The 131,596-nt window shown below is 44.6% G+C and overlaps 1 protein-coding gene and 17 non-coding genes across 18 annotated transcripts; 4 read left to right on the top strand and 14 right to left on the bottom strand.

Moving 5' to 3' along the window:
* Positions 1-4,455: 4,455 nt before the first annotated feature.
* On the bottom strand, positions 4,456-4,529 carry trnan-guu (transfer RNA asparagine (anticodon GUU)). Its single transcript has one exon. It is a non-coding gene; the product is annotated as a tRNA-Asn (tRNA).
* A 6,126-nt stretch (positions 4,530-10,655) lies between these two features.
* trnas-uga (transfer RNA serine (anticodon UGA)) lies at positions 10,656-10,738 on the top strand. The gene has a single exon. It is a non-coding gene; the product is annotated as a tRNA-Ser (tRNA).
* Positions 10,739-14,890: 4,152 nt separating this feature from the next.
* trnat-agu (transfer RNA threonine (anticodon AGU)) lies at positions 14,891-14,964 on the bottom strand. Its single transcript has one exon. It is a non-coding gene; the product is annotated as a tRNA-Thr (tRNA).
* Positions 14,965-24,288: 9,324 nt separating this feature from the next.
* trnas-gcu (transfer RNA serine (anticodon GCU)) lies at positions 24,289-24,370 on the bottom strand. Its single transcript has one exon. It is a non-coding gene; the product is annotated as a tRNA-Ser (tRNA).
* Positions 24,371-27,774: 3,404 nt separating this feature from the next.
* trnat-agu (transfer RNA threonine (anticodon AGU)) lies at positions 27,775-27,848 on the bottom strand. Its single transcript has one exon. It is a non-coding gene; the product is annotated as a tRNA-Thr (tRNA).
* Positions 27,849-40,959: 13,111 nt separating this feature from the next.
* Positions 40,960-41,030, bottom strand: trnag-ccc (transfer RNA glycine (anticodon CCC)). The gene has a single exon. It is a non-coding gene; the product is annotated as a tRNA-Gly (tRNA).
* Positions 41,031-44,593: 3,563 nt separating this feature from the next.
* On the top strand, positions 44,594-57,872 carry LOC137318775 (zona pellucida sperm-binding protein 4-like). The gene is made up of 11 exons (XM_067981426.1): positions 44,594-44,821; positions 46,025-46,076; positions 54,331-54,420; positions 55,082-55,260; positions 55,330-55,427; positions 55,503-55,636; positions 55,716-55,905; positions 56,141-56,288; positions 56,443-56,515; positions 57,295-57,408; positions 57,482-57,872. Exons 1-11 carry the CDS (start codon positions 44,594-44,596, stop codon positions 57,628-57,630), a joined length of 1,455 nt encoding a protein of 484 aa, XP_067837527.1. The 3' UTR covers positions 57,631-57,872.
* Positions 47,792-47,864, bottom strand: trnav-aac (transfer RNA valine (anticodon AAC)). The gene has a single exon. It is a non-coding gene; the product is annotated as a tRNA-Val (tRNA).
* Positions 57,873-62,169: 4,297 nt separating the features above from the next.
* trnan-guu (transfer RNA asparagine (anticodon GUU)) lies at positions 62,170-62,243 on the bottom strand. Its single transcript has one exon. It is a non-coding gene; the product is annotated as a tRNA-Asn (tRNA).
* A 6,102-nt stretch (positions 62,244-68,345) lies between these two features.
* On the top strand, positions 68,346-68,427 carry trnas-uga (transfer RNA serine (anticodon UGA)). The gene has a single exon. It is a non-coding gene; the product is annotated as a tRNA-Ser (tRNA).
* A 4,205-nt stretch (positions 68,428-72,632) lies between these two features.
* trnat-agu (transfer RNA threonine (anticodon AGU)) lies at positions 72,633-72,706 on the bottom strand. Its single transcript has one exon. It is a non-coding gene; the product is annotated as a tRNA-Thr (tRNA).
* Positions 72,707-82,277: 9,571 nt separating this feature from the next.
* trnas-gcu (transfer RNA serine (anticodon GCU)) lies at positions 82,278-82,359 on the bottom strand. The gene has a single exon. It is a non-coding gene; the product is annotated as a tRNA-Ser (tRNA).
* A 3,180-nt stretch (positions 82,360-85,539) lies between these two features.
* trnat-agu (transfer RNA threonine (anticodon AGU)) lies at positions 85,540-85,613 on the bottom strand. The gene has a single exon. It is a non-coding gene; the product is annotated as a tRNA-Thr (tRNA).
* A 6,071-nt stretch (positions 85,614-91,684) lies between these two features.
* Positions 91,685-91,757, bottom strand: trnav-cac (transfer RNA valine (anticodon CAC)). Its single transcript has one exon. It is a non-coding gene; the product is annotated as a tRNA-Val (tRNA).
* A 12,815-nt stretch (positions 91,758-104,572) lies between these two features.
* On the bottom strand, positions 104,573-104,643 carry trnag-gcc (transfer RNA glycine (anticodon GCC)). The gene has a single exon. It is a non-coding gene; the product is annotated as a tRNA-Gly (tRNA).
* Positions 104,644-107,591: 2,948 nt separating this feature from the next.
* On the bottom strand, positions 107,592-107,662 carry trnag-gcc (transfer RNA glycine (anticodon GCC)). The gene has a single exon. It is a non-coding gene; the product is annotated as a tRNA-Gly (tRNA).
* Positions 107,663-117,742: 10,080 nt separating this feature from the next.
* On the top strand, positions 117,743-117,824 carry trnas-gcu (transfer RNA serine (anticodon GCU)). The gene has a single exon. It is a non-coding gene; the product is annotated as a tRNA-Ser (tRNA).
* An 11,611-nt stretch (positions 117,825-129,435) lies between these two features.
* trnac-gca (transfer RNA cysteine (anticodon GCA)) lies at positions 129,436-129,507 on the bottom strand. The gene has a single exon. It is a non-coding gene; the product is annotated as a tRNA-Cys (tRNA).
* Positions 129,508-131,596: the final 2,089 nt, after the last annotated feature.

The following is a 131,596-nucleotide window of genomic DNA, read 5'->3' as shown; positions in this document are numbered from 1 at the left end:
ATGGGGAGGTGCAACGAGACCTGGGTGTCCTTGTACACCAGTCGCTGAAAGCGAGCATTCAGATGCAGCAAGCAGTTAGGAAGGCGAATGGTATGTTGGCGTTCAATGCAAGAGGATTTGAGTACAGGAACAGGGAATGTCTTACTGCAGTTGTACGGGGCCTTGGTGAGACCCCATCTGGAGTATTGTGTGCAGTTTTGGTCTCCTTATCTGAGGAAAGATGTCATTGCCATGGAGGGAGTGCAACGAAGGTTTTGCAGACTTGTTCCGAGGATGGCAGGACTGACGTATGAGGAGAGATTGGGTCGACCAGGCCTATATTCGCTCGAGTTTAGAAGAATGAGGGGTGATCTCATCGAAACATATAAAATTCTAACAGGACGAGACAGACTAGATGCAGGGAGGATGTTCCCGGTGGCTGGGGAGTCCAGAACCAGGGGCCACAGTCTCAGGATACGGGGTATGTTATTTAGAACCGAGATGAGGAGAAATTTATTCACTCAGTGGGTGTTGAACCTGTGGAATTCACTACCACAGAAGGCAGTGGAGGCCAAGTCATTAGACTTATTCAATAAGCAGATAGATATATTTCTTAATGCTCAAGGGATATGGGGAAAAAGCGGGAACAGGGTACTGAATTAGACGATCAGCCATGATCATTTTGAATGGCAGAGCAGAATGATCAACTCTTGCTTTTATTTTCTATGAAATTGACAAAGATGAAACAGTCTGAACCTCCAACAGAATGTGTAGCACAGATATTAATGAGGAAGTGAGAAGCGTGCCCGTGAATTGGCTCCGTGGCTTAGTTGCTTAAAGAACTCCGGTCACAGATTCAACTCCCCGTGGTGCTTTTGTGGAATTTATGATGTTCAGTGAATTTGACCAGCAAAAGCATCGTGCGGTGTTTGTACTTTGTTCGGGGTCCAATACGGAACTGCTCAGAATATCTCTTCAAAATGCCCTTTTATTTTGCAGACAGACCCCTCAGAGAATGTGAGCGTAACACGTTAATGTAAGGAGACGTTCTTGTTTCTGGGCTCGTTGAGGTCGGGGTATAATTCTCGATTCGAGGTCCATATCCCGTAGAATCCCCAATTTAGCCCTTGACTTTTTATCTTTAGTGGCGGTTCAGACTTTTGCAAAGAGGGAAAAGAAATCCCCAAATCACTCCACCTCAATCTCAAACGCTTTCAGAAGAAGTTCATTTCAAACAATCAGGACCTTAAAGGCACCTCAATGACTTCCACTTTCATTGAACGAGCTTTGCTTGCAATTGCATTCGACCTTGAAACCGCTCTGGGCTTTCATCTCACTGAAGCAGAGTCTGGCCGCTTTGTATCTGTGAGCATGTCACTGACGAGGTTCGCTTTCACATTGGTCTCGATCAATTTCTAAAATTTCACCAAGCCTCAAGGAAAAGAAACAGAGAATCGAACTGTCCCTGTAAGTGATGAATTGAAGGGATTGGTGCTCCAAGCAGAACTGAAAAGTGCGCAGTGCAGGCGCTCAGGCATTCCAAATCCACCCTCTCGCCACTCGGCGATCTCATTAACTGAGCTTTACACTGGTCTTGTGTCACCGCGCTGAAATCGAACACGTTTCTCTGAACTTCACAGTTGCTGTTTCCGGAGTGAAGACCAGCTCGTTGGTTGAAGCTTGCAGGAGTAAAAATCCAGTCATTTTGGAGAAGTAAACTGACAGTAGACAGCTGTTATATTGGTGGCTGCAATCTCATAGTTTCGCTCAGTGAATTGCTGGTTTAGCAGGTGACCTCTTTGTATGTTTCGGTGGTGCTCTCATTTAGCGAGAAAGTTTGATGGTTCGAACCCTTATTTATTTTTTCTCTAAGGATTCATCGCCTCAAAGTTCCAGGGTTTCAATCTGTGTTTGGTTTGCAAGAAAATGTACCGTGATCATAGCCGGCTGAGCAGTGCTGATATTCCACCACTTACCCTGCGGTCGGAAATCAGGCACATCAATCATATAAAGGAATGGAACATTGGCTTCACGGATATCACAACTGATAACCCATTTCTTTTCAGCGGGTTTATTTTAAATCAGTTAACGCCTGCTTTAAATGGTAGACTCAGGACTGTCAAACAAACATAGAATAATTACCACAGTCATTGTTAGACTGGACGCCGCACGGTGACTTTGCTGTCAGTGAAGAGCGACGGGAAAGACCAAAGTGCCGTTTGCCCCTCTCACTGTGGCCGTGAAGGACTGTGTCCAGGCTGAAGTTCTGTTCCCACCGGACGATCCTCCCCGCAGATTTTGCTTTCTGAGCTCCAGTCAGGTGATGCTAAACACTCAGGTGGGAAAGACCAAAATCTACAACAAGGTGTTTAAAACATAGCTGATTTATTTAACATATCCAGAATCTTAAACTCCAGCCCAGTTATAGCGGTTATTAACATCAGCAGAAACAAACCCCAAATGTCAGAATGAATATGGTTCAGTCCTGGATGGATGGGATTAACAGCAGAATCCAACCCCTGCAGTCACTTGTGAACTCGCTGGTGTCTCAGCACGTGTGATGACTGAACGAATCCCTTCACACACATAGAATCATAGAAAGTTACAGAACAGAAGGAAGCCATTCGGCCAATCGTGTCTATGACGGCCGAAAAAGAGCTATCCAACTTAATCGCACTTTCCAACACTTGGTCATAGCCCTGTAGGTTACGGCACTTCAAATGCACATCTAAGTACTTTTTAAATGAGTTGAGGTTTTCTGCCTCGACCACCCTTTCAGACAGTGAGTTCCAGACCCCTAACATCCTGTCCGCTTCTGTGTATCCTGTTACTTTTTCACTGCTGTCCGGAAGTCTATGAACAACTCCCACCAAAGTCTTGCATTCTATTCTGTTACTCATTTCCACGCAAAGCCTTTCTACTGCGTGCTCACCTTTACTGATATGTCTTCTTTCTCATGCAGTAATAGTATCCCTCCTCAATATCGCTACTCCACCGCCTTTTCCAATGTCCCTATCCTTTCTAAACGGCTTATAACTTGAAATATTTATCTCCCAGTCATGCCCAGTTTGTAGCCAGTTCTCAGTGATGAGCACGAAGTCATGCACTGTAAGCTCAATTTACGCTTCTCATTCCCTTGTTTTATTTCTTATGCTACGGACATTACTGTATAGAACATTTAATTGGGCATTAGAACTTGTCCTACCCTTATGCCCTGATGTTGTGTTTAACATACTTGGTAAATAAGGTTGGTGAGCTGCAGACACAAGTGGTAACATGGGATTATGTTACAGTGTCAATAATGGAGACCTGGCTCAAACAAGCGGAGGAGTGGCCACTGAGATATTCCTGGCTACAACGTATTCAGGAAAGGCAGGGGGAAAAAAGTTGGGGGGGGGGGTGTGGACCAGGCACTATTGATCAAAAATACTGTTACAGCGGTCGAAAGGGTCGCCATGCTTAAGGGTTCAAAGGCAGAATCTATTTGTTTAGAATTAAGGAACAATTGAGGAGCTATTACGCTGCTGGATGCAGACTATCGGGGGCCAACAAGTGGGAAGGAGATGGAGGAGCAAATTGCAGAAAGATGCAATAATTTTAGAGCATTGATAAAAGGGAACTTCATTTATCCGAATATAGACTGGGAAAGAGCAGTGCAAAAGTCAAAGAGGGCGAGCAATTCCTGAAATGTGTCCAAGAGAACTTTCTTAATCTGTATGTTTTCAGCCCAACGAGGAAGGAAGCAGTGCTGGATTTATTTAGGGGAAAGAAGTGGGGCAAGTGGAGCATGATTCAGTGGGGGAGCATTTGCAGCAGGTTTAGTATAGTTATGGAAAATGCAAGGAAATATCAAGCATGAAAATACTGAACTGGGAAGAGCGAATTTCAGCGAGTTGAAAAGGGATCGGGTCCAGGTGGATTGGAATCAAAGATTGGCAGGTAAAGCAGTAAATGAGCAATGGGAGGCTTTGAGTGAGGAGATAGTTCGGGGACAGACTGGACACATTCTTACTAGGGTAAAGGTTGGGCATGCAAAACTAGAGCTCCCTGGATGACAACAGAATATTTGAGACAGCGTTTTGTACATTCTGAATACCAATGTCCGGACAGGTGTGCCCGCGGTGATCAACCACAACCTCGTCACTTCCACGCTGAAACAAAAAGCGGCCACATTCTGCTTCAGTGAGATGAAATCCGAGAGCGGTTTCAAGGTCAATTGCAATTGCAAGTAGAATGCATTCAGAGGACGTGAGATTATTGAGATACCGACAAACACCCTGCCAGTTTGAACAGCAGCTCAAGATCAAAAGTTCGGGGGGGGGGGGGGGAATGAGGGGTTGTCCGGGATTTGAACCCGGGATCTCTCACATATTTCAAACAACAAACCCGAAGCTAGAATCATACCCCTGGACCAACGAGCCAAAACAAACATCAGAACCAGGAAATGCGAGACCATGAAGATAAAAGTTACCCTACCGTCCCTGGGTGGGCTCGAACCACCAACCTTTCGGTTAACAGCCGAACGCGCTAACCGATTGCGCCACAGAGACAGCACACGTTTCTTTTTGAACTACTGATTCAACGAACTAAAAATTCAGGTTGCAGCGATCAAAATAATTTCTCTCTGCTATCAGTTTACTTTTCCAAAATAAAGTGTGTGAAGTTTGCACGACCGAAAATCTGTGCTCTATTATTCCTGAACATTAAACTCACCTTGTCATTAAACACCTGGATGTTGGAAGACTCCGTCCCCTCGTGGTCGAGAGGATTGATTTCTCGAGCTGTGCTTCGCCATTCTCTATTCCAGTAATATTCAGGTTCACTGAAAATTAGATGAGATGAAATGAGCAGGTCCGACGAGCAGGTCTGTGACACGACTCGGTGTTTACAAAGATGTCTCTTGCACTTACAGTGAAGCGGGCGGCAGTTTTCACTCTTAAACCAGTAACCATGATGTTCAGAAAAAGTGTGGCCGAGACAAACTCGATTTCAGCGCGGTGACACTGGGTCAGAGTAAAGTTCAGTTCATGCGATTGCCGAGTGGCGAGAAGGTGGATTTGGAACTCCTGTGCGGCTGCACTGCGAGTTGTCCAGATCTGCTTGGAGCGATATTCACTTCAATTCATCACTGACAGGGACAATTTGATTCCAAGTTTCTTTTTCTCTGCTGCTTGGTGAGATTTCAAAAGTTATAAACGACACATACCGACCCCAAACTCGTCACTTCCACTCTGACAGATGAAACGCGGTCACACTCTTCACTTCAGTGAGATAAAAGCCGGGAGCGATTTAACGGTCGAATGAAATGGCGAACAAAACTCATTCAATGAAAGTGCAGGTCATTGAGCTGCCTTTAAATTCCTGATTGTTTGCACTGAACTTCTTCCCAAAGCGTTTGAGATTCACGTGGAGCGATTTGGGGACTTCTTTTCCCTCTTTGCAAAAGTTTCAACCGCAGGTCAAAATCAATAGTCGAGGGCGGAATGAGACGCCTTCCTGAAATTTGAAAGCCAGGGAAGCAGATTTTAGAGCAAGGTTCTGTTTATTGAGAAAAAGCAGATACAATATTCATCCCGGAACGATCCAGAATCTGATCAGCTCGAAAAGTAACGGTTCCCCCGTGATTTGAACACGCAGCCTTCTGGTGACGCAATAAGTCATGAAGATTGACGCAGGAAGTTGAAAAGTGGGAATTGATAGATTCAGTGAGTGGGCAAAACTGCGGCAAATATAGTTCAATGTGGGGGAAAGCGAGATCATCCACTTTAAATCTAAGAAAGATAAATTAGAATGTTTTCTATATGGTGGGAAACTGGGAACTGTGGAGGAGCAGAGAGATTTCGGAGTCCAAGTGCAGAAAGCGCTACCAACTCGTGTACAGGTACATAAATTATTTAAAATGTCTAATGGACCGTCAGTACGGCCGGTTAACTCAGTTGCTCAGACTATGTTGTAACGCCTTAATCACGGATTCGATTGTTATAATTTACTTTATTTATTTCGGCTTTTGATAACTTTAAAAATCGAAGCTTTACAAAAAAATAAGTAAAGACAGATTCGCGGGGACAGTTTTTTGAATAACATCCATTGTCACTTTGCCCCTGGACGGAAAAACACGTCTTTCTTCAAATTCGGGATTTTTCGTAACTGACCCTGTGGTGCAATGGCGAGTGTGTTGGACTTCTCCTTGTTTTGTTTGATAAGCCATTCAAAGGTTGTGGATTCGAGTTGCAACGGCGTTGGATTTTAGTTTGGGAGCTGGGAAGTGAAATTTTGCAGCAAAACCGCAACAGGATCATTAATGTCCGTCAAGGATGTGAAACTGCCCCCTACACTTCATCTTACACAAGTGGCTCCAGTCACATCCGAATTTATGATTCTTAAACCACTCTGAGCTGGATTGGCGAAACTCTCTCAAGAAGGAGACTCAACACCTGCTCAGACCGAAAGTCAATCTGCTGGACTTCCGGCTCTCTCAGACTGCATGTTCCTTCAGACACGTTTCTAACTGGACACATGCATCCTGCTGCCGTGGCAGCATTGGTGCTTCAGGGGTAGAATTCTTGCTTGCAGTAATTCTATTCCTGTAAAACTAGCTCCTGAAGTGTAGGATGGAAAGTATCCTGGCTGAGCGGCCTCTGGCGCTGGTTTAAAGCTCCAGTTAAATCCCACGATTTGAAGATGGATCAAAATCATAGTTTGTTTCTACAAAACTGCAGCCTCCCTCCTGTAAACAAGTAATACTAAACATCTCATCTGCTATTGCAACAATGGACCGGAGGAACCACATGGCAATTCAGATAATTAAATGAATTTTGGAATACACCAATTGTGCCTTCAACTCCGGTCGAAATGTTCACAAGTAAAAGGATTGTTTGATCTCGGTGAGACTCGAATTAAAAAACCTCGGCATTTCCCGAGCCTGTATCTCATATCAGGACCGATTGCGCCGCTAGAGCCCGGTCACTCTGATCACCTGTCCCACTCTGCTGGAAAGAATCTTAAGTTGAGAGGTCCTTACCTGTGGAAACGTGACCTGTCCCCGTGAAGAAAATAATATCTGCACTTTCACTTTCAGCTTCTTTCACATCCTCTGCTCCATCGCACTGTAATCGGGTTTTCTGTGAACAGGTTAAAATGGATATTTGCAGAAATTCTGTCAATGGTAAAATTCGAATCGAGAAAAGCCCCAGACATTGAACCCAGCGATTTAAACCACCAGCTCACACTTCCACAAAACAAGGCCTGTCTTTAAAGGTCTGTTTAATGATCAAACAAATTAATTCAAGCTGATTGACCGCATTTGCCTCGTGCTGGGGTTGTTCCCCTTTGAGCAGAGAAGGTTCAGAGGAGATTTGATAGAAGTGTTCAAAGTCATGAAGGGTTTAGATAAAGTAAATAAAGAGAAGCTGTTTTAATTGGCGGAATGGTCGGGAACCAGAGGACACAGATTTGAAGTGATTGCAAAAGAACCAAAGGCGATATGAGGAAACACTTAATTACACAGCGAGTAGTTCTGATCTGGAATGCGCTGCTTGAAAGGATGGTGGAAGCAGATTCAATCGTGACTTAAAAAAGGAATTTGAAGGGGAAAAATACAGAGCACCGGGAAAGGGCCGGGGAATGGGACTAATTGGATTGATCTTATATAAAGCCGCCACGGGCTCGATGAGCCGAACAGCCTCCTTCTGTGCTGTAACCATTCTATGATTCGATGGACAGAAGCGGTCTGAATGAATGGGCGATCGGTTGTGGGTCGCAGGGATATTTTAACTGGTTGTCCGGTTGTGTTACTGACGGCTCCTTGTTCTCGGATTATGGTATTTATTTTGGGCGTTTCACTGTTTGATATGCGAGAGGTCCCCAGTTCAAATCCCAGAACCCTCCTGTTTCACTATTTCCAGTGAAGATTCACTCATTTCTTTCTCACATCTTTTCAGCGTTGCAGAAAGCAGGATTGATTTAATCCTCGAGCATGTTTGAGGTCCAGAGGCCAGAATGCAGCCGGTTTATCGACGCAACACACACGGAGAGAGTAAAATGCCTCACGGCGTTGTGCAGATTGAAACTGACGGTGAATTTATCCCAATTCAGGCGATCTCAGAGGTGCAGAATAAAAATGCGCCTTAACTGGTCGGGAATATGAACCCTGTTCCCTCGCGTGGGAAGTGCAAATTCTACCAGTGAAACAGCAACGTTTGCATGGAATCGGGCTCTCTGTGTCCAGTTGGAAACCTGTTTGAAACAACATATAATTTCACAAATCTCCTCTGAGTACCTTGCACATTCTGATTTACAGCCCTGCATTACGAGCACTCGCTGCTTGTGATGGCCGAGTGGTTAAGCCGTTACATCTAAAACTCGACGGGGTCTTTCGGTGAAACATTGGAATCCTGCTCACGGCGCCATTTTTTACAGTTTTGTTCAATGCTCAAATAAATATGAACTGGAGATAACGGACCGCATTTCCTTCTCTCAGAGAGATCCTTCACCGCGGCAGAGCCTTTTAATTGGGAGCCCAATGGTCTCTTGCAAAACTTCAAGGTGCTTGAAGGAAACTTCACAATAATCCACAACTGGAGTATTGTGTCCAATTCTGGGCACCGCACTTTAGGAAGGATGTGAAGGCCTTAGAGGTGGCGCAGAAAAGATTTACTGGAATGATTCCAGGGATGAGGGACTTCAGTTCCGTGTACAGACTGGAGAAGCTGGGGTTGTTCTCCTTAGGGCAGGAAGGTTGAGAGGAGATTTGATAGAAGTGTTCAAAATCATGACGGGTTTAGATAAAGTAAATAAAGAGAAACTGCTCCCGTTGGCGGAATGGTCGAGAACGAGAGGGCACAGATTTACGGTGGTTGACAAAAGAACCAAAGGCGATATAAGGAAAAACGTTTTAAATCAGCGAGTAGTTATAATCTGGAATGCATCTCCTGAAAGGGTGGTTGAAGCAGATTTAATCGTGACTTTCTAAAAGGAATTGAATAAGTATTTGAAGGAAAAATATTAGCGGGTCTACAGGGAAAGAACGGGGGAATGGGACGAACTGGATTGCTCTTAAAGAGAGCCGGGTAAGGCTCAATGGGCCGAATGGCCTCCTTCTGTGCAGTAACGATTCTCTGAATGTATGATTCCATCTCTCTCAAGCTTCATTTCAAATTCTGCTAACTTGATAATCAAGCTTTTTTTCTATACTTAGATCTCTCCATCTCTCCCTGTCTCTTTCCCTCTCTGTTTTCCCCTGATGGACTTCTCAGGCTTCGTTGAACGGCCAAAGCTCATCGAACCTGCGACACCAGCAGAGAACGGTAAAGATCGAAAGACTGAGACGGTCGGAAAAGTAAAGGACCAACCCAGATGATGAATTCGTAGCCAATGTCCACATATTGATGTCTCTTCGTCCTCATAGTGAAAACATCAGTACTTTTAGCCCAGTATAAAAACAAAGTCTTGTATTTATAAAGCGCTTTTCACGACCTCAAGACCTCCCAAAGCGCTTTACAGCCAATGAAGTATTTTTGAAGTGTGGTCACTGTATACTTGTGGGAGAGTGGATAATCTGCGGATGCCGAGACAGACAACAATGTAGCTTTAGAGCAATTAATTCTGCAAAGTCTCACTTGATAATACAACTCGCACATTCGAAACGAATGTGGCAAAGAGAGGCTAATATTGTTGATATGAAATAGTTAATGTACGGCTTCACATTGCCGTACATCGGAATAGAAAAAGTGATAGGATGGACAGAATGGTGGCCGATCGGCAGTGGGTGGCACAGAATTCTGCATTGGTTTCACCCCTCTGTTGTCAGTGGCTCGTTGGTCTTCGGGTATGATATCTCGCTTTGGGGATTTGCTGATTGTTATGTGAGAGATCCCGGACGAGCCCTGCGGTGTTACCATTTTTAGTCCAACATCACTAATTGGCTTCTCACGTCTTGTCAGCTGTGCAGTCGGCAGGATTGTCTTCATTCCAGTTCATGGAGGACAGAATGCAGAGGTTCTGTCGACGACAACACACATGGAGAAAGGAAAATGTCACAAGATGGTGTTCAAATTGAAGCTTAATGTGAACGTATCCCAATTCACATGGCTACATGAATAGAGAATGAAAAATTCTCCTCGATTGAGCGGTGATCGAACTCGGGTCTCCCGCGCAGAAAGCAAAAATTTGATCACTGAAATAACAAAGTCCGCACAGCAGCCGGCGGTCTGCGCTCAGTTCGAAACCTGTCGAAAAGAACATACAGTCTCAGAGTTCTCCTGTCATAATCTTCTTCATTCTCTTCTGCAGCGGTGTCGGATTTGTCGCTTGCAGCAGCGATGACCCAATGATTAAGGCGTGAGACTTGCAATGTGATTTTCCAACCCAGCTTCGACGCAACACACGTGGAGAATGGAAAATGTCTCAAATGGTGCGCAGATTGAAGCTGAGGGCGAATGTCGCACAATTCAGGCGATCGTATGAATGGAGAATGAAAATAATCCTAAACGAACCGGAAATCGAACCCCGGTTTCTCACGTGATAAATGAGAATTCTATCACCGAGACAGCAAAGTCAGCACATGAACAAGCTGCAAGTTTCCAGTTGGAAACCTGTCTGAGAGAACAAAGTGTCACAGATCTCGTGTGATAACCCTACGCATTCTGATTTATAGCTGTGCATCATCGATGTTTGCCGCTGCGATGGCCGAGTGGTTAAGGCGTTGGACTTGAAATCCAATGGGGTTTCCCCTGCACAGGTTCGAATCCTGTTCGCAGCGCTACTTTTTAAAGTTTGTTCAGTGTTCAAATTAATATGAACTTGAACGAACGGACCTTGTTCGCTCCCTCAGAGAGGTGCTCCATCGCCAACGACGCTTTTAACTCGGAGCCCAATGATCGCTTGCAAAATTGCAAGACACGTGAAGGAATCTCTCCCAAGCTCCATACTAAATTCTGCTCGTTCGCAGAACTTGACATTTATACAATTTTTTTCTGTGTTTTAATCTCTCCCTGTCTCTGTCTCTTGACTTTGCCTGTTTTCTCCTGATGGACTTCTCAGGCATCGTGAACAGCGAAGAATGATGGAACCTGCAAAACCAGCAGAGAAGGGTAAAGATGGAAAGACTGAGACGGTAGGAAAAGAAAAGGTGCAACCCAGCTGATGAATTCGTAATTAATATCCACACATTTATGTTTCTTCCCCTCACAATGAAAAAATCAACAATTTGAGTGCAGTACACTTATGGTAGAGTGTATAAGATGCGGATGTTGAGACCCACAATCGAACCTTTGCCGTGGTGATGAAAGCGCCGAATCCTAAACACTAAACCCCAAGGAAACGCTGAAAATTCTTTGCTGCGAACAAGCAGAGCAACGCGGCCTTTCCTACTTGGCCCTTTGTAATTCAGGTCATTTTCCTGCCAGACAAACTGCTCGCACAAAATGGCATTTTCTGTTCGAAATAATATCGCGACAGAGGTGATGTTCAGGCAATGACATCACCAAGTGCAAGTAGGCATGTACATGAAATGGAAAGTGAGGTAAAATACTCCCACAAGCTGCTGATGGACATGTTTCCATTTCCAAAATTCACGCACTGAATGCAGCTCCTTGGAAAACTGCAAGGCCACGCAGGTCCATCATGAATCGTTTGAAGCAACTGACAGTTTAAAGTGGCATCTCCTGCTGCTTCTGTGGGGAGTGAGAGAGAGGCACTGTCGGTATTTGCGTCCAGTTTGATTTTGCACAGAACTGCACAGAGAAACAGCAAATATACCGGGGCTGTGAGATGTTCGATATTATTGATATTTAGCCACAGGAATATCCGCAGTCGGAAGCTGAAAAGAAGGAGAGGTAAGAGGCCTGAGAATAAACACGGAGCTGAATGAATCATGAAAGAGCGAAAGAAAAATTAATGTCATCATTTCCACTTTGTCTCGTGCGCAATCTTGGGAGCTCCCCAATGGCCTGGTGGTGAGAATTCGGTACTCTCACCGCCGCGAGGTTCGATTCCCAGTTAGGGAATTAACTTCAAAAAGAGTTATGAACTTATTAAATTAATTACATGAAGCTAATTAAATCCTGTTCGTAGTTGAATCCCTGTTTTAATCACCATGAATCAATCGATAACTTTCTCTTTCAGACTGAAAGCAATGTTGACGTGGTGACCGAGAGACAGTCAAAACTTTAATAAGATTTTTATGCTTTGAATGTGATGAATTTTTTTCATTTTAAAAACTGCATCTTAAGAGTGGGATTAAAAACGCAGTGGAGTCGTTGTTAAATTTAACATTAACTGGCAATTGTCGCTGTTTATCACAGGAACGCCCGAACTGGTTCTCCGATCAAGATGAAAGTAACACAACGAGGAACATCTGATACAACACGAAAGGCATCGGGCTATGACAAAAATCCCCACCGTTTTGCTTTTCCAAAATAAAGGGTGTGAAATTTATTCTCTGAACATAGGAACAGTCGGGTCTCGCTCACGACAGAAATCTCCATGTCACAGCGAACCAGCTCTCCTGCTGCGAATGCGGCCTCCCTTCGGGCCTTTCGGGGGCTTGTCTGTCAAGGAGAATTGTAATTACCGTGAAGCCAATGTTCCATTCCTTTATATGATTCATGTGCCTGATTCCCGACCGCAGGGTAAATGGTGGAATATCAGCCCTGCTCAGCTGGCAATGATTCCGGTACATTTTCTTGATTCCAAAACATGCGTTGAAACCCTGGAACTTTGAGGCGATGAATCCTGAGGAAAAATAAAATAAGGGCTCCAACAATCAAACTTTCACGCTAACGGATAACACCACCGAGAACAGGTGAAGAGATCACCTGCTAAACCAATAATTCACTGGGCTAAACTTTGAGATTGCAGCGACCAATATAACAACTGTCTGCAGTCAGTGAAAAATGAATGATTAAAGCTTGTAGGAGTGAAAATCCAACCAGTCAGTCTTCACTCTTAAACCAGCAACTATGAAGAAAAACATGCCGGAGAAATACTCGTTTTCAGTGCGGCGACACTGGGCCAGAGTAAAGTTCATTCAATATAATTGCCGAGTGGCTGGAGGGTGGATTTGGAACTCCTGACCGATTGCACCACGCATTTTCCAGATCTGCTTGGATCACCAATCCCTTCAGTTCATCACTTAGAGGGACAATTCGATTCTCGATTTCTTTTTCCTCACGATTGATGAATTTTACAAATTGGAAGCGATCAATATCAAAGCTAACACGTCACCGACATGCTCACAGATAGAAAGCGGCCACACTCTGCTTCAGTGAGATGAAAGTCAAGAGCGATTTCACGGTCGAATGTAATGGCTAACAAAATTAATTCAACGGAAGTTCAGGTCGTTGAGGTGCCTTTAAAGTCCTGATTGTTTCTATTAAACTTCTTCCCAAAGCGTTTGAGATTCACGTGGGACGACTTGGGGACGTTATTTCTTTTTATGCAAAAGTTTCAACTGCAGTTCAAGATCAAAATTCGTGGGACCACAGCTGTTCACAAATTGTCGGCGCTGGGACCACTGTTGTTCACAATTTATCGGTTCTGGGACCACTGTTGTTTACAATTTATCGGTTCTGGGACCACTGTTGTTCACAATTTATCGGTTCTGGGACCACTGTTGTTCAAAATTTGCATTCATGATTTGGACACGGGAATCGGAAGTACAATTCCAAAATTAGGGAGGACGCCTAATTGCGAGCTGTAGTTAATACAAAGGAAAAATGAGAAAAATAAGGACGACATTAACAACTTTGCAGAATGGGCGAGTAAATGGCAAATTAATAACAATATTTGTTGTGCACTCCTTTGCCTTTTTGCCCCCCCACAACTCACTCACACTTCTTCAGATTGAATTGTATTTGCCACTTTTCTATCCACCGTTCCGCTCTATCTATATCTTCCTGCAGTCGACAGCTTTCCTCCTCACTATCAACCACAGGACCAATTTTTGTATCATCTGCACATTTCTTAATCATGCCCCCTGCATTTAATTCTAAATCAATGATCTGTACCACGAAAAGCAGGGACCTATTACGAAGCCGCATGGAACCCCACTCGAAACAGCCTTCCAGTCACAAAAGCACCCGTCGATCACAACCGCTTGCTTCCTGCCACTCAGCCAATTTTGGATTTAACTTGCATGGGCATTTACATTTTTGACCAATCTGCCCTGTAGAACTTTGTCAAAAGCCTCGCTAAAACCCATGTAGACTTCATCAATCGCGCTACCCTCATCGATCCTCCTTGATATCTCCTCAAGTAATTCAATTCAAACGACCTTCCCTTAACAAATCCACGCTGACTGTCCTTGATTAATCCGTGCCTTTCGAAATGACGATTAATACTGTCACTCAGAATTGTGCGAAATAATTTACCCACCATCGAGTTTAGGCTGACTGTCCTGTATTTACTCGATCTATCCCTTTCTCCCTTTTTAAACAATGGTACAACTTTAGCAATCCTCCAATCCTCCAGCACGACAACTTTTGCCAGGGTGGATTGGAAAATGATGGTCAGAGCCTCCGCCATTTCCTTCCTTGCTTCTGTTAACATCCTGGGATATATTTCATCCGGGTCTGGAGATTCAGGTGGAGCGATTTGAAGACTTATTTTTCCTATATGCAAACGTTTGTACCGCAGGTCAAGATCACAAGTCTTGGTCCAAATTTGTACGAGTTCCGACTTTGAACCTCAAATCGTGAATTAACCCCGACCCCAACGAGCCCAGAAACAAGAACGTGTCCTTAAATTAACCTGTGACAAACACATTCCATGAGAGGTCTGTCTGTGGAATGAAAGGGCGTTTTTGAACAGTCATCTTGCTATCCGTTTCCTCCTGAAACCTGAACAAAGACAAATACCACAGTGTTATTTTGTCGCTTAATTCCACAAATTAGGTAAAATAATGAGCTGCACAAGGCACTGCTGGGAGTTGAACCCAAGATCTCCTGTTTACTAAACAGATGCTTTAACCAATTAAGCCACAGCGCCAATTGATGATGCAACAGCCCCACCTCGTCTCACTAATATCTATCAGCGACACTTCACAATTGGGGGTTCAGGCCGTTTTCTCTCTGTCCATTTCGCTCGTCCGTTCACCTGTGCATTCCGACACTGACTGGATTTCTCGCTGTGTTTATCTTTGTGCATCCATCAGTGCGTTGATACATGGATGATTATGTGTGATTGTATTTGTTACGTTAAGTAAATTAGAGCTTCAGACAATTCTCGCTCTGACATTGGAGAACTATTGGGCCGAACTTTGCAGCGAAGTGTTGTTTATCGTGGTGATGAAACTAAAAAATCCCAAGAGAAGCAAAAAGGGAAAAGGAGAAAAACTTGTGAGGGAAAATGAGGACAACTCTCAGGGTTTTTACAAGTATATTAAGAGAAAGAAGGGAGGCTTAGTGTAACGTGGGCCGCTTGAAGACAGATGGAGGTGATATTGTAATTGAAAATCAGGAAATGGCAGAGTTGCTAAATTTTTAATTTGCATCGGTCGTCACAGAAATGGATGAGGCTAACATACCAGAGACACTAGGAAAACTGTTAACAAATCAAGGGGATTCCTATAAGTAAAATGATGGCAATGGAGAAAATAATTAGTCTGAAGATACACAAATCTCCAGGACCTGATGGTCACCATTCCAGATGATTAAAAGGAACAGGTGAGGAAATTTAGTCATGATCGATCAAAACTCTCTTGATTTAGGAATTGTTATTTAACGAAGCGCATCTGATTGGAAGCTTCTGTTTGAGAAAGATCTCGAAGTGATAATTGAGAGACCGAAAATGAAGCTGTTTGGCAGGAGTGCTGATGCCGTCCGTTGTTCGCTGCTCTCGTATTGTACAATTGTTAAGCGTGCGTTACTTATTTATAGCAGTATGGGCTCCAGAAATGACCAGGTTGTGAGTTCGAGCGTCTTCTAAAACAACCAAACCTTTTACACCGAACATTTTGATCGGAGTTCAAGGTACAAATTGTATCTTCCATAACGCATCTTGTTAACAACCAGTCGTTTTTACAATACGCTCTTGTGGGACAAACGTATGGAGGTCAACAATCGACTTCTTAGTTTTCCCATGTGGGCATTTGCGTTCCTCTGTCCTACCGTCCTGTAATAGCAGGTGCCAGTTTAGTTGTTCATAGCGGGAGAGGGGGCTTTCAGCGGCAGCTCATATGGCAAAGGGGCCGGTACGAGATCTTTAAATCTGAAGAACCAAACAAACAATTCTTCTTTTCTTTAAGCCGATATTCATCGGTTGGAAGTTTCGTGTGGGGAAAATTTGGAAGAGAAATATGCTGCCTGGTGTCACTGTTTCACGGGTGAAATTATTCAGCTCACAGATGTTAATTCGCTGAAAGGTCGAGAGGCCTTTTCCAACTCCCGTGTGAGACAAGTTCAGCTTTTGAGCCTCTGGGTAAAGTGCTATTTTAATTGCTGCTAACGAATGACAAGACATTTGGCACAAACAAGAAGAATTGTAAACTCACGAGTTCACTGTTCATGTTTCTTACATCTTGTTCAACAGGAACAAGGATTCTCCTCAACACGATACAGAGAATTTTATCAAACGGACCTCACGCTCGTTCGACGGCTGCAGGGATAATTCAGAGATCTCCCATGAATATGTACGATGGGAGCTTATGTAGTATCGAGCCTGGGTAGCTCAGTCGGTAGAGTATCAGACTTTTAAAGTGGGCAGTGAGCTGAAGGTCCAACGTTTAACTCCCTGTCCAGGCTCCAGATTTCGGAACAGCTGGCAAGCTGTGACTTTGTAGGGCGATCTGAGATGTGTTGTCAAAGTTTCGATCGTATCTTGTTTCCCAGGGATGGGCAGTAATGCGCTGTCTGAGGCGGTTCCCGATCAGGAATTCAACTTTACTGTATTAGTTCACTGTATTAATTTCGCAAAACTCATTCAACTCTGTAAAAAAGACGAATACTTGTTCAAATCGCCATTGATCAACCAGTAACTTTCTGTTTCCGGCTGAAAGAAATGTTAACTTTTTAATGCGTTAATTCACCAGGCCGAATTTAGGGCGTTCAGAGGGGAAGTGAAAAAGGAAATGAGAGGCACAGAGAAATATGACTATAGACTGACGGCCAACATAAAAGGGAATCCAAAAGACTTCGACAGGCATGCACACAGTAAACGGGTAGTCAGAGGAGGGGTGAGGCCGATTAGGCACGATAAAGGAGATCTACTCATGGAGGCAGAGGGGATGGCCTTGGTACCAAATGAGTACTTTGCATCTGTCTTTACCAAGAAGACAGAGTCTCAGCAAAGGAAGTTATCGTTGTGATACTGGATGGTCTAAAAATTGATAAAGAAGAGGCACTTGAACGGCTGGCTGTACTTAAAGTAGATAAACCACCACGTCCGGATGGGATGCATGCTCGGTTGCTGAGGGAAGTAAGGGTGGAAATTGCGGAGGGACTGACCATAATCTACCAACATCCTTAGATATGTGGGTGGTGCCAGAGGACTGGAGAATTGCAAAGGTTACACCCTTGTTCAAAAAAGGGTGTACGATTAAACCCAGCAACTATAGGCCAGTCAGTTTAACCTCAGTGGTGGGGAAACGTTTAGAAACGATAACCCGGGACAGAATTAACAGTCACTTGGACGAGGGTGGATTGATTAGGGAAAGGCAGCACGGATTTGTTAAAGGTAAATCGTGCTTAACTGACCTGTTAGAGTTTTTTGATGAGGTAACAGAGAGGATAGATGAGGGCAATTTAGTTGATGTGGTGTATAAGGACTTTCAAAAGGTGTTTGATAAAGTGCCGCATGGTGGGCTTATCATCAAGATTGCGGCCCATGGAATAAAGGGGGCAGTAACAACATGAATGCAGAATTGACGAACAGCAGGAAACAGATTACTGGTGAACTGTTGTTTTTCGAACTGGCGAGAGGTGTACAGTGGTGTTCCCCAGGGATCAGTGCTGGAACCACTGCTTTTCCTGATATATATTAATGACTTGGACTCGAGTGCACAGAGCACAATTTCAAAATTTGCAGATGAAAGAAACCTTGGAAGGGTAGTAAACAATGATAAGGATAGTGATAGACTTCAAAGGATATAGACAGGCTGGTGGCATGGGCGGAGACGGGGCAGATTAAATTTAACGCAAAAAAAATGCGAAGTGATACATTTCGGTCGGAAAAACGAGGAGAGGCAAAATAAACTCCAGGGCACAAATGTAAAAGCGGTAGAGGAACAAAGAGGGGTTTATGTGTACAAATCGTTGAATGTGGCAGGGCAGGTTGAGAAAGCGGTTAAAAAGCATACGGGATCTTGGGCTTTAGAAATAGATGTATAGAGTACAAAAGTACAAAAGTATAGAAGTCAGGATGAAACTTTATAACACAGTGGTTCGAACACAACTGAAATTTTGTGTGGGGTTCTGGACACCGCACTTCAGGAAAGATGTGAAGGCCTTCGAGGGGGTTCCGGAAAAAATACTATAATAATTCCAGGGATGAGGGACTTTACTCACGTGGATAGACCGGAGAATCTGAGGTTGTTCTCCTTGGAACAGAGACGGTTTTGTAGAGATTTGATAGAGGTATTCAAAATCATGAAGGATCCAGGCATGGAAGATGGAGACAAACTGTTCCCATTGGCGGAAGGGTCAAGAACCAGAGGACATAGATTTAAAGTGATTGGCAAAATAACCAAAGGTGACATGAGGAAAAACGTTTTTACACAGCGAGAGGTTCAGATCTCGAATGCACTGCCCGAGGGTATAATGGAGGCAGATTCAATCATGGCCTTCAAAGGGGAGCTGGATAAGTACTTGAAAGGAAAAAAAAATGCAAGGCTTCGGGGAAAGGCGGGGGAGTGGTTCTAGCTGGATTGCTCTTGCAGAGATCTCGCACGGACTCGATGGCGCGAATGGCCTTTTTCCGTGCTATCAGCTTTCTATGATTCAATTCTGTGTGTAGGTTGCAATGCAAAGGGAACAGAGCGTGCCATAAATCGGCACGACTCTCAGTATCCTCACAAGCAATGTATTTTAAGAGCAACTAATTCTGAAACGTCTTACTTGATAACTCAAGTCGTGCACTCGAAAGCAATTTGGTAAAGAGAGACTAATATTGGTGAATGGAAATAGTTGGGGCACAACTTGATATTGCTGTCCACCCGAATCGAAAACGAGATTGAATGGATCGAAGTGGTCTGAAAGGATGGTCGATCGGCTGTGAGAAGCAACCAACTTTTACACTGGCTGCACAACTAAAGTAACAGCGGCTCGTTGATCTAGGGGTATGATTCTCGCTTAGGGAGTTTCATTGACTGATATGCGAGAGGTCCCGGGTTCCAATCCCGGGCGAGCTCTCATGTGTTTCTCCTTTTAGTGAAAAGTCACCAATTGTCTTCTCACATCTTTTCAGTTTTGCTGTTGGTGGAACTGAATTATATCCAGAGGATGTTTGAGCTCCAGTGGACTGAATGCCGAAGTTTCGTCGACCCAACACACATGAAGCAAATAAAATGTCTCAAGAAGATGAGGAGATTGAAACTGAATTTGGATTTTTCCCAATTCAGGCGGATATTAGATGACGGGATAGAAAGTCACATATCCAAGTTTGCCGATGACACCAAGATGGGCAGCATTGCAAGCAGTGCAGATGAAAGCATAAAATTACAGAGAGGCATTAATATAATAAATGGATGTGCAAAATTGTGGCAAATCGAGATGAATTTCGTCAAGTGTGAGGTCATCCACTTTGGACCTAAAAGGATAAATCAGCGTACTTTCGAAATGGTGAAAAGCTCGAAACAGTGGAGGTCCAAAAAGACTGAGGTGTCCATGAACATACATCATTAAAATGTCATGGACAGGGACAAAAATAATCAAAAAGGTTAATGGAATGTTGGTCTTTATATCCAGAGGACTAGAATACAAGGGGATAGGCATTATGATACAGTTATACAAAGCTCTGGTTGGACCACACCTGGAGTATTGCCTTCGGTTCTGGGCAACGCACCTTAGGAAGGATATATTGGCTATGAAGGGAGTGCAGCGTCGATTTACTAGAATGTTACCTGGACTCCAAAGTTGAAATTACGCGGAGAGATTACATAAACTCGGGTTTGCCTCGAATTCAGTAGATTAAGTGCTGATTTGATCGAACATTTCAAAATATTAAGGGGAACTGATGGGGTAAATTGAAAAAAAAAGATTTCCGCCCGTTAGCGTGTCTAGGACTCGGGGACGCAGCCTAAACATTAGGGTCAGGACTTTCAGGAGTGAAGTTGGGAAACACCTCTGCAAGCAAAGGGAGGGAGAAGTTTGGAACTCTCTTCTACAAACGGCAGTTGATGCGAGCTCAATTGTTCATTTTAAAACTGAAATTGATAGATTTTTGTTAACCAAAGGCATTAAGGGACATGGGGCTAAGGCGATAATATGCAGTTAGGTTACATATCAACCAGGATCTCACTGAATTGCGCATAAGGCTCGAGGGGCGAAATAGTATACTTTTGCTCTTCAGTTCCTCATTGTTACAGAATGATCCTGCATTGTATCGGGAATCGAACCAAGGTCTCCAGCGGAACAAGTAAGAATTCGACCCCAAGCACCATCAATGCGCGCGTTTGTAACAGCAGCATGTGTCCATTTGGAATCCGATCTGAATGAACATGCCGTTTACAGCTGCGGTGGCCGAGTGTTTAAAGCGTTGGACTCAAAATTCAATTGAGGTTTTCCTGCCCAGGTTTGAATTCTGCTCGCAGAGCTACTGTTTAAAGATCACTTCAGTGCTGAAATAGATTAATTGGAGTTAATTGACCGCATTTATCTCTCTCCCAGAATGAGAGATTCTCCAGTGAGGCCGGTGCTTTTAACTTGTGTCAAATCTTCTCTTGCAAGATTTCAAGACCCGAGAAGGAATCTCTCCCAATCTGTAACATAAATTCTGCTAGTTTGCAAAACCTGACATTTATACTCTTTATTTTCTTTGCATGCATCTCTCTATCTCTCCATGTCTCCGTCTCTTGTCTCTCTGTATTGTCCACAATGGGCTTCTCAGGATTCCTTGAACGGCGATGGCTGATCTAACCTGCAACAATAGCAGAGAAGGGTAAAGAAAAAAAAAGACTGAGACAGCAGGAAAAGGAGAGGTGCAAACTTGCTGATAAATTCGTAGCTAATGTTTCCACATTCATGGCTCTTCACTCTCATCGTGAATGAAAGCAGCAATTTGAGTAAAGTGTACTTATGGTGGAGTGTAAACTATGACGATGACGAGACAGACGACAATGTCGTTTCAGAGTAATTCATTCTGTAAAGTGTTACTTGATAATACAAGTCATACATTCAAAACTAATTTGATAAAGAGAGACTAATATTATTGACATGAAATAATTAGTGTAGAACCTGATATTGCTCTGCATGGTATATCTTACAAGAAAGCGAGATTGGACGGCCATAGTGTGCTGAAAGGATGGCGGATCGGCTGCGTGGCAGCGAAATTTTACAGGGGCTGCACGGCTCTGTTGCCAGTTGATCTTTGGATCTGATTCTCGCTCAGGGAGTTTTACTGGCTCAAATCCCGGATGACACCTGTTGTGTCCCCGTTTTTGGTCAAAAATCAGCAATTGGCTTCTCACATCTTTTCAGCGATGTAAAAGGCAGGTTTGACTAATCTCCAGCAGAGCTTCTTTGAACACCAGAGGAAAGAATGCAGAGGGTTTGTTCACGCAACACACGTAGACGAAATGAAGATACTTTTTCAAGAAGTTGTACAGATTGAAGCCGGAACATGAATTTATCCCAATTCAGGCGATCTCATGGGTACAGAATACAAAAAGGTAAAGGAAGCTGCATTGGCCTGGAACCAACCCCTGGTTTCCCGCCGGCAGGCGAGGATTCCACACTGAGCCACCAATGCACACACGGCTGCAGGCTGCACGTGTAGCGTTGGATACAAGTCTGGAACATGCAGTTTGACAAAGTTCCTGTGATAATCCTGCGCAGTCTGCTCGACAGCCGCGTGCTACCTGTGGGTGACCAAAAGAGTAGGTCAAGCATGGTCTTGAAATTCACTGGGGGTTCGAAATCACTTCACACCGCCACTGTGAAATGCTCAAATAAATAAGAGCTGTCGTTACCAGGCAGTGTTTACTTCTCTCAGAAATAAAGTTATAATCCAGCCCTACATACACCTCTAAGATTTCACGACATTCGATGAATTTCCTTTAAGCTGCAACTTAAATTCTGCTCAATCACAGAATTGGAGATTTCTACTATTTTTCTTTGCATGTATCTCTCTATCTCTGTCTGCGTTTCTTCACTTTCGGTGTTGCTCCCCAATGGACTTATCCGGCTTCCTTCAACGGCCAGGTCTGGAAACCCGGGATGGGAAAAGGCTGTCGGATCTTCGTCCAATTGTTGGATTTCGACGGGATGAGTTTTGCAATTTTCCGTCTCCGTTTTCGGAAAATATAAACCGAGATGGGATTTCCCCTCCTCGGGTCCCGTCACCTTCGGGTAATGGGAATGAACCCGATCTATCACTCGGTCTTAATATCTGTGTTCTCATTGTTTAACAATAAAATTACAGTTATTTTCAGGACACATTTTAGAAATTAACACATAACAGACTTATTCGAAAACTAGAAGCACGTGGGGTTAAAGGGCAGATGTTAACGTGGGCAAGTAATTGGCTGAGGGATAGGAGGCAGAGAGTAGTGGTGAACGGATGTTTTTTCTGACTGGGGAGAAATATGCAGCGGAATCCCCCAGGGGTCGGTATTAGTATTATTGCTTTTCTAGTTATATATAAATGACTTGGATGTGGGAATAGAGAGTACAATTTCGAAGTTTGCGGATGATATAAAAGTTGGCAACGTAGTAAGTAATGAGCAAGATAAAATCAGACTTCAGGAGGACATGGACAGACTGGTGAAATGGGAAGTCACGTGACAGATTCCATGGAGAGGCAGTATCATCTAAATGGAACAATTTATGTGGGATTCCAAGAGCAGAGGGACCTGGGGGTTCATATTCATAAAACAGGGTAAGTTGATAAGGTGGTTAAGAAAGCGTATGGGATACTTCGCTTTGTAAATAGGGGCATTGAATATAAAAAAAAAGGAAATCATACTAATCCTGACAAATCATTTCTTAGGCCTCAGCTGAAGTATATTGTACAGATCTGGGCACCACACTTTAGGATGAAAAGGCATTGAAGAGGATTCAGAGCAGGTTGACCTGGATGATACCAGTGATGAGGGACTTCAGTTGTGTGGAGAGATTGGAGAAGCTGGGATTGTTCTCCTTACAGCAGAGATGGTTAACGGGAGACCTAATAGAGATATTCAAAATAGTGAGGGTTTTTGAAAGAGCAAGTGGGGAGAAACTGTTTCCTCTGGCAAGTGGGTCGGGAACCGGAGATCACAGATTTAAAATAATTGGCAAAAGAACTAGAGGGGAATTGAGGAGAATTATTTTCACACAGAGGGTTGTTAAGATCAGGAACGCACTTCCTGAAAGGATGGTGGAAGCCGATTCCATGGGATCATTCAAAAGGCAATTGGACATAATTGAAGAGGAGTAATTTGCAGGATTATTGGGAAAAGTCTGGGGTGTGGGTCTAATTTGGAATGGTCTTCGAAAACGCCGACACTGGCACGACGGCCGAATGGCCTCCTTCTGTGCTGTAAGATTCTATGATTCTATGATTACCTTCTGAATCATTGCAATTGAGGCGATTCAGTGTTGAGCAACCAAGAAAATTATAACCGTGATATTCGGCTTCTCCATTCCCTTATGAATATCGCAGCTTACAATGTCCAGGCGGGGGTGGGACTGAAAGGGGGATAGAGTGCGGAGATTGGAATGGAAGTCCAGCAGAATGAACTTGGTCTCATTAGTTTTTGTTATTTTTCCTACCAGTTGCCCGAAGCAGGCGGTGAACCTTCTTCTCGAGAGAGGATCGTCATTTCAGTTCAGAAGGAAAAAGGTATCAAGAAAATCGGGTAAAACGCACACAGAATGATCCGGGACTTACAGCACACCCCTTTTAAACAGACACAGACACGCAATGATCCGGACATAAATCATAATTATGGTGCATAGGTTTCTCTCACGTTGACCATAAGATTTACTCTTTTTACAATGACACCAATGTGCACTCTGATACTTCGCGACCATACAATCTCAACACCGTCCTGGAAGGAACTGTTGCTGATTTCAGCAAACTATGCACAACCCTCCGTCTGCCGTTTCGAGAAGGATGGGACTTTGACCAGACATTCTGGGTTGACTGAATGAGAGAAACAAAACTTAAACACAATAACGACGAGGATGGGAGTCGAACCCACGCGTGCACAGCACAACAGATTAGCAGTCCATCGCCTTAACCTCTCGGCCACCTCGTCGCATGGAGAAAAACGTGAAAGCCCCTTTATTCAAAATGAAAATACTGGCTCTGTTGCCAACCTGAAATAGAAACTGTGAATGTGCATATCCTCAGCAGGTCAGGCAGAATCTTCAGACACAGAAACAGAGTTAACGTTTCAGGTCGATGACCATCACATGAGTATTCCAACTCACTCAACTTGCGCCTTGTAGATGGTTGAACGGCTTTAGGGAATTCGAAGGTGAGTCAATTGGCGCAGAATATCCAGCCTCTGACCTGCACTTGAAGCCACAATATTTATGTAGCTGGTCCAGTTAAATTTCTGGTTAATGGTGACCGCGAGTATGTTGATAGTGGGGGATTCGGCGATGTTAATACCGAATACCCACAGAAGAGATTTACTGTAAAGATTCCAGGGATGAGGGGTATAAGTTTCATGGATAGATTGGAGAAGCTGGGGTTGTTCTGCTTGGAACAGAGACGGTTACGAGGAGATTTGATAGAGGTATTCAAAATCATGAAGGATCTGGACAGATTAGATAGAGAGAAACTGTTCCTATTGGCGGAAGGTTCAAGGACCAGAGAACATAGATTTAAGGTGTTTGGCAAAAGAACCAAAGGTGACATGAGGACAAACTTTTCGACACAGCGAGTGTTTAGGATCTGGAATACACCGCCCGAGGGGGTGGTGGAGGCAGATTCAATCATGGTCTTCGATAAGGAACTGGATAAGTATTTGAAACGAAAGAAAATACAGAGCTGCAGGGATAGGGTGGGGGAGTGGGTCTATCTGGATTGCACTTGCAGAGAGCCGGCACGGACTCGATGTGCCGAATGGCCTCTTTTGGTGCTGTGACCTTTCTATGATTCTATTCTATTTGTGGGAGGCGATGCAAAGCGACCGGAGCGTGACGTAAATGGACCTGCTTATGTGTATTCCCTGATAATAAATCCTAGTGTGATGCAAAGAAGAAATTCATAATTATGGTGCATATCTTTTATATTATACTGACTATAAGAGGTACTCGGTTCACCAGGGCGCCATTGTGCACATTGATTGATACTTCGCCGAGATCACAACTTACACTCCCAACTCCTCCGTCTCAGAAACAGTTGGGTGGCAATCCAGACTCTGCTGAATTGTGCAAACAGGTGTAAACCAGCAATACGGAAAAGCACTTCTTGTCAAAGAAGGGTTTTTGGTGAGGCGGCCAAAATGAAAAACTCCACAAATTCTGGCAGCAGTAAGATTCAAGCCCACATAATTCAGAGATGGAAGCCAGCATCTTAGACAGCGAAGTTACTCACGCACATGGCAAATCCTTCAGTTCTGATGATTCAGGTCACAGAGCTGAAACGTTCCCTCTGGTTCTTTCTCCACAGGTGCTGCCTGACCTGCTCAGCGTTTTTAGCATTTTCTGTTTTCATTTTTGTGATTTCACAATGGCTGTTTTCCTGAAAACACCCAATTTGACCCAAGGACGCAGCTCGCACTTTACTTTCCCCACGCGCTTTAAAGTCTGCCGTTTCGGAACAAAATCCCCTCCGCGCCGAGCTTTCAAAGGACCTTTCGCTCACGGCCAATCTCCTGTAATCGACACTTTTTCACCATTGCCGCTCTTTTCATTTCTCCTCATTCCTTTACAATCGGACATTTCCACAGACCTATTCAGATCAAGCGGAACATTTCCGACTTTCCTGCACCGCTCAGATTGCTAGAAGTGCAGCTTTCATCCGTCTTTCGCAGCTATGTCGCGCCGCCCGTCTCTCCCGCAAATCAACTGCTCGGGGAAAAGTGCGAACGACCATGGAAACAAAACCCAGTTCTTCAGTTAACATCCCCCGTGTCACAAGATACCCCGTGGAAATTTCACGGAAAAGTCTGCGCTCTCCTTCCGAATGCCAGCCCTGCTTTCTTTGAGCTTGTGTCTGGAGCAGATCGAAATGTATCGACTGGTTTCAAGGCACAAATGAACATTGATGCGAACGGGACATGTGCCCCCGAGAAACCGCGGTCGATGTCGAGCAAACTTCAAGGCGTAAGAATGTGAAAGTGAGTGTTAGAGTAGGCAAGGCCGCAGGAAAGTCTCAATGAAATCGACCATGATTGTAGAAGGAAGAAAAAGCTGGAGGCAGCGGCGGGTCTGAATTTTGGATCATCCAACAGAGACACATGAGAGAACAAAAACAGGATACAGACAAAGGTGCTGGGGCAGAAAGAAAAAGCACGAAATAAGAGGAATGAAATGAGAGTGAAAGAAAGAATGGGAGAGAGGGGGGTGAAAGGACGAAAGAGAGAAAGAAAGATAGAAGGGAGAGACAAAATCAAGCGTGCAATACTCAGCCCGCAAACGGGCGCTGCTCCCAATCGGCTGCACTTCGCCCCACAGACCCTCATCCCATTCACACCATCCGACAATACACTGTCAATGCTGTGCAGTGAAACAGAGAGTTTAAAGGTATAAAGACACACGCACGGTCCTACAATACACTTTCAATGCTGTTCAGTGAAACAGAGAGTTTAAAGGTATAAAGACACTCACACCGTCCTACAATACACTGTCAATGCTGTGCAGTGAAACAGAGAGTTTAAAGGTATAAAGACACTCACACCGTCCTACAATACACTGTCAATGCTGTGCAGAGGGACAGAGTGTTTAAAGGTATAAAGACACTCACACCGTCCTACAATACACTTTCAATGCTGTGCAGAGGGACAGAGAGTTTAAAGGTATAGAGATATTCACCTTTTTTTTTCAAAGGTAGCACATCCCAGGAATAAGAGAGAGCGTGGGTTTGCTCTCCTGGTGCAGCTGAGGCTTGTCAGTCAAGAGTCCCCTCCTCCCAGTATTGGCTGTGGAGGAAGTACAGTGTAGATTTAATGGAATACCTTCAGCCTGACCGAGGTTATTCTGACTGGCCAGTAATTACTCGATCGATCTCTTTCTCCCTTTTAAACAACGGTACATCTTTCGCAGTCCTCCAATCCTTCGGCATCACACCTGTAACCAGGGAGGATTGGAAAACGATGGTCAGAGCCTCCGCTATTTCCTTCCTTGCTTCTATTAACAGCCTGGGATATATTTCGTCAGGGCCCGGGGATTCAGGTGGAGTGATTTGGAAACTTTCACTTTCCAGTTTTCAAAAGTTTGCACCGCTGGTCAAGATCACAAGTCTCGGTCAGAATTTGGACTACTTCCGGGTTTAAACTTCAAATCGTGAATTATACCCCGACCCCAACGAGACCAGAAACAAGAACGTGTTACAGACACATTCAATGAGAGGTCTGTCTGAATAATGAAAGTGCGTTTTTGAGCAGTCATCTTGATATCTTTTCCCGCCTGAAACCTGAACAAATCCAAACACCACAGTGTTATTTTGTCGCTTCATTCCACAAATTAGGTGAAAATAATAAGTTGCATAAGGCACTGCTGGGAGTTGAACCCAGGATCCCCTGTTTACTAGACAGATGCTTTAACCAGCTAAGCCACAGCGCCAATTGGTGACAACTTGTTCACACCTCCTCTCAATAACATCTATCAGCGACACGTTATTGTCTGTTCGGGGTTCAGACCGTTTGATTTTGTCGATTTCGCTTGTCCGTTTACCAGTGCATCCCGATACTTCCTGCATTTTTTCGCTGTGTTCATCTTTGTGTATCCATCAGTGCATTGATACACCGATGATTATGTGTGCTTGTGTTTGTTACATTAAATAAATTCGGGGATCAGACAATTCTCTCTGACAGTAAAGAACTATTGAGCCGAACTTTATTGCAAAGTATTATTTCTTGCGGTGCTGAAACTAAAAACCGGAAGAGGAACAATCAGGGAAAAGGAGAAAAACCTGTGAGGGAAAATGAGGACAACAATCAAGATTTTTACCAGTACATGAAGAGAAAGAAGGGTGACTAAGAGTAATGTGGGCCCTTTAAAGACAGACAGAGGTGATATTGTAATTGAATATCAGGAAATAGCAGAATTGCTAAATATTTACTTCACAGAAAAGGATGAGGATAACATACCAGAGACACGAGGACAACTGTAAATAAATCATGGGGATTCAGTACAAGTAAAATAATGGCAATGGAGAAAATAATTAGATTAAAGATAGACAAATCTCCAGGACCTGATCGTTACCACCCGAGGGGACCAAGAGGAATAGGCGAGGAAATTGTACATGTTTTAGTCATGATCGTTCAAAATATCTTGATTCAGGAATTGGTCCTTTGATTGAAACATTGTCAATGTCACCCCATTATTTAGGATGGGTAGCAGAGATGAAGTTGGAAATTATAGACCCATTAGTCTGACGTCCGTGGTGGGGACGTTACCAGTATTCGTTATTAAGGAAGGAATGCCTGAGCACTTGGATAAATATGAAGTAATCAGAGAGAACCAGCATGGATTTATAAAGGGTAAGTCAAGTCCAACAAAGCTAGTTGAACTTTTTGAAGATATATCTAACGTGGTAGATAATGGAGTGTCTATGGATGTTATATAATATTGAATTCCAGAAGGATTCGATAAGGTACCACAGAAGATACTGTGAACATAAATGGGAGCGCGTAGAATTTAAAGCAACCTATCGAAACGGGTTGGGAGTTGGTTAGAATAGGGAGGAAGAGACCGGGTGTATAAATGATGTAGACGACGGAATAGACTGCCGCATATTCTGGCGATTTGGAGGAGGGGACCGAGTGTAACGTATCAAAGTTTGCAAATGGTACATAGATGGGAGGGAAAGTAGAGAGTGAGGAGGACATAAAAAACGTAGAAGGGGAAATCGACAGGCTGGGTGAGTGGGCGGAGATTTGGCAGATGCAATGCAATATTGGAAAATGTGAGGTGATGCACTTTGGCAGGAAAAATCAGAAAGCAAGTTATTATCTTAGTGGCGAGAAACTGGAAAGTACTGCAGTACAAAGAGATCTGGGAGTCCTCGTGCAAGAAAGTCAAAAAGTTAGTATGCATGTGCAGCAGGTGATCAAGAAGGCCAACAGAATGTTGGCTTTTATTGCTAGGGGGATTGAATATAAAAACAGGGAGGTATTGCTGCAGTTATATAAGGTATTGGTGAGACCGCACCTGGAATACTGAATACAGTTTTGGTGTCCATACTTAAGAAAATACATACTTGCTCTCGAGGCGTTACAAATAAGGTTCACTCGGTTAATCCGGGGGATGAGGGGGTGGACATATGAGGAGAGGTTGAGTAGATTGGGACTCAACTCATTGGAGTTCAGAAGAATGAGAGGCGATCTTATTGAAACATATAATATTGTGAAGGGGCTTGATCGGTGGATACGGTAAGGATGTTCCCAAGGATGGGTGAAACTAGAACTCGGGGGCATAATCTTAGAATAAGGGGCTGCTCTTTCAAAACTGAGATGAGGAGAAACTTCTTCACTCAGAGGGTAGTAGGTCTGTGGAATTTACTGCCCCAGGAAGCTGTGGAAGCGACATCATTAAATAAATTTAAAACAGAAATAGACAGTTTCCTGGAAGTAAAGGGGATTAGGGGTTACGGGGAGCGGGCAGGAAATTGGACATGAATTTAGATTTGAGGTTAGGATCAGATCAGCCATGATCTTATTGAATGGCGGAGCAGGCTCGAGGGGCCGATTGGCCTACTCCTGCTCCTATTTCTTATGTTCTTATGTTCTTATATCCACGCTTGTCGCTGACACCAGGTTATGTGTCACAGTGAATATTGTAAATGGAAGCATAAACTTGCAAAGGGAAACTGAAAGATTAAGTGAGTTGGCAAAATTGGGGCAGATGGAGTTACATAGAATTACAAAGAATGTACATCACGAAAACAGGCAATTCGGCCCAACGAGATTATGCCGGTGTTTATGCTACAGACAAGCCTCCGCCAACCCCTCTTCATTTAACCGTATGAGCTAACCCTTATATTCCTTTCTCCTCCATGTGTTTATCTAGCTTCGCCTTAAACGAATCCATGCTATTCACCTAAACTACTCCTTGTGGGAGCGAATTGCACATTATAACCACTCTCTGGGTGAATGTGTTCCTCTTGAATGCCATATTGAATTAAATAGTGACTACCTGATGTTCATGGCTCCAATGATTTGGAGTCCCCACCTCCGCAAGTGCAAACACCTTATCTACGTCTAACCTATCAAACCCTTGCATAATCTTAAAGTCCGATATTAGGTCACCCCCGAGTCTTCTCTTTTCTGTACAGAAGAGCCCCAGTCTGTTCAAACTTTCAATATGGAGAAGTGTGAGCTCATCTACTTTGGAGCGAAGCAAGATAGATCAGAATATTTTCTGAATGGTGAGAAGTTAGGAACTGTGGAGGAGCAGAGATATTCAGGGGTCCAAGTACAGAAATCGCTCAAAGCCAGTGGAATCGCAGAAAAAATTATTTAAATGTCTCATGGGATGTTGGCCTTTATATTAAGGAAGCTGGTATTCAAAGGGGGGAAGTATGTTACAGATAGAAATCCCTGCTGAGACCCCATTTAAAGTATTGCATTCAGTTCTGGGCAAAACATCTCAGGAAGGATATATTGGCCTTGGAGGGGGTGCAGCGCAGATTCACCAGAATGATACCGGGGCTAAAATGGTTAAATTATGAAAACAGGTTCTGCGAAGGTCGGTCCTCATTTTTTTCTTATGAATCCCGCCCCATCCGTTTACTGTTGACGGGAGCGCGTCTGATACTAAGTCAGTCAGAATCGGATGCGAATCATATCACGGGCACAGCGGGTCTGGGACTGGCGACTGGTTTAACATTGAGACTTTTTTATGAGATAGGCTGTACATTGTTTGTATAATAATAATAATAAGTTTGATACAATGAAGGTTTTTTCCGTTATTTCCCATTTCCACCCTCACCAGTTTTATATAGTAACAGGTAACAATGTTTAAGGGATGTGATGTCCAGTGTTGGTGGAATCAGTGTAATTTAACTTGATACATTGAAGAATCTCTTGTCTATCCCAGGCTCTTACCTCAGGTTTAGACCCTCAGCTCGTTTAAAATCAGTCACTCACTGATATAAATAAACCAGTAAAAACACCGAAACCTCAGCGGGTATATTTGTTCCGATTTCCACTGAAATTCCAATAAGCAAATCCCAGAGGCTGTTTCGGGTTTGACAAACTGTGAAACAGATTGTTTTAAAAGCCGAAAAAAGGGAAAACCTGGTGGTTGAAATCAAGTTTTATACATTATCTCTTTCTATTTCCGATTTATAATTTATCTTTGTGTATTACTGACAGGAGCGGCTATAACGGAGCCCAGTGACTGGGTCATGAGCTGCACTGAGTCATTGGCCTGTGTTGCAGACCGGCTCGTCGGACCTGCTCATTTCGTTTCATCTCATTTTCAGGAAACGGGAAATTACTGAAGTTGAAGCTGGTGAATAACAGCTCGAAATCTCAATCCACTCCAGCACTGGGGACTGAGTCTTCCGAAAACAGGGATTTTCAGTCGTGCATGTTATATCCACTTATTCTGCTCGTCATTTCTCTGATCTGATTGATGCGCCTTTCCCTTCAATTCACGACTTACAGGAAAACTCGATTTTACAGTCGATTTTCGGGTCATGACGTATGGTGAAATTTCAAATAATTGAAATCGTCCCTTATTAACCCCAATATCGTCACCTACACGTTTGACAAATGCAATGCGGTTTCAATCACGGTTTTTGTGCACAACTCGTTCAAAGATACTGTCGGTAATTGAAGGGTGATTGAAGTCATGACACGAACATAACAGTTCGCACTGCCTTTTTCCCCAAGACGCTTCGGATTCATGTGGAATGATTTCGGTCTGGCGGTTAAATCCGTTCCCTCTTTTACAAATCCCCCTTCAAACCTGTATCCTTTAGTATTTTTGATAACCAATACCAATTCGGTTTGCCCTGTATTGTACATTACTTTCTAAATATTATAGATAAGCAGAGCACTTGAGGTGTCACAGCTGTGACTTTGACTTTTCTCCCTTTCCTCTAGATTTCCCCGGCAACTGCCACTAACCACAATCTTCGACACACTTCTCCATCAGAAAGTTCCGAGCTACGGTTTCAAATGAAATAACGCCCATCTCTTCAATCAACGAGAGTCCAGATAGAGTTTATTCGTTTCATCTCACAGTTTCCTCAAATCCTCCTTAAAGTACCATCAAAAATTGTCCTTAAGTTAACAATAATATCATTAAAACTTTTTATCGTCTGGGGTTTTGTTTCTGATTCCACGGCTTTTAAAGGTCACTGTGGATATTTAACGAAGTGCATCTTGATTGGAGGCTTCTTGGAGAAATCGGAGAAAGATCACGAAGCGATAATTGAGAGACGGAAAATGAAGCTGTTTGACGGGAGCACTGATCGGACCGATTGTGCGCTGCTCTGATGGCGCAAGCGGTCATCGTGCGGTACTTTTATGAGCTTCAGAAATATCCAGATTGTGAGATTCAGCCTCACCTAGAACAGTCGAACATTTTACTCCGAACATTTTGATCAGATTTCAAGGCACAATTGGTATGTTCCATCTCGCATCTACTTAGTGTTCCCATTTAGGCACTTGGGTTCATCTGGCCTACCGTCTTGCAATAGCAGGTGCGGGTTTACTTGTTTATAAGGGGAGAGGGGGCTATGGCAAAGGGGCCTGGACGAGATCTTCAAATCAAAATAACCAAAAATACAATTCTTCTTTTCGTTAAACGGATATTCATCGATTGGAAGTTTCGTGTTGGGAAAATTTGGAAGGGAAATATGCTGCCTGGTTTCACTGTGTAACGGGGGAAATTATTCAGCTTACAGATGTTAATACGCTGAAAGTTCGAGAGGCCTTTTCCAACTCCCGTGTGGGACAAGTTCAGCTTTTGAACCGTGGGTAAAGTGTTATTTTAATTGGTGCTAACGAAAGACAAGACATTTGGCACAAACAAGAAGAATTGTAAACTCACGAGTTCACTGTCCATGTTTCTTACATCATGTTCAACAGAAACAAGAATTCTCCTCAACACGTTGCTGAGAATTTTATAACAGGGACCCTCGCCCAAGTTCGACGTCGACAAGGGATAATTCAGACTCCAACTATGAACATTTACGATGGAAACTTAACAACTAGCGAACCTGCACAGCTCAGTAGGTTAAAGCATCAGATTTTTATTAACGTGTAGTGATCTGAGGATCCAGGATTCATGTTTCTGTTCAGGCTGTAAATTTTGAAACAGCTGGCAAGTTCTGTCTTTGCAGCGGAGCAACAACCATGGGACAGACGATGCCTGCGATGTGTTGTCAAAGCTTCCGTGTTATCTTGTTTCCCAGGGATGGGCAGTAATGCGCTGTCTGAAGCGGCAAATGCAGCTTCCCGCCAGCAACTTGTGATTGGAGAGAGCGGGGCCGGACAGGCGGACTGAATGTATTTGCTGTCGTGGCCTCACTCAATCCGGGACCTGGGGAATATCGAACATCAATGTGTTTTTGCCGGGTCTGCAATGCTGTTTAGGAATGTAGGTATTAACCAAGGCAACGCTGCAGGATCCTTTAATGATCTCTCACAGATCAACTGAAATCATTCGCAATGTGTAGCTTTGAAGGGACTTTCTGCATCGTCAGGGCATGAAACGGGAGTGAGGCAGCTACACTGTCGGTGTCTGTGTAGTGTTTGAATGTGTGTAGAACTCTACAGAAAATGGACCGGTTCGGTGAGGTTTCTTTTATTCGTTCATGGGATGTGGGCGTCGCTGGCGAGGCCGGCATTTATTGCCCATCCCTAATTGCACTTGAGAAGGTGGTGGTGAGCTGCCTTTTTGAACCGCTAGAATCCGTGTGGTGAAGGTTCTCCCACAGTGCTGTTATGAAGGGAGTTCCAGGATTTTGACCCAGCGACGATTAAGGAACGGCGATATATTTCCAAGACGGGATGGTGTGTGACTTGGAGGGGAATGTGCAGGTGCTGCTGTTCCCATGTACCTGCTGCTCTTGTCCTTCTAGGTGGTAGAGTTAGCAGGTTTGGGAGGTGCTGTCGAAGAAGCCTTGGCGAGTTGCTGCAGTGCATCCTGTGGATGGTACACACTGCAGCCACTGTGCGCCGGTGGTGAAGGGAGTGAATGTTTAGGGTGGTGGATGGGGTGCCAATCAAGCGGGCTGCTTTATCTTGGATGGTTTCGAGCTTCTTGAGTGTTGCTGGAGCTGCACTCATCCAAGCAAGTGGAGAGTATTCCATCACACTCCTGACTTGTGCCTTGCAGATAGTGGAAAGGCTTTGGGGAGTCAGGAGGTGAGTCACTCGATGCAGAATACCCAGCCTCTGATCTGCTCTCGTAGCCACAATATTTATATGGCGGGTCCAGTTAAGTTTCTGGTCAATGGTTACCCCCAGGATGTTGATGATGGGGGATTCGGCGATGGTAATGCCTTTGAATGTCAAGGGGAGGTGGTTAGACTCTCTCTTGTTGGAGATGGTCATTGCCTGGCACTTGTCTGGCGCGAATGTTACTTGCCACTTTTGAGCCCAAGCCTGGATGTTGCCCAGGTCTTGCTGCATGCGGGCTCGGACTGCTTCATTATCTGAGGGGTTGCGAATAGAACTGAACAATGTGCAATCATCTGCGAACATCCCCATTTCTGACCTTATGATGGAGGGAAGGTCATTGATGAAGCAGCTGAAGATGGTTGGGCCGAGGACACTGCCTTGAGGAACTCTTGCAGCAATGTTCTGGGGCTGAGATGATTGGCCTCCAACAACCACTACCATCTTCCTTTGTGCCATGTATGACTCCAGCCGCTGGAGAGTTTTTCCGCTGATTCCCATTGACTTCAATTTAACTTGGGCTCCTTGGTGCCACACCCGGTCAAATGCTGCCTTGATGTCAAATGCAGTCACTGTCACCTCACCTGTGGAATTCAGCTCTTTTGTCCATGTTTGAACCAAGGCTGTAATGAGGTCTGGAGCCGAGTTGGTCCTGGCGGAACCCAAACTGAGCATCGGTGAGCAGGTTATTAGTGAGTTAGTGCCGTTTGATAGCACTGTCGACGACACCTTCCATCACTTTGCTAATGATTGAGAGCAGACTGATGGGGTGGCAATTGGCCGGATTGGATTTGTCCTGCTTTTTGTGGACAGGACATACCATGGCAATATTCCACATTCTCGGGTAGATGCCAGTGTTCCGGCTGTACTGGAACAGCTTGGCTAGAGGCGCAGCTAGTTCTGGAGCACAACAGCCGGGATGTTTTCGGGTCCCATAGCCTTTGCTGTGTCCAGTGCCCTCAGCCGTTTCTTGATATCACGTGGAGTGAATCGAATTGGCTGAAGACTGGCTTCTGTGATGGTGGGGATATCGGGAGGAGGCCGAGATGGACCATCCACTCGGCACTTCTGGCACTCACGTGCTGGACTCCGCCATCGTTGAGGATGGGGATGTTTGCAGAGCCTCCTCCTCCCGTTAGTTGTTTAATTTTCCACCACCATTCACGACTGGATGTGGGAGGACTGCCAGAGCTTTGATCGGATCCGTTGTTTGTGGAATCGCTCAGCCCTTTCTATAGCATGTTGCTTCCGCTGTTTAGCATGCATGAAGTCCTGAGTTTTCGCTTCATCAGGTTGGCACCTCATTTTTAGGTACGCCTGGTGCTGGTCCTGGCATGCTCTTCTACATTCCTCATTGAACCAGGGTTGATCCCCTGGCTTGTTGGTAATGGTAGAATGAGGAATATGCCGAGCCATGAGGTGAAAGATTGTGCTGGAATACAATTCTTCTGCTGCTGATGGCCCACAGCACCTCATGGATGCGAGTTTTGAGCTGCTCGATCTGTTCTGAATCTATCCCATTTAGCACGGTGGTAGTGGCACACAACACATTGGATGGTGCCCTCAGTGCGAAGACAGGACTGCATCTCCACGAGGACTGTGCGGTGGTCACATCCACCAATACTGTCATGGGCAGATGCATTTTCGACAGGTTGATTGGTGAGGACGAGGTCAAGTAATTTTTTCCCTCGTTTTGGCTTCACTCACCACCTGCCGCAGGCCCAGTCTGGCAGCTATGTCCTTCAGGACTCGGCCAGCTCGGTCAGTAGTGGTGCGACCGAGCCACTCTTGGTGATGGACATTGAAGTCCCCCACCCAGAGTACATTCTGTGCCCTTGCTACCCTCAGTGCTTCCTCCAAGTGGTTCTCAACATGGAGGAGGACTGATTCATCAGCTGAGGGAGGGCGGTTGGTGGTAATCAGCAGGAGGTTTCCTTGCTCATGTTTGACCTGATGCCATGAGATTGCATGGGTTCCAGAGTCAATGTTGAGGACTCCCATGGCCACTCCCTCGTGACTGCATATCACTGTGCCGCTACCTCTGGTCGGTCTGTCCTGCCGATGGGACAGGACACACCGAGGGATGGTGATGGAAGAGTCTGGGACAATGAGCTGAAAGGTATGATTCTGTGAGTTTGGCTGTGCAGGGCTGCTGCTTGACTAATCTGTGGGACAGCTCTCCAAATTTTGGCTCAATTCCCCAGATGTTAGTGAGGAGGATTTTGCAGGGTCGACTGGGCTTGGTTTGCCTTTGTCCTGTCCGGTGCCTTGTGGTCCGTCCGGTTTTATTCTGATTATGACTTTTTTTAAATCGAGATTTTTACAACTGAGTTGCTTGCTTGGCCATTTGAGCGGGCAATTAAGAATCAACCACATTGCTGTGGGTCTGGCGTCACATGTGGGCCAGACAGGGTAAGGATGGTAGATTTCGTTCCCTGAATGACATTAGTGAAGCAGATGGGTTTTTACGACAATCCGGTAGTTTCATGACCACCATTATTGATATGAGTATTTTAATTCCAGATTTTATTTAATTAATTGAATTTGAATTCTCCAGCTGCTGTGGTGGGAATGGAACTCATGACTTTGTGATTATTGGTATAGGTTTCTGGATTATTCCGTCTCGTAACAGAACCACTATGCTACCGTACCCGTCGGTGTTGCGTTTTATTCATATTTAACCACAGATTGAATTCTTGCTTGTTTCATATTAATTGATTTTTAGTGGATAACACTGCTGTTTGGTTTTGAACCGGGCAATTGTTCGGTTGGATTTAGCGAACGTGATAACCACTACACGACGGAACCTCTACTGTGCAAACAGCTAAAGGAAATGCTCAGAATATAGCGGCCGTCTGCAAATGCTCTCAGTGTGGAAGATGGGTCCGGTTCCCGTCCAGGGAATTAACTTTTACAAAATAGTTTACTATATTAATTACGCAAAACTAATTGAAACTCAGTAAAAAGGCGAATAGTTGTTCAAATCGCCATTAATCAACCAATAACTTTCTGTTTCAGTCTGACGGAAATCCTAACTTTTTTTTTATTCATTCACCAGGCAGAATAAAGAAAGTTCAGAGGGGAAGTGAAAAATGAAACAATAGGTGCAAAGAGAGAGTATGAGAATGGACTGGCGGCCAACATAATAGGGAATCCAAAAGTATACTACAGGCATGTGAACATTAAACGGGTAGTTAGAGCCCTCCTCTGATTAGGGGCCAGAAAGGAGATCTACTCGTGGAGGCAGAGGGAATGGTCGAGGTATTAAATGAGTAATGACATCTATCTTTACCAAGGAAGAAGATGTTTACCAGAGTCTCAGGAAAGGAAGATATAGTTGAGATACAGGATGGGCGAAACATTGATGAAGAAGAGGTATTTGAAAGGCTGGCTGTATTTAAGTAGATAAGTCATCAGGTCCGGATGGGATCGGCCGAGATTGCTGAGGGAAGTAAGGGTGGAAATTGCGGAGGTACTGGCCGTAATCTTCCAAACATCCATAGGTATGGGGGTGGTGTAGAGGACTGGAGAGTTGTAAATGTTACACACTTGTTCAAAAAAGAATGCAAGGATTACCTCAGTAACTATAGGCCAGTCAGTTTAACCTCAGTGGTGGGGAAACATTTACAAACGATAATCCGGGACTGAATTAACAGTCACTTGGACGAGTGTGGATCGATTAGGGAAAGCCGGCATGGATTTGTTAAAGGCAAATCGTGTTCAACTAACCTGATAGAGCTTTTTGATACATTAGCATAGAGGGGAGATGAAGGCAATGCAGTTGATGCAATGTATATGGACGCTTCATAAAATGCCGCACGGTAGGCTTATCAGTAAGATTGCGGCCCATGGATGAAAGGGAACAGTAGAAACATGGAGGCAGAATTTTCCCAATGGATTGATTTATACAAAATATTTTATTGTATTGATTTCGCAAAACTCATTACACTCTGTAATGTTCTAATCGCCATTAATCAACCAGCAACATTCTGTTTCAGACTGAAGGAAATCCTAACATTTTTTTATTCATTGATGGGATGTCGGCGTCGGTGGAAAGGCCAGCACTTATTGCCCTTGAGAAGATGGAGGTGATCCGTCTTCTTGAACCGCTGCAGTCCGTGTGGTGAAGGTTCTCCCACGGTGCTGCAATGTAGGGATTTCCAGGATTTTGACCCAGCGATGATGATGGAACGGCGATATATTTCCAAGTAACGATGGTGTGAGACTTGAAGGGGGCCGTGCAGGTTGCGGAGTTCATATGTGCCTTCTGCCCTTGTCCTTACAGGTGGCAGAGGTCGCGGGTTTTGGAGTTGCATCTTGTGGATGGTACACATTGCAGCCACAGTGCGCTGGTGGTGGAGGGAGTGAATGTTTAAGGTGGTGGATGATGTGCTAATCAAGTGGGCTGCTTTTTCCTGGGTTGTGTCGAGCCTATTGAATGTTGCTGGAGCTGCACTCGTCCAGGCAAGTGGAGAGCATTCCATCACACTCCTGACTTATGCCTTGTAGATGTTAGAAAGGTTTCGGGGAGTCACGAGTCTCCAGTGTAATCGCATCTTTCCTGTAATGTGATGACCACAACTGCACGCAGTACTCAAGTTGTGGCCTAACTAATGTTTTATACAGTTCTAGCATAATCTCACTGCTATTACAGTCGATGCCTCGGCTAATGAAGGAAAGTATCCTGTATGCCTTTTAACCACCTTATCTACCTGTCCATCTACCTTCAGGGATCTGTGGACATGCACTTCAAGGTCCCTGTGTTCATCTACACCTCTCAGTATCCTCCCAAGCAAGGTAGTTTCAGAGCAACTAATTCTGAAACGTCTTACTTGATAATACAGGTCGTACAGTCAAAACCATTTGATAAAGGGAGACTAATATTGGTGACTGGAAATAGTTAGTGTACAAGTTGATGTTGCTGTTGCCAGAATAGAAAACGAGATGGGATGGACAGAAGCGGTCTGAAAGATGGCTGATCGGCTGTGGGAGGCAGCGGACATTTATACTGGCTGCACGACGGTAGCTACAGTGCTTTGTTGTTCTCGGGATATGATTATCACTTCGGGGATTTTATTGATTCATGATACGAACGGTCCCGGGTTCGAATCCACGACGACGCTTACAACCACAAGGCTTTTTGTGAAAAGTCACCAATTGGCTTCTGATACCTTTTCAGTGTTGCTGTTGGTCGAATTGAATTATATCGAGAGCATTTTTAAGATCCAGAGGAGAGAGTGCGGAACTTTCCAAGGCGAAACACATGTGAAGTAAATAAATGTCTCAAGCTGATGAGGAGATTGAAGCTCAATGTGAATTTACCTTCAGGCGGCCTCATTGATATTAGATGATAGGATAGAAAGCCACATATCCAAGTTAGCTGATAACACCAAGATGTGCAGCATTGTACGCAGTGCAAATGGAAGAACAATATTACAGAGACATTAATATAATAAACGAATGGGCAAAACTGACAAATGGATTTCAATTTAGTCCAGTGTGAGGTCATCCACTTTGGACCTGAGGAGGATATTTCAGAATACTTTCTAAATGATGAAATGCTCGAAACTGTGGAGGTCCAAAGGGACTCAGGGGTCCAGCTACATAGTCATTAGAATGTCATGGACAGGTGCAAAAAATAATCAAAAAGGCGAATGTAATCCTGGCCTTTTTTATTTAGAGGCATAGAATACTAGAGAATAGACATTATGCTACAGCTATTCAAAGCTCTGGTTGGACCACACTTGGAGTACTGTGTTCAGTTCTGGGCACCGCACCTGAGGGAGGATAAATTGGCTGTGGAGGGAGTGCAGTGTAGATTTACTAGAATGATACCTGGGCTCCAAGGGTTAAATTCCGACGAGAGATTACACAAACTCGGGTTGTTTCCCCTGGAATTTGGTAGGTTAAGGGCAGATTTTATCGAAGTTTTCAAGATATTAAGGGGAATTGTTGGGGTAGATAGAGAGAAACTAATTCTGCTCGTTGGGTGCCTGGGACGAGGGGACATAGCATAAACATTAGAGTCAGCAATTTCAGGAGTGAAGTTGGGAAACACTTCCACAAGCAAAGGGAGGTAGAAGTTTGGAACTCTCTTTCGCAAACAGCAGTTGATGCTAGCTTAATTGTTAATTTTAAACCTGAGATTGATAGGTTTTTGTGAACCAGAGGAATTAAGGTATATGATGCTCAGGCGGTGATATGGATGTTGGTCACAGATCAGCCATAATCTTATTCAATTGCAGAACACTCTCGAGAGGTAAAATGGCTGAATCCAGTTCCCAAGTTGCTCATTGGTGCAGAATGCAAAACGATCCTGCATTGGCCGGGAATCGAAACCGAGTCCCTCGCGTGGGAGCCGAGAATTCTACCACTGAACCACCAATGCTGGCACATGTGCTGTTTGCAAATGTCCACTTACGTCTCTTCACTCTCATAGTGAATGAAAGTAGCAATTTGAGTAAAGTTGACTTGTGGTCGAGTGTATATTGTGACGATACCGAGACAGACGACAATGTCGTTTCAGAGTAATTCATTCTGTAAAGTGTTACTTGATATTACAAGTCGGACATTCAAAACAAATTTGATAAAGAGAGACTAATATTGTTGATATGAAATAATTGGTGTCGAACCTGATATTGCTCTACATCGCACATGGTACAAGAAAGCGAGATTGGATGGACACAGCGTTCTGAAAGGATGGCGGATCGGGTATATGGGAGCGGAATTTTACCCTGGCTGAACATCTCCGTTGCCTTTCGGTCTGATTCTCGCTCAGGGAGTTTCACTGGTTCAAACCGGATGAACCCCGTTGTGTCCCCATTTTTAATCAAAATCACCAATTGGTTTCTCACATCTTTTCAGCGGTGCAGAAGGCAGGTTTGACTTATCTCCAGCAGAGCATGTTTGAGCACCAGAGGGCAGAATGCAAAGGGTTTGTCCACGTAACACACGGAGACGAAATTAAGATAATCTTTCAAGAAGTTTTACAGATTGAAGCCGGCACGTGAATTTATTCCAATTCAGGCGATCTCATGTGTGCAGAATGAAAAGGTAAAGGATGCTACATTGGGCTGGAACCAAACCCCTGGTTTCCCACCGGCAGACGAGGGTTCCACCACTGAACCGCGAATGCACACACAGCTGCAGGTTGCACGTGTCGCGTTGGATATATGTCTTGAATATGCAGTCTTCAAAGCTCCTGTGCAGCCTGTTTTTACAGCCGCGCGAGCGAACGAGGCAAGGCATGGACTTTGAAATTCACTGGGCGTTCGAAACCAACTCACACTCATAGTACGAAATAAATAAGAGCTAAAATTACCAAGCAGTGCTTCTCTCAGAGATAAAGAGATAATCCAGTCAAATGTATACCTATAAGATTTCACGATATGAGATTTACTTTAAGCTTCAGCTTAATCATCGAATGTTGAGATTTATACTACTATTTTCTTTGCGTGCTGTCTCTGTCTGCATTTCTTCTCTCTCTCTGTGTTTTCCCCTGATGGACTTATCAGGCTTCCTTGAACGGCTAGGTCTGGATGGATATGGCTGACGGATCTTCAGTCAAATGTTGTATTTCGACGGGATGATCTTTGCGATTTTCTGTCTCCGTTTTCGGAAAATATAAACCCAGATGGGATTTCCACTCCTCACGTCCCGTCACCTGCGGGTACTGGGAATGAACCTGATCTATCACTCGGTCTTAATATCTGTATTCTCATTGCTTAAGAATAAGATAACGGGGTTACAGCTATTTTCAGGTCACATTTTAGATATTAATACATAACAGATTTATTCGAAAACTAGAAGCACGTGGGGTTAAAGGACCAGTGGTAATGCGGGCACGTAATTGGCTCAGGGATAGGAGGCAGACAGTAGTGGTGACCGAATGTTTTTCTGACTGGAGGGAAACATGCAGTGGGATCCCCCAGGGGTCGGTACTCGGACTATTGCTTTTCTTGTTATATATAAATGCCTTGGATGTGGAATAGGGAGTACAATTTCGAAGTTTGTGGACATTACAAAACTTGACAAAGTAGTAAATAGTGAGGAAGATAGTAGCAGAATTCAGGAGGACAAGAACAGAATGGTGAAATGGGAAGTCACGTGATCGATTAAATGCAGATCAGTGTGAAGTGATGCACTTTTTGAAGACGAACATGGAGAGGCAGTATAACCTAAATGGAACAATTTATGGGGGGCGGGGGGTGCAAGAGCAGAAGAACCTGGGGGTGCATATTCACAAAACAAGGCAAGTTGATGAGGCGGTTTAGTCAGCATAAGGGATACTTTGCTTTGTAAATAGGGGCATTGAGTACAAAAAAAGGAAGTCATACTAATCCTTACAAATCAGTGGTTAGGCCTCAGCTGGAGTGTATGTCCGGTTCTGGGCACCACACTTTAGGATGAAAAGGCATTGAAGGGGATTCAGAGCAGGTTGACCTGGATGATACCAGGGATGAGGGACTTCAGTTATGTGGAGAGATTGGAGAAGCTGGGATTATTCTCCTTACAGCAGAGAAGATTAATGGGAGACCTAATAGAGATATTCAAAATAATGAGGGGTTTTGAAAGTACAAGGAGGGAGAAACTGTTTCCTCTGGCAAGTGGGTCGGTAACCAGAGGTCACAGATTTAAAATAATTGGGATAAGAACTAGCCCGGAATTGAGGAGAATTTTTTCACACTGAGGATTTTTTAAGATCAGGAACGCACTTCCTGAAAGGGTGGTGTAAGCAGATTCCATAGAATCATTCAAAAGGCAATTGGACATGTATTTGAAGAGGATTAATTTGCAGGGAAAAATCTGGGTGTGGGTCTAATTGGACAGGTCTTCGAAAGATCCAGCACAGGTATCACGGCGGAATGGACTCCTTCTGTGCTGTAAGCTTCCATGATTCTATGATTACCTTCTGAATCATTACAATTGATAATATTCAGTGTTGAGGAACGAAGAAAATTATAACCGTGATATTCGGCTTCTCCATTCCCTTATGAATATCGCAGATTATAATGTCCAGGCGGGGTGGGTCTGAATGGGGGATAGAGTGCGGAGATTGGAATGGAAGCCCAGCAGAATGAACTTGGTCTCATCAGTTTTTGTTATTTTTCCTACCAGTTGCCCGAAGCAGGCGGTGAAACTTCTCGAGAGAGAGAAACGTCATTTCAGTTCTGAAGGAAAAAGGTGTCATGAAAATCGGGAGAAACGCACATGGAATGATCCGGGACTTACAGCACATCCCTTTTAAACAGACACAGACACGGAATGATCCGGGACTTACAGCACATCCCTTTTAAACAGACACAGACACGGAATGATCCGGGACTTACAGCACATCCCTTTAAAACAGGCAGAGACACTGAATGATCCGGGATATAAATCACAATTATGGTCGATTAGTTTCTCTTACGTTGACCATAAGATAGACTCTTTTTACCAGGACACCGCTGTCCGTTTGATACGTCGCGATCTCACAATCTCAACACCTTCGTGGAAGGAAATGTTGCTGATTGCAGCAAACAACGCAAAAAGCTCCGTCTGCCGTTTCGAGAAGCATGGGACTGACAGCCACACCTTCTGGATGGAGTGAATGAGAGGAACAAGACTTCAACACACAAATCGACGACGATCGGATTCAAACCCACGCGTGCAGAGCACAATAGATTAATAATCCATTGCCTTACCCTCTGGGCCACCGCGTCACATGAATAGAAATTGGAAAGCCCATTTTGTTCAAAATGAAAATACTGGCTATGTTGCCAATCTGAAATAATAACAGTAGATGCTGGAAATCGTCAGCAGGTCAGACAGAATCTTTAGATACAGAAAGAGAGTTAATGTTTCAGGTCGATGACCTTTCATCTGAGCTGAGTCAGAATAAATGCGCTTTTATTTTCTGTTTTTGAATGCAAAGCCCTGGACTCTGAGGACAAGAAAGTCTGACCGTACAATATGACCTGCCCATGCATCCAAATCGAGAATGTTGAAAATATCCAGTCAGCAGAAAACTTCGGTGGAAGAACAGATTTTGTCACTGCATGCAGCGTGCTGGAAGGACCAAAGACGAATGGTGAGCGTGGGGAAATGCCAGGATACCAAGCATTAGGATTCACTCGATATTTTTGCAGAGAGTCCGTTGATGAATTTCAGATGGAACAGCAACAGGCTGAAATCCAGTCGGTGTGTGAAAGAAAGCGAGTGCTGATGGAAGGGGCTGGGAGTTCAGCAGTGTGGCACCGTGTGCCCAAGCACAGCAGTTAAATCTGATTCCCAATTAGTGAACCCATCCAAAACGCCTGTTTATTTGTTTGAGGGTTTTTTTTATTCGTTCACGGGATGTGACCGTCGCTGGCGAGGCCAGCATTTATTGCCTATCCCTAACTGCCACTGAGAAGGTGGTGGTGAGCCGCCTTCTTGAACGGCTGCAGTCCGTGTGGTGAAGGTTCTCCCACAGTGCTGTTCGTTAGTAAGTTCCAGGATTTTGACCCAGCGACGATGAAGCAACGGCGATATATTTCCAAGTCGGGATGGTGTGTGACTTGGAGGGGAATGTTCAGGTGGTATTGTTCCCATGTGCCTGCTGCTCTTGTCCTGCTAGCTGTTAGAGATCGTGGGGAGGTGCTGTCGAAGAAGCCTTGGCGAGTTGCTGCAGTGCATCCTATGGATGGTACACACTGCAGCCACTGTGCGCCCGTGGCGGCGGGAATGAATGTTTGGGGTGGTGGATGGAGTGCCAATCAAGCCTGCTGCTTTGTTCTGTATGGTGTCGAGCTTCTTCAGTGTTTTTGGAGCTGCACTCATCCAGGCAAGTGGAGAGTATTCCATCACACTCCTCACTAGTGCCTTGTAGATGGTGGAAAGGCTGTGGGGAGTCAGGAGGTGAGTCACTCGCCGCAGAATATCCAGCGTCTGACCTGCTCTTGCAGCCACAGTATTTATGTGGTTGGTCCAGTTAAGTTTCTGGTCAATGTGACCCCAAGGATGTTGATGGTTGGGGAATCGGCGATGGTAATGCCGTTGAATGTCAAAGGGACATGGTTTGATTCTCTCTTGTTGGAGACAGTCATTGCCTGGCACTTGTCTGGCGCGAATGTTACTTGCCACTTATCAGCCCAAGCCCGGATGCTGTCCAGGTCTTGCTGCATGCGGGCACCGACGGCTTCTTTATCTGAGGGGTTGCGAATGGAAATGAACACTGTGGAATCATCAGCGAACATCCCCATTCATGGCCTTATGATGGAGGGAAGGTCATTGATGAAGCAGCTGAAGATGGTTGGGCCTAGGACACTGCCCCGTACTGTACATTACTTTTTAAATATTACAGCTAAGCAGAGCACTTGAGCAGTCACAGCTGTGACTTTGACATTTCTCCCTCTCCTCTAGATCTCCCCGGCAACTGCCACTAACCACAATCTTCTGTCACACTTCTCCACGAGTAAGTTCCGCGCCTCAGTTTTCAAATGAAATAACTTCCATCTCTTCAGTCACGGACAGCCCAGAGAGAGTTTCTGAGTCTCAGGTCCCACTTTGCATAAATCCTCCTAAAAGTATCATTATAAAATGTTCTACAGTTAATAATAATATAAATAAAAGTTCTTATCTTTTGGGGTTTTGTTCAGATTCCACGGCTTTTAAAGATCATTGCGGATATTTGACGAAGCGCCTCTTGATTGGCGGCTTCTCTTTTATTAAGATCCCGAAGCGATCATTGAGAGACCGAAAATCAAGCTGTTTGTCAGAAACACTGTTATTTCGGTACTAAAATAAGCAGTATGGGCTATTGAAGTGCTCAGGTTGTGAGTTTCAGTCTCACCTTCAACAATCAAACATTTCACTCCGAGCATTTTAACCGGAGTTCAAAGTACAACTGGTATGTTCCATGATGCATCTACTTCTTAGTGTTCCCATGTGGGCACTTGGGTTCCTCTGGCCTTCCGTCTTCCTTGAGCAGATGCGAGTTTCGTTGTTTTGGAGGGAGAGGGGGATCTCAGCGTCAGCTGTCATGGCAAAGGGGCCGGGATGAGATCTTTAAATCGAAGGAACCAAACATACGATTATTCTTTTCGTCAAGCGGATATTCATCGGTTGCAATTTTCGTGTGGGGCAAATTTGGAAGGGAAATATGCTGCCTGGTGTCACTGTGTCACGGGTGAAATTATTCAGCTCACAGATGTTAATACGCTGAAAGGTCGAGAGGCCTTTTCTAACTCCCGTGTGGGACAAGTTCAGCTTTTGGGCCAATTGGTAAAGTGTTATTTTAATTGGTGCCAACGAATGACATGTCATTTGGCACAAACAAGAAGGATTTTAAACTCACGAGTTCGCTGTCCATGTTTCTTAGATCATGTTCAATAAAATCAAGGAATCCCCTCAACACGTGACTGAGAATTTTATTACAGGGACCCTCCCCCCTGTTCGACGTCTTCGAGGGATAATTCAGAGTCCTCTTATGAATATTTAAGATCGGAACTTAACGACGAGCGAGCCTGGGGAGATCACTCGTTAAAGCATCAAACTTTTAAAGCTGGTAGTGATATCAGGGTCCAGTGTTCAAGCGATAAATTTAGAATCAGCTGGTAAGTTCTGCCTTTGTTGCTGAGCAACAGCTCCGGGACAGACGATGCCTGCGATGTGTTGTCAAAGCTTCGGTGGTGTCTTGTTTCCCAGGGATGGGCAGTAATGCGCTGTCTGTAGCGGGAATTGCAGCTTCCCGCCAGCAACGTGTGATTGGAGAGAGCGGGGCCGAAAGAGGGGCTCAATTTTGTTTCTGTCGTGACCTCAATCAATCCGGGAGCTGGGGAACATCGAACATCGAAAAACTGATGTTTGTTGCCGCGGCCGCAATGTTGTATATAACTGTGGTTATTAACCGAAGCTGCACTGCAGGAGCCTTTAATGATCTCTCACAAATCAGCTGAAATAATTCGCAATGTGCAGCTTTGAGAGTGGCTTTCTGCACCGTCAGTGCAGGAAACGTGAGTGAGTGAAACACTGTCTGTATATGTGTAGTGTTTGAGTTTGTATTGAACTACACAGAGAATGGAAAATATACCTGTTCTGTGAGGTGTGGTATTTTATTCACATTTAACCACAGACTGAATTCTTGCTTTTTTCACACTTATTGAACTTTAGTGCGTAACGTTTTCAAAATGTTTCTGCCCGGTTTCGAACCGGGGACCTTTCGCGTGTTAGGCGAACGTGATAACCACTATACTACAGAAACGCTGTTACACACGATTTTATAGGAAACCCTCAGAAGATAGCTGCCGTCTGCAAATGATCTCAGTGTGGGAGACGGGTCCCTTTCCCGTTCAGGGGATTAACTTCTACAAAATAGTTTACTGTATTAATTTCGCAATACTCATTAAACTCTGAAAAAAGACGAATAGTTGTTCAAATCGCCATTAATCAACTAATAACTTTTTGTTTCAGGCTGACGGAAATCCTAACTTTTTTTTATGTATTCATTCACCAGGCAGAATACAGAAAGTTCAGAGGCGATGTGAAAGAGGAAATAAGAGGGTCAAAGAGAGAGTATAAGAATAGACTGGAGGCCAACATAAAAGGGAATCCAAAAGTCTTCCACAGGCATGTAAACATTAAACGGGTCGTAAGAGCCCTACTCTGATTAGTGACCATAAAGGAGATCTGCTCATGGAGGCAGAGTGGGTGGCTCAGGGACTAAATGAATACTTTGCATTTGTCTTTACCAAAGATGAAGATGCTGCCAGAGTCTCAGTATAGGAAGATATAGTTGAGATACCAGATGGGCGAAACATTGATAAAAAAGAGGTACTTGAAAGGCTATCTGCACTTAAAGTAGATAAGTCACCCGATCCGGATGGGATCCATCTTAGGTTGCTGATATAAGTAAGAGGGGAAATTGCAGAGGTACTGGCCATAATCATCCAAATATCCAAAGATACAGCAGTGGTGCAGAGGAGCGGAGAATTGCAAATGTTACACCCTTGTTCAAGAAAGAGTGCAAGGGTGAACCCAGCAACAAGAGGCCAGTCAGGTAACCTCAGTGTTGGGGAAACTTTTAGAAACGATAATCCGGGACAGAATTCACAATCACTTGGACGAGTGTGGATTGATTAGGGAAAGCCGGCACGGATTAGTTAAAGGCAAAACGAGTTTAACTAACCTGATGGAATATTTTGATGAGATAACAGAGAGGGTAGATGAAGGCAATGCAGTTGATACGGTGTATATGGACTTTAAAAAGGCATTTAATAAAGTGCCCCACTGTAGGCTTATCAGTAAGATTGCGGCCCATGGATAAAGGGGACAATAGAAACAAGGATACAGAATTGGCTAAGGGACAGGAAACAGAAAGTAGTGGTGAGCGGTTGTTTTGTGGACTGGAGGGAGGTGTACAGTATTGTTCCCCAGGGGTTAGTGATGGGACCACTGCTTTTCTTCATATATATTAATGACTTGGACTTGGGTGCACTGGGCACAACTTCAAAATTTGCAGATGACACAAAATTTGGAATGGCGGTAAACACTGTGAAGGATAGTGATTCACCTCCAGAGGTGATAGACAGACTGGCTGCATGGCGGACACACGGCAGATGAAATTTAACGCAGAAACATGCATAGTGATACATTTCGGTAGGAAGAACGAGGAGAGGCAATATAAACTAGAGGGCACAAATCTAAAAGGGGCACAGGTTCAGAGAGTTCTGGGGTTTATGTGCACAAATCTTTGAAGGTGGCAGAGCAGGTTGAGAAAGCCGTTAAAAATCATACGGGATCCTGGGCTTTATAAATAGAGGCATAGAGTAAAAAAGCATGGACGTTATGATGAACCTTTATCAAACACTGGTTTGGCCACAACTGGAGTATTGTGCCCAGTTCTGTGCACCGCACTTTAGGAAAAATGTGAAGGCCTTCGAGAGGGTGCAGAAGAGATTTACTGGAATGATTCCAGGGATGAGGGACTTCAGTTACTTGGATAGACTGGAGAAGTTGCGTTGTTCTCCTTGGAACAGAGACGGTTGCGAGGAGAATTAATCAAGGTATTCAAAATGATGATGGGTCTAGACAGAATAGATGGAGAGAAACTGTTCTCATTGGCAGAAGGGACAAGAAACAGAGGACATAGATTTCAGGTGACTGGCAAAAGAACCAAAGGTGAAATGAGGAAAAACTTCTTTACACAGCGAATGGTTAGGACCTGGAATGCACTGCCCGAGGGGGTGGTGGAGGCAGATTCAATCATGGCCTTCAAAGAGGAACGAGATAATTACTTGAAAGGAAAAGAATTGCACGGCTTCGGGGAAACGGTGGGGGAGTGGGACGAGCTGGATTGCTGTGAAATAGAGCCGAATGGCCTCCTTCCGTGCTGCAACCTTTCTCCGAAATCTATGATTTCATGGGAAGTGACCGTCGCTGGCAATGCCAGCATTTATTGTGTATCCCTAATTGGCCTTGAGAAGGTGGCGGTGAGCCGTCTTCATGAACCGCTGAAGTCCGTGTGCTGAAGGTTCTCACACAGTGCTGTTCGGCAGGGAGTTCTAGGATTTTGACCCAGCGTCACCTGAGCATGGTGTGTGACTTGGAGGGGAACGTGCAGGTGGTGTTGTTCCCATGCGCCTGCTGCTCTTGTCCTTCTAGCTGGTCGAGGTCGCGGGTTTGGGTGGTGCTGTCGAAGAAGCCTTGGCGAATTGCATGGCTACAGTGCATCTTGTAGATGGTACACACTGCAGCCACGGTGCGCTGGAGGGAGTGAATGTTAATGATGGTGGATGGGGTGCCAATTAATCGGGCTGCTTTGTCCTGGATGGTGCCTAGCTTCTTGATTGTTGTTGAAGATGCATTCGTCCAGGCATGTGGAGGGTATTCCATCACACTCCTGACTTGTGCCTTGTCGATGGTAGAAAGATTTTGGAGAGTCATGCGCTGAGTCACTCGCTGTAGAATGCCCAGCCTCTGACCTGCTATTGTAGCCACAGTATTTAAGTTTTTTAATATATATTCGTTCATGGGTTGTGGGCGTCGCTGACGAGGCCAGCATTTATTGCCCATCCCTAATCACCCTTGAGTGGTGGTGGTGAGCCGCTTTCTTGAACCGCTGCAGTCCGTGTGGTGAAGGTTCTCCCACAGTGCTGTTAGGTAGGGAGTTCCAGTATTTTCACCCAGCAGTGATGAAGGAACGGCGATATATTTCGAAGTCGGGATGGTGTGTGACTTGGAGAGGAACGTGCAGGTGGTATTGTTCCCATGTGCCTGCTGCCATTGTCATTCTTGGTGGAAAAGGTCGTAGGTTTGGGAGGTGCTGTCGAAGAAGCCTTGGCGAATTGCTGCAGTGCATCCCAAAGATTGTACACACTGCAGCCACTGTGGGTCGGTGGTGAAGGGAGTGAATGTTTAGGGTGGTGGATGGGTGCCAATCAAGCGGGCGGCTTTGTCCTGGATCGTGTCGAGCTTCTTGAGTGTTGTTGGAGCTCCACTCATGCAGGCCAATGGACAGTATTCCATCACACTCCTGACTTGTGCCTTGTATATGGGGAAAGGCTTTCGGAGTCAGGAGGTGAGTCGCTCGCCGCAGAATACTCAGCCTCTGACCTGCTCTTGTCGCCGCACTATTTATATGGATGGTCCAGTTAAGTTTCTGATCAATGGTGAACCCAGGATGTTGATGATGGGGGATTCGGCGATGGTAATGCCGTTTAATGTCAAGGGGAGGTGGTTCGACTCTCTCTTGTTGGAGATGGTCATTGCCTGGCACTTGTCTGGCGCCAATGTTACTTGGCACTTATCAGCCCAAGCCTGGATGTTGTCGAGGTCTTGCTGAATGCGGGCTCGGACTGCTTCATTATTTGAGGGATTGCGAATGGAACTGAACACTGTGCAATCATCAGCGAACGTCACCATTTCTGACCTTATGATGGAAGGAAGGTCATTGATGAAACAGCTGAAGATGGTTGGGCCTAATGCACTGCCCTGAAGAACTCCTGCAACAATGTCTTGGGGGTGAGATGATTGGCCTCCAACAACCACTCCCATCTTCCTTTGTGCTAGGTATAAATCCAGCCACTCGAGAGATTTCCCCTGATTCCCATTGACTTCAATTTTACTAGGGTTCCTTGGTGCCACACTCGGTCAAATGCTGCCTTGATATCAAGGGTCTGTACCTCTCACCTCACCTCTGGAATTCAGCTCTTTTGTCCATGTTTGGACCAAGGCTGTAATGAGGTCTGGAGCTGAGTGGTCCTGGCGGAACCCAAACGAGCATCGGTGAGCAGTTTATTGGTGAGTAAGTGCCCCTTAATAGCATTGTCGACGACACCTTCCATCACTTTGCTGATGATCGAGAGTAGACTAATGGGGCGGTAATTGGCCGGATTGGATTTGTCCTGCTTTTTTGGACAGGACATACCTGGGCAATTTTCCACATTGTCGGGTAGATGCCAGTTTTGTAGCTGTACTGGAACAGCTTGGCGAGAGGGGCGGCTAGTTCTGGAGCACAAGACTTCAGCACGACAGCCGGGATGTTGTCCGGGCCCATCGCCTTTGCTGTATCCGGTGCACTCCAGCCGTTCCTTGATATCACGTGGAGTGAATCGAGTTGGCTGAAGATTGGCTTCTGTGATTTTGGAGATATCGGAAGGAGGCCCAGATGGATCATCCACACGGCACTTCTGGCCGAAGATGGTTGCAAACGCTTCAGCCTTGTCTTTTGCACTCACGTGCTGGGCTCTGCCATCATTGAGGATGGGGAGGTTTACAGGGCCTACTCCTCCCATGACTTGTTTAATTATCCACCACCATTCACGACTGGATGTGGCAGGACTGCAGAGCTTTGATCTGATCCGTTGGTTGTGGAATCGCTTAGCTCTGTCTATAGCATGTTGCTTCCGCTGTTTAGCTTGCATGTAGTCCTGAGTTGTAGCTTCACCAGGTTGAAACCTCATTATTTGGACGCCTGGTGTTGCTCCTGGCATGCTCTTCCACACTCCTCATTGAACCAGGGTTGATCCACTGGCTTGTTGGTAATGGTAGAGTGAGGGATATGCCGATCCATGAGATTACAGATTGTGCTGCTGCTGATGGCCCACAGCAACTCATGGATGCCCAGTTTTGAGCTGCTGGATCTGTTCTGCATCTATCCCATTTAGCACAATGGTAGTGTCACACAACACGTTGGATGGTATCCTCAGTGCGAAGACGGGACTTCCTCACCATGAGGACTTTGCAGTGGTGTCATGGAACAGATGCATTTGCGACAGGTAGATTGGTGAGGACGAGGTCAAGTAAGTTTTTCCCTCGTGTTGGTTCGCTCAACACCCAACGCAGGCCCACTCTCGCAGCTATATCCTTCAGGACTCGACCAGCTCGGTCAGCAGTGGACATTGAAGTCTCCCACCCAGAGTACATTCTGTGCCCTTGCTCCCCTCATTGCTTCTTCCAAGTGGTGCTCAACATGGAGGATAACTGATATCATCAGCTGAGGGAGGACGAGTAGCTGGTAATCTGCAGGAGGTTTCCTTGCCCATGTTTGACCTTATGCCATGAGTTTTCATGGGGTCCAGAGTCAATGTTGAGGACTACCCAGGGCCACTCCCTCCTGACTGGAGATCACTGTACCGCCACCTCTGGTCGGATCTGTCCTGCCGGTGGGACAGGACATACCCAGGGATGGTGATGGAAGAATCTGGGACGTTGGCTGAAAAGCATGATTCTGTGAGCATGGCTGTGTCAGGCTCTTGCTTGACTCGTCTGTGGGACAGCTCCCCCAATTTTGGCACAAGTCTCCAGATGTCAGTGAGGAGGGCTTTGCGGGGTTGCTGGGCTTGTTTTGACCTTTGTCGTGTCCCGTGCCGAGTGGTCCGTCCGGTTTAACTCTTATTATTACTTTTTTTTCAGCGGGATTTATACAGCTGAGTTGCTTGCTGGGCCATTTCAGAGGGCAATTAAGAATCAACCACATTGCTGTGTGTCTGGAGTCACATATCGGCCAGACCGGGTCAGGTCGGCAGGTTTATTTCTTTGAAGGATATTCGTGAAGCAGATGTGTTTTCACGATAATCCGGTAGTTTCATAGCAACCCATTACTGATACCAGTATTTTAATTCCAGATTTTATTTAATTAATTGAAATTAAATTCCTCAGCTGCCGTGGCGGGATTTGAATTTATGACTTGGAGAATTATTCAGCCAGGCCTGCTGGATTACTATTTCAGTAACATTAACACTCTGCTACCGTACCGTAGCTGGACAATAACATATTGATTTCACTCTGTTTATTAATTAGTATTAAAAGACCCGCATTCCCACCGGTCACACGGAGATGGGGCATATTTTTAATAAACTATTATAGGTGACGTTGGTTCTAAAAAATAAAGGTGACTAAAAAAGCAAAAAAAAAAACAAATAATGCGATTTGGTTCCAGTTTGGTTGTGATGAAGAAATAAAGTTGTCGTTGGACCCAGTCTCACCTTTATTCTGCCATTAAAACCAGGCCCATCCGTGTGAGCCGTGCGAATGCGGGTTGATGTTCGGGAGCTCGTGGGCCACGGACTCTGCCTCAGGCTGATTGGGACATTCCGTTACTGCGGGTTAAACAGCGCTGCTATAAAAAGGGGAAGTCGGCTTTCCATTATCACTTACTTAGGAGAGTTCGCTTGTTATAATGCAGGGGTTTGGGATTCTTGTTTTGTTATTTGTTGTGATCTGTTCAGCTCAGCCGCCCTCTCTTCTTTTCCCGGCCGATAAATGTTCGTTGTCTCCTAAAAACCGCAAAGACTGCGGATTTCCGGGAATTGAAGCTAGTGAGTGTGTGCAGAGAGGCTGCTGCTTCGATGCGGGGAATCGGGATGCGCCGCCGTGTTTCTATTCACTGGACAATCTGCCAGGTGGGTGTATTCTTGGTCCGTCTATATTCTGGGCCAGGACTTTCCAGGGTCACCCGCAATCCAGCTGCACGCGGTTTCCCAGGAGAGTTTCACCTCTCCTTCCTGTCCTACAACGCCAGTTGGAAATTCAAACATTTCCAGTCCGGAGAGTGGAACCGGTGGTGGGATTGGGAGCTTCCAATCCCGCAGAGTAGATTTGATGGGATTGGGGGGTGGCTGTTAATCAAATACAGAAAGAGCAATAGTTAATCGCCTTTTGACCCAGTATCTGCAGTTCGAATCATTCTACTGTTGCTCGATAACTTGGGAGTCACACTGAGGAAGGGCAGAGTGAACGAGCTCCGGCCCCTGTTGCCACTGACCATTTGGATTTGATATTTGATTTATATCGGAGATGCGGGCAATTTAAATCCAAGCAGCGCGGTGTTGAGCTGCAGTTGGTCCACTGGTTTCCATCAGACAGATAATGGGGTGGGATAGAAATTTAAACATGGATGGGGTTTGTCCCCCTACCGGTAACGGTTCCCTTGACCCTCCCAGTGGGACAACTAACCGCCTTTCATTGACTCTCTTGCAGTCTGTACCAAGGATGGGCGGGTCCTGATCGCGATCTCCAAGGATTTGACGCTGCCTCCTGTAAACCTGACAACGGTCCATCTGAAGGATGCAGACGGAGCTGAGTGCCGTCCAACCGTGGCCTCTGCAGACACTGTGCTCTTTCAGTTCGCAGTCACTGAATGTGGTGCTACTCAGCGGGTAGGTATTGCGGGCTGGGAGCCCCATCGATGGCTCAGTTCGGGACTGATGGTCTTCTGTCTCTTGTAGCTAGACGGCGTGAATATCCTGTATGAAACGGATGTGTTGGGTGAGTTTGAGATCTTGGATGGCGCTTTGGGATCAGTGACCCGGGACAGCCCTTTCAGGTGAGCATAGTAGCACATTCAGCGGGTAGAGACAGTGAGGAGCTGAATTCTCCAGCCGTGTCCGTTCTCTTGCAGGCTCCATGTCCAGTGCAGTTACAAGGGAAGCCAGGAGTCTGATCTGCAGGTGAAGCCCAGAGTTTACACCCTTTCTCCACCACTGCCTGCCACTGAAGCCGGGATCCTGCTTCTGGAGCTGAGAATAGCGAGAGGTAACGAGTGCTCGCTGATGGCTAGTGTCCAACTTCAGGCTCTCCAAATAGTGCCCGCCCGTCATCTTTCTCTTTTCAGATGGTGGCTACCGGAGCTGGTACGTGGACAGTGACTACCCGATCCTGAGTGTGCTCCGGGACCCCGTGTTTGTGGAGGTTCGTGTCCTGAACCGGAACGATCCGTCCCTTGTGCTGGTGCTCAATGACTGCTGGGCGACCCCCACCCCCGAGCCGTATTCGGGGCTCCGATGGGACCTCCTGGTGGGCAGGTAAGGGATCCAGTGAGGGGGCTTGTGGCAGTGTGGGGATTGGGGAGGGGGCGACATGGGCGGGGATAATACAGAAATCATTACTGGAGTCCGGGTTAGTGATTGGGGAAATATTCCTTCGAAGGTGACATTTTGGTCCATTCTCCGGAATAATTGGGTTGATGTAATCCTATAACCGTGTGGCCATCTATTGGAGGTCTCTTCTCCCCGCGACGCCTCTCTGTCTCTGTTCCAGGTGCCCCTTTGCTGGTGATAACTACAAAACCCGCCTCCTACCAGTAAACGCTGCTTTCCATTTGCTGTTCCCAACTCACCATAATCGTTTTGTAGTCAGCACGTTCGCTTTCTGGGACCGAGTTTCGGGCCGGGCTCTGACCGGGGAGGTGAGTTTCCTTCAGTGCTTCTTTCCCGGTCACTTTGTATCACTTGTTCCCTGGCTCTTAATAAGTGAGCAGGCCTCTGTTGGTCGGTTGACTGTAGAAGCATTAATCTGACTGTAACCTGTGGGATTGACCATACCGCACTGTCCCTTTGCAGGTTTATTTCCACTGCAGTGCTGAGGTTTGCTACCCTTCCACCCGAGCGAACTGCACGGCTCCCTGCAGACCCAGTAAGTACCTGTGATCTGACTAGAAACTAACCCCTCATGGGGAGGGGTGGGTGTGGGACATCTGGACATGGGGCTCCCTCAGCAAGTGGCCGAGCACTGGGCACAGGGTGAGTGTCCCGAATCTGGCGGATCTGGGAACTTGTCCAGTTACATTCGTTGCAGGTTTCCGTTAGACCAGCAATCTAGGTCAGCGGGTCTGAGCACATCTTGCACCAAGTCAGTAATTGTGAAGGATGCTCTAATCCTTGAGCTGGGATGAATGAAGTATTTTTGGTTCCTTGCTACTTGCCCAGATGCTGAGCTGTCCTAATTGCCGATCCCTGAGGAGCAGAATCTCCATTGTTGGCACGGGGGTGTTCCACATCCGGTTCGGAAGATTCCACCCTTGGCCTTGGAGAACATTTAACCGGCATCTAATTGTCCTCTTTGACACCGGGAATTCAGGGTGGAACCGAACGGATGTCCCGGGGCCCGACACCTGGCCAATTGTCAAAGTCTCATGAAACTGCGGGTCAAAGTAATGCATCAAACAGTGTCTCTTCACCAGGAGACCGGACTGGCCATTGTGGCGGCAGCAATTGCAAACTCTGCTCAGATGCCGCGTCCTTCTGAGAATCGGTTTGGTGAGAACCAGATGCAATTATAGCCCGAACTCTCAACTCTGTCCGGTACCCAGGGCTTTGATGTTTTTTGCATGAGGCCATCTGATTCAGGATTTGCAGAGAGCTGAAGATTTCATCATTCACCATGAACTGTCACTTGTTCTCCTTGTCCCCCAGAAAGGCGAAGAAGCGCCGATGACCGGTCTGGGGTCTTGGTGACCGCTGATGGACCCATCCTTTTCCTGGAAGGAGAAGCGAGATTGGCTGCTCGAATCCACCAGGACGAGAAAGGTCAGCAGTAAGCTCCACTTGTATCTAGTGATTGAGTGTCTGATGCCCATCTAACCCTGGATTCTCCCCACAGATGCTGCTGTTGATTCACCCTCCCGTGTTCCTGGATTGGCGATTGGGGTAGCGCTGCTCTCCGTGGCCCTGTTGGTCGGGACTGTTGCTATGTGGAAAATGGAGCCTGGCCGCAGGGTGGGCTCCGAGTGCAGGTCCATGGAACTGTAGATGTCTGTTGGATAATAAACTCCTGTTATAGATGATTGCACATCTCGTGTTACCTTCGAAATGCTCGCTGGATTTTACTATTTGCAGTGAGATAATTTGGTGCCTGGTTTGAGAATTGTTTGTGCAGCATCCGACGGCTGCAGCCAACAATTACCATAGCCCCCACCCCCACCATTCGGATTGAGATCCGGGGCAAAGTTGTGGTGGGTTTGTAGTAAAATGGTGTCGGGCAGGAATGACTGGTTTATTTGCCTCTAAGTCTGATCCTGTGGGTTGGTCCTGGGCCCATGACACTGGCATTACCTATTCACTGAGGGCATCGATTGACCAGTTTGCCAAGCCTGGAGTGTTGGGCTCTCCTCGCATGCCTGCTGGCTGCTGGTCTCTCCGGCTTTTAGAACAGGAGAATGGACCAGATGAATATGTGGCTGCAGGGATGGTGTGGGAGGGATTTAAGTTCCTGAGACATTGGGACCGGTTCTGCGGAAGGTGGGACCTGTACAAGTGGGATGGGCTATGCCGGAGCAGGACCAGGACCGATGTCCTCGTGAAGGTGTTTGCTAGTGCTGTTGGGCATAGGAATTTGAGCAGGGAGGCGGAGGAGGTTGAAACAAGACAGAACGGGAAGAAGCAATAGTGGAAGGCAGAGAAAACAAGGGCGAAAAACAAATAGGCTCATAGTGCAAAATAATTCTAAGATGGCTGGCAATCTTCAAAACCAGTCTAATGGCGTTGTATTAATGTGCAGAGCATTCGCAATAAGGTAGATGTATTAAATGCAGATCGATATTAACGGGTATAATATAGTTGCGATTCTGGAGACATAGTTGCAGGGTGACCAAGAATGGGTACTGAACATCCACGGGTATTCAATATTTAGGAACGACAGGCAAAAAGGGGAAATGAGGTGGGGTAGCGTTGCGAGTAAAGGAGGAAATCAATGCAATAGTAAGGATATTTCCTGCGAAAATCAGAATGTGGAATCTCCATGGGTGGAGCTATTACACCAAGGGGCAGAAAGCGTCGGTGGGGGTTGTCTATTGCCCCCTCCCCCACCCCCCAAACTGAAGTGGAGATGTAGGGGAGGGCATTAAACAGAAAATTAGGGACGCATGCAAGAAGGGTACAACTATAATCATGGGTGACTTTAATTTACACATCGATTGGTCAAACTAAATTAGCAATAATACTGTGGGGGAGGAATTCCTGGATTGTGTACGTGATGGATTTCTCGACCAATATGTTGAGGAACCAACGAGAGAACAGACGATCCTAGAATGGGTATTGTGCACTGAGAAAGGATTAATTAACAATCTTGTTGTGCGGGGTCCCTGAAGGAAGCGCAACCATAACTTAATAGCATTCCTCATTAAGATGGAGAGTGAAGTAGTTGAATCCGAAACTAGGGTCCTGAATCTAAATAAATGAAATTACGAAAGTATGAGGTGAGTTGGCCAGAATAGATTGGGGAACTTTACTAAAAGGGATGACGGTCTGGAGGCAATGGCTAATATTTAAAGAACGTGTGCAGGAATTACAACAATTATTCATTCCCGTCTGGCGCAAAAATAAAACAGGAAAGATGGCTCAACCGTGGCTTGCAAAAGAAATTAGGGATAGTATTAGATCCGAAGAGGAGACATATATAATTGCCAGAAAAAGCCGCAAGCCTGAGGATTGGGAGCAGTTTAGAATTCAGCAAAGGAGGACAAAGAGATTGATTAAGAGGGGAAAGATAGAGTAAACTAGCAGGGAACATAAAAACTGACTGTAAAAGCTTCTATAAAAATATGTCAAGAGAAAAAGATTAGTGAAGACAAATGTAGGTTCCTGACAGTCAGAAATGGGAAGTTATAATTGGGAACAAAGAAATGGCAGAACAATTAAACACATACTTTTTGTTCTGTCTTCACAAAGTAGGATACAAATAACCTTCCAGAAATGTTAGGGAACCAAGGGCCTAGTGAGGGACAAACTGAAGGAAACAAGTATTCGTTTAAAAAAAATAGTGCTCGGCAAATTATTGGGGCTGAAGGCTGAAAAATCCCCAGGGCCTGCTAATCTCCAACCCAGAGTACAAAACGAAGTGGCCCTGGAAATAGTGGATGCATTCGTGATCATCTACCAAAATTCTATAGAATCCTGAACGGTTCCTACAGATTGGAAGGTGGCAAATGTAACTCCACCATTTAAAAAAGGAGGGAGAGGAAAAACAGGGAATTACGACCAGTTAGCCTAACATCAGTCGTGGGGAAAATGCTCGTCTATTTTAAAAGATGTTAATGCAGAACGCTTGGAAGGCATCAATGGGATCAGACAAAGTCAGCATAGATTTGTGAAAGGGAAATCATGCTTAACAAATCTACTGGAGTTTTTTGAGGATGTAACTAGTAGAATAGATAGGGGAGAACCAGTAGATGTGGTGTTCTTGGATTTTAGAAGGCTTTTGATAAGGTCCCACACTAGATGTAACGTGCAAAATTTAAGCACATGGGATTGGGGGGAATAGACTGGCATGGATTGAGAATTGGTTGACAGACAGGAAACAGAGTAGGAATGAACGGGTCTTTTTCCGGGTGGCAGGCAGTGACCAGTGGGGTACCGCAGGGATCACTGCTTGTGCCCCAGCTAGTCACAATATATATCAGTCTGGTAAACCTTCGTTGCACTTCCTCCATGGCAAGGACATCCTTCCTCACATAAAGAGACCAAAACTGCACACAATACTCCAGATATTGGTGTGGCCTCACCAAGGCCCTGTATCAATGCAGTAAGAGGACCCTGTTCCTGTACTCAAATCCTCTTGCAATGAAGGCCAACATACCATTCACCTTCCTAACTGCTTGCTGCACCTGAATGCTCGCTTTCAGCGACTGGTGTCCAAGGACACCCAGGTCTCGTTGCACTTCCCAATCGATCACCATTCAGATAACAATCTCTCTTTATTTTTACAACCAAAGTGGATAACATCACATTTATCCACGTTATACTGCATCTGCCATGTTCTTGCCCACTCACCCAACTTGTCGAAATCAAATTGGACAATATGTGATATGGATGAGGGAACGGAATGTAACATTTCCAAGTTTGAAGACGACACAAAGCTGGGGTGAAATGTGAGCTGTGAGGAGGATGCAAAGATGGTCCAATGTGTCGTTGTGGACAATGCAAGGACAAATCAAGTATGAAAATACTCAACTGGGAAGAGCGAATTTCAGCGAGTTGAAAAGGGATCGGGTCCAGGTGGATTGGAATCAAAGATTGACAGGTAAAACAGCAAATGAGCAATGGGAGGCTTTGAGTGAGGAGATAGTTTGGGTACAGACTGGACACATTCTTACTCGGGGAAAGTTAGGGCATGAAAAACTAGAGCTCCCTGGATGACAACAGAGTATTTGAGACAGCATTTTGTACATTCCGAATACCAATGTCCGGACAGGTGTGCCCGCGGTTATCAACCACAACCTCGTCACCTGCACGCTGACAGATAAAAAGCGGCCGCATTCTGCTTCAGTGAGATGAAATCCGAGAGCGGTTTCAAGGTCAATTGCAATTGCAAGTAGAATGCGTTCAGAGGACGTGAGATCATTGAGATACCTCCAAACACCCTGCCAGTTTGAACAGCAGCTCAACATCAAAAGTCTGGGGGGGAAAAAAATGAGGGCTCGTCCGGGATTTGAACCCGGGATCTCTCACATATTTCAAGGAACAAACCCGAAGCGAGAATCATAGCCCTAGACCAACGAACCCGCTGGAAAAAAAAACAACAAGCATTAATTTCTGACTATCAGCGGCCACTTTCCCCAAATCTCCCTTAAAGTACCTGAAATAAAAATGTGTCCGTACATTAGTGAAGAATCATAAAGCCAATGTCTTCTCTGTTGGGTTTTGTTTAGGTCTCCCGACGCTGATAAAGAGGATTAGGGACAGTTCATGAGTTAATGGTTGTAACGGTGCAGATACTCCAGTGTTACGGTGCAGATATCCCAGTGTGAGGGTGCAGATCCACCACTGTGAGGATGCAGATACTCTGCTGCAAAGGTGCAGATGCTCGGATTTAAAGGTGCAGATACTCCGGTGTAATGGTGCAGATATTCCGGTGTAACGGTGCAAATACTCGGATTTCAGGGGGCAGATACTCGGATGTGAGGATTTGTTGCCGCGACTGAAATGCGGCTTAGAACTTATCCAAGGCAGCGCTGCATGATCCTTTCATGATCTCTCACAAATCAACTGAAACCCATCGGAATGTGAACATACAATTTTGCGTTTCCAAAATAAAAGGGGGTGACATTCATTGTGGAAACAGTCCAGTGTCGGTCACTGCAGAAATATCCATGTCAGAGTGAAGCGGCTGTCCTGCAACCTTCGGACCTTGTCCATCAAGAAGAATTCAGATTTCCGCGAAGCCAATCACAGGTGAAATGGTGGAAGATCGGCCGTGCTCAGCTGGCCATCGAAACCGGGCATTTGTTTTGCAGCCAAAACAAACATCAGAAACCAGGAAATGCGAGACCATGAAGATAAAAGTTTCCCCACCGTCCCTGGGTGGGATCGAACCACCAACCTTTCCGTTAACAACCGAACGCGCTAACCGATTGCGCCACAGAGACAGCACACGTTTGCTGTTGAACTACTGATTCAACGAACTAAAAATTCAGGTTGCAGCGATCAAAATAAATTCTCTCCACGATCGGTTCACTTTTCCAAAATAAAGTGTGTGAAGTTTGCACGACCGAAAATCTGTGCTCTATTATTCCTGAACATTAAACTCACCTTGCCATGAAACACCTGTATTTTGGAAGGCTCAGTCCCCTCATGGTCGAGAGGATTGATTTCTCGAGCTGTGATTCGCCATTCTCTATTCCAGTAATATTCAGGTTTGCTGAAAATGAGATGAGATGAAATGAGCAGGTCCGACGAGCAGGTCTGTGACACGACACGGTGTCTACAAAGTTGTCTCTTGCACTTACAGTGAAGCGGACGGCAGTTTTCACTCTTAAACCAGTAACCATGATGTTCAGAAAAAGTGTGGCCGAGACAAACTCGATTTCAGCGCGGTGACACTGGGTCAGAGTAAAGTTCAGTTCATGCGATTGCCGAGTGGCGAGAAGGTGGATTTGGAACTCCTGTGCGGCTGCGCTGCGAGTTGTCCAGATCTGTTTGGAGCGATATTCACTTCAATTCATCACTGACAGGGACAATTTGATTCCAAGATTCTTTTTCTCTGCTGCTTGGTGAGATTTCAAAAGTTGCAAACGACCCATACCGACCCCAAACTCGTCACTTCCACTCTGACAGATGTAACGCGGTCACACTCTTCACTTCAGTGAGATGAAAGCCGGGAGCGATTTCACCGTCGAATGCAATGGCGAACAAAACTCATTCCAAGAAAGTGCAGGTCATTGAGGTGCCTTTAAATTCCCGATTGTTTGCACTGAACGTCTTCCCAAAGCGTTTGAGATTCATTTGGAGCGATTTGGGGACTTTTTTTCCCTCTTTGCAAAAGTTTCAACCGCAAGTCAAGGTCAAAAGTCGAGGGCGGAATGAGACGCCTTCCTGAAATTTGAGAACCAGGGAAGCAGACTTTAGAGCAAGGTTCTGTTTATTGACAAAAAGCAGATACAATATTCATCCCGGAACGATCCAGAATCTGATCAGCTCGAAAAGTAACCGTGACCCGGTGATTTGAACACGCAGCCTTCTGGTGACGCAAAATGTCATGAAGATAGAAGCAGGAAGTTGAAAAGTGGGAATTGATTGATTCAGTGAGTGGGCAAAACTGCGGCAAATATAGTTCAATGGGGGGTGAGCGAGATCATCCAATTTAAATCTAAGAAAGATAAATCAGAATGTTTTCTAAATGGTGAGAAACTGGGAACTGTGGAGGAGCAGAGAGATTTAGGAGTCCAAGTGCAGAAAGCGCTACCAACTAGCGTACAGGTACAGAAATTAATTAAAATGTCTAATGGACCGTCAGTACGGCCGGTTAACTCAGTTGCTTAGAGTATGTTGTAACGCCTTAATCACGGATTCGATTCTGATAATTTATTTCGGCTTTTTATAACTTTTAAAATCGAAGCTTTACAAAAAAATATATAACGACAGATTCGAGGGGACAGTTTTTTGAATAACATCCATTGTTACTTTGCCCCTGGACCGGAGAAACACGTCTTTCTTTTTATTCGGGTTTTTTTGGCAACTGACCCTGTGGTGCAATGGCGAGTGTGTTGGACTTCTACTTGTTTTGTTTGATAAGCCATTCAAAGGTTGTGGATTCGAGTTGCAACGGCGTTGGATTTTAGTTCGGGAGCTGGGAAGTGAAATTTTGCAGCAAAACCGCAACAGCATCATTAATGTCCGTCAAGGATGTGAAACTGACCCCGACACTTCATCTTGCACAAGTGGCTCCAGTCACACCCGAATTCATGATTCTTAAACCACTCTGAGCTGGATTGGCGAAACTCTCTCAAGAAGGAGACTCATCATCTGCTCAGATCGAAAGTCAATCTGCTGGACTTCCGGCTCTGTCAGACTGCATGTTCCTTCATACAGGTTTCTAACTGGACACATGCATCCTGCTGCCGTGGCAGCATTGGTGCTTCAGGGGTAGAATTCTTGCTTGCAGTAATTGTATTCCTGTAAGACTAGCTCCTGAAGTGTCGGATGGAAAGTATCCTGGCTGAGCGGTCAAAGGCGCAGGTTTAAAGCTCCAGTTAAATCCCACGATTTGTAAATGGATCGAAATCATAGTTTGTGTCCACAAAACCACTGCCTCCCTCCTGTAAACAAGTAACAGTAAACATCTCGTCTGCTATTGCAACAGCGTAGTCCGGAGGAACCACATGGCATTTCAGATAAGTAGATGCATTTTGGAACACACCAATTGTACCTTCAACTCCGGTCGAAATGTTCACAAGCAAAAAGATTTTTTGGTCTAGGTGAGACACGAATTAAAAACCCCGGCATTTCCCGAGCCTGTAACTCATATGAGGACGGATTGCGCCGCGAGAGCCCGGTCACTCTGATCACCTGTCCCACTCTGCTGGAAAGAATCTTAAGGTGAGAGGTCATTACCTGTGGAAACGTGTCCAGTCACTGTGATGAAACTAATATCTGCACTTTCACTTTCAGCTTCTTTCACATCCTCTGCTCCATCGCACTGCAATCGGATTTTCTGTGAACAGGTCAAAATGGACATTTGCAGAAATTCTGTCAGTGGTAAAATTCGAATCGATAAACGCCCCAGACATTGAAACCAGCGATTTTAACCACCAGCTCACACTTCCACAAAACAGGGCCAATCTTCAAAGGTCTGTTTAATGATCAAATAAATTAAGTGAAGCTAATTGACCGCATTTGCCGCGTGCTGGGTTGTTCCCCTTCGATCAGAGAAGGTTGAGAGGAGATTTGATAGAAGTCTTCAAAGTCATGAAGGGTTTAGCTAAAGTAAATAAAGAGAAACCATTTTAATTGGCGGAATGGTCGGGAACCAGGGGACACAGATTTGAGGTGATTGCAAAAGAACAAAAGGCGATATGAGGAAAAACTTAATTACGCAGCGAGTAGTTCTGATCTGGAATGCGCTGCTTGAAAGGGTGGTGGAAGCAGATTCAATCGTGACTTTAAAAAAGAATTTGAAGGGGAAAAATGCAGATCACCGGGAAAGGGCAGGGGAATTGGACTAATTGGATTGCTCTTATAAAAGCCGCCACGGGCTCGATGAGCCGAACAGCCTCCTTCTGTGCTGTAACCATTCTATGATTCGATGGACAGAAGCGGTCTGAATGAATGGGCGATCGGTTGTGGGGAACAGGGAAATTTTCGACTGGTTGTTCGGTTGTGTTACTGACGGCTCCTTGTTCTCGGATTATGGTTTTCATTTTGGACGTTTCACTGTTTGATATGTGAGAGTTCCCCAGTTCAAATCCCAGAACCCGCCTGTTTCACTATTTCCAGTGAGGATTTACTCATTTCTTTCTCACATCTTTTCAGCGTTGCAGAAAGCAGCATTGATTTAATTCTCGAACATGTTTGAGGTCCAGAGGCCAGAATGCAGCCGGTTTATCGACGCAACACACACGGAGAGAGTAAAATGCCTCACGGCGGTGTGCAGATTGAAACTGAAGGTGAATTTATCCCAATTCAGGCGATCTCAGAGGTGCAGAACCAAAATGCGCCTTAATTGGTCGGGAAAACGAACCCTGTTCCCTCGCGTGGGAAGTGGAAATTCTCCCAGTGAAACAGCAATGTTTGCTGTGTCCAGTTGGAAACCTGTTTAAAACAACATATCATTTCACAAATCTCCTCTGCGTACCTTGCGCATTCTGATTTACAGCCCTGCATTACGAGCACTCGCTGCTTGTGATGGCCGAATGGTTAAGCCGTTACATCTAAAACGCGACGGGGTCTTTTGGTAAAACATTGGAATCCTGCTCGCGGCGCTATTGTTTACAGTTTTGTTCAATGCTCAAATAAATAGGAACTGGAGATAACGGGCCGCATTTCCTTCTCTCAGAGAGATCCTCCACCGCGGCAGAACTTTTAATTGGGAGCCCAGTGGTCTCTTGCAAAATTTCAAGGTGCGTGAAGGAAACTTCACAATAATCCACAACTGGAGCATTGTGTCCAATTCTGGGCACCGCACTTTAGGAAGGATGTGAAGGCCTTAGAGGTGGCGCAGAAAAGATTTACTGGAATGGTTCCAGGGATGAGGGACTTCAGTTATGTGGAAAGACTGGAGAAGCTGGGGTTGTTCTCCTTCGGGCAGGAAGGTTGAGAGGAGATTTGATAGAAGTGTTCAAAATCATGACGGGTTTAGATAAAGTAAATAAACAGAAACTGCTCCCGTTGGCGGAAGGGTCGAGAACCAGAGGACACAGATTTACGGTGGTTGACAAAAGAACCAAAGGCGATATGAGGAAAAACGTTTTAAATCAGCGAGTAGATATAATCTGGAATGCATCTCCGGAAAGTGTGGTGGAAGCAGATTTAATCGTGACTTTCTAAAAGGAATTGGATAAGTATTTGAAGGAAAAATATTTGCGGGTCGACAGGGAAAGAACGGGGGAATGGGACTAACTGGATTTCTCTTAAAGAGAGCAGGGGCAGGCTCAATGGGCCGAATGTCCTCCTTCTGTGCAGTAACGATTCTATGAGTGTATGATTCCATCTCTCTCAAGCTTCATTTCAAATTCTGCTAACTTGATATTCAGGCTTTTTTTTCCATACTTTTCTCTCTCTATCTCCCTCTGTCTCTGTCCCTCTGTGTTTTCCCCTGATGAACTTATCAGGCTTCCTTGAACGGACAAAGCTCATCGAACCTGCGACACCAGCAGAGAACGGTAAAGATGGAAAGACTGAGACGGTAGGAAAAGTAAAGGACCAACCCAGATGATGAATTCGTAGCCAATGTCCACATATTGATGTCTCTTCGTACTCATAGTGAAATCATCAGTCCTTTTAGCCCAGAATAAAAACAAATTCTTGTCTTTATAAAGCGCTTTTCACGACATCAAGACGTCCCAAAGCGCTTTACAGCCAATGAAGTATTTTTGAAGTGTCGTCACTGTTATACTTGTGGTAGAGTGGATAATCTGCGGATGCCAAGACAGACAACAATGTAGCTTTAGAGCAATTAATTCTGCAAAGCCTCACTTGATATTACAACTCGCACATTCGAAACGAATGTGGTAAAGAGAGGCTAATATTGTTGGTATGAAATAGTTAATGTACGTCTTCACATTGCCGTACATCGGAATAGAAAAAGTGATAGGATGTAGAGAATGGTGGCCGATCGGCTGTGGGTGGCACCGAATTCTGCATTCGTTTCACCCCTCTGTTATCAGTGGCTCGTTGGTCTTCGGGTATGATTCTCACTTTGGGGATTTGCTGATTGTTATGTGAGAGATCCCGGACGAGCCCTGCGGTGTTACCATTTTTAGTTCAAAATCACTAATTGGCTTCTCACGTCTTGTCAGCGGTGTAGTCGGCAGGATTGTCTTAATTCCAGTGCATGGAGGACAGAATGCAGAGGTTCTGTCGACGATAACACACATGGAGAAAGGAAAATATCACAAGATGGTGTTCAAATTCAAGCTGAATGTAAATGTATCCCAATTCACTCGACCTCATGAATGGAGAATGAAAAATGCTCCTCTATTGGGTGGTGATCGAACCCGCGCCTCCCGCGCAGAAATCAAGAATTTTATTACTGAAATAACAAAGTCCGCATCGCAGCCGGCGGCATGCGCTCAGTTCGAAACCTGTCTAAAAGAACATACAGTCTCAGAGTTCTCCTGTCATAACCTTCTTCATTCTCTTCTGCAGCGGTGTCGGATTTGTCGCTTGCAGCAGCGATGACCGAATGATTAAGGCGTTAGACTTGCAATGTGATTTTCCAACCCAGCTTCGACGCAATACACGTGGAGAATGGAAAATGTCTCAAATGGTGCGCAGATTGAAGCTGAGGGCGAATGTCGCACAATTCACGCGATCTTATGAATGGAGAATGAAAATAATCCGAAACGAACCGGAAATCGAACCCCGGTTTCTAACGTGATAAATGAGAATTCTATCACCGAGACAGCAAAGTCAGCACATTAACAAGCTGTAAGTTTCCAGTTGGAAACCTGTCTGAGAGAACAAAGTGTCACAAATCTCGTGTGATAACCCTACGCATTCCGATTTATAGCTGTGCATCATCGATGTTTGCAGCTGCGATGGCCGAGTGGTTAAGGCGTTGGACTTGAAATCCAATGGGGTTTCCCTGCACAGGTTCGAATCCTGTTCGCAGCGCCACTTTTCAAAGTTTGTTCAGTGTTCAAATTAATATGAACTTGAACGAACGGACCTTGTTCGCTCCCTCAGAGAGGTGCTCCATCGCCAACGACGCTTTGAACTCGGAGCCCAATTGCAAAATTGCAAGACACGTGAAGGAATCTCTCCCAAGCTCCATTCTCAGTTCTGCTCGTTCGCAGAACTTGACATTTATACAATTTATTTCTATGTTTTAATCTCTCCCTGTCTCTGTCACTTGACTTTGCCTGTTTTCTCCTGATGGACTTCTCAGGCATCGTGAACAGCGAAGAATGATGGAACCTGCAACACCAGCAGAGAAGGGTAAAGATGGAAAGACTGAGACGGTAGGAAAAGAAAAGGTGCAACCCAGCTGATGAATTCGTAATTAATGTCCACACGTTTATGTTTCTTCCCCTCACAATGAAAAAATCAGCAATTTGAGTACAGTACACTTATGGTAGGGTGTATAATATGCGGATGTTGAGACCGACAATCGAACCATTGCCGTGGTGATGAAAGCGCCGAATCCTAAACACTGAACCCCAAGGAAACGCTGAAAATTCTTTGCTGCGAACAAGCAGAGCAACGCGGCCTTTCCTACTTGGCCCTTTGTAATTCAGGTAATTTTCCTGCCAGACAAACTGCTCGCACAAAATGGCATTTTCTGTTCGAAATAATATCGCAACAGAGGTGATGTTCAAGCAATGACATCACCAAGTGCAATTAGGCATGTACATGAAATGGTAAGTGAGGTAAAATACTCTCATGCTGCTGATGGACATGTTTCCATTTCCAAAATTCACGCACTGAATGCAGCTCCTTGGAAAACTGCAAGATCACGCAGGTCCATCGTGAATCGTTTGAAGCAACTGGCAGTTTAAAGTGGCATCTCCTGCTGCTTCTGTGGGGAGTGAGAGACAGACACTGTCGGTATTTGCGTGCAGTTTGATTTTGCACAGAACTGCACAGAAAAACAGCAAATATACCGGGGCTGTGAGATGTTCTATATTATTGATATTTAGCCACAGGAATATCCGCGGTCAGAAGCTGAAAAGGAGAGATAAGAGGCCTGAGAATAAACTTAGAGCTGAATGAATCATGAAAGAGCGAAAGAAAAACAAATGTCATCAGTTCCACTTTGTCTCGTGCGCAATCTTGGGAGCTCCCCAATGGCCTGGTGGTGAGAATTCGGTACTCTCACCGCCGCGAGGTTCGATTCCCAGTCAGGGAATTAACTTTAAAAAGAGTTATGAACTTATTAAATTAATTACATGAAGCTAATTGAATCCTGTTAGTAGTTGAATCCCTGTTTTAATCACCATGAATCAATCGATAACTTTCTATTTCAGACTGAAGGCGATGTTGACGTGGTTACCGAGAGACAGTCAAAACTTTATAAGATTTTTATGCTTTGAATGTGATGATTTTTTTTCATTTTATGGACTGCATCTTAAGAGTGAGATTAAAAACGCAGTGGAGTCGTTGTTAAATTTAACATTAACTGGCAATTGTCGCTGTTTATCACAGGGACGCCCGAACTAGTTCTCCGATCAAGATGAAAGTAACGCAACGAGGAACATCTGATACAACACGAAAGGCATCGGGCTATGACAAAAATCCCCACCGTTTTGCTTTTCCAAAATAAAGGGTGTGAAATTTATTCTCTGAACATTGGAACAGTCTGGTCTCGCTCACGACAGAAATCTCCATGTCACAGCGAACCAGCTCTCCTGCTGCGAATGCGGCCTCCCTTCGGGCCTTTCGGGGGCTTGTCTGTCAAGGAGAATTGTAATTACCGTGAAGCCAATGTTCCATTCCTTTATATGATTCATGTGCCTGATTTCCGACCGCAGGGTAATTGGTGGAATATCAGCCCTGCTCAGCTGGCAATGATTCCGGTACATTTTCTTGATTCCAAAACATGCGTTGAAACCCTGGAACTTTGAGGCGATGAATCCTGAGAATAAAATAAGGGCTCGAACCATCAAACTTTCACGCTGACGGATAACACCGCCGAGAACAGGTGAAGAGATCACCTGCTAAACCAATAATTCACTGGGCTAAACTTTGAGTTTGCAGCCACCAATATAACAACTGTCTACAGTCAGTGAAAAATGAATGATTAAAGCTTGTAGGAGTGAAAATCCAACCAGCCAGTCTTCACTCTTAAACCAGCAACTATGAAGAAAAACATGCCGGAGAAATACTCGATTTCAGAGCGGCGACACTGGGCCAGAGTAAAGTTCATTCAATATCATTGCCGAGTGGCTGGAGGGTGGATTTGGAACTCCTGACCGATTGCACCACGCATTTTCCAGATCTGCTTGGATCACCAATCCCTTCAGCTCATCGCTAAGAGGGACAACTCGATTCTCGGTTTCCTTTTCCTGACGATTGATGAAATTTTACAAATTGGAAGCGATCAATATCAAAGCTAAACACGCCACCGACATGATCACAGATACAAAGCGGCCACACTCTGCTTCAGTGAGATGAAAGTCAAGAGCGATTTCACGGTCGAATGCAATGGCTAACACAATTCATTCAACGAAAGTTCAGGTCGTTGAGGTGCCTTTAAAGTCCTGATTGTTTCTATTGAACTTCTTCCCAAAGCATTTGAGATTCACGTGGGACGATTTGGGGACGTTATTTTCTTTTGTGCAAAAGTTTCAACTGCAGTTCAAGATCAAAATTCCAGGGACGACAGTTGTTCACAATTTATCGGTGCTGGGACCACTGCTGTTCACAATTTATCGGTGCTGGGCCACGGTTGTTCACAATTTATCGATGCTGGCACAACTGTTGTTCACAATATATCAGTGATAGGACCACTGTTGTTAATACTTTATCAGTGGTGGGACCACTGTTGTTCACAATTTATCGGTGCTGGGACCACTTTTGTTCAAAATTTACATTCATGATTTGGACACGGGAATCGGAAGTACAATTTCAAAATTTAGGGACGACACCTCATTGCGAGCTGTAGTTAATACAAAGAAAAATGCGAATAATAAAGGAAGACATTAGTAAATTTGCAGAATGGGCATGTAAATGGCAAATTAATTGCAATATTTATTATATACTCCCTTGCCTTTTTGACCCCCCCCCCACCCCACTAAATGCATTACCTCACACTTCTTCAGATTGAATTGCATTTGCCACTTTTCTTTCCACCTGCCTGCTCTATGGATATTTTCCTGCAGTCGACAGCTTTCCTCCTCACTCTCAACCACAGGAACAATTTTTGTATCATCTGCAAATTTCTTCATCATGCCACCTACATTTCAGTCTAAATCAATGATCTGTACCATGAAAAGCAGGGACCTGGTACGAAGCCGCATGGAACCCCACTCGAAACAGCCTTCCAGTCACAAAAGCACCCGTCGATCACAACCGCTTGCTTCCTGCTACTCAGCCAATTTTGGATTCAACTTGCCAATGTCCGTTGGATCCAATGGGCTTTTACATTTTTGACAAATCTGCCCTGTAGGACTTTGTCAAAAGCCTCGTTAAAATCCATGTTGACTCCATCAATCGCGCTACCCTCATCGATCCTCCTTGATACCTCCTCAAATAATTCAATTCAAACGACCTTCCCTTAACAAATCCACGCTGACTCTCCTTGATTAATCCGTGCCTTTCTAAATGACGATTCATACTTCAGCTCGAGTTTAGGCTGACTGGCCTGTATTTACTCGATCTATCCCTGTCTCCCTTTTTCAACAATGGTACAACGTTAGCAATCCTCAAATCCTCCTGCACGACACCTTTTGCCAGGGTGGATTGGAAAATGATGGTCAGAGCCTCCGCTATTTCCTTCCTTGCTTCTGTTAACATCCTGGGATATATTTCATCTGGGCCTGCAGATTCAGGTCGAGCGATTTGAGGACTTCTTTTTCCTCTTTGCAAACGTTTGTCCCGCAGGTCAAGATCACAAGTCTTGGTCCAAATTAGGATGTCTTCCGGCTTTCAACCTCAAATCGTGAATTATACCCCGATCCCAACGAGCCTGGAAACAAGAACGTGTCCTCAAATTAACGTGTAACAGACACATTCTCTGAGAGGTCTGTCTGTGGAATGAAAGGGCGTTTTTGAACAGTCATTCTGTGATCCGTTTCCTCCTGAAACCTGAACAATTACGAACACCACATTGTCATTTTGTCGCTTTATTCCATAAATTAGGTAAAATAACGAGCTGCACAAGGCACTGCTGGGAGTTGAACCCAGGATCTCCTGTTTACTAGACAGATGCTTTAACCAACTAAGCCACAGCGCCAATTGATGACATGGGGCCCCCACCTCCTCACTAATATCTATCAGCGACACTTCAATGTTGGGGGTTCAGGCCGTTTTGTCTCTGTCCATTTCGCTTGTCCGTTCACCTGTGCATCACGACACTGACTGCATTTCTCGCTGAGTTTATCTTTGTGTATCCTTCAGTGCATTGATACATGGATGATTATATGTGATTGTATTTGTGACATTAAATAAATCAGGGCTTCAGACAATTCTCGCTCTGACATTGGAGAACTATTGAGCCGAACTTTACAGCGGAGTGTTGTTTATTGTGGTGCTGAAACTAAAAAAATCGTAAGAGGAGCAAAAAGGGAAAAGGAGAAAAACTTATGATTTAAAATTAGGACAACTCTCAAGGTTTTTACGAGTATATTGAGAGAAAGAAGGGAGGCTGAGAGTAATGTGGGCTGCTTAAGGACAGATGGAGGTGATATTGTAATTGAAAATCAGGAAATGGCAGAGTTGCTAAATTTTTACTTTGCATCGGTCGTCACAGAAATGGATGAGACTAACATACCAGAGACACGAGGAAAACTGTTAATAAATCAAGGGGTTTCAGTACAAGTAAAATGATGGCAATGGAGAAAATGAGGAGGCGAAAGATAGACAAATCTCCAGGACCTGATGGTTTCCACCCCAGGGGATGAAATGGAACAGGTGAGGAAATTGTACATGCTTTAGTCATGATCGATCAAAACTCTCTTGATTTAGGAATTGTTATTTAACGAAGCGCATCTTGATTGGAGGCTTGTGTTTGAGAAAGATCTCGAAGTGATAATTGAGAACAATTTTACAACACCAAGTTATAGTCCAACAAATTTATTTTAAATTTGGAATTTAAAATAAATTTGTTGGACTATAACTTGGTGTTGTAAAATTGTTTACAATTGTCAACCCCAGTCCATCACCGGCATCTCCACATCATAATAATTGAGAGACCGAAAATAAAGCTGTTTGGCAGGAGCGCTGATGCTGTCGGTTGTTCGCTGCTCTCGTGTTGCACAATTGTGAAGCGTGCGTTACTTATTTATAGCAGTATGGGCTCCAGAAATGACCAGGTTGTGAGTTCGAGCGTCTTCTAATACAATCAAATCTTTTACTCCGAACATTTTGATCGGAGTTCAAGGTAGAAATGGTATCTTCCATAACGCAACTTGTTAACAACCAGTCGTTTTTACAATACGCTCTTGTGGGACAAACGTATGGAGGTCAACAATCGACTTCTTAGTTTTCCCATGTGGGAATTTGGGTTCCTCTGGCCTACCGTCTTTCAATAGCAGGTGCCAGTTTACTTGTTCACAGGGGGAGAGGGGGCTTTTAGCGGCAGCTCATATGGCAAAGGGGCCGGTACAAGATCTTTAAATCTAAAGAACCAAACACACAATTCTTCTTTTCTTTAAACCGATATTCATCGGTTGGAAGTTTCGTGTTGGGAAAATTTGGAAGAGAAATATGCTGCCTGGTTTCACTGTGTCACGGGTGAAATTATTCAGCTTACAGATGTTAATAGGCTGAAAGGTCGAGAGGCCTTTTCCAACTCCCGTGTGGGACAAGTTCAGCTTTTGAGCCGCTGGGTAAAGTGCTATTTTAATTGCTGCTAACGAATGACACGACATTTGGCACAAACAAGAAGAATTGTAAACTCACGAGTTCACTGTTCATGTTTCTTACATCATGTTCAACAGAAACAAGGATTCTCCTCAACACGTTGCTGAGAATTTTATCAAACGGACCTCACCCTCGTTCGACGACTGCAGGGATAATTCAGAGATCTCCCATGAATATGTACGATGGGAGCTTATGTAGTATCGAGCCTGGGTAGCTCAGTCGGTAGAGTATCAGACTTTTAAAGTGAGTAGTGAGCTGAAGGTCCAGCGTTTAACTCCCTGTCCAGGCTCCAAATTTCGGAACAGCTGGCAAGCTGTGACTTTGCAGCGGGACCTGAGATGTGTTGTCAAAGTTTCGATAGTATCTTGTTTCCCAGGGATGGGCAGTAATGCGCCGTCTGAGGCGGTTCCCGATCAGGAATTCAACTTTACTGTATTAGTTCACTGTATTAATTTCGCAAAACTCATTCAACTCTGTAAAAAAGACGAATACTTGTTCAAATCGCCATTGATCAACCAGTTACTTTCTGTTTCCGGCTGAAAGAAATGCTGACTTTTTTTATGCGTTAATTCACCAGGCCGAATTTAGGGAGTTCAGAGGAGAAGTGAAAAAGGAAATGAGAGGCAAAGAGAAATATGACTATAGACTGACGGCCAACATAAAAGTGAATCCAAAAGACTTCGACAGGCAAGCAAACAGTAAACGGGTAGTCAGAGGAGGGGTGAGGCCGATTCGGCACGAAAAAGGAGGTCTACTCATGGAGGCAGAGGGGATGGCCTGGGTACCAAATGAGTACTTTGCATCTATCTTTACCAAGAAGCTGCTGCCAGAGTCTCAGCAAAGGAAGTTATCGTTGAGATACTGGATGGTCTAAAAATTGATAAGGAAGAGGCACTTGAACGGCTGGCTGCACTTAAAGTAGATAAGCCACCCGGTCCGGATGGGATGCATGCTCGGTTGCTGAGGGAAGTAAGGGTTGAAATTGCTGAGGTACTGGCCATAATCTACCAACATCCTTAGATATGTGGGTGGTGCCAGGGGACTGGAAAGTTGCAAAGGTTACACGCTTGTCCAAAAAAGGGTGTACGGATAAACCCAGCAATTTTTGGCCAGTCAGTTTAACCTCAGTGGTGGGGAAACGTTTCGAAACGATAACCCGGGACAGAATTAACAGCCACTTGGACGAGGGTGGATTGATTAGGGAAAGGCAGCACGGATTTGTTAAAGGCAAATCGTGGTTAACTGACCTGTTAGAGTTTTTTGATGAGGTAACAGAGAGGATCGATAACGGCAATTTAGTTGATGTGGTGTATAAGGACTTTCAAAAGGTGTTTGCTAAAGTGCCGCATGGTGGGCTTCTCATCAAGATTGCGGCCCATGGAATAAACGGGGCAGAAACAACATAAATGCAGAATTGACGAACAGCAGGAAACAGATTACTGGTGATCTGTTGTTTTTCGAACTGGCGAGAGGTGTACAGTGGCGTTCCCCAGGGATCAGTGCTGGGACCACTGCTTTTCTTGATATATATTAATGACTTGGACTTGAGTGCACAGAGCACAATTTCAAAATTTGCAGATGAAACAAAACTTGGAAGGGTAGTAAACAGTGATAAGGATAGTGATAGACTTCAAAGGATATAGACAGGCTGGTGGCATGGGCGGAGACCGGGCAGATGAAATTTAACGCAAAAAAAAATGCGAAATGATACATTTCGGTCGGAAAAACGAGGAGAGGCAAAATAAACTCCAGGGCACAAATGTAAAAGCGGTAGAGGAACAAAGAGGTGTTTATGTGTACAAATCGTTGAATGTGGCAGGACAGGTTGAGAAAGCGGTTAAAAAGCATACGGGATCCTGGGCTTCAGAAATAGATGTATGGAGTGCAAAAGTACAAAAGTATAGAAGTCAGGATGAACCTTTACAACACACTGGTTCGAACACAACTGAAATTTTGTGTGGGGTTCGGGACACCGCACTTCAGGAAAGATGTGAAGGCCTTCGAGGGGGTGCAGAAAAAAAATACTATCATAATTCCAGGGATGAGGGACTTTACTCACGTGGATAGACCGGAGAATCTGAGGTTGTTCTCCTTGGAACAGAGACGGTTTTGTAGAGATTTGATAGAGGTATTCAAAATCATGAAGGATCTCGGCATGGAAGATGGAGAGAAACTGTTCCCATTGGCGGAAGGGTCAAGAACCAGAGGACAGAGATTTAAAGTGATTGGCAAAATAACCAAAGGTGACATGAGGAAAAACTTTTTTACACAGCGAGAGGTTCGGATCTCGAATGCACTGCCCGAGGGTATAATGGAGGCAGATTCAATCATGGCCTTCAAAGGGAAGCTGGATAAGTACTTGAAAGGAAAAAAAAATGCAGGGCTTCGGGGAAAGGCGGGGGAGTGGTTCTAGCTGGATTGCTCTTGCAGAGATCTCGCACGGACTCGAAGGCGCGAATGGCCTCTTTCCGTGCTATCAGCTTTCTATGATTCAATTCTATGTGTTGATTGCAATGCAAAGGGAACAGAGCGTGCCAAAAATCGGCACGACTCTCAGTATCCTCACAAGCAATGTATTTTAAGAGCAACTAATTCTGAAACGTCTTACTTGATAACTCAAGTCGTGCACTCGAAAGCAATTTGGTAAAGGGAGACTAATATTGGTGATTGGAAATAGTTGGTGCACAACTTGATATTGCTGTCCACCCGAATAGAAAACGAGATTGAATGGATCGAAGTGGTCTGAAAGGATGGGCGATCGGCTGTGAGACGCAACCAACTTTTACACTGGCTGCACAACTAAAGTAATAGTGGCTCGTTGGTCCAGGGGTATGATTCTCGCTTAGGGAGTTTCATTGAGTGATATGCGAGAGGTGCCGGGTTCAAATCCCGGACGAGCCCGCATGTGTTTCGCCTTTTAGTGAAAAGTCACCAATTGTCTTCTCACATCTTTTCAGTTTTGCTGTTGGTGGAACTGAATTATATCCAGAGGATGTTTGAGCTCCAGTGGACTGAATGCCGAAGTTTCGTCGACGCAATACACATGAAGCAAATAAAATGTCTCAAGATGATGAGGAGATTGAAACTGAATTTGGATTTTTCCCAATTCAGGCGGATATTAGATGACGGGATAGAAAGCCACATATCCAAGTTTGCCGATGACACCAAGATGGGCAGCATTGTAAGCAGTGCAGATGAAAGCATAAAATTACAGAGAGGCATTAATATAATAAATTAATGTGCAAAATTGTGGCAAATCGATATGAATTTCGTCAAGTGTGAGGTCATCCACTTTGGACCTAAAAGGATAAATCAGAGTACTTTCTAAATGGTGAAAAGCTTGAAACAGTGGAGGTCCAAAAAGACTGAGGTGTCCATGAACAGACATCATTAAAATGTCATGGACAGGTACAAAAAATAATCAAAAAGGTTAATGGAATGTTGGTCTTTATATCCGGAGGACTAGATTCAAGGGGATAGGCATTATGATACAGTTATACAAAGCTCTGGTTGGACCACACCTGGAGTATTGCCTTCAGTTCTGGGCAACGCACCTTAGGAAGTATATATTGGCTATGAAGGGAGTGCAGCGTCGATTTACTAGAATGTTGACTGGACTCCACAGTTAAAATTACGCGGAGAGATTACATAAACTCGGGTTTGCCTCGAATTTAGTAGATTAAGTGCTGATTTGATCGAACATTTCAAAATATTAAGGGGAACTGATGGGGTAAATAGAAAAAAAAAGATTTCCGCCCGTTAGCGTGTCCAGGACTCGGGGAAGCAGCCTAAATATTAGTGTCAGGACTTTCAGGAGTGAAGTTGGGAAACACCTCTGCAAGCAAAGGGAGGGAGAAGTTTGGAATTCTCTTCCGCAAACGGCAGTTGATGCGAGCTCAATTGTTAATTTTAAAACTGAAATTGATAGATTTTTGTTAACCAAAGGCATTAAGGGACATGGGGCTAAGGCGATAATATGCAATTAAGTTACATATCAACCAGGATCGAACTGAATTGCGCATAAGGCTCGAGGGGCGAAATAGTATACTTTTGCTCTTCAGCTCCTCATTGTTACAGAATGATCCTGCATTGTATTGGGAATCGAACCAAGGTCTCCAGCGTAACAAGTAAGAATTCGACCCCAAGCACCATCAATGCGCGCGTTTGTAACAGCAGCATGTGTCCATTTGGAATCCGATCTGAATGAACATGCCGTTTACAGCTGCGGTGGCCGAGTGTTTAAAGCGTTGGACTCAAAATTCAATTGAGGTTTTCCTGCCCAGGTTTGAATTCTGCTCGCAGAGCTACTGTTTAAAGATCCCTTCAGTGCTGAAATAGATTAATTGGAGTTAATTGACCGCATTTATCTCTCTCCCAGAATGAGAGATTCTCCAGCTTTTAACTTGTGTCCAATCTTCTCTTGCAGGATTTCAAGACCCAAGAAGGAATCTCTCCCAATCTGTAACATAAATTCTGCTGGTTTGCAAAACCTGACATTTATACTCTTTATTTTCTTTGCCTGCATCTCTCTATCTCTCCATGTCTCCGTCTCGTGTCTCTCTGTATTGTCCACAATGGACTTCTCAGGCTTCCTTGAACGGCGAAGGCTGCTCTAACCTGCAACAAAAGCAGAGAAGAGTAAAGAAAAAAAAGACTGAGGAAGTCGGAAAAGGAAAGGTGCAACCCAGCTGATAAATTCGTAGCTAATGTTTCCACATCCGTGGCTCTTCGTTCTCATAGTGAATGAAAGCAGCAATTTGAGTAAAGTGTACTTATGGTGGAGTGTAAACTATGACGATGCCGAGACAGACGACAATGTCGTTTCAGAGCAATTCATTCTGTAAAGTGTTACTTGATAATACAAGTCGTACATTCAAAACAAATTTGATAAAGAGAGACTAATATTGTTGATCTGAAATAATTAGTTTAGAATCTGATATTGCTCTACATCGTATATCGTACAAGAAAGCGAGTTTGGATGGCCATGGTGTTCTGAAAGGATGGCGGATCGGCTGCGTGCCAGCGAAATTTTACAGTGGCTGCACGGCTCTGTTCCCAGTTGGACTTTGGATCTGATTCTCGCTCAGGGAGTTTCACTGGTTCAAATCCCAGTATGAGCCCCCTTGCGTCCCCATTTTTCGCCAAAAACCACCAATTGGCTTCTCACATCTTTGAAGCAAGTGCAGAAGGCAGGTTTGACTTATCTCCAGCCGAGCATGTTTTAACACCAGAGGAGGGAATGCAGAGGGTGTTTCCACGAAAGACACGTCGACGAAATGAAGATAATCTTTCAAGAAGTTGTACAGATTGAAGCCGGCACATGAATTTATCTCAATTCAGGCGATTTCATGGGTACAGATACAAAAGGTAAAGGAAGCTGCTTTGGCCTGGAACCAAACCCCTGGTTTCCCGTCGGCAGGCGAGGGTTCTACACTCAACCACCAATCCACACACGGCTGCAGGCTGTACGTGAAGCGTTGGATACAAGTCTGGAACATGCAGTCTGGCAGAGTTCCTGTGATGAGCCTGCGCAGTCTCCAACCGCGTGCTACCTGTGGGTGACCAAACGAGTGGGTCAAGCATGGTCTTGAAATTCACTTAGATTCGAAATCACTTCAAACCGCCACTGTAAAATGGTCAAATAAATAAGAGCTGCAGTTATCAGGCAGTGTTTACTTTTTTCAGAAATAATGTAAGAATCCAGCCCTATGTACACGTCTAAGATTTCACGGCATGCGACGAATTTCCTTTAAGCGGCCACATAAATTCTGCTCAATCACAGAATTGGAGATTTATACAATATTCTTTGCATGTATCTATCTATCTCTGTCTGCGTTTCTTCACTTTCGCTGTTGATCCCGAATGGACTTATCAGGCTTCCTTCAACAGCCAGGTCTGCAAAGCCGGGATGGGAAAAGGCTATCGGTTCTTCGTCCAATTGTTGGATTTCAACGGGATGAGATTTGCTATTTTCCGTCTCCGTTTTCGGAAAAAATAAACCCAGATGGGATTCCCCGTCCTCGGGCCCCGTCACCTCCGGGTAATGGGAATGAACCCGATCTAGCACTCGATTTAATATCTGTATTCTCATTGTTTAACAATAAAATTATAGGGATATATTTATTTTGAGGACACATTTTAGAAATGAACACATTACAGACTTATTCGAAAACTAGAAGCACGTGGGATTAAAGGGTCGGTGGAAACGTGGGCAAGTAATTGGCTAAAGGATAGGAGGCCGAGATTAGTGGTGAACGGATGTTTTTCTGACTGGAGAGAAATATGCAGTGGGATCCCCCAGGGGTCGGTATTAGGATTATTGTTTTTCTTGTTATATATAAATGACTTGGATGTGGCAATAGGGAGTACAATTTCGAAGTTTGCGGATGATACAAAACTTGGTAACGTGGTAAATAGTGAGCAAGATAATAGCAGACTTCAGGAGGTCAAAGACAGACTGGTGAAATGGGCAGTCACGTGACAGATTTAACGCCGATCAGTGTGAAGTGATGCACTTTTGGAAGAAGAACATGGAGAGGCAGTACAATCTAAATGGAACAAATTATGGGGGGTTCTAAGAGCAGAGGGACCTGGGGGTTCATATTCAGAAAACAGGGCAAGTTGATGAGGTGATTAAGAAAGCGTATGGGATACTTGGCTTTGTGAATCGGGGCATTGAATATTAAAAAAGGAAATCATACTAATCCTTACAAATCAGTGGTTCGGCCTCAGCTGAAGTATATTGTACAGATCTGGGCACCACACTTTAGGATGAAAAGGCATTGAAGAGGATTCAGAGCAGGTTGACCTGGATGACACCAGTGCTGAGGGACTTCAGTTATGTGGAGAGATTGGAGAAGCTGGGATTGTTCTCCTTCCAACAGAGATGGTTAACGGGAGACCTAATAGAGATATTCAAAATAATGAGGGGTTTTGAAAGAGCAAGTAGGGAGAAACTGTTTCCTCTGGCAAGTGGGTCGGTAACCAGAGATCACAGATTTAAAATAATTGGCAAAAGAACAAGAGGGGAATTGAGAAGAATTTTTTTCACACAGAGGGTTGTTAAGATCAGGAACGCACTTCCTGAAAGGATGGTGGAAGCAGATTCCATTGGATCATTTAAAAGGCAATTGGACATAATTGAAGAGGACTAATTTGCAGTGTTATGGGGAAAAATCTGGGGTGTGGGTCTAATTTGGACAGATCTTCGAAAAAGCCGACACTGGCACGACGGCCGAATGGCCTCCTTCTGTGCTGTAATATTCTATGATTCTCTGATTACCTTCTGAATCATTGCAATTGATGCTATTCAGTGTTGAGCAACCAAGAAAATTATAACCGTGAAATTCGGCTTTTCCATTCCCTTATGAATATCGCAGATTATAATGTCCAGGCGGGGTGGGACTGAATGGGGGATAGAGTGCGGAGATTGGAATGGAAGCTCATCAGAATGAACTTGGTCTCATCAGTTTTTGTTATTTTTCCTACCAGTTGCCCGAAACAGGCGGTGAACCTTCTTCTCGAGAGAGGATCGTCATTACAGTTCAGAAGGAAAAAGGTCTCAAGAAAATCGGGTAAAACGCACACAGAATGATCCGGGACTTACAGCACACCCCTTTTAAATAGACACAGATACGGAATAATCCGGGACGAACAGTACGTCCCTTTTTAACGGACACGCACACGGAATGATCCGGTCATAAATCTTCATTGTGGTCCATAAGTTTCTCTGACGTTGACCATAAGATTTACTCTTTTTACAATGACACCAATGTGCACTCTGATATTTCGCGATCTCACAATCTCAACACCTTCCTGGAAGGAACTGTTGCTGATTTCAGCAAACAATGCAAAACCCTCCGTCTGCCGTTTCGAGAAGGATGGGACTTCGACCAGATCTTCTGGGTGGACTGAATGAGAGAAACAAAATTTAAACAAAATAACGACGAGGATGGGATTCGAACCCACGCGTGCATAGCACAATGGATTAGCAGTCCATCGCCTTAACCTCTCGGCCACCTCGTCGCATGGTGAAATAAGCGAAAGCTCCTTTATTCAAAATGAAAATACTGGCAATGTTGCCAAACTGAAATGAAAACTGTAAATGTGTTTATCCTCAGCAGGTCAGGCAGAATCTTTAGACATAGAAACAGAGTTAACGTTTCAGGTCGATGACCATCACATGAGTATTCCAACTCACTCAACTTGCGCCTTGTCGATGGTTGAACGGCTTTAGGGAATTAGAAGGTGAGTGACTTGGCTCAGAATATCCAGCCTCTGACCTGCTTTTGTAACCACAGTATATATGTGGCTGGTCCAGTTATGTTTCTGGTTAATGATAACCACTAGTATGTTGATGGTGGCGGTTCGGCGATGTTAATACCAAATCCCAGCAGAAGAGATTTACTGTAAAGATTCCAGGGATGAGGGGAATAAGTTTCATGGATCGATTGGAGAAGCTGGGGTTGTTCTGCTTGGAACAGAGACGGTAACGAGGAGATTTGATAGAGGTATTCAAAATCATGAAGGATCCAGACAGAGTCGATAGAGTGAAACTGTTCCTATTGGCGGAAGGTTCAAGGACCAGAGAATATCGATTTAAGTTGTTTGGCAAAAGAACCAAAGGTGACATGAGGAAAAACTTTTCTACACAGCGAGTGTTTAGGATCTGGAATACACCGCCCGAGGTGGTGGTGGAGGCAGATTCAATCATCTTCTTCAATAAGGAACTGGATAAGTATTTGAAAGGAAAGAAAATGCAGGGCGACAGGGAAAGGGTGGGGGAGTGGGTCTATCTGGATTGCACTTGCAGAGAGCCGGCACGGACTCGATGTGCCGAATGGCCTCTTTTCGTGCTGTGACCTTTCTTTGATTCTATTCTATGTGTCGGAGGCGATGCGAAGCGACCGGAGCGTGACGTAAATCGACCTGTTCATGTACATTCCCTGATAATAAATCCTAGTGTGATGCAAAGAAGAAATTCATAATTATGGTGCATATCTTTTATATTATACTGACTATAAGAGGTACTCGGTTCACCAGGGCGCCATTGTGCACATTCATTGATACTTCACCGAGATCACACCTTACAGTCCCAACACCTCCGTCCAAGAAACAGTTGGGTGGCAATCCATACTTTGCTGAATTGTGCAAATAGGTTTAAACCAGCAATGCGGAAAAGCACTTGTATTAAAGAAGGGTTTTTGGTGAGGCGGCCAAAATGAAAAACTCCACAAATTCTGGCAGCAGTGCGATTCGAGCCCACATAATTCAGAGATGGAAGCCAGCATCTGAGACAGCGAAGTTACTCACGCAAACCCTTCAGATCTGATGATTCAGGTCATGGAGCTGAAACATTACCTCTGGTTCTTTTTCCACAGGTGCTGCCTGACCTGCTCAGTGTTTTCAGCATTTTCTGTTTTCATTTTTGTGATTTCACAATGGCTGTTTTCCTGAAAACACCCATTTTGACCCAAGGACAAAGCTCGCACTTTACTTTCCCCACGCGCTTAAAGTCTGCCGTTTCGGAACAAAATCCCCTCCGCGCCGATCTTTCAAAGGACCTTTCGCTCACGGCCAACCTCCTGTAATCGACACTTTTTCACCATTGCCGCTCTTTTCATTTCTCCTCATTCCTTTACAATCGGACATTTCCACAGACCTATTACGATCAAGCAGAACATTTCCGACTTTCCTGCACCGCCCAGATTGCCAAAAGTGCAGCTTTCATCCGTCTTTCGCAGCTATGTCGCGCCGCCCGTCTCTCCCGCAAATCAACTGCTCGGGGAAAAGCGCGAACGACCATGGAAACAAATCCCAGTTCTTCAGTTAACATCCCCCGTGTCACAAGATACCCCATGGAAATTTCACGGAAAAGTATGCGCTGTCCTACCGAATGCCAGCCCTGCTTTCTTTGAGCTTGTCTCTGGAGCAGATCGAAATGTATCGACTGGTTTCAAGGCACACATGAACATTGATGCGAACGGGACATGTGCCCCCGAGAAACCGCGGTCGATGTCGAGCAAACTTAAATGTGAAAGTGAGTGTTAGAGTAGGCAAGGCCGCAGGAAAGTCTCAATGAAATAGACCATGATTGTGGAAGGAAGAAAAAGCTGGAGGCAGCGGCGGGTCTGAATTTTGGATCATCCAACAGAGACACATGAGAGAACAAAAACAGGATACAGACAAAGGTGCTGGGGCAGAAAGAAAAAGCACGAAATAAGAAGAATGAAATGAGAGTGAAAGAAAGAATGGGAGAGAGGGAGGTGAAAGGAAGAAAGAGAGAAAGAAAGATAGAAGGGAGAGACAAAATCAAGCGTGCAATACTCATCCCGCAAATGGGCGCTGCTCCCAATCGGCTACACTTCGCCCCACAGACCCTCATCCCATTCATACCGTCCTACAATACACTGTCAATGCTGTGCAGTGAAACAGAGAGTTTAAAGGTATAAAGACACTCACACCGTCCTACAATACACTGTCAATGCTGTGCAGAGAGACAGAGAGTTTAAAGGTATAGAGATACTCACCTTTTTTTTTCAAAAGTAGCACATCCCAGGAGTAAGAGAGAGCGTGGGTTTGCTCTCCTGGTGTAGCTGAGGCTTGTTAGTCAAGAGTCCCCTCCTCCCAGTATTGGCTGTGGAGGAAGTACAGTGTAGATTTAATGAAATACCTTCAGCCTGACCGAGGTTATTCTGACTGGCCAGTAATTACTCGATCGATCTCTTTCTCCCTTTTAAACAACGGTACATCTTTAGCAGCCCTCCAATCCTCCGGCATCACACCTGTAACCAGGGAGGATTGGAAAACGATGGTCAGAGCCTCCGCTATTTCCTTCCTTGCTTCTATTAACAGCCTGGGATATATTTCGTCAGGGCCCGGGGATTCAGGTGGAGTGATTTGGAAACTTTCACTTTCCAGTTTTCAAAAGTTTGCACCGCTGGTCAAGATCACAAGTCTCGGTCAGAATTAGGACTACTTCCGGGTTTAAACTTCAAATCGTGAATTATACCCCGACCCCAACGAGACCAGAAACAAGAACGTGTTACAGACACATTCAATGAGAGGTCTGTCTGAATAATGAAAGTGCGTTTTTGAGCAGTCATCTTGATATCTGTTCCCGCCTGAAACCTGAACAAATCCAAACACCACAGTGTTATTTTGTCGCTTCATGCCACAAATTAGGTGAAAATAATAAGTTGCATAAGGCACTGCTGGGAGTTGAACCCAGGATCCCCTGTTTACTAGACAGATGCTTTAACCAGCTAAGCCACAGCGCCAATTGGTGACAACCTATTCACACCTCCTCTCAATAACATCTATCAGCGACACGTTATTGTCTGTTCGGGGTTCAGACCGTTTGATTTTGTCGATTTCGCTTGTCCGTTTCCCTGTGCATCCCGATACTTCCCGCATTTTTTCGCTGTGTTTATCTTTGTGTATCCATCAGTGCATTGATACACCGATGATTATGTGTGCTTGTGTTTGTTACATTAAATAAATTAGGGGATCAGACAATTCTCTCTCTGACAGTAAAGAACTGATGAGCCGAACTTTATTGCAAAGTATTATTTCTTGCGGTGCTGAAACTAAAAACCGGAAGAGGAACAATCAGGGAAAAGGAGAAAAACCTGTGAGGGAAAATGAGGACAACAATCAAGATTTTTACCAGTGCATGAAGAGAAAGAAGGGTGACTAAGAGTAATGTGGGCCCTTTAAAGACAGATGGAGGTGATATTGTAATTGAATATCAGGAAATAGCAGAATTGCTAAATATTTACTTCACAGAAAAGGATGAGGATAACATACCAGAGACACGAGGACAACTGTAAATAAATCATGGGGATTCAGTACAAGTAAAATAATGGCAATGGAGAAAATAATTAGATTAAAGATAGACAAATCTCCAGGACCTGATCGTTACCACCCGAGGGGACTAAGAGGAATAGGCGAGGAAATTATACATGCTTTAGTCATGATCGTTCAAAATATCTTGATTCAGGAATTGGTCCTTTGATTGAAACATTGTCAATGTCACTCCATTATTTAGGATGTGTAGCAGAGATGAAGTTGGAAATTATAGACCCATTAGTCTGACGTCCGTGGTGGGGACGTTACCAGTATTCGTTATTAAGGAAGGAATGCCTGAGCACTTGGATAAATATGAAGTAATCAGAGAGAACCAGCATGGATTTATAAAGGGTAAGTCAAGTCCAACAAAGCTAGTTGAACTTTTTGAAGATATATCTAACGTGGTAGATAATGGAGTGTCTATGGATGTTATATAATATTGAATTCCAGAAGGATTCGATAAGGTACCACAGAAGATACTGTTAACATAAATGGGAGTGCGTAGAATTTAAAGCAACCTATCGAAACGGGTTTGGAGTTGGTTAGAAGGTGGGAGGAAGAGATCCGGTGTATAAATGACGTAGACGACGGAATAGACTGCCGCATATTCTGGCGATTTGGAGGAGGGGACCGAGTGTAATGTATCAAAGTTTGCAGATGATACAAAGATGGGAGGGAAAGTAGAGAGTGAGGAGGACATAAAAAACCTACAAGGGGATATAAACAGGCTGGGTGAGTGGGCGGAGATTTGGCAGATGCAATGCAATATTGGAAAATGTGAGGTTATGCACTTTGGCAGAAAAAATCAGAAAGCAAGTAATTATCTTAATGGCGAGAAATTGGAAAGTACAGCAGTACAAAGAGATCTGGGAGTCCTCGTGCAAGAAAGTCAAAAAGTTAATATGCAGGTGCAGCAGGTGATCAAGAAGGCCAACGGAATGTTGGCTTTCATTGCTAGGGGGATTGAATATAAAAACAGGTAAGTATTGCTGCAGTTATATAAGGTATTGGTGAGAATGAGAGGCGATCTTATTGAAACATATGAGATTGTGAAGGGGCTTGATCGGGTGGATGCGTTAAGGATGTTCCCAAGGATGGGTGAAACTAGAACTAGGGGGCATAATCTTAGAATAAGGGGCTGCTCTTTCAAAGCTGAGAGGAGGAGAAACTTCTTCACACAGAGGGTAGTAGGTCTGTGGAATTTGCTGCCCCAGGAAGCTGTGGAAGCTGCATCATTAAATAAATTTAAAGCAGAAATAGACAGTTTCCTAGAAGTAAAGGGAATTAGGGGTTACGGTGAGCGGGCAGGAAATTGGACATGAATTTAGATGTGAGGTTAGGATCAGATCAGCCATGATCTTATTGAATGGCGGAGCAGGCTGGAGGGGCCGATTGGCCTACTCCTGCTCCTATTTCTTATGTTCTTATGTTCTTATATCCACGTTTGTCGCTGACACCAAGTTAGGTGTCACAGTGAATATTGTAAATGGAAGCATAGGGAAACTGAAAGATTAAGTGAGTTGGCAAAATTGTGGCAGATGGAGTTACATAGAATTACAAAGAATGTACATCACGGAAACAGGCAATTCGGCCCCACTAGCTTATGCCGGTGTTTATGCTGCAGACAAGCCTCCGCCAACCCCTCCTCATCTAACCGTATCTGCAGACCCTTATATTCCTTTCTCCTCCATGTGTTTATCTAGCTTCGCCGTCAACGAATCCATGCTATTCGCCTAAACTACTCCTTGTGGGAGCGAATTGCACATTCTAACCACTCTCTGGGTGAATGTGTTCCTCTTGAATGCCAAATTGAATTAAATAGTGACTACCTTATAATCATGGCCCCAATGATTTGGAGTCCCCGCATTCACAAGTGCAAACACCTTATCTACGTCTAACCTATCAAACCCTTGCATAATCTTAAAGTCCGATATCAGGTCACCCCTCAGCATTCTCATTTCTATACAGAAGAGCCCCAGTCTGTTCAAACTTTCAAAATGGGCAAGTGTGAGCTCATCTACTTTCGACTGAAGTAAGATAGATCAGAGTATTTTCTAAATGGTGAGAATCTAGGAACTGTGGAGGAGCAGAGAGATTTAGGGGTCCAAGTACAGAAATCGCTAAAAGCCAGTGGAATGTTAGAAAAATGAATTTAAATGTCTCATGGCATGTTGGCCTTTATTTCAGGGAAACCGGTATTCAAAGGGGGGAAGTATGTTACAGATAGAAATCCCTGCTGAGAAACAATTTAAAGTATTGCATTCAGTTCTGGGCACCACCTCTCAGGAATGAAATATTGGCCTTGCAGAGGGTGCAGCGCAGATTCACCAGATTGATACCGGGGCTAAAATGGGTAAATTATGAGGACAGGTTATGCGGAGGTCGGTCCTCATTTTTCTCTTATGAATCCGGCCCCATCCGTTTACTGTTGACGGGAGCGGGTCTGATACGAAGTCAGTCAGAATCGGATGCAAATCACATCACGGTCACAGCGGGTCTGGGACTGGCGACTGGTTTTACATTGAGTCTTTTTTAAGGGATAGGCTGTACATTTTTTGTATAATAATAATAATAAGTTTGATACAATGAAGGTTTTTTTCGGTTATTTCCCATTTCCACCCACACCAGTTTTATACAGTAACAGGTAACAATGTTTAAGGGATGTGATGTGCAGTGTTGGTGGAATCAGTGTAATTTAACTTGATACATTGAAGAATCTCTTGTCTATCCCAGGCTTTTACCTTAGGTTTAGATCCTCACCTAGTTTAAAATCGGTCACTCACTGATATAAATAAACCAATAACAACCCTGAAACCTCAGCGGGTATATTTGTTCCGATAATTAGTGACGGTCGCAATTTCCATTGAAATTACAATCGGCAAATCGCAGAGGCTGTTTCGGGTTTGACAAACTGTGAAACAGATTGTTTTAAAAGCCGAAAAAAGGGAAAACCCGGTAGTAGATATAAAGTTTTATACATTATCTCTTTCTGTTTCAGATTTACAATTTCTCTTTGTGTGTTGCTGACAGGAGCGGCTATAATGGAGCCCAGTGACTGGGTAATGAGCTGCACTGAGACATTGGCCTGTGTTACAGACAGGCTCGTTGGACCTGCTCATTTCGACTCATCTCATTGTCAGCAACGGGAAATTACTGAAATTGAGGCTGGTGAATAACTGCTCGAAATACCAATCCTCTCCACCACTGGGGACTGAATCTTCCGACAAACACGGATTTTCAATCGTGCAAGTTTCATTCACCTATTCTGCTCTTCGTTTCCCTGATCTGATTGGTGCGCCTTTCCCTTCAATTCAGGACTGATAGGAAAAACTCGATTTTACAGTCGATTTTCGGGTCATGACGTATAGTGATATTTCAAATAATTGAAATCGCCCCTTATTAACCCCAATATCGTCACCGACACGTTTGACAAATGCAAAGCGGCTTCAATCACGGCTTTGCTGACACAACTCGTTCAAAGATACTGTCGGTAATTGGTGGGTCTTTCAAGTCATGACACGAACGTAACGGTTCGCACTGCCGTTTTCCCCAAGACACTTCAGATTCATGTGGAATGATTTCGCTTTGGGGGTTAAAACCATTCCCTCTTCACAAATCCGCGTTTGACCCCGTGTCTTTTAATATTTTTGATAAGCGATACCAAATCGGTTTGCCCCGTAGTGTACATTACTTTTTAAATATTACAGATAAGCGGAGCACTTGAGCTGTCACAGCTGTGACTTTGACTTTTCTCCCTCTCCTCTCGATCTCACCGGCAACTGTCACGAACCACAATCTTCTGTCACACTTCTCCATCAGAAAGTTCCGAGCCTCGGTTTTCAAATGAAATAACGCCCATCTCTTCAATCAACGACAGCCCAGGGAGAGTTTCCCAGTTTCGTCTCACACTTTCCCCAAGTCCTCCTTAAAGTACCATCAAAAATTGTCCCAAAGTTAATAATAATACAATTAAAAGTTCTTATCTTCTGGGGTTTTGTTTCAGATTCCACGGCTTTTAAAGGCCACTGCGGATATTTATCGAAGCGCATCTTGATTGGAGGCTTCTTGGAGAAATCGGAGAAAGATCTCGAAGCTCTTGTAGCGCAAGCGGTCAGCGTGCGGCACTTTTATCAGCTTCAGAAATGCCCAGGTTGTGAGTTTCAGCCTCACCGAGAACAGTCGAACATTTTACTCCGAACATTTTGACCGGAGTTCAAGGTACAACTGGTATGTTCCGTCACGCATCTGCTTCTTAGTGTTCCCATGTGGGCACTTGGGTTCCTCTGGCCTACCGTCTTACAACAGTAGGTGCGAGTTTACTTGTTTACAGGGGGAGAGGGGGCGATTAGCGTCAGCTGATATGGCAAAGGCGCCGGTACGAAATCTTTAAATCTGAAGAACCAAACACACAATTCTTCTTTTCGTTAAGCGGATATTCATCGGGTGGAAGTTTCGTGTTGGGAAAATTTGGAAGGGAAATCTGCTGTCTGGTGTCACTGTGTAACGGATGAAATTATTCAGCTTACAGATGTTAATACATGAAAGGTCGAGAGGCCTTTTCCAACTCCCGTGTGGGGCAAGTTTAGCTTTTGAGCCACTGGATAAAGGGTTATTTTAATTGGTGCTAACGAATGAGAAGACATTTGGCACAAACAAGAAGAATTGTAAACTCAAGAGTTCACTGTCCATGATTCTTACATCATGTTCAACAGAAACAAGGATTCTCCTCAACACGTTACTGAGAATTTTATAAAAGGGATCTTCAACTCAGTTCGACGTTCACGAAGGATAATTCAGAGTCCTACCATAAATTTGTACAATGGATCTTTTTCGTATATTGAGCTTGGGTCGCTCAGTCGGTAGACTCTGAGATTTCTATAAGTGGCTCGTGATTTGAGTGTGCAGAAATCAAATCCTTGTTCAGGCAATAAATTTTGAAACAGCTGGCAAGTATCTATGTTTGCGGGACAAATGATGCCTGCGATGTGTTGTCAAAGCTTCGGTGGTATATTGTTTCCCAGGGATCGGCAGTATTGCGCTGTCTGAGGCGGTATTTGCGGCCTTCCGCCAGCAACCTGTGATTGGAGGGAGCGGGGCCGGACAGGCGGCCTGAATGTCGTTGCTGTCGTGGCCTCACTCAATCCGGGAGCTGGGGAACATCGAACTTCGAAAAACGGATGTGTTTGTTGCCGCGGTTGCCATGCTGTTTAGAACTATAGTTATGAACCGAGGCAGCTCTTCAGGGTCCTTTAAAAATCTCTCACAAATCAACAAAAACCAGTCGCAATGAGCAGCTTTGAGAGGAGATTTCTGCACAGGCAGGGCAGGAAACTGAAGTGAGGGAGAGATATTTTCGGTATCTGTGTAATGTTTGAGTGTGTGCAGAACTGGAGAGAGAAAGGAAAATATACCGGTTCTGTATTTTATTCATATTTCACCACAGAGTGAAATCTTGCGTGTTTTCATATTTATTGATTTTTAGTGGATGACGTTTTGAAAATGTTTCCGCCCGGTTTCGAACCGGGGACCTTTCGCGTGTGAGGCGAACGTGATAGCCACTACACTACGGAAACTCTGCTGTGCAAACGGTTATACGAAATGCTCGGAAGATAGTTGCCGTCTTCAAATGTTCTCAGTGCTGGGAGACGGGGCCGGGTCCCATTCAGGGGATTAAGTTTTACAAAATAGTTTGTTGTATTAATTTCGCAAAGCTCATTAAACTCAGTAAAAAGACGAATAGTTGTTCAAATCGCCATTACTCAACCAATAACTTTCTGTTTCGGACTGACGAAAATCCAGCATGTTTTTCATTCATTCATTCACCAGGCTGAATATGGAAAGTTCAGAGGGGAAGTGAAAAATGAAATGACGGGCAAAGAGAGAGTGTGAGAATAAACTGGCGGCCAACATAAACTGGCATGTAAACATTAAACGGGCAGTAGGAGCCGTACTCTGATAAGGGACCATAAAGGAGAGCTATTCATGGAGGCAGAGAGGATGGCAGAGATATTATATGAATACATTGTATACGTCTTTACCAAGGAAGAAGATGCTGCCAGAGTCACGGTAAAGGTAAATACAGTTGAGATCCTGAATGGGCTAAACATTGATAAAGAAGAGGTACTCGGAAGGCTAGCTGTACTTAAAGTAGTTAAGTCACCCGGTCCGGATGGGATGCATCGGAGGCTGCTGAGGGAAGGAAGGGTGGAAATAGCAGGAGGTACTGACCATAATCTTACAAACATCCACAGATACGGGGGTGGTGCCAGAGGACTGGAGAATTGCAAACGTTACATCCTTGTTCAAAAAAGGTTGTAAGGATAAAGCCAGCATCTATATGCCAGTCAGTTTAACCTCAATGGTGGGGGAACTTTTCGAAACGATAATCCGGGACAGAATTAACAGACACTTGGACGACTGTGGATTGATTAGGGAAAGCCGGCATGGGTTTGTTGAAGGCAAATCGTGTTTAACTAACATGATAGAGTTTTTTGTTGAGTTAACAGAGAGGGTAGATGAAGGCAACGCAGTTGATGCGGTGCATATGGACTTTCAAAAGGTGTTTGATAAAGTGCCGCACGGTAGACTTATCAGTAAGATTGAGGTCCATGGATTAAAGGGGGCAGTAGAAACATGGATGCAGAATTGGCTAAGGGACAGGAAGCAGAGAGTAGTGGTGATTGGTTGCTTTTTGGACTGGAGGGAGGTGTCCAATCGTGTTCCCCAGGTGTCAATGCTGGGACCACTGCTTTTCTTGATTTATATTAATGACTTGGACTTGCTTGTACAGGGCACAATTTCAAAATTTGAAGATGACACAAAACTTGGAAGGGTAGTGAACAGTGTGAAGGATGGTGACAGACTTCAAGAGGTTATATATTGGCCTGTGTCATGGGCGGACAAGTGGCAGATGAAATTTAACACAAAAAATGCGACATGATACATTTCGGTAGGAAGAACCAGGAGAGGCAATATAAACTAAAGGGCGCAACTCCAAAATGGGTATAGGCCCAGAGAGATCTGGTGGTTTATGTGCACAAATCGTTGAAGGCTTCAGCAGGTTGAGAATGCGGTTGAAAAGGAAAACGGGATCCTGGACTTCATAAATAGAGGCATCCAGTAAAAAAGTATGGAAGTCATGATGAACCTTTATAAAACACTGTTTCGGCCACAACTATTGTATTGTGTCCGGTTCTGTGCACCGCAGTTCAGGAAAGATGTGAAGGCCTTACAGAGGGTGCAGGAGAGATTTACCAGAATGATTGCAGGGATGAGGGAATTTAGTGACTTGGACAGACTGGAGAAGCTGGGGTTGTTCTCGTTGGAACAGAGAAGGTTGCGGGGAGATTTGATAGAGGAATTCAAAATCATGATGGGTCTAGACAGAATAGATAGAGAGAAACTGTTCCCAATGGTAGAAGGGTCGAGAACCAGAGGACATAGATTTCAGGTGATTGGCAAAAGAACCAAAGGTGACATGAGGAAAAACGTTTTTAAATAGCGAATGGTTAGGATCTGGAATGCACTGCCCGAGGGGGTGGTGAAGGCAGATTCAAAGGCAATTGTATAATTGCTTGAAAGGAAAAAAATGCAGGGCTACAGGGAAAGGGCGGGAGAGTGAGACTAGCTGGATTACGATTGCGTGGAGCCGAATGGCCTCCTTCCGTGCTGTAAACATTCTACGATTCTATGAGATTTGAGCGTCGCTGGCAAGGCCAGCATTTATTGGCCATCCCTAATTGTGCTTGAGAAGGTGGTGGTGATCCAGCTCCTTGAACCGCTAAAGTCCGTGCGGTGAAGGTTCTCCCACAGTGCTGTTAGGAAGGGAGTTCCAGGATTTTGACCCAGCGACAATGAAGGTACGGCGATATATTTCCGAGGCAGGATGGTGTGTGACTTGGAGGGGAACATGCAGGTGATGTTGTTCCTATGTGCCATATGCCCTTGACTTTCTAGGTGATAGAGGTCGCGGATTTGGGTGGTGCTGTCGATGAAGCCTTGGCGAATTGCTGCAGTGCATCCTGTAGATGGCACACACTGCACCCACGGTGCGCTGGTGGTGAAGGGGGTGAATGTTTAGGGTGGTGGATGGGGTGCCAATCAAGCGGGCTGCTTTGTCCTGGATGATGTCGAGCTTCTTGATTGAAGCTGGAGCTGCACACATCCAGGCAAGTGAAGGGTATTCCGTCACACTCCTGACTTGTACATTGTAGATAGTAGAAAGACTTTGGGGAGTCAGGAGATGAGTCACTCGCCGCACAATACCCGGCCTCTGACCTGCTCTTGTCGCCACGGCATTTATGTAGCTGGTCCAGTTAAGTTTCTGGTCAATGGTGATCCCAAGGCTGTTGATGGCGGGGAATTCGGCGATGGTAATGCCGTTGAATGTCAAGGGGAGTTGGTTAGGTTTTCTCTTGTTAGAGTTGGTCATTGCCTGGCATTGAATGTTACTTGCCACTCATCAGCCCAAGGCTGAATGTTGTCCAGGTTTTGCTGCACGCGGGCACGTACTGCTTCATTAGTAGAGGGATTGCGAATGGAAATGTACACTGTGCAATCATCAGCGAACATCCCCATTTCTGACCTTATGATGGAGGAAAGGCTATTGATAAAGCAGCTGACGATGGATGGGCGTCGGACACCGCCCTGAGGAACTCCTGCAGTGATGTCCTGGGGCGGAGATGATTTGCCTCCAACAACCACTACCATCTTACTTGGCGCCAGGTAAGATTCCAGCCACTGGAGAGTTTTCCACCTGATTCCCGTTGACTTCAAATTTCCTAGGGCTCCTTGAAGACACATCGGTCAAAGGGTGCCTTGATGTCAAGGGCAGTTGCTCTCACCTCACCTCCGGAATTTAGCTCTTTTGTCCAGGTTTGGACCAAGGCTGCAACGAGGTCTGTCGCCGAGTGGTCCTGGCGAAACCCAAACTGAGCATCGGTGAGCAGGTTATTGGTGAGTAAGTGCCGCTTGATAGCACTGTCGACGACACCTTCCATCACTTTGCTGATGATTGAGTGCAGACTGATGGGGTAATAATTTGCCGGATTGGCTTTTCCCAGCCTATTATGAACAGGACATCCCTGAACAATGCTCCACTTTGTTGGCTTTCCACCTTGGTTAACAAGTGACAGTCTAAACTTAAATGAGTTTGCTGTGTTTTCCCTGTGTTGAATTGTCACCCGTTCTCATTTTACAGGCGGTATTTTAGGACTTGGTTAAAAATGTTCCGTGCTTGTGATACAAGTAGTCTGGATTCCCACCTTAGTAATACAGAAGGGCAACGGCTGCTCCACTCTATCATACAACCCCAACTAGTGCCGCCTCAGTTAAAGTACATTAACTAGTGCCCCCCACTCTTGTACAACCTCAAGTGAGTAGATACAAAGAGTGTGTGTTTGTTTGACTGTGATGTTTATGCAACAGCAGCCGCCATTCTTTCCGTTGCTATGGAAATTTTGTTAGAGACGAAAATCGAATCCCACCCTGACAGTCCTGAAGCATCAATGTCCGGACTCAGTGCACTCGGCCATGCTCTATGTCAGTGTTGTCCAAGAGAAATTGCTGACTAGCCGCAGGTGTGGCTATGGTGGCATTGTCTAAGTCACATGAACGAATTTTAGCAGAAAACATCTTGCACGCGCACAATATACAGTGAGATGTACTTCATATGTGTCTGTTTCATAACAAACATCTCCCACCATTCAGTAACCGAGGAAGTAAAGGACTCACAACGATCAAAAACATTCGCACTCTGCTTTTCACCATTTTATCAACAACACACAAAAAGTTTAAAGTCCACATGCGAATATGAGTATTGAGACCATAGGCCTAAAGGCCGTGTCCATGACTCATTTTTATTTAATAATGGCAATTGCAATGAGCCACATCTGGATTTCCATTTCGCCAGATGAGTCTCGTGGCAAAGGAATTGGAACAACTGGTTAATGTCACAGTGGATTGATTCCACGGGCCGTGTTCTACTGACCCCAAACACTACACATTCTTACAACCAATAAAAATAAACCTGCCGGGGACGGATGCCGGGTTGGTTTTCTGGAAGTAGCAAATCAACTGTGCAGAAAAAAAAACACCTCCAGCCTAAGGCACAAGAAAGAATTTCGTACAAGCAAAGGACTGATTGTGAAGATTGAGGATTCAAAACCACAACACCAGGGAAACTGCGATCTGAATACAGCGACCTCAACCGCTGGCTCATCCTGACTCCAGAATCTCTAATTTACTGACCCCGATTTTCTCAGTGAGGCCCAATGGCAGTTTCACTCTCTCTGATTCTCGCTAAATCCTGCTGGAAGGCCGAGTGATCAGTATATAAACTCCCCGGAGTTTCCTCTGCCTGTGCTCGGTGTATGGGGACGTTTGGTCGGGCCGTGGTATCCAGTTTCCCAGGGAAGGGCAATAATGCTCGGTCTGAGACTGCATTCGCTGCTTTCCATCGGCAGCCGGTGATTGGAGAGGGCAGGGCTGGACAGGCGGCCTGAATGGTGCTGCTGTCACGGTCTCGCTCACTCCGGGAGCTGGGGAACAACAAAAAACTGATGGGATTGTTGCTGCTTCTGAGATGCGGCTCAGAACTGCTGTTGTTAACGGAGGCAGCGCTGCAGGATCCTTTAATGATCCCTCACAAATCAACTGAAACCTGTCGGAATGTGAATACCATTTTACTTTTCCAAAGTAAGGGGAGTGACATTCATCACGGAAAAATGGGAAACAGTTTGCCTGTCGCTCACTGCAGAAATATCCACGTCACAGCGAGACAGCTCTCCGGCAAACCGTGAGCATTCTCTTCGGATCTGGTCTGTCACGAAGAATTCTGATTACCTTGAAGCCAATCTCGGTTTTTTATTTATTGTTCGTGTGCCTGCTCTCCGACCGCAGGCGAAATGTTGGAATATCAGCCGTGCTCAGCTGATAGCAGCACTTTAGAAACCCGGCAATGCGAGACAATGAATGTTAAGGTAACAGTCACCCTCTGTGAGTGGAATTGAACCACCGACCATTATTAATTAACAGGAACCAATTGCGCTATAGAAACACGACGTCTTGCGCGCTGAACCATTAATTCACCGAGCGAAAGCTTCAGCTTGTAGTGATCAATGTAACAGCGGTCTTACCATCAGTTTACTTTTCAAAAATAAAGGGTGTGCAGCTTGCACGAGTGAAAATCTGTGCTGTGTTATTTCTGAACTTCAAACTCCCCTTGCCCCGAAATGCCTGTATGTCTGTATGTTGGAAGACTCAGTCACCCAATGATAGACAACATTGATTTTTCGAGCTGTTATTCACCATCCTCTATTTCAGTAACGTTCTGGTTTGCTGAAAATGAGATGAGTTGAAATGAGAAGGTCCAACGAGCCGGTGTCCACAAAGTTGTCTCTTGCACTTCCAGTGAAACGGACGGCAGTTTTCTCTTTTAAACCAGTGGTTATGATGTTAATGTGCCCGAGAAAGACTGGATTACAGCGGGTGACTCTGGGCCAGAGTAAAGTTCAATTAAAATTTATGATTGCCGAGTGGCTGGACGGTGGATTTATCCCATTTTGAACTCGGTGAAGTTACAAATCTAACGACAAGAGTTTGGGCTGGAGACGGAATAGACTAAATAAGCAAATTTAATTACGCTGATTCCATAAACATTGCACACCACAGCCCTTAAAAATTGAGACCTGTTTCTATATAAAACTGGAGAGGGTCTAAATAGAAAGTAACAGAAAAAGCCATTCATTGTATTACACTGAATTATGCTGATTACACAAACTTTGCACACCACACCCTTCAAACATTGATACCTGTTTCTATGTAAAACTGGAGAAGGTGTAAATAGAAAGTTACAGAAAAAACAACATTGAGGTATCAAATTTAATTACACTGATTCCACAAACATTGCTCAGCACATCCCTTAAATACTGATATCTGTTTCCATATAAAACTGGAAAGGGTCTAAACATAAAGTAACTGAAAAAAAACATTGATGTATGAAATGTAATTTTGCTTTACTGCGCAAACGCTGAACAGCCAATCCCTCAAACACTGTCCCGACATAAAATCAGTCGCAGAGCCCTGAGCCGCAGTGAAAATGCTGCGACCCAACGTCATTCAAACACTTAGTCTTCGGATCTGAAGTCAGATGCTGAAGTTCTGCCACCAGCTCCACGGGAAACTTGTGGATCCGAAATCCATATGGATGGCGATCGGTACTGACCACCACCGCGCTTCTGGGAGTGCAGGGGACGAAAGCAGCAGCCAACCACACTTCCTCACCAAAAGCGCAGGAATCCTACTCCTGAGAGATTCACTTCTTTAAACGTTGTTTAGATTCAGTGAATTGCGATATAATTCAATCTTTAATCGCCCTCCGCTCTGTCAGTTCAGGATTTTATTTAAACCGATAATTGGAGTTCTGTTTTACAGAGTGCCGGTTGTTTAAGCATTTCTCAGTCCCACTATTACCATTAATAACACTTTTTGCTTGCTAACTTCTGTTTGATACAAAGCACCGGTCCTGTGAAATTGATCAGCGGTTGCACCAGGTTACTGGTGTGATAAACACTGAGCATTTTTAAAAATACTTACGGTGTTGCGGTTTCTGTATTATCGCGATTATCACGTTTGCCTCACACGCAAAAAGCCCCCGATTCGATCCCGGGCAGAATTTTTTCATTATATTGGAACTTGTTCCAGATGTACCTCCAGGGGCGAGTTTCTTCTCCTGTGTTGATAGGTCGACAATTGGCTGTTCCTGTTCAATTTAACAACGGCTGCACCAAACTCCTGGTCTCATACACATTGAACATTTCCAAACAGTCTCCTAAAATACAGTCGGAAAAGCGTTTCAAATACAAAACAAATCATTATTAAACTAGTGACTGTCATTCGGTAACCATGTTAGGGTTTCTTACAGTCTGCAACAAAATGTTATAGGTTGGTTAATGGTGTTTACAGAAATATTCCTCTGTTCGTAGAGTTTATTTGGTTTCATGTAATTAATTATATCAGTGTAAGCGCCGAATCATAACCACGAGCCCACCAGGCACCTGTACGGACAGTTCACCCAATCCGGTTACTTTGATCATCTGCCCTAATCTGGCAGAAAAAACAATAGGATGAACAGCCCTTGCCTGTGAAAAGGTTTCTTCTCCCCTTAATCAAACTAATATCTGCAATTGATGGACTGGAGCGAATTGCGCTCGAAGCAGTTCTGGAAAATGCGCAATGCAGCCGCACAGGAATTCCAAATGAACTCTCCGTGGAGGAAAAGGAGTGACAGAAGCAGAAGGAGATGCCACGTGAAAGATTTGGGCCCAGACCTGCTGCATGAGACTTTAAATGTTGTCAGCCTTTAACTGTAGCTCACAGTGTGAGAACAGTCATTATTATCATTAGCCTTTTATGTATCTTCTTGCACTGCATCTCCTCAATAGCCCCGGGTTATCACAGCATCGCTTTCTGCAAATTAAATCCCAGTGTGAAAACATATACGATTTCAAACCTAAGCAAAGGGTTTGTGATTGGAAGGAGAGTGCGAGTGGGGATCATGGGCCTGGGGGGCAGTGAGATCATCTCTGAATGCTAAGATATTCCGCAAAGCAAAGAAGCAGGGAGATGAGACATTTGCGTCTATTTTTCCCGGTATGTGCAAAATCCATCCCTTCTCAATGGCCAGCACCATCCTTTCCCTCTCCCTGCTGACCAGGTCAAGATGGGTTTCATGTATTCGCTGTGTTTGCATCAAGCATCTAATTCAACTGGCAGCTGGAGGTGCAGAGGAAGCAGGAAGGAAAGAAGATTCAGAAACAGGAGATTCCACGTGAAACGGGCCGAATCTTGTGTGTGCCAGTTGCTTCAAATGATCCACGACAGCCCTGCGTCGCCTCGCTGATTTCCCAGGAGCTGCATCGATTCGGCCCGTGCGTGCGTGCATTGTGGAAATGGAAACAGAGACACCCGCTGCTTGTGGGAGTATTTCACCTCAATTTTCCATTGCACGCGCAGGCCTATCCGCACTCGGTATTTTCATGGACTGAACACGTCTTTCGTGTTCTCACAGAAAATGCCACTTTTGCGAGCAGCTCGTCTGGACTGGACTGCACTGAGTTGGGACACTGGGAGCATTCAATGAATGAAATCAGCACTTCAAACAGAAAACATTCTTCACTCACTCATCCTGATACATTCGGGTCTCCATACTTGAATTATTCTTTCATTTATTGGAACATAGGAACATGAGTAGGCCATTCATCCCCTCGAACATCCAGGTTCATACATCCTTCCTGAGGTGGGGTGCCCAGAATTGAATGCTGTCCTCCAGATGGGGTCTTGCCAGAGCTCTGCGCAGCTTTAACATAACTTCCACCCCTTGTTTTCCAGCGCTCATGAGATAAACGGGGAGAGTGAGAGCTCAAGATGGAAAGCGAGAGTGAGCAAATGGGAGAGAGAGAGAGGACTATGCATTGCACAAACCGTCGCTGTGTCGCTTTCTCAGGAGCTGCTTTGAATCTCCACTGAGCTTTTGAACCACTTACTGCACCGCAGCAAAAGTTCCAAAGCAGCATATGGGTAACGTGAAATAACCTAATCGATAGCCGATTTGTGGCGCCATGGGTAGCACGTGGGACTTCTTCTAATCACTGCAAAAGTTGTATGTCCAAATCTCACCATCGTTGAATTTTAGCTCAGGGTTCGGTGATTTCGGCGCTGGGAAGTGAAATTTTGCATCAAAACCTCAACAGGATCATTAATGCCCTTCAGGAAAGGGAAACAACCCCCTACACTTCATCTGATACAAGTGGCTCCAGTCCCACCCGAATTTATAATGCTTAATCCACTATGAGCTGGATTGGCGAAACATTCTCAAGAAGGAGGCTCATCATCTGCTCACCGCAAAAGTCAATCTGCTGGACTTCCGGTTCTATCAGACTGCATGTTCCATCAGACAGGTTTCCAACTGGACAAATGCATCCGGCTGCCGTGCAAGCATTGGTGCTTCAGGGGTAGAATTCTTGCTTGCAGTAATTCTATGCTGTAGAAGTAGCTCCTGAAGATCGCAAGATGGAAATTATCGTGGCTGAGCGGTCTAACGCGCTGATTTAAAGCTCAAGCTAAATCCCACAATTTACAGATGGATCAAAATCATAGTGCGTGGCTCCAATTCCGCAGTCTACCTCCTGTAAACTGATAACACTAAATATCACATCTGCTATTGCAACAAGAGGAACCACGTGGCGAGACAAATAATTGATGCATTTTGGAACACCTCAATTATTCCTTTTGCTCCGTTCGAAATGTTCAAAAGGAAAAAGATTCGTTTATCTCGGTGAGACTCAACTAACAACCTCGCCATTTCCCGACCCTGTACAGTCATATAAGGACGACGCACTGACTGATTGCGCCGCTGGAGCCCGGTCACTCTGATCAACTGTCCCACTCTGCTGGAAAGAATCTTAAGGTGAGAGACGCTTACCTGTGGAAACGTGTCCTGTCCCCTTGATGAAAATAATATTTGCATTTCACTTTTAGCTTCTTTCACATCCTCTGCTCCATCGCACGACAATCGGATTTTCTGTGAACAGATCAAAATAAACATTGCCAGAAATTCTAGCATCAGTGGGATTCAAACCCACGCCTCCATAGAAATTTGTTGGAACACTTTAGACCGCGAGGCCACGCTACCATAATGTCACAGTAACGTTTAAAGAGCTGTTTAATGCTCAAATTAATGAATTGAAGCTGATTGATCGCATTTACCCCGTGCTGGGGTTGTTCTCCTTCGAGCAGAGAACGTTAAGAGGAGATTTGATAGAAGTGTTCAAAGTCATGAAGGGTTCAGATAAAGTAAATAAAGAGAACCTGTTCCCATTGGCGGAAGGATCGAGAACCAGAGGACACAGATTTACGGTGATTGGCAAAAGAACCAAAGGCGACATGAGGAAACACTTTTTTACCCAGCGAGTAGTTATAATCTGGAATGCGCTGCCTGAAAGGGTGGTGGAAGCAGATTGAATCGTGGGTTTTAAAAAGGAATTCGATAAATACTTGAAGGCATAAAAATATAGAGCGACCGGAAGGAGCGGGGGAATGGGACTAACTGGATTGCTCTTGAAATGACCCGGCACGGGCTCGATGGGTCGAATAGCCTCCATCTGTTCTGTAACCATTTTATGATTGTATGATTCTATTGAAAACCTATATTCTCTTTGCATGCATTTCTCTTTCTCTCCCTATCTCTGTCTCTTGTGTTGTTGCCTGATGGGCTTTTTAGGCTTCTAATGAGACCCGAATGTATCAGGATGAGTGAGTGAAGATTTTTTTCTGTTTGAAGTACTGATTTCATTAATTGAATACTCCCAGTGTCCCAGCTCAGTGCAGTCCAGTCCAGACAAGCTGCTCGCAAAAGTGGCATTTTCTGTGAGAATACGAAAGACGTGTTCAGGCCATGACAGTACCGAGTGCGGGTAGGCCTGAGCGTGAAATGGAACGGCGACGGCTGATCGAACCTGCAACACCAGCAGAGAAGATTAAAGAAAGACTGAGACGGTAGGAAAAGTAAAGGTGCAACCCAGCTGCTGCAGCCAATGTCCACACATTTATGTATCGTCCCTCTCACAGTGAATCAAATCACCAATTTGATTAAAGTATTCTTATGGTAGAGTGTATGTTATCACCATGCCGAGACAGACGGCAATCATATCAGAGAATCAGACAATCTGAAAAATTTACGCCAGTGGAGGCCATTCCGCCGATCGTGTTTGTACCGGCCGGAAAAGAGGTATCCAGCATCGCCCGACTTACCTGCGTTTGGTCCGTAGTCTTGTCGGTTATGGCTCTTCAAGTGCATATTGAAGTGCTTTTTAAATCCGATGAGTGTTTCTGCTTCTCCCACCCTCTCAGGCAGTGAGTTCCAGAACCCCACCACCCGCTGGGTGGAAAAAAATCCCCTCTGCTCCACTCTAATCCTCGACCAATTACCCTAAATCTATCCGCCCTTTTTATTGACCTCCCTGCTAAGTGAAACAGATCCTTCCTTTCCACTCTATCCAGGCCCGTCATAATTTTGTACACCTCAATTAAATCTCCCCTCAGCCTCCTCGGTTGCAGAGAAAACACCCTCAGCCTATCCAATCTATTCTCATAGCTAAAATTCTCCAGTCCTCTAAACATCGTCGTAAATCACATCTGTACCATTTCTCGTGCAGTCGCATCTTTCCTGTAATGTGGTGACCACAACTGTAGGAAATACTCCAGCTGTGGCCTAACTAGTGTTATATTCATTTCAAGAACAACCTCACTGCTCTTACATTCTATGCCTGGGCAACACATTTAAAGTAAATAAAATGTCTCAAGATGATGAAGAGATTGATGCTGAATGTGAATTTCCCCAAGGTCAGGCGGTCTAATTGATATTAGATAACGGGATAGAGAACGACATATCGAAGTTTGCCGATGGACCCAAAATGGGAAGCGATGTAAGCAGTGTAGATGAAAGCATAACATTCCAGAGAGACATTAATATAATAAATGAATGGACAAAACCGTGGCAAATGGATTTCAATTTTGGCAAGTGTGAGGTCATCCACTTTGGACTTCACAAAGATAGATCAGAATACTTCACAAAAGGTGAAAAATTCGAAACTGTGGCGTTCCATAGGAACTTAGGTTTTCCCTGTACATAGATCAATAACATGTCATGGACCGGTACAGGAAATAATCAAAAAGGCTAATGGAATGGTGGCCTATATATTTAGAGGACGAGAATACAAGGGAATAGACATTATTCTACAGCTACAAAAAGCTCTGGTTGGACCACACCTGGAGTACTGTGTTCAGTTCTGGGCACCACACCTTCGGAAGGATATTCTGTCCTTGGAGGGAGTGCAGTGCAGATTTACTAGAATGATGCCTGGGCCCGAAGCGTTAAATTACGAGGAGAGATTACACAAACTATGGTTGTATTCACTGCAATTTAGTAGATTAAAGGCTGATGTGATCGAAATTATCAAGATATTATTAGGAACTGATGGGGTAGTTACAAAGAAACTATTTCCGCTCGTTGGGGTGTCGAGGACTTGGGGGCATCGCCTAAACATTTGAGTCAGGACTTTCAGGAGTGAAGTTAGGACACACTTCTACAAGCAAAGGGAGGTCGAAGTGTGGAAATCTCTTCCACAAACGGCAGTTGATGCGAGCTCAATTGTTAATTTCAAACCCGTGATTTATAGATTTTTGTTAACCAAAGGTATTTCGAGATATGGGAGGAAAGCGGGTGCAGGGAGTTCGGTCACAACTCATTGAGTTACGGAACAGGCTGGAAGGATCAAAGACCAAACTCCTGTTCCGAAGTTCCTCCTTGGTGCAGAATGCAAAACGATCATGCATTGGCCGGGAATCGAACCCGGGTCTCCCGCGTGGCAGGCGAGAATTCTACCCCTGAACCACCAATGCTGGGTTGTGAAGAATTTGCATGTTTCTAAATGGAATCCTGTCTGAACGAACATGCCGTTTCCTGCTGCGATGGACGAGTGGTTTAAGCTGTTGTCTCAAAACCCCAATGGAGTTTTCATGCCTTGGTTTGAATTCGGCTCGCAGTGCTCCGGTTTAAAGATCTCTTCAATGCTCAAATACATAAATTGGAATTAATTGACCGCATTTACCTCTGTCCCAGCATGAGAGATACTTCAACGTGGCCGGTACTTTTAATTGGGCGTCCAATCTTCTCTTCCAAGATTTCAAGACCGAGAAGCAATATTTCCCAATCTGTAACTTGAATTCCGCTAGTTTTCAAAACCTTACATTTATACTCTTTATTTTCTTTGCATGCATCTCTCTATCTTTCCCTGTCTCTGTCTCTTGTCTCTCTGTGTGACCCCTGATGGACTTCTCAGGCTTCCTTGAACGGCGAAGGCTGACCGAACCTGCAACACCAGCAGAGGAGGGTAAAAAAATGGACTGAGACGGTAGGAAAATAAAGGTGCAACCCAGCTGCTGTAGCAAATGATTACACACTTATGTCTCTGCTCTCACAGTGAAACAAAGCACCAACTTGATTAAAGTATACTTATGGGAGAGTGTATGTTATCACGATGCCGAGACAGACGGCAATCATATCATAGAATCCTAGAAAGTTAGGCCACAGAAGGAAACCATTCTGCACATCGTGCTTGTGCCGGCCGAAAAAATCGATACCGAGCCTTATCACACTATCCAGCGTTTGATACCTAATACTTTTAGTAACGGATCTTAACATGCATATTGAAGTTTTTATTTTTTCAATGCGATGAAGGTTTCTGCATCTCCCACCCTTTCGGGCAGTAATTTCCCGACCCCCACCGTCCACTGGGTGGGAAAAAAAATCTTCCTCTCCCCTCTAATCCTTCTACCAATTACCTTAGATCGATGTACCCTGATTATTGACCTCCCTGCTAAGGGAAATAGGTCCTTGCCATCCACTCTATCTCGGCCCGTCATAATTTTATACACCTCAATAAAATTTGCCAACAGCCTCCTCATCTCCAAAGCAAACAACCTCATCCTATCCAATCTAATCTCATAGCTAAAATTATCATGTTCTGGCAACACTGTCGTAAATCTCCTCTGTACTATCTTTAGTGCAATCACATCTTTCCTGTAATGTGGTGACCACAACTATATGTTGCTTTCTTGCTGAGGCTGAACCATTGTTTTATAAATTTCTACCATAACCTCCATGCTCTTACATTCAATGCGTCAGCTAATAAAGGAGAGTATCCTGTATGCCTTTTTAACCACTTTAACTACGTGTCCTCTTACCTTCAGGAATCTGTGGACATGCACTCCAAGGTCCCTCTTTTCATCAACATCTCTCAGTATCCTCCAAAGCAATGTAGTTTCAGAGCAACTAATTCTGAAACGTCTTGCTTGATAATAAAAGTCGCACAGACGAAACCAATTTAGTAAAGGGAAACTAATATTGGCGACAGGAAATAGTTAGTGTGCAGCTTGATATTAGTGCACACCGGAATGGAAAACGAGATTGGATGCACAGAAGAGGTCTGAAAGGATGGCCGATCGGCTTTGGAAGACAACGAAACTTGTCACTGGCTGCACAAAGCAAGTAACAGCGCCTGGTTGATCCAAATGCATGATTCTCGCTTTGGGGCTTCAGTTAATTAAAATCCGAGAAGTTCCGCGTTCAAATCCCAGATGAGCCTTGCTATTCCACAACTTTGAGTGAAAAGACACCAATTGGCTTCTGACATCTTCTCAGTATTGCTGTTGGTCGGATTGAATTACATGCAGAGCATGTTTGAGCTCCAGAAGACAGAGTGTTGAGTTTCCCAAGGCGCAACACATGTAAAGTAAATAAAATGTCTCTGGATGATGAAGAGATTGATGCTGAATGTGAATTCCCCCAGTTCAGGTGTTCTCATTAATATTAGATGACGGGTTCGAGAACGACATATCGAAGTTTGTGGATGGCTCCAAAATGAGCAGCGTTGTGAGCAGTGCAGATGAAAGCATAACATTCCAGAGAGACATTAATATAATAAATGAATGGCCAAAACCGTGGCAAATGGATTTCAATTTTGGCAAGTGTGAGGTCATCCACTTTGGACTTCACAATGATAGATCAGAATACTTTACAAAAGGTGAATAATTCGAAACTGTGAAGTTCCACAGGAACTTAGGTGTCCATGTACATAGATCAATAACATGTCATGGGCAGGTACAGGAAATAATCAAAAAGGCTAATGGAATGGTGGCCTGTATATTTAGAGGATGAGAATACAAGGGAATAGACATTATGCTACATCTACAAAAAGCTCTGGTTGGACCAAACCTGGAGTGCTGTGTTCAGTTCGAGGCACCGCACCTTAGGAAGGATATACCGTCCTTGGAGGGAGTGCAGTGTAGATTTACTAGAATGATACCTGGACTCTAAGCGTCAAATTACGAGGAGAGATTACACAAACTATGGTTATATTCCTTGCAATTTAGTAGATTAAAGGCTGATATGATCGAAATTATCAAGATATTAAGAGGAACTGATGGGGTAGTTACAAAGAAACTATTTCCGCTCGTTATGGTATCTTGGACTTGGGGGCATAGCCCAAACATTAGAGTCAGGACTTTCGGGAGTGAAGTTAGGACACACTTCCACAAGCAAAGGGAGGTAGAAGTGTGGAAGTCTCTTCCACAAACGGCAGTTGATGTAAGCTCAATTGTTAATTTCAAACCCGTGATTGATAGATTTTTGTTAACCAAACGTATTGAGAACTATGGGACGAAGGCGGGTACAGGGATTTCGGTCACAACTCAGCCATGATCTCATTGAGTTGCGGAACAGGCTGGAAGGACCAAAAACCACAATCCTGTTCCGAAGTTCCTCCTTGGTGCAGAATGCAAAATAATCGTGCATTGGCCGGGAATCGAACCCGGGTCTCCCGCGTGGCAGGCGAGAATTCTACCCCTGAACCACCAATGCTGACTTGTGCAGAAATTGCATGTTTCTGAATGGAATCCTGTTTGAACGAACATGCCGTTCACAGCTGGGATGGCCGAGAGGTTGAAGCGGTGGTCTCAAAACTCCTTTGTGGTTTTCCTGCCTTGGTTTGAATTCTGCTCGAAGCGCTACTCTTCAAAGATCTCGTCAATGCTCAAATACATTAAATGGAATTAATTGACCAAATTTACCTCTCTCCCAGATGCTTCAACGTGGCCGGTGCTTTTAATCGGGCGTCCAATCTTCTCTTCTAAGATTTCAAGACCCGAGAAGGAATCTCTCCCAATTTGTAACTTAAATTCTTCTAGTTTGCAAAACCTGACATTTATACTCTTTATTTGATTTGCATGCATATCTCTATCTTTCCCTGTCTCTGTCTCATGTCTCTCTGTGTGTCCCTTGATGGACTTCTCAGGCTTCCTTGAACGGCGAAGGCTGATCTAACCTGCAACACCAGCAGAGAAGGCTGGAGAAGAGGACTGAGACGGTAGGAAAAGTAAAGGTGCAACCGAGTTGCAGCAGCCAATGTCTACACACTTATGTCTCTTCGCTCTCACAGTGAAACAAAGCACCAATTTGATTGAAGTATACTTATGGTAGAGTGTATATTATCGCGATGCCGAGACAGACGGCAATCATATCATCGAATCATAGAAAGTTAGGCCACTGAAGGAAGCCATTCTGCACATCTTGCCTGTGCTTACCGAAAAATCGGTACCGAGCCTCATCTCACTTTCCAGCGTTTGGTCACTAATCTTGTAGGTTACGGATCTTCACGTGCATGTTGAAGTTTTTATTTTTCAATGCGATGAGGGTTTCCTCCTCTCCCACCCTTTCAGGCAGTGATTTCCCGACCCCCACCGCTCACTGGCTGGGAATTAAATCTTCCGCTCCCCTCTAATCCTTCAACCAATTATCTTAGATCTATGTACCCTGATTATTGACCTCCCTGCTAAGGGAAATAGGTTCTTGCTATCCACTCTATCTCGGCCCGTCATAATTTTATACACCTTAATTAAATCTCCCAAAAACCTCATCAATTCCAAAGCAAACAACCCCAGCCTATCCAATCTATCCTCATCGTTAAAATTCTCCAGTTCTGGCAACGTTGTCGTAAATGTCCTCTGTACCCTCTCCAGTGCAATCACACCTATCCTGTAATGTGTGACCACAACTGTACGCAGTATTCTGGCTGTGGCCTAACTATTGTTTCATACATTTCTTCCATAACCTCCCTGCTCTTATATTCTATGCCTCGGCTAATAAAGGAGAGTATCCTTTGTGACTTCACAACTACCTTATCTACCTGTTCTACTACCTTCTGGGATCTGTGGACATGCACTCCAACGTTCCGCTGTTCATCTGCACCTCTCAGTCTCCTCCCAAGCAATGTGGTTTCAGAGCAACTAATTCTGAAACGTCTTACTTCATAATTCAAGTCGTACAGTCGAAACCAATTTGGTAAAGGGAGACTAATATTGGTCACTGGAAGTCGTTAATGTACAACTTGATATTGCTGTGCACCAGAATGGAAAACGAGATTGGATGGACAGAAGAGGTCTGAAAGGATGGCCGATCGGCAGTGGGAGGCAGCGCACATTTTAACTGGTGTACGATTTCAATGTCAGCGGTTCGTGGGTCTCGGGGTATGATTCTCGCTTAGAGCTTTTGCGTTAAATGGTAGACGTGAGATCTCAGTTTCAAATTCCGCACGATCTTTCCGATCTCAGTGCATTTCGTGAAAAGTCAGCAATTAGCTTCCGACATCATTTCGGTGTTGCTGTTGGGAGAATTGATTTTTTTCCAGAGAATATTTGAGCTCCAGAGGACAGGGTGTGGAAGTTTCCAAGGCGCAACACACGTGAAGGAGCGGGTGAGTGGGACGAACTGGATCGCTCTTACAATGAGCCGGCACGGGCTCAATGGACCGAATAGCCTCCTTCTGTGTTGTTACCATTTTATGACTGTATGATTCTATGTATTCTCTTTATTTTCTTTGCATGCATTTCTTTATCTCTCCCTGTCTCTGTCTCTTGTATTGTCCCCTGATGGACTTCTCAGGCTTCCTGAAACGGCGATGCCTGATCGAATCTGCAACACCAGCAGAGAAGGTCAATAAGAAATAGGAGCAGGAGTCGGCCAATCGGCCCCTCGAGCCTGCTCCGCCATTCAATAAGATCATGGCTGATCTGATCCTAACCTCAAATCTAAATTAATGTCCAATTTCCTGCCCGCTCCCCGTAACCCCTAATTCCCTTTACTTCTAGGAAACTGTCGATTTCCGTTTTAAATTTATTTAATGATGTAGCTTCCACAGCTTCCTGGGGCAGCAAATTCCACAGACCTACTACCCTCTGAGTGAAGAAGTTTCTCCTCATATCAGTTTTGAAAAAGCAGCCCCTTATTCAAAGATTATGCCCCCGAGTTCTAGTTTCACCGATCCTTGGGAACATCCTGACCGCATCCACCCGATCAAGCCCCTTCACAATCTTATATGTTTCAATAAGATCGCCTCTCATTCTTCTGAACTCCAATGAGTAGAGTCCCAATCTACTCAACCTCTCCTCATATGTCCACCCCCTCATCCCCGGGATTAACCGAGTGAACCTTCGTTGTACCGCCTCGAGAGCAAGTATGTATTTTCTTAAGTATGGAGACCAAAACGGTATGCAGTATTCCAGGTGCGGTCTCATCAATACCTTATATAACTGCAGCAATACCTCCCTGTTTTTATATTCTATCCCCAGAGCAATAAAAGTCAACATTCCGTTGGCCTTCTTGATCACCTGCTGCACCTGCATACTAACTTTTTGATTTTCTTGCACGAGGACCCCCAGATCCCTTTGTACTGCAGTACTTTCCAGTTTCTCGCCATTAAGATAATAACTTGCTCTCTGATTTTTCCTGCCAAAGTGCATAACCTCACATTTTCCAATATTGTATTGCATCTGCCAAATCTCCGCCCGCTCACCCAGCCTGTCTATATCCCCCTGTCGGTTTTTTATGTCTTCCTCCCTCTCCACTTTCCGTCCCATCTTTGTATCATCTGTAAACTTTGATATGTTGCACTCGGTCCCCTCCTCCAAATCGTTAATATAGATTGTAAAGAGTTGGGGACCCAGCACCGACCGCTGCGGAACACCACTGGCTACTGGTTGCCAGTCCGAGAATGAACTGTTTATCCCAACTCTCTGCTTCCTTTTGGATAACCAATCCTCCACCCATGCCAGAATATTACCCCCAATCCAGTGATTCTTTATCTTGAGCAATAATCTTTTATGTGGCACCTTGTCGAATGCCTTCTGGAAGTCTAAATACACTACGTCCACTGGTTCCCCTTTATCCACCCTGCACGTTATGTCCTCAAAGAACTCAAGCAAATCTGTCAGACATGACTTCCCCGTCGTAAAGCCATGCTGACTTTGTCCTATTAAATTATGTTTATCCAAATGTTCCGCTACTGTCTCCTTAATAATCGATTCCAAAATTTAACCCACCACAGATGTTAGGCTAACTGGTCTATAATTTCCAGCCTTCTGCCGACTACCCTTTTTAAATAAGGGTGTTGCATTTGCAGTTTTCCAATCTGCCGGGACCTTTGCCGAGTCCAGAGAATTTTGGAAAATTATTACCAAAGCTTCCACAATCCCTACTGCCACTTCCCTCAAGACCCTCGGATGTAAGCCATCAAGTCCAGGGTATTTATCCGCCTTCAGTCCCATTATTTTACTGAGTACCAATTCCTTAGTGATTTTAATCGTATTTAGCTCCTCCCCCCTCGAGACCCCTGTTTGTCCAGTGTTGGGATATTCTTAGTGTCCTCTACCGTAAAGATTGAAACAAAATATTTGTTCAGCATTTTTGCCGTTTCCATGTTTCCCACCATTAATTTCCCGTTCTCATCCTCGAAAGGGACCGACGTTTACCTTTGCCACCCTCTTTTCTTTTTATATAACAATAGAAACTCTTGCTATCTGCTTTTATATTTTTTGCTAATTTATTTTCATAATCTATCTTCCCTTTCATAATCAATCCTTGAGTTACTTTTTGCTGTCTTTTGAAGTCTTCCCAATCTTCTATCCTCCCACTAAGTTTGGCTACCTTATATGTCCTTGTTTTTAGTCGGATACTGTCCTTAATTTCTTTACTTAGCCACGGATGGCTGTCATTTCTTTTACACCCTTTTTTCCTCAGTGGAATATTTTTTTTTTGAAAGTTGTAAAATAACTCCTAGAATGAACACCATTGCTCATGTACCGTCTTACCCTTTAATCTATTTTCCCAGTCCACTTTAATCAATTCCGCTCTCATACCATCATAGTCTCCTTTATTCAAGCTCAGTACGCTTGTTTGAGAACCAATCTTCTCACCCTCTAATTCGATATGGAATGTCACCATGTTATGGTCACTCATTCCAAGGCGATCCTTAACTAGGACATTAATAATTAATCCTGGCTCATTACACAGGACCAGGTCCAAGGTTGCTTGGCCCCTTTTTGGATCAGTTAGATACTGCTCAAGAAATCCATCCCAATACACTCAATAAACTCTTCCTCAAGGCTGCCCTGCCCAATTTGATTTGTCCAGTTAATAAAGAAAGATTGAGACAGTAGGAAAATAAAAAGTGCAATCCCGCTGCTGCAGCCAATGTCTTCACATTAATGTTTTCTTCGTTCACTGGATGTGGGCGTCGCTGGCGAGGCCGGCATTTATTGCCCATCCCGAATTGCCCCTTGAGAATGTGGTGGTGAGCCGACTTCTTGAACCGCTGCAGTCCGTGTGGTGAAGGTTCTCCCAAAGTGCTGTTAGGAATGGAATTCCAGGATTTTGACCAAGTGACGATAAAGGAACGGCGATATATTTCCAAGTCGGGCTGGTGTGTGACTTGGAGGGGAACGTGCAGGTGGTTTTGTTCCCATGTGCCTGCTGCTCTTGTCCTTCTAGGTGGTAGAGGTCGTCGGTTTAGGAGGTGCTGTCGAAGAAGCCTTGGCGAGTTGCTGAAGTGTATCCCGTGGATGGTACACACTGCAGCCACTGTGCGCAGGTGGTGAAGGGAGTGAATGTTTAGGGTGGTGGCTAGGGTGCCATTCAAGGGGGCTGCTTTGTCCTGGATGGTGTCGAGCTTCTTGAGTGTTGTTGGAGCTGCACTCATCCAGGCAAGGGGAGATTATTCCATTATACTCCAGACCTTAGCCTTGTAGACGGCGGAAAGGCTTTGGGGAGTCAGGAGGTGAGTCACTCTCCGCAGAATACCCAGCATTTCGTCGCCACATCATTTACATGGCTAGTCCAGTAAATTTTCTGGTCAATAGTGACCGCCAGGATGTTAATGGTGGGGGATTCGGCGATGGTAATGCTGCTGAACGTCAAGGGGAGGTGGCTGGACTCTCTCTTGTTGGAGATGGTCATTGCCAGGCACTTGTCTGGCGCGAATGTTACTTGCCACTTGTCATCCCAAGCCTAGATGTTGTCCAGGTCTTGCTGCATGCGGGCTCGGACTGCTTCGTTATTTGAGGGGTTGCGAATGGAACTGAACACTGTGCAATCATCAGCGAACATCCCCATTTCTGACCTTATGATGGCGGGAAGGTCATTGATGAAGCAGCTGAAGATGGTTGGGCCGAGGACACTGCCCTGAAGAACTCCTGCAGCAATGACCTGGGGCTGAGATGATTGGCCTCCAACAACCACTACCATCTTCCTTTGTGTTAGCCACTGGAGAGTTTTCCCCTGATTCCCATTGACTTCAATTTTACTAGGGCTTCTTCGTGTCACACTCGGTCAAATGCTGCCTTGATGTCAAGGGCAGTCACTCTCACCTCACCTCTGGAATTCAGCTCTTTTGTCCATGTTTGGACCAAGACTGTAATGAGGTCTGGGGCCGAGTGGTCCTGGCGGAATCAATCTGAGCATCGTTGAACAGGTTATTGGTGAGTAAGTGCCGATTGATAGCACTGTCAACGACACCTTCCATCACTTTGCTGATGATTGAGAGTCGACTGATGGGGCAGTAATTGGCCAGATTGGATTTGTCCTGCTTTTTGTTGACAGGACATAACTGGGCAATTTTCCACATTGTCGGGTAGGTGCCAGTGTTGTAGTTGTACTGAAACAGCTTGGCTCGAGGCGCAGCTAGTTCTGGAGCACAAGACCTCAGTACTACCGCCGGAATGTTGTCGGGGCCCAAAGCCTTTGATGTATCCAGTGCATTTAGCCGTTTCTTGATATCACGTGGAGTGAATCGAATTGGTTGATGACTGGCTGCGATGAATATTGGGAGGAGGCCGTGATGGATTCATCCACTTGGCACTTCTGGCTGCAAACGCTTGCAGCCTTGTCTTTTGCACTCACGTGCTGGACTCGTCCATCACTTAAGGATGGGGATGTCTACAGAGTTCACAGAGCCTCCTCCTCCCGTTAGTTGTTTAATTGTCCACTACCATTCACGATTGGCTGTGGCAGGACTGCAGAGCTTTGATCTGATCCGTTGGTTGTGGATTCGCTTTGCTCTAATCTACAGCATGTTTTGCCATGAGTTGTAGCTTCACCACGTTGGCACCTCATTTTTAGGTACGCCTGGTGCTGCTTCTGGCATGCTCTTCCACACTCCTCATTGTACCCGGATTGATTCCCTGGCTTGTTGGCAGAGTGAGGAATATGCCGGGCGAAGAAGTTACAGATTGTGCTGGAATACAATTATGCTGCTGCAGGATGGCCACACAGCACCTCATGGAATGCCCAGTTTTGAGCTGCTGGATCTGTTCTGAATCTATCCCATTTAGCACTGTGGTAGTGCCACATAACACGTTGGATGGTATCCTCAGTGCGAAGACAGGACTTCGTCTCCACGAGGACTGTGCAGTGGTCACTCCTACCAATACTGTCATGGACAGATGCATTTGCGACACGTCGATTGGTGAGGACGAGGTCAAGTTGGTTTTTCCCTCGTGTTGATTCATTCACCATCTACAGTCGGCCCAATCTTGCAGCAATGCCCTTCAGGCCTCGGCGAGTAGTGGTGCTCCCGAGCCACCTTTGGTGATGAGCATTGAAGTCTTCCAGCTACCCTCAGTGCTTCCTCCAAGTGGTGTTCAACATGGAGGAGGACTGATATCAGCTGCTGAGGGCTTGTCAGTAGGTGGTTTCACTTGCCCATGTTTGACCTGATGCCATGAGGTCCACAGTCAATGTTGAGCACTCCCATCCTGACTGCATATCACTGTACCGCCACTGTCTGGTCCGTCTGTCCTGCCAGTGGGACAGGACATACCCAGGGATGGTGATGGAAGAGTCTGCGGATTTTGGCTGAAAGGTATGATTGTGTGAGTATGGCTATGTCAGGCTGTTGCTTGATAAGTCTGTGGGACAGCTCTCCCAATTTTGGCACAAGTCCCCAGATGTTCGTGAGGAGGACTTTGCAGACTCGACTGGGCTTGGTTTGAGCCTTTGTCGTGTGCGGTGCCTGGTGGCCCGTCCGGTTTTATTAAGACTTTTTTGTTAATCGAGATTTTACAACTGAGTGGTTTGCCAGGCCATTTTAGAGGGCAATTAGGAATGAACCACATTGGTCGCTGTGGGTCTGGAGTCACATAGAGGCCAGACTGGGTAAGGAAGGCAGGTTTCCTTCCCTGAAGGGCATGAGTAAACCAGATGGGTTTTTACAACAATCCGGTTGTTTCATGGCCACCATTACTGATACTGGTATTTTAATTCCAACTTTTATTTTTCATGAATTGAATTTCTCCAGCTGTCATGGCGGGATTATGAACTCGTGACCCCGGATTCTGAGTCCAGGTCTCTGGCTTATTAGCCACTTAACATAACCACTATGCTACTGTATCTCTTCGCGCTCCACTAAGTTACTCTCTTTTCATTCCTCTTATTTCGTGCTTTTTCTTTCTGCCTCCAGCACCTTTGTCTGTTTCCTGTTTTTGTTCTCTCGTGTCTCTGCTGGATGATCCAAAATTCAGACCTGTCGCTTCTTCCAGCATTTTCTTCCTTCCACAATCATCGTCCATTTCATTGAGACTTTCCTGCGGCCTTGCCTGCTCTAACATTCACTTTCGCATTCTTACGCCTTTAAGTTTGCTCCACATCGACCGCTGTTTCTCGGGGGCACATGTCCCGCTCGCACCAATGTTCATTTGTGCCTTGAAACCAATCGATACATTTCGATCTGCGTGACTGTTCCAGAGACAAGCACTAAGAAAGCAGGGCAGGCATTCGGAAGGACAGCGGCATACTTTTCCGTGAAATTTCCATGGGGTATCTTGTGACACGGGGGATGTTAACTGAAGAACTGGGTTTTGTTTTCATGGTCGTTGGCGCTTTTGCCCGAGCAGTTGATGTGCGGGAGAGACGGGCGGCGCGACATTGCTGCGAATGACGGCTGAAAGGTGCACTTTTGTCAGTCTGGGCGGTACATTAAGACCGGAAATGTTCCGCTTGATCTTAATAGGTCTGTGGAAATGTCCGATTGAAAAGGAATGAGGAGAAATGAGAAGCGCGGGAATGGTGAAAAAGTGTCGATGACAGGAGGTTGGCCGTGAGCGAAAGGTCCTTTGAATGTCCCTCGCGGAGGGGATTTTGTTCCGAAACGACAGACTTTAAAGCGTGTGGGGAAAGTGAAGTGCGAGCTTTGTCCTTGGGTCATACTGGGTGTTTTCAGGAAAACAGCCATTGTGAATTCACAGAAATGAAAACAGAAAATGCTGGAAACACTCAGCAGGTCAGGCAGCGCCTGTGGAGAAAGAACCAGAGGTCAGCTTTCAGCCCTCTGAAATTTTATATCAGAAATGGACCGACTGGACTGGAGGAGAGCAATGCAGTTGTTCAAGATGATGGAGTCAATCTTTCGATTATTTGGGTTCGGATCCCCCCTCTGCTACAATTGGTAGAGCTGTTCATTTTGGCCGCGTCACCCAAAAATCTTCTTTCCAAAGAAGTGCGTTTCCGCATTGCTGGCTTACATCTGTTTGAACAAATCAGCAAAGTCTGTATTGCCACCCAAAATGTTTCTTGCACGGAGGTGTTGGGATTGTAAGGGGTGATCCAGGTGAAGTATCAATCAAAGTGCGCAATGGCCCCCTGGTAAACGAAGTATCTCTCGTGGTGAGCATAAGATGAAAGACATGTACCATAATTATGTATTTCTTCTTTGCATCACACTAGGATTTATTATCAGGGAATGGACATGAGCAGGTCGATTTACGTCACGCTCCGGTCGCTTTGCATCGCCCCCGACACACAGAATAGAATCATAGAAAGGTTACAGCATGGAAAGAGGCCATTCGGCACATCGAGTCCGTACCGGGTCTCTGCAAGAGCAATCCAGCAAGACCCCACCCCGCCCTTTCACTGTCGCCCTGTATTGTTTTTTCATTTCAAATACTTATCCAGTTCCCTGTTGAAGGCCATGATTGAATCTGCCTCCACCACCCCTCGGGCAGTGCATTCCAGATCCGAAACACTCGCTGTGTAAAAAAGTTTTTCCTCATGTCACCTTACGCTCTTTTGCAAAACACCTTAAATCTATGTCCTCTGGTTCTTGACCCTTCCGCCAATGGGAACAATTTCTCTCTATCTACTCTGTCCAGATCCTTCATGATTTTGAATACCTCTATTAAATCTCCTCGCAACCGTCTCTATTCCAAGGAGAACAACCCCAGCTTCTCCAGTCCATCCATGAAACTAAAGCCCCTCATTCCTGGAATCTTTCCAGGAATCACCCACCATCAACATCCTGGTGGTCACCATGAACCAGAAAGTTAACTGGACCAGCCAGCTGAATGCTGTGGCAACAAGAGCAGGTCAGAGGCTGGATATTCTGCGCCGAGTAACTCACCTCCTGACACTCCAAAGCCATCCCACAATCAGCAAGGCGCAAGTCAGGATTGTAATAGAATACTCATGTGATGGTCATCGACATGAAATGTTAACTCTGTATCTCAAGATTCTGCCTGACCTGCTGAGGATGTCCGGCATTTCCTGTTTTATTTCAGTTTGGCAACATCGGCAGTATTTTCATTTTGAATAAAGGAGCTTTCGCAAATTTGCGCATGCGACGAGGTGGCCGAGTGGTTCAGGCGATGGACTGCTAATCCATTGTGCTCTGCACGCGTGGGTTCGAGTTTCATCCTCGTCGACGTTGTGTTTAATCTTGTTTCTTTCATTCAGTCCATCCAGAAGGTCGGCAAACGGCAGAAGGAAGTTTTTGCATTGTTTGCTGAAATCAGCAACAGTTCGGACCAAGAAGGTATTGAGATTGCAAGGTCGCGAATAATAAAAGTGGACAGTGATGTCGTTGTAAAACGAGTAAATCTTGTAGTCAACGTAAGAGAAATTTATGTACCATAATTATGATTTATGTCCGGATCATTCCGTGTCTCGATCGGTGTAAAAGGGATGTGCTGTCAGTCACGGATCATTCCGTGTCTGTGTCAGTTTAATAGGGATGTGCTGTCAGTCCCGGAATTTTTCCGTGTCTGTGTCTGTTTAAAAGGGATGTGCTGTAAGTCTTGGATCATTCCGTGTCTGTGTCTGTTTAAAAGGGATGTGCTGTCAGTCCCGGTTCATTCCGTGTCTATTTCACCCGATTTTCTTGATACCTTTTTCCTTCTGAACTGAAATGACGATCCTCTCTGGAGAAGAAGGTTCACCGCCTGCTGTTGACATCAAGTTCATTCTGCGAGGCTTCCATCCCAATCTCCGCACTCTATCCACCATTCAGTCCCACGCCGCCTGGACATTATAATCTGCGATATTCATAAGGGAATGGAGAAGCCGAATATCATGGTTATAATTTTCTTGGCTCCACAACACTAAATATTATCAATTCCAACGATTCAGAAGGTAATCATAGAATCATAGCATCTTACAGCATAGAAGGAGGCCATTCGGCCATCGTACCTGTGCCGGCTATTTTTCGAAGTCCTGTCCAAATTAGACCCACACCCCAGATTTTCCCCATAACCCTGCAAATTAGTCCTCCTCAAGTACATGTCCAATTGCCTTTTGAATGATCCTGTGGAATCTGCTTCCACCACCGTTTCAGGAAGTGCGTTCCTGATCTTAACAAACCCTCTGTGTGAAAAAAAATCTCTTAAATTCCTCTCTGGTTATTTTGCCAATTATTTTAAATCTATGATCTTTGGTTACCGACCCAGTTGCCAGAGGAAACAATTTCTCCCTACTTGCTATTTCAAAACCCCTCATTATTTTGAATACCTCTCTTTGGTCTCCCGTTAACCATCTCTGCTGTAAGGAGAATAATCCCAGCTTCTCCTATCTCTCCAAATAACTGAAGTCCCTCATCCCTGGTATCATCCAGGTCAACCTGCTCTGAATCCCCTTCAATCCTTTTTCATCCTTCGTATAGTATGGTGCCCAGAAGTGTACAATATATTCCAGCTGAGGCCTAACCAGTGACTTGTAAAGGTTTTGTGTGACTTCCTTGTATTTAAATTCAATGCCCCCATTTACAAAGCCAAATATCCCATACGCTTTTTAACTACCTTATCAACTTGCCCTGTTTTGTGAATATGCTCCCCCAGGTCCCTCTGCTCTTGCAACCCCCCATAAATTGTTCCATTTAGATTATACTGCCTCTTCTTGTTCTGCTTCCAAAAGTGCATCACTTCACACTGATCGGCGTTAAATCTGTCACGTGACTGCCCATTTCACCAGTCTGTCCATGTTCTCCTGAAGTCTGCCACTATCTTCCTCACTATGCTCTAAGTTGCCAAGTTTTGTATCATCCGCAAATTTCGAAACTGTACTCCCTATTCCTACATCCAAGTCATGTATATATAACAAGAAAAGCAATAGTCCTCATACCGACCCCTGGGTGATCCCACTGCATATTTCTCTCCAGTCAGAAAAACATCCGTTCACCACGACTCTCTGCCTCCTATCCTTTAGCTAATTACGTGCTTCTAGTTTTCGAATAAGTCTGTTATGTGTTAATTTCTAAAATGTGTCCTCAAAATAACTGTAACCCCGTAATTTTATTCTTAAGCAATGAGAATACAGATATTAAGACCGAATGATAGATTGGGTTCATTCCCATTACCCGAAGGTGACGGGACCCGAGGAGATGAAATCCCATCTGGGCTTATATTTTCTGAAAACGGAGACGGAAAAATAGCAAAGATCATCCTGTCGAAATACAATAAATGGACTGAAGATTCTACAGTCTGGAAACCTGGGCGTTCCAGAAACCCGTCTGGCCGTTCAAAGAAGCTGGATAAGTCCATCAGGGGGAAAGGCAGAGAGGGAAGAAACGCAGACAGAGATATCGAGATGCATGCAAAGAAAAATAGTATAAATCTCCAAATTCTGTGATTGAGCAGATTTTAAGGTGCAGCTTGAAGGCAATTCTTGAAATTTTTGAGGTGGACAAACCGGAACTCTGCCAGTCTCCATGTTCCAGACATGTATCCAACGTTACACGTGCAGTCTGCAGCCGTGGTGTGCATTGGTGGCTCAGTGTGAAACCCTTGCCTGCCGGCGGTAAACCATGAGTTTGTTTCCAGGACAATGCAGCATCCGTTACCTTTTGTATTCTGCACCCATGAGATCGCCTGAATTGGGATAAATTCATGTGACGGCTTCAATCTGTCCAACTTCTTGAAAGATTATCTTCATTTCGTCTCCGTGTGTTCCGTGGACAAACCCTTTGCATTATGTCCTCTGGTGCTCAAACATGTTCTGCTGGAGATAAGTCAAACCTGCCTTCTGCACCGCTGAAAAGATGTGAGAAGCCAATTGGTGATTTTTGACTAAAAATGGGGACACAACGGGGCTTATCCTGGATTTGAACCAATGAAACTCCCTGAGCGAGAATCAGACCCAAAGACCAACTGGCAACAGAGCCGTGCAACCACTGTAAAATTTCGCTGCCACGCAGGCGATCCGCCATCCTTTCAGAAGGCTCTGTCGATAGAATCCCGCTTTCTTGTACAATGTCAAGTTCTGCACTAATTATATCACATCAAAAATATCAAATTTGTTTTGAATGTACGACTTGTATTATCAAGTAACACTTTACAGAATGGATTACTCTGAAACGACATTGTCGTCTGTCTCGGCATCGTCATAGTTTACACTCCACCATAAGTACACTTTACTCAAATTGCTGCTTTCATTCACTATGAGAGCGAAGATCCATGAATGTGGATACATTAGCTACCAATTTATCAGCTGGGTTGCACCTTTCCTTTTCCTACTGTCTCAGTCTTTTTTTTCCTTTCACATTCTCTGCTATTGTTGCTGGTGAGATCAGCTGTCGCCGTTCAAGGAAGCCTGAGAAGTCCATCGGGACAAAGCAGAGAGACAAGAGACAGAGACAGGGAGAGATAGAGAGATGCAGACAAAGAAAATAAAGAGTAAAAATGTCAGGTATTGCAAACTAGCAGAATTTAAGTTACAGATTGGGAGAGATTCCTTCTCGGGTCTTGAAATCTTGCAAGAGAAGATCCGACACTAATTAAAAGCACCGGCCACGCTGTAAAATCTCTCATTCTGGGAGAGAGATAAATGCGGTCAATTAACTCCAAGTTAATCTATTTCAGCACTGAAGTGATCTTGAAACTGAAGCTCTGCGAGCAGAATTCAAACCTGCGCAGGAAAACCTCAATTGAATTTTGAGTCCAACGCTTTAAACACTCCGCCACCGCAGCTGTAAACGGCATGTTCGTTCAGATAGGATTCCAAATGGTCACTTGCCGCTATTCAGAACGCGCGCATTGGTTGTGCAGGGGTCGAATTCTCACCTCTTGTGCGGGAGACTTTGTTTCGATTTCCGGCCAATGCAGAATCATTCTCACCAATGAGGAGCTGAGGAATATAAGTATGCCATTTCACCCCTCGAGCCTGTTCCGCAATTCAAACAGATCATGGCTGATATGTGACCGAACTCCATATAATCGCCTGAGCCCCGGATCGCTTAATAACTTCAGTTAACAAAAATCGATCAATCTCAGGTTTAAAATTAACAATTCAGCTCGCATCAACTGCCGTTTGCGGAAGAGAGTTTCAAACTTCTCCCTCCCTTTGCTTTGGAGAGGTGTTTCCCAACTTCACTCCTGAAAGTCCTGACCCTCATGTTTAGGCTATGTCCCCAAGTCTTAGAGATCCCAGCCGGCGGAAATAGTTTTTCTCGATCTACTCCATCAGTTCCCCTTAATATTTTGAAAAGTTCGATCAAATCAGCCCTTAATCGACTAAATTCGAGGTAAACCCCAGTTTGTGTAAACTTTCCGCCTAATTTAACCCTTGGTGTCCAGGTAACATTCTAGTAAATCGACGCTGCACTCACTCCACAGCCAATATATCCTTCCTAAGGTGCGTTGCCCAGAACTGAATACAATACTTCAGGTGTGGTCTAACCAGAGCTTTGTATAACTGTATCATAATGCCTATCCCCTTGTATTCTAGTCGTCTAGATATAAAGACCAACATTCCATTAACCTTTTTGATTATTTTTTTTACCTGTCCATGACATTTTAATGATTTATGTACATGGACCCCTAAGTCTTTTTGGACCTTCATTTTTTCGAGCTTTTCACCATTTCGAAAATACTCTGATTTATCCTTCTAGGTCCAAAGTGGATGACCTCACACTTGACTAAACAGATATCGATTTGACACAATTTTACCCAGTCATTCATTGTATTAATGCATCTCTGTAATTTTATGCTTTCATCTGCACTGCTAACAATGCTGCCCATCTTGGCGTCATCGGCAAACTTGGATATGTGGCTTTCTATCCCGCCATCTAATATCCGCCTGAATTGGGAAAAATGCAAATTCAGTTTCAATCTCCTCATCATCTTGAGACATTTTGTTTGCTTTCTGTGTGTTGCGCCGATGAATCTTCGGCATTCAGTCCACTGGAGCTCAAACATGGTCTGGAAAGAATTCAGTTCCACCAACAGCAACACTGAAAAGATGTCAGAAGCCAATTGGTGACTTTTCACTGAAAGGAGCAACACAGGAGGGCTCGTCCGTGATTTGACCCCGGGACCTCTTGCATATTATTCAATGAAACGCCCTAAGCAAGAATCATACCCCGAGACCAACGAGCCGCTGTTCGCTCAATTGTGCAGCCAGTGTAAAAGTTAATTGCGTCCCACAGCCGATCGGCCATCCTTTCAGACCACTTCTGTCCATCCAATCTCGTTTTCTATTCCAGTGTACAGCAATATCAAGTTGTACACTAACTATTTCCAGTCCCCAATATTAGTCTTCCTTTACCAAATTGGTTTCGAGTGTACGACTTGAGTTATCAAGTAAGACGTTTCAGGATTAATTGCTGTTAAACTACATTGCTTGCGAGGATACTGAGAGGTGTGTCGATTTACGGCACGCTCTGTTCCCATTGAATCGCCTCCAACACATAAAGTTGAATCATCGAAAGGTTACAGCACGGAAAGAGGCCATTTGGCCCATCGAGTCCGTGCTGGCTCTCTGCAAGAGCGATCCAGCTAGAAACACTCCCTTGCCTTTCCCCGAAGCCCTGCATTTTTTTTTCCTTACAAGTACTTATCCAGCTCCCCTTTCAAGGCCATGATTGAATCTGCCTCCATCACATCCTCGGGCAGTGCATTCCAAATCCGAATCTCTCACTGTGTGAAAAAGTTTTTCCTCATGTCTACTTTGGTTATTTTGCCAATCACCTTAAATCTATGTCCTCTGGTTCTTAACCCTTCCGCCAATGTGAACAGTTTGTCTCCTTCCATGTCGAGATCCTTCATGATTTGAATACCTCTATCAAAACTCGACAAAACCGTCTCTGTTCCAAGGAGAGCAACCCCATATTCTCCAGTCGATCCATGTAACTAAAGTCCCTCATTCCTGGAATTATGCTAGGAATTTTTTTCTGCACCCCATCTGAGGGCTTCACCTTTGTAAAACACTGGTTTGGCCTCAACTGGAGTATTGTGTCAAATTCTGGGCGCCACGCTTTGGGAAGGATATGAAGGCCTTAGAGAGGGTGCAGAAAATATTTACTGGAATGATTTCAGGGATGTGGGACTTCAGTTACGTGCATAGACTGGAGAAGCTGAGGTTGTTCTCCTCAGAGCAGAGAAGGTTGAGACGAAATTTGATGGAGGTCTTCAAAACCATGAGGTTTCTTGCAGAGTAGATAGAGAGAAACTGTTTTACGCATTGAGTTGTTAGAATCTGGAATGCATTGCCCGAGGAGGTCGTGGAGGCAGATTCAATAATGGCCTTCAAAAGGGAACTGGATAAGTGCTTGAAGGGAAAAAATTGCAGGGCTACGGGGATAGGATGGGGGAGTGTCACTGGGTTGCACTTGCAGGGAGCCGGCCCGCGCCCGATGGGCCGAATGGTCTCCTTCTGTGCTGTAACCTTTCTATGATTCTATATGTTAAGTCAATACATCCAATTGCTGGTTACGGAACAGAAATGGGTCTTTACGAATGGAAAACTTTGTAAATTACAGAATTTACATCCTAGCCATGAAATAAGAGGCTGTGAGTGCCCAAAGTTTGTCATTTCCGGGAAACAAAAGTGGAAAATTCTCCATAAACTACTTTTGGCCGTCAAATGCAGTCAGAAAGTGCAGGCGACAGAACTGTGACCGTCTTTCGCAATGATATTTATAAACCTTATCATGTTGTGATCGCTCGTGCCTAGATGTTCCCCAACGTTTACTTCTCTTATCTGTTCCATTTCACTTCCCATTACGAGATCCAGCAGTGATTCCTCTCTTGTCTGCCTGTCTCCCTTTTGTCATTTCATCGCTCCTGTCTTCACTCCCTGCTTCCCTCTCACAATCACTCATTCATCCACTCACTGACTTATTCACTCACTCACTCATTCACTCACTCAATCACTCACTTACTCACGCACTCATTCGCTCACTCACTCAATCACTCACTCACTCATTCACTCACTCACTCACTTACTCACGCACTCATTCGCTCACTCACTCAATCACTCACTCACTCATTCACTCACTCATTCACTCATTCGTCCACTCTCCTTTGTATCCTCTCCGGTACAATTACATTGTTTCCTGTAATATGGTGATCAGAACTGTATGCAGTACTTAAGCTGTGATATAACCAGTGTTTTATACCGTTCGAGGATAACGTCCCTGCTCTTATATTCTATGCCTCGGCGAAGAAAGCAAATGCACTCCAAGGTCCCTCACGTCCTCTACCTCTCAGTATCATTCCATTTATTTTGTATTCCATTGCCTTGTTTGCCCTCCCCAAATGCATCACCTCACACCTGTCCGGATTGAATTCAATTTGTCAATTTTCTGCCCACCTGATCAGTCCGTTGATATCTTCCTGCAGTCTACAGGTTTCCTCCTCACTATATATTCATGATTTTAACTTAAATTTAGGGGGCATGATAAAGAAGTTTGCAGAGAATACAAAAGTTGACCGTCAATTTTTGTATCCTCAGCAAACTTCTTTATCATGCCCGTACATTTAAGTTAAAATCATTAAGAAATACCAGGAAAAGCAAGGGACCTAATGGTGAGCCATGCGGAACCTGACTGCAAATAGCCTTCCAGTCATAAAAACTCCCGTCGACCATTGCTAGAATCCTTGTGGACGACATCAAATGCACTGCCGTCATTGACAATCCTTGTTACCTCCTCAAAAAATTCAATCAAGTCAGTCAGTCACGACCTTCCCTTATAAATCCATCTTGACTGTCCTTCATTAACCCGTTCCTTTCTACGTGATGGTTTAACGTGTCACTCAGAATTGATTCCAAAAATTTGCCCACCACCGAGGTAAAACTGATTGGCCGATAATAACTCGGTCTATCCTTATCTCCCTTTTTAAATAACGGTAAGACACTAGCAGTCCTCCAATTCTCCAGCACCACGCCTTATCCATGGAGGATTGGAAGATGATGTTCAGAGTCTCCGTTATTTCCTCCCTTGCTTCTTTTAACAGCCTGGGATACATTTCATCCGGCCCTGGGGATTTATCTACATTCAAAGATGCTAATCTCCTTAATACTTCTTCTCTCAACATGTTTATTCCATCCAATGTTTCACACTCCTCCTCCTTAACTGCAATTTCACTACAAAACATAAAAGATAATTGATAAACTAATCAAACTTAGAGAGGAAAGGACCCCCAGTCAGGATCGATTGCAGCCGCGCATGTTAATAGACATTAGGGAAGAGATAGCAGAGATATTCTTTCATATGTGTAAACATTCATGAGAAAAGGGAATATTGTTAGAGGTCTGATGGACAGCAATCCTATTCCTAAAATAAAACAAGGGAGATAGAACAAGCCCAGGGAGCAACAAAACAGTGAGTTTATAATCGGTGTTAGTGTAGATAATGGAATGATTACTCTATGATGCAACAGAAAAAATATCTAGAAAACTAAATTATAATAAATAATAGACAGCACGGATTTCAGAAAGGAAGGTCATGCTTGAGCAATCTTATTGAATTCTTTGAAGAAGTAACAGAAAGAATAGACATGGCTGATGCAGCAGTCGTAATAAATTTGGATTTTCAAAAAGCCTTCGATAAGGTTCAGCATTTTCAACTCATATCTAAGGTCTGAGGATGTGGAGTCAGTGCACAAGTATCAGAATGGATAGCAAGCTGGCTACAAAACAGAAAACAGCGAGTAAGGGTAAGGGTCGTGATTCAGACTGACAATAGATGAGAAGTGGTATTCCACAGGGATCCGGGCTGAGACCACTAAGGGATACAATTGAAAAGCAGATGATAAGCAGGAATAGAACCGTGGTTGGACCACACTTGAAGTAGTGTGAAAAGTTCTGGTCTCCAGATTATAAGAATATTAGAGAGGAATTGGCAAAGCAGCAAAAAAGATTCACAAGGATGATAATAGAACTCGGACTTATCAGGAAACACTTATCAGGAAAGGCTCAACAGGTTGGAGCTCTTTTCTCTCGAAAAGAGAAGACTGGGGGATGACCTGATAGAGATCTTTAAGATAATTAAAGGGTTTGGTAGGGTAGACGTCGTCAGAAAGTTTCCATTTGTGAGGGAGACCAAAACGAGAGGTCATAAATATGAGCTAGTCACGAATAAATCCAATCGGAATTGAAGAGAAACATCTTTACTGAAAGTTTGGTAAGAATGTGAAACTCCCAACAAAAGGAATAGTTCAGGTGAATGGCATAGATGCTTTAAAGGGGAAGCAAGATAAGCAGATGAAGTAAAGGGCAGGGTGATCGTGTGAGATGAAGTAGGGAGGGAGGAGGCTCATGTGGAGCGGAAACATCAGGATGGAACAATCGAGATGAGTGGACTTCTCAACTGCTGTCGGCATAACGTAACAGAACATAAGCAAAAATCCAGCTTCTGCAGGGAGGGTACACTTACCCTACGCATCACACGATAAGCAATTACAATGCAAAGGGGTACCTGGATTTGAACCAAATACCTCATAATCTGAAGTCAAATGGTCTGCCACTGAACTACACCCCCACAACCAGCCCCGCTTCTTACACACACAAGGTAACGGAGCTCAGTACTTGGCAGTGATCAATGTTGAAAAACCAACATGAAAAGAAGCTTTATCAGTTATTCAGGGAGACAAATCACTCGGGCAATCAGTAATGTTTCATGAATAGAGTGAGTGACACTATTGTGTACAGATGCGATGCACAACCCAATATGGAAAGCATTGTCACTAAGCTTCAGTGAACACATCCTTACCAGAGAACACGGAACATGAAGCTCCAGACAAACGAAACCTGAATTTCAACCAGACTTTTCGCCAGCTGCAGTCAAATGCTCTCTCACTCTGCTCTGACCCCGCTCTTTACATCGTTACAGTCAACACAAGAAACACCAGGTTCAATGTGCAGTTTCACAAGATCATGCTATCAGTGCCATATATGTAAGTGTACAGAATATCGAATCAATGTAATAAATAAACATCCAGCAGGCATTTGCAAGAGCGGACAGGAGGAGATAGTGTGTGAAGTGACTGTAATATTTGCTAAGTCAATAGATTCATTTACAGGTTACGGAACAGAAGTGGGACTTAACGAAAGGGAAAGTGTGTAAATTGCACCCTGGCCATGAAATAAGAAGCTGTGAGTGTCGAAAGTGTGACGTCGCCAGGAAATAAAAGTGGAAAATGCTGAAAGCTTCTATTTGGCCCGCGGATGCTCGCAGAGAGTGCTGGCAATAGGCGTGTGGCCGTCTTTCTCAATTATTATTTTAAACCTTATCACTAGTGCCTCGATATTCGCCTACACTTACTTCTATCTCCTCCGTTTCATTTCCCATTACTAGATCCAGCAGTGATTCCTCTCTTGTCTGCCTGTCTCTGTTTTGTAATTTTATCACTCCTGCCTGCTCTCCATACCTCCCTCTCGCTCTCACTCATTCAGTCACTCGCACACTCACGAACACGCTAATTCACTCACTCTATCCATCCCTCATTCCCTCCTTCCCTCACTCCCTCCATCACTCCCTCACTCACTCACACACAAACTCCCTACCTCAATCCCTCCACCGTAATAGATTGAGAGAGACGTAATTAAGACAAAGGCCAAATTAATAGATTGGAAACAAACTATTTTTGAGGGGGTGAGATTGGAACCTGGGAAGGTGAACTTGGAAAAAATCTTGACAAAGATGGAGAACAGGTTTTGGGAAATATTCGAAACGGTGATCAATAGAGTTCAAGAGACCTATATTCCTCTGAAGAAAACAACAAATATTCAATAATGAAACATTGTGGATGAATAAAGAGATAAGGGTAAAATAGAAATTGAACAAATGCATATTCTAACCACATGGACAATAAAGGAAAGAATGATAAAGGGGAAAATGAAGACGTTAGGAAGGGTGTCAACAAGCAATCAGGAAATCAGAAAGGAAATACAAAATTAAATTATCAAGAAATAGTCAATTATTCCACTGAAACGTCAATAACATCAGGATAGGGATAGGGCCAACAAGGGATACACAAGATATACTCAGAGGTAATAACAGTGAAATAGCTGGAATATTGAATAGTTACTTTGTCTCAGTATTCATCAGGGAGACTATACATGCTTAACATAACTTCTCCGCTTTTCAATTCTATCCCCCTGGAAATGAACCCCAGTGCTTGGCTTGTTTTTTTTTTATGTCGTCACCACTTTTAGTGGTTTGTGTCCCTGTCGTCCGAGATCCTTGGTTAAACCACACTTGGAGCACTGTGAACACTTCTGGTCTCCCTATTATAAAAAGGATATCGAGGAATTGGCGAAGGTGAAAATAATGATGATGCCAGAACTGAAAGATAATACCTGTCAGGATAGATTTAACAGGCTGATGGCTGACATGATAGAGGTCTTTGGATAATGAAAGGGTTTGATTGGGTCGACGAAGAGAAAATGTTTCCACTCGGAGGGGACTCTAAAACTATCGGTTATCAATATAAGATAGTCACTGATAAATCCAATAGAGAATTCATGGGAAACTTCTTTACCAAAGAGTTGCAAGAATGTGGAATTCGTTACCGTCAGGAGTCGTTGAGTCAAATAACATCGATACATGAAATGGCAAACCAGATAAACACACGGGGGCGAAAGGAATGGAAGAGTGTGCGGATGGGGGCAAGTGAGGTCGTGAGGGAGGAATCTTGTGTGAAGCCGAAAGGCTAGCACAGACCCGTTGGGTCAAATGGCCTGGATCTGTGCGGCAAACTCAATTTTAACAACGACAGATTACTGATTTTCTGACTCCCCAAAAGAAGCACTAGGAATGTGCAAGGGGACGCCTGGATTCGAACCAGAGACCTCTTGATCTGCAGTCAAATGCTCTACAACTGAGCGACACCCCCACATCTGTTGTACATTCTTGCACGCACAATGTAATGGAGCTCAGTAGCTGGCAGTCACCATGTTGATATGACCAACATGAAAATAAGCTTCATCAGTTATTCTGGGAGACAGGTAAATACAGCAATTAGAAATGAATCATGTACGGAGTGAGTCACACTATTGTGTACAGATGCGATGCACAACCCAACATGGAAAGCCTTGTCACTAAACTTCAGTGAACACATGCTCACCACAGAACGCGGAACTGGAAGCACCAGACAAACGACACCTGAATTTCAACCAGATGTTTCTCCAGCAGCTGTCAAGTGCTCTCTCACTGTGCTCTGCCCCTAGTTCTGTAGATCGTTACAGTCAACAGAAGAAACAACAGGTTCAATGTGCAGTTTCACAAGATCATGCTCTCAGTGCCATATATGTAAGTGTACAGAATATCGAATCAATGTAATAAATAAACATCCAGCAGGCATTTGGCAAGAGTGGACAGGCGGAGATAGTGTGTGAAGTGACTAATATTTGTTAAGTCAACAGATTCATTTACAGGTTACGGAACAGAAGTGGGACTTAACGAAAGGGAAAGTGTGTAAATTGCATCCTGGGCATGAAATAAGAAGCTGTGAGTGTCGAAATTGTGACGTCGCCAGGAAATAAAAGTGGAAAATGCTGAAAGCCTCTATTTGGCCCGTGGATGCTCGCAGAGAGTGCTGGCAATAGGCGTGTGGCCGTCTTTCTCAATTATTATTTTAAACCTTATCACTAGTGCCTCGATATTCGCCTGCACTTACTTCTCCTATCTACTCCGTTTCATTCCCCATTACTAGATCCAGCAGTGATTCCTCTCTTGTCTGCCTGTCTCGCATTTGTTATTTTATCGCTCATGACTGCTCTCCCTGCCTCCCTCTCGCTCTCACTCATTCAGTCACTCGCACACTCACGAACACGCTAATTCACTCAATCTATCCATCCCTCATTCCCTCCTTCCCTCACTCCCTCCCTCACTCACTCACACATCACTCCCTACCTCAATCCCTCCACCGTAAAGATTGAGAGAGACATCAGTAAGACAAAGACCAAATTAATAGATTGGAAAAAACTATTTTTGAGGGTGTGAGATTGGAACCTGGGAAGGTGAACTCGGAAAAATCTTGACAAAGATATAGAACAGGTTTTGGGAAATATTTGAAACGGTGATCAATAGATTTCAAGAGAAATTCATTCCTCTAAAAAAAAAGCAACACATATTCAATAATGAAACATTGTGGATGAATAAAGAGATAGAGATAAGGTAAAATAGAAATTGAACAAATGCATATTCTAACTGCATGGACAATAAAGGAAAGGATGATAAAGAGGAAAATGAAGACGTTAGGAAGGATGTCAACAAGCAATCAGGAAAGCAGAAAGGAAATACAAAATTAAATTTTCAAGAAATAGTCAATTATTCCACTGAAACGTCAATAACATCAGGATAGGGATAGGGCCAACAAGGGATACACAAGATATACTCAGAGGTAATAACAGTGAAATGGCTGGAATATTGAATAGTTATAGAGTCATAGAGTTATACAGCACGGATAGAGGCCATTCGGCCCATCGTGTCCGCGCCGGCCATCAGCCCTGTCTACTGTAATCCCATGTTCCAGCATTTGGTCCGTAGCCTTGTATGCTATGGCATTTCAAGTGCTCATCCAAATGCTTCTTGAATGTTGTGAGGGTTCCTGCCTCCACAACCCTTTCAGACAGTGAGTTCCAGACTCCAACCACCCTCTGGGTGAAAAAGTTCTTTCTCAAATCCCCTCTAAACCTCCCGGCTTTTACCTTGAATCTATGTCCCCTTGTTATAGAACCCTCAACGAAGGGAAAAAGCTCCTTAGTATCCATCCTATCTGTGCCCCTCATAATTTTGTACACCTCAATCATGTCCCCCCTCAGCCTCCTCTGCTCCAAGGAAAACAAACCCAATCTTCCCAGTCTCTCTTCATAGCTGAAGCGCTCCAGCCCTGGTAACATCCTGGTGAATCTCCTCTGCACCCTCTCCAAAGCGATCACATCCTTCCTGTAGTGTGGCGACCAGAACTGCACAGAGTACTC

This window comes from Heptranchias perlo, unplaced genomic scaffold (genome assembly GCF_035084215.1).
Source record: "Heptranchias perlo isolate sHepPer1 unplaced genomic scaffold, sHepPer1.hap1 HAP1_SCAFFOLD_73, whole genome shotgun sequence".
Classification (NCBI taxonomy): domain Eukaryota; kingdom Metazoa; phylum Chordata; class Chondrichthyes; order Hexanchiformes; family Hexanchidae; genus Heptranchias; species Heptranchias perlo.
Note: the sequence above shows the minus strand (reverse complement) of the source record. Positions and strands in the feature narration are given on the sequence as shown.

Bases quoted from the DNA above. Each gene is read 5' to 3' on its own strand.
- LOC137318775 (XM_067981426.1), top strand. From the start codon at position 44,594: ATGACCTGCCCATGCATCCAAATCGAGAATGTTGAAAATATCCAGTCA. The intron at 44,822-46,024 runs GTGTGTGAAAGA...CCTCTCCTCTAG, and splicing joins AACAGGCTGAAATCCAGTCG to ATCTCCCCGGCAACTGCCAC. The intron at 55,637-55,715 runs GTAACGAGTGCT...TTCTCTTTTCAG, and splicing joins GGAGCTGAGAATAGCGAGAG to ATGGTGGCTACCGGAGCTGG.